This window comes from Electrona antarctica, assembly GCF_951216825.1.
Source record: "Electrona antarctica genome assembly, chromosome: 24".
NCBI lineage: Eukaryota > Metazoa > Chordata > Actinopteri > Myctophiformes > Myctophidae > Electrona > Electrona antarctica.
Window position 1 is genome coordinate 19,872,614 of NC_136803.1, and position 121,896 is coordinate 19,994,509.

Consider the following 121,896-nt stretch of genomic DNA (forward strand, 5'->3'; position numbering starts at 1 on the left):
AGCATTATCTTATACTTTAGCTATTGAAAATAGCACGAGTGCCGCGCTATGAGCTTGTAGATCTGCTATTTTTTTTAATCTTGAAAATGTGGCACACACCGCACATCTTTGAATATATATTCTTTCACAGCAAACTTTTTATAACTCAAATCTTTGCTTCTTGGGGTGTCCCTGCCTGGAACAACATATTTTCAGATGGGGGTCCGCGGCCAAAATACAGATTATTCTGGGGATCCTTGACATGAAATTAAATTGACATAGAAACAGATCTCAGGTCTAAATGGGTACTTAAATCACAATGAGACTTTGGTAGATATTTGGGTTGTGTAAACATAATGAATGGATGAAACGGCTCTCAAAGTCACTGTCTTCATAGCACATATACAAATTGTAATCAAAGCAGATTCTGTCATATATAAAATCACAAAACCATCTTCCTGTTGAGTTGACTAATTAATTGGGCTGGACTGGACTGGACCAGTACAGTAGATCTGTATCTTCAAGTAGTAAAACACAACGGGAAGTTAAAAATGCCATTCAAATAAAAATACGAATGCCGTCTGGCAGAATCAGATTTGTTTTCCTCCTTTTATATATTGTAAAAGAGTGACTTTGAGAGCGGTTTCACCTGGCGTGCAACGTAAGCCATTGAGGGCTGGAGACTGTTGGGAATAAATATATCAATGAATCAGCTGAGTAACTATTGGAGATATCTCACCAATATTTGGAGTTACATCATGGCAAAGTAACATTCACGCTGCATGTTTATTATCTTCAGAACAACAACCATAATTTGCCCGTGGCTTGTTCTCTTTTGAAATGGATATAAAATGTTTCTACGTCCGTTTCCTTTTGTTCGTCCCTCCCCAGCGGACTCCTTCGAGACGATGCTGAAGTCGTTGCTAGGTTACCAGGCGGGCGCGGGGGGCGGGGCCACAGAGGCCATGATGAGGAAGAAGGTGTATGAGAACGGCATCGACAACACGCTGAAGAACAACTTCCACCTCGTCCTCCAGGTTGGTGGGCTGGAGCTAGAGATGCTCCGATAATCGGCCAGCGATCGGTGATCGGCCATATCGACCGATATTCACTCTGATCGGTAATCGGCATTTATCCTCTCTGTGATCGGCAATTTACCTTATCTGGAGAAACTGATCTTTTACACCAGTTAAGTGGTATAAATGTCAATCAGATAATCAGCATAATATCATTTTGCATTTTTGTGACAGGCCTAAACATTCTCCCCTTCCTCCCCCCACACACAGTTTTGACGTGGGTTTTGACATATAATAAGTATTATCCCTAGCTGGAGCGTAATTCATATGTAAAGAAGGACAACGATATGCACATCCCACAGTTTTTAAATATGATGCTGGTCCCCAAAAAATGATCAAATGAAGAAAAAAGTGGAATGTCCGCACACCATATAATTCTGCTCCCCGTCCTCTTTATTTCAACCTAATGAAACAACCCGGGGCGGGGCGAAACGTTGTTGAAAAGCGTACGCACCCCCTTTTAAGCGTGCCGAAAGTAGCCCGTCTAGAAGCCCAGAATGCGTCGTACGACAAAGTGTTCAGCAATGAGATAATCATTGCTGTTTTCCGTCTCTCTCTAAGCTGGTGGAGGAGCTGGTGGAGAAATGGCAGTCGTTCCCGCAGGGCCAGCACACCCCTCTGTGTGCCCACCTGCTCGGACTCTCCATGAAGACCGTCACCCAGCTGGCCCTGGGTCCGCGCTTCAAAGACGACGCGGAGGTCATGCGCTTCCGCAAGAACCACGATGCGGTGAGAAAATTAACAGACAGTGCTTGCTTCACCTGACAAATATGACATGTCATATTATTTTTTTTAACTGGGTTGTTCCTTGTTCCTGACTGTCGCTCCTAATTCACCAGATCTGGTCAGAGATTGGGAAAGGCTACCAGGATGGCTCCATGGAGAAGAGCTCCAGCAGGAAGGGACATTATGAGAGCGGTGAGTGAGAGGAGGTTCAATACGTCTGTTATCACTCTCTCTCTCTCTCTCTCTCTCTCTCTTTTATTATTTTCAGCAACGCACGGCATATAGAAACACACAGACAAGGCAGATTACACATTAAAACCTAAGAGCTGACAAGTACAACCACAGTCTTATACCGGTCCGTTAGCCATTGAGCAGCTCCGCTGGGGTTCAAGTGCCTTGCTCAAGGGCACTTTGGCGGTGTTGGGCTAGGGTTCATGACATGTGTTTAACGAGAGCGTCTTGTGTTGTCCAGCCCTGTCCGAGATGGAGTCAGTACTGCTGTCTGTGACCAGGGAGAGGAAAGCCCTGCAGAGCCAGAGCGTGTTTGTAGACGCCTTGCTTCAATCCAGCCTCACAGAGAGACAGGTGAATACTAGAGCAAACGTTTTAAAGTCAAATCTTTGCTTCTGGGGGGGGGGGGGTCCACGGCCAATTACATATAATTCCTGGGGTCCTTGACATGAAATAGTGTGAGCACCACTGATATAGAAACTATATCTATTCAGAAAACTGCGATGATTTAGATCATCAGATATGTTGTTGAATCTACCTCAGGTCTAAATGGGTTAAAAAAATCACACCCGTGTGAACTGAGTGGTGCAACTACACACGTCACATGCTAACCATAGCAACCATGCTCGTTTTTTTGGTACGAACATGGGTACACGGGTACAAAGCCAGTTGTTGGAGTGGTTTGCACCACTCAAAAATACATCTTTAATGTGGGTCACAGATTTTGCTATTTTACTCACAAGCTCTTGTTATTTCTTCGTGAAATGATGCAATGGTATTAAAGTGGGGTTCAATCACATCACAAATGTGACGACTTATTTTGACAGTGTATAATGAATCCTTTCAGATCATGGAGGACAGCATGGTGTTCACTCTAGCAGGATGTGTCATCACAGCCAACTGTAAGTAAAGTTTGACACTTTTAAAGGAATACTTAAACCCCATTTGAATTACTTAACACATGAAGCCTTGTAGGTGAGAGTGTCCTCCCTGGGATTTAGTGCTGCACAATTAATCGAAAAAAATATCGAGATCTAGATTCAGACACCTATGCAATCTAATTTTGTGAGAATTGTAATCGGTCATTTCAAGGCCCGAGAAAATACATTTTAGTCGACTAAATCAACTGTAGATTTAGTCGACTAAAATCTTATGATATTTAGTCGACTAAAACTAGACTAAATCATTCCAGGGCACTAAAACTATATGAAAATTATTCCAGAGACTATGACAAAAACTAAAAATCACATTTGCTGCCAAAAACAACACTGCTACTATCCAGTGTCATGTCCAGGGGGTGTACTTGTACAGTACATCATATGACACACTAGTGTCATGTCCAGGACAGGACAGGCCCCAGGGGGTGTACACAGCACTTGTACATCAAGCTGCCTCGCTAAAGTTCCGATACCGATACTGGTACTGGTACAATTGACACTAGGCTGAACGAATGCAACGGGAGCAAGTCTGACCCAACAACACTGCAGCAAATCGCCAAAAACAGCCGATCTACAAGCATAAATGACAACTGACAAGTGTAGGTATGACAATTAAATTAAATTGGCGACAAAGGGGGTAAAATAAGTGGTTACTCAAGGAAAATAAAAAAGTACTCGGTACCGGCGAGTACTAAAAATGAAGTACTTAAATACTCGTACTCGGTCTGAAAAAAATGGTATCTGGACAACTCTATGCCTCTCTCTATGGAAACGGAAGTTGGGCTCCTGACCTACTGTATGTGCCACATCATGGCTCGGGAACCGTTGATTTCCAAGGCTGATTACTCACTGTATAAAAATATTAAAACACAGAAACACATTGGTGAAGAAATTTCTTGGTAACGATTTAGTTCCCAGATTTTCATAGATTTCTCTTACTATTTATGTACCCGTTGCCACTGACGCCTAAGGACGCTTTTTTTAATATCAATTCATTCGGGTGATCAGCTGTGCCTAGTTTCCCTGTGTAACGCTCTGGTTTCGCTCCGGTTTTCATTTCCGGAAAAAAAACGTAAGTGAAGGCTTTTGCTTGCTATTGCAGTGATGTAAATAGGTTTTCAATGTAATGAGTCCCGGGATGCAGGGATGGTCTTTTAGATGAGTCCCAGGGACATTTTATGAGTCCCACTTCAACAACGTTATGAGTCATATTTTGCCATTTTTACAAATTGCAGCATTTAACTCCCATTTAATTTTATATGGTTATAAGCGTGCGTGCGTGCGTGCGTGCGTGCATCTGCAGAGCGTTTTCAGCCAGCAGAGCGTTATGACAGGGGGGGGGGGAAGACCAATCACCAGTCGGACAACTTAATGGAATTGCAGTCTCTCTATAACACCAGAGACGTGGCACTCAGAGTACACACAGGGTTCAGGTGTGTGTTTGTGTGTGTGTGCGCCCGTGCAGTGCCGTGCACCTTTTATTCTTGTTCCAGTTTTGTCTCCATCATTATGTGGCTATATCCACTCTCCGTTTCTCCTCCTGTCTCTCCATCTCTCTCCATTTCTCTCCCCTGACACGGTCCCCGCCCACCCCAGAGTGTAGAGTAGGAGAGTAGCGACACGCTTTGATCTCGCCGCAAAGCGGGTGCCTATGGGCTATAGTTCCAAACATTGCTCCTATGGCTGGAACTATCCCATTGAGATAGAATGAGCATTTCCGTATAGAGAGTATGCGCATTCTTAAAGTGAATGGCACATCGAGTGGCAAATCGAGTGGCAAAGCAACAGGAAAAGTGAGTTTAACATTGTTTAATGTTGTTTAATGCAATCAGATAGGACTTTTCTGTTTGGTGTATGGGCTGTCAAGGCCAGAAAGTAGTTTTTTGCCACTCATTAGGCATTCCTGCATAACTTCCGGGTTTGATGATGATGTCACACGCATACCCTCTATTCCATTGTTACAATGGGAGTCAACGCTAGTGTCGCCACTCTCTTACTATATTTCTCTGGCCCACCCTAGAGTCGGGTTCTGCTTGATGTTTTTTCCAGTTAATATCACTGTCATAGAATGTCTTGCTCTTGTTGTGATTTGACACTTTAATAAGATTGAATTGAATGTGAGTGCGTCACTGTATCAGTGAAGAAGCACACATCATATCCGTAGACAGATGGGAATGAAAAACACTCCTCCTCCCTTCTCTTCTGCAGGGATCTAGGGGTGTTCTGTCATGGGTTCCTGGCCGGCTACGCCGTGTGGAACACCATCATAGTGTACGTCTTGGCCGGCCCTGAGCTCACAGCTCTCGACAACCTGCTGGAACACTACCACAGCCTGGCGTATCCGTCGCAGTCTCTGCTTTACATGCTGCTGGCAATTAGCACTGTGGCCGCCTTCGACAGGTACGCTCTCCCCTCTCCTACGCACGCTGAAACTAGCCGCCCTAGTGCAAGCTCACCAAGGCCCCTTTTCCACCAGGGTTGAACCGGCCCGGTTCTTAGTCCATGAGTCAGAGCTCCAAAATTGGAACGTACATTATGCATTGAGTGGGCAAAAGCATACCTATATTAAATTGTGTATAGGGTCAATATAAGTAAATTAATATATCATAACAGTTCCACAGTAGTAGCTTTTTCATATTTTACAATTTCAGAAAACTAAATTCAATAAATCATCTTCGTGTAAGTAATCAATCAGTTTCATGGTGATAACTATTAATTACATTTTTACCTATTCACCTGTATAGGCTACTATAGGTGAAAATTACTAAAGCTGTGATAAATATGACAAAGCTACGGAAGGGTTTATCATATCTTAATTTACTTATATTGATCCTATAAACAATGATCCTATAAACAATTTAAAATAGGTATGGTTTTGCACAATTGCATAATGTGTAATTAACGTTCCAATTTTGGGGATCTGGCTCATGGACTAAGAACTGGGCCGGTTCAACCCTAGAGGAAAAGGGGCCAAAGTGTCACATTGCGATGCGTATCATGCGTTGATTAGCTATTTTCGCAGATAGTATGACAGAGTACAACTTAAGCCCAAGGGGGAGTTGTGTGTATGCTCCATTTTAAATACATGTATTATAATAATAATAACAAAAGTGTTGAGAAAGAATCATCTTCCATCAATAGAGCGATATGGTCTTCAGCATTCAGTACATCAGTAGGGTGGGGCCGATATTAATAATAGTTTTTTTCTATACAAGGGTGGGCAGCATTTTCAGGCATGAGAGTCGATATTTCCAAGGCTGGTCACATGAGATCCACCATCACCAGACTGTAAAAAATATTAACCACCACTTATACATCATATTATAGGTTGCTAACAGTTTGGGATAAATTATTATCTTGCTTTCCTAACTGTCTCTGACAATTCTGATGATACAAAATGATGTGAGGGGAAAAAGCGAAATTGTTAAATAAAATCAATTATAAGTCCATTGCTTTAAAAGAGATGTGTGCATTGTGTACAGTATGTAGTCACACACATTGTTGAAAAATGAATTCACATACTGTGTTTTCTGTTCAGGATGAATCTGGCTAAAGGCCCACGGCTATGCGGGAGTTTGTCACACTGGACCCTGTGGCGCTGGCAGCATTCTGTGAGTCTTTAGTTCACACACATTTTAACAGACATGCATTTATTTGAATGAAAAAAGGAATATCCGCACTCTCTAGTATAATCTCGATTGTAGTTTCTTCTTAACTTTGTATTTATAATGCACACACAGCAGCAGCCGAAAACGTCTGGGAACTTAGATTATGATCCCTATGACCAACCAGTCCCAAGACCAACCAATAGGGGTCAGCAGTGACAACACTACACAAGTGTGTAGGGACATCAGGGAATTGGCATAACGACTAAAATGGGGGGAAAGTTGGCAGAAAAGAAGGAAGGTTTTCACAATAATGTACTTCTCCATTTTGTTTAGCATTCTGCTCGTCTCTATCCAGCTTACACTTACTGTGTCCCATTTGCCTGCCTGGGTGTGCATGTGCATGCGTGCATGTCTGTCTGTGCATCTTTCCGTACAACCTACAGTTTATTCCTCGGCCCTGGTCCTGTCTCTCAGCCAGCAGATGACCAGCGATCGTATCAACCTCTACGAAAGCTCTACGAATACGGAGGTCCTCGAGGCACGTCCCCCCAGGAGGAAGTCACTAATGTTGCTCTGGAGAGGGAAGTCTGGAGTGCTCTGGTGGAGCTGTTGCCCCCGCGACCCGACTACGGATAAGCGTTTGAAGATGGATGGATGTGTTGATTTCGTCGACTAAAACTAAGACGAAAAATGTTCGGCGACTACCTTTTTCCACTGACGAAAACTAAATGGAAACTAAATAATAAGACTAAATATAATGACAATTTCATCAAAAAACTAGACTAAAATGTTAGGAAGGGACTAGTGGACAAGAGATCCAATATAAGTCCTTTTACAATTAGCTGCACGCTGAGAATAGCCGATCTACAAGCTCACAACGTGTCGTGGGCTTGTAGATCAGCTATTTTCAGCAAGTGTAAAAAACGGAATGCACACACAGCAGCAGCCGAAAACGTCTGGGAACTTAGATTATGATCCCTATGACCAACCAGTCCCAAGACCAACCAGTAGGGGTCAACAGTGACAACACTACACAAGTGTGTAGGGACATCAGGGAATTGGCATAACGACTAAAATGGGGGGAAAGTTGGCAGAAAAGAAGGAAGGTTTTCACAATAATGTACTTCTCCATTTTGTTTAGCATTCGGCTCGTCTCTATCCAGCTTACACTTACTGTGTCCCATTTGCCTGCCTGGGTGTGCACGTGCATTCGTGCATGTCTGTCTGTGCATCTTTCCGTACAACCTACAGTTTATTCCTCGGCCCTGGTCCTGTCTCTCAGCCAGCAGATGACCAGCGATCGTATCAACCTCTACGAAAGCCCCAATGTAACTTTGTGGTGAGTCAAGTCAAATCGAATGATCAAGTCAAAATGTCCTTTTAACTGGTGAGTTTTGTTGATACAATTGTTACAATTTAGGCATTTATCAGACGCTCTTAATCCAGAGCGATTTATAGTAAGCAAGAACAACAACCATGTGTTCCATAGGACGCACTTATAACATTTCTTTGTATGTGTTATTGATTCTGATGTTAGAATCGCTGTCTGTCAGTTTTCTTCGTCGGGTGGCTGGCATCTCCCTTAGAGATAGGGTGAGAAGTTGCAGTCATGCGACAGAGACTCGGAGTAGAGTCGCTGCTTCTTCGCCTGGAAAGGAGCCAGTTTAGGTGGTTCGGCCATCTTGTTTAGGATGCCTCTTGGGCGTCTCCCTATAGGGAGGTCCTCGAGGCACGTCCCCCCCAGGAGGAAGTCACTAATGTTGCTCTGGAGAGGGAAGTCTGGAGCGCTCTGGTGGAGCTGTTGCCCCCGCGACCCGACTACGGATAAGCGTTTGAAGATGGATGGATGTGTTGATTTCGTCGACTAAAACTAAGACGAAAAATGTCGGCGACTACCTTTTTCCACTGACGAAAACTAAATGGAAACTAAATAATAAGACTAAATATAATGAAAATTTCATCAAAAAACTAGACTAAAATGTTAGGAAGGGACTAGTGGACAAGGGATCCAGTATAAGTCCTTTTACAATTAGCTGCACGCTGAGAATAGCCGATCTACAAGCTCACAACGTGTCGTGGGCTTGTAGATCAGCTATTTTCAGCAAGTGTAAAAAACGGCATCAAGGCCCGCCAAAATACATTTTGTTCGACTAATTCAACTGTAGATTTAGTCGACTAAAAATCTTATGACGACTAAAACTAGACTAACACTAAAACATTCCAGGTGACTAAAACTAAATGAAAACTATTCAAGAGAATATGACTTAAAACTAAAATCAAAATTTGCTGCCAAAAACAACACTGGATGGATGGATGGATTCTGGTGTTATCTCCGAACAGCTTTTGAGGCCGTTTTGACTGAATGTGCTCTCCCTGTCTGTCTCAGGCCTCAAGGCTCCGAGCACCACTTCCTTCACCCCTGGCTGACGGTCAACCTGGTGGTGGCGCTGTTGGTCGGCCTCGCCTGGATCCTCATCGCCACCCGGCCTGACATTGACCACACTGAGAGTGAGAGACGTGCACACACACACACACACACACACACACACACACACACACACCCCTTTTCCTAATTGTAAGCCTATCTCAAAGTCTTAACCATAAAACCATAGAACAACCATTTCTCTCTCACTTGTCTGTTTCTCAACGCACGCATGCACGCACGCACGCACGCACACTTTGCAAAAAAACGAAAGTAGCATTCACGTCTGTTGTGTTTTTCAGGGTACCTCATGGAGATGGAGATTAAACCACCTGAATTAGAGGACAAAAATGAAATGACTGCATGAGACAAAGAAAATACGCAATTACACATTTCACACACCTTTGTACTATTTAGCATCTTTTTTTGGCAGTACATTAGTTTTGTATTTTAATCTTTAATCTGTTGTATATAATGTTCACCTTTTGAAATATAAGATTTTATCCAACTGCAGTGATGACTGTGCTTCGTTCTTATATTCTATTGAGCTCAACAACCCCTTTTGGTGTTTTAAGCATTGTTATACTTTAGCTATTGAAAAATAGCAGATCTACAGGCTCATAGCTACGAGCTTGTAGGTCTGCTATTTTTGGAGAAAAAAAATTACCCCAAATCTTTGCTTCTGGGGGTGGGGTGGGGGGGGGGGGGGGGGGGAATCCCTGGAACAACATATTTTCAGATGGGGGTCGGCGGCCAAATTCATATAATTTTTTGGGTGCTTGACATGAAAAACCTTGAGAACCACTGACATAGAAACATCGTGGGTTTTTCAGAAAATTATCAGGATTTAGAAGACATTTGTAGAATCGTCGAAATTTAAACGTTCCATTTCTGTCCTCTGTAGAGAGGATTTCATTATTTATCAGCCAATCCAATGTAGACTTACCACTAGGTAGCATCCTGGTTGTAAAATGACGATATGCTCCCGTATAGAAGCCAGGCGTCTGTATGCAATCACTATTTAAAAAATACTGGTGTAAGTTCTTACAGAGAAATACTCTACTACAAATCCTAAAGAGAAATAAGAATACTGCAGTCAGGATACTGTGTGGGGTCAGTTTTTTCATCTCCATTTTCTCTGTTAGTCCAAGGGATTTATAACTTTGTTTTGGACTTAATTTAATTGTCTAACTATGTCTATATAATATATATATATATGTATATACACGCACGCACACACACTTGGTAACATTTATTTTGTAATAACTTAAGTTTAATTGAATTATATCCATCCATCCATCTTTTATCCAGAGTCAGGTTGCAGAGGTAACAGTTATGGGAGAGGATCCTAGATGCAATCTTCTAACTATAATTGATTAATTGCCTATAGTTAAATCTGTTAAAATGTAGTTACTAATTTGGTCAGGCTAGGGGGGTCCTTAGTCCCCACTTTGAAAACCAATGTGTTAGGGCCTAAACTGATTACTGATGTTATTTTCAGCAAAAAGGTTTGATGTCATAATTTTTCGACCGCGGTCGAGATCGTGGATTTCACAACATCACGCCAGACTTCCCGGTCCTTCATTGCCACCCCCAGTTCCTGCTTACTGTGATGCCTGTGTCCCTAGGGGAACGACAGTTGTTTGTTTCCCCTCACTGTATATATCTCTTTTCCCTTTTTACCTCCTTTATGATGAATTCCTGTTCTGTCTATAGAAGTGTCTATTTGTACGTCTCTAAATGTTTTGATGATTTGAACATGGTGGACCCTATTGGAAACAAGTGTAATGCTTAATTGGGTCGTCCACTCACAGTTAACAGCCTTTGTATTGAGTTTGTGCTTGAAATGTACTGTAATTCTGCAAACTGTTAATAAATTCTTCAATCAATCAATCAATCAATGTTTCATGTTCTCATCTCATCTCTCTGAGATGAATTAATTTGGTCTACTCTACTCCCAGTGTTGCCATATTTTGTGGGAGAAATAAGCAACCAGGTCTATGAAAACAAGCCCGAAACAAGCAACTGTTACTGCACTATATGTTATTGTCTCCACCAGGCCGAAGGCATGGGGAGAGAGTATGTTTTGCATTCCGTCCGTCCGTCCGTGTGTGTGTGCGTGTGTCCGTCCGTCCTTCCGTCTGTGAACAGCTAATCTCCAGCACCATTAACCCGGTCGATGCCAAATTTTGCACTCATTCCCTGGATGCCAACGATGAACCTCTGCCCCAAAATTTCCAGAACGGCCTGTTATAGCGCCACCAGGAGGCCGCTTTGTGCAAAACAAGTTTTTGGACAGTACACCTACAGATTTTGTCCAAACATCACGCAAATTGGTACACAGTCTCTCTAGAGCCATTCAACGAAACGGGTCTTTCAGATTTCTCAGACTCCATCCTGATTGGCTAAGATTGGCTTCCAAAGTTCGCAGGAGTGCTCAGTTTCAAACAAAATGCTGCAAATCATGAACACATCGTGTGATTTCCGTGAAATTGTGCACGCACATTCCCACTAGGACGAGGAAGAAATGCCAAATGAACATTTTCAACTCGGCCTCATGGTGGCGCTATAACTGGCCGAAAAGTGTTTTTACCTCTAACTGCACGGATCTGTGGATAACTTTGTATGCCAACTCCCTAGAGGCCAAGGAAAAACCTTTGCCTGGAATTTTTCACATCTGCTCTTTTTAGCGCCACCAGGAGGCCGACATATGTAAAACACATTTTCTAATATTACTCCTTCAGATTTTATCCATATTTCACGCAAATCGGTACACATGCTCTTCATAGTCATGTGATCAAGACGGGTTTGTTTAATTTCTCATAATCCACCCTCATTGGCTACGATTGGCTTCTAAACTTTTCAGGAGTAGCCCGCTTTGTACAAATGGCCACAACTACTGCACACACACACACAAACACACACACATGTTTATATTGCTCCTAAACATTTTGCTAAACATTACACACACACTCCTATACTCCTGGTGGAGACCTGTGCCCAGAAGGGCACTTTTTCTAGTTATTTATCAGATCTACAAGCCCAGTGCTTGTAGATATTGATATTTTCAACAAAACAAATATTGTAAAAAAGTGACAAATGTGGAATGTTTTTGGACAATTTTCGTCTTACACAAACATATTTCCATTGACAATGGATGAATTAACGTCATATGTAGACGAGCACATCGGCTACATTTGTCCTACATTTGTCCTTTGACAATGAAGGGATGATATACGATGAGAGCGCCCCTCACTTCACAAAGGTGTGATTTTTAATTGTTACAGCCTACTGCTGCACAGGGTTTTGGCATTATTACATCAGTCAACCCTGTCTTGCTGCAGTGCACACTGATATAGGAGAAATAACATGGGAAATAAATAGAATATGATTGACCGCACAGTGCACACTGATTCATCAGAAACAGCCTGTGCAAATGAAATGCAATTAAACCAAAACAAATGATTACATTTCTGTAAAATTGCATCTAGATATATCTTCATACACCATGGCAGTGTTTTGTATAGAGATGGGGGTACCTTTATTGTAATACAACATTTTTGTTTAACCATCCGCCTTTAATTTAAAAGATGCTGTAAAGCAATTTTACTCACTAGTATGGAAACAAGTAATTTTGCATTCACTGTATGTATGGAACAAAGTCAGTTTTTTATTTTTTGTATTTTAATAAAAGAAAGTCTTGGGAAAAGGGTTTTATAGGCCTACACCTTAAAATTATTCCAAATAGGGAAGTGTGCATCACATTTTTTATAACAATGTCTCCAACTACAAATGTCCAAAGTACACATGCACATTAAAGAAAAGTGGGAAAAAAACCATTTGAATAAGTAAAAGACAACATGGCACAGCTACTGTTCAAATATGAATTATAATCATGTTAACAATTGTTTTGATTTTTATTCTTGTGGCAGACAGATTGATTGATTGAAATATTTATTAACAGTTTGCAGAATTACAGTACAATTCAAGCACAACTCAATACAAAGACTGTTAACTGAGTGGACAACCCAATAAAGCATTACACTTGTTTACAAGAGGGTCCACCTTGTTCAATTAATCAAAAATGAGTCAAACAATTTCAGTTGTAGAACCTTGATGGGCCACCCGAGTTACCTCCATTGGGCCTTTTGAGTTGACCTGGGCCTCCATTGGGTTTTTTGAGAAACCAAAAATACACAGGGAAGACATTTCAATATTCTAACCACAACTGGGGGTCTATTAGACTTAGTAATGCTAACTCCATAGACACATTCAAAACAGAAAACGTACAGAAATCACAGCACAGGTTTGTCTCCTGTGTGGACAAGCTGGTGTCTCTTAAGGTCACATGACTGACTGAAACTCTTGTCACAATCTTTACACTGGAAAGGTCTGTCTCCAGTGTGGACACGCTGGTGTCTCTTAAAGCCACCTAACCGACTGAAACTCTTGTCACAATGTTTACACTGGAAAGGTTTGTCTCCAGTGTGGACACGCTGGTGTCTCTTAAAGTCACCTAACATACTGAAACTCTTGTCACAATGTTTACACTGGAAAGGTTTGTCTCCAGTGTGGAGATGCTGGTGTACCTTCAGTCTATCTGACCTACTGAAACTCTTGTCACACTGTTTACACTGGAAAGGTTTGTTTCCTGAGTGGACGTGTTGGTGTCCCTTCAGATTACCTAACCTACTGAAACTCTTGTCACAATGTTTACACTGGAAAGGTTTGTCTCCAGTGTGGAGATGCTGGTGTGCCGTCAGATTACCTAACAAACTGAAACTCTTGTCACAATCTTTACACTGGAAAGGTTTGTCTCCAGTGTGGAGATGCTGGTGTGACGTCAGATTACTTAACTGACTGAAACTCTTGTCACAATGTTTACACTGGAAAGGTTTGTCTCCAGTGTGGACACACTGGTGTACCTTCAGTCTATCTGACCTACTGAAACTCTTGTCACACTGTTTACACTGGAAAGGTTTGTTTCCTGAGTGGACGTGTTGGTGTCCCTTCAGATTACCTAACCTACTGAAACTCTTGTCACAATATTTACACTGGAAAGGTTTGTCTCCAGTGTGGAGATGCTGGTGTGCCGTCAGATTACCTAACAAACTGAAACTCTTGTCACAATGTTTACACTGGAAAGGTTTGTCTCCAGTGTGGACACGCTGGTGTAACCTCAGGCTATCTGACCTACTGAAACTCTTGTCACACTGTTTACACTGGAAAGGTTTGTCTCCAGTGTGGAGATGCTGGTGTGCCGTCAGGCTATCTGACCTACTGAAACTCTTGTCACACTGTTTACACTGGAAAGGTTTGTCTCCAGTGTGGAGATGCTGGTGTGACGTCAGATTACCTAACAAACTGAAACTCTTGTCACAATGTTTACACTGGAAAGGTTTGTCTCCAGTGTGGACATGCTGGTGTCTCTTAAAGTCACCTGAGTGTCTGAAACTCTTGTCACACTGTTTACACTGAAACGGCTTGTCTCCAGTGTGGACACGCTGGTGTCTCTTAAGTCACCTGAGTGTCTGAAACTCTTGTCACAATGTTTACACTGGAAAGGTTTGTTTCCTGAGTGGACGTGTTGGTGTCCCTTCAGATTACCTAACCTACTGAAACTCTTGTCACAATGTTTACACTGGAAAGGTTTGTCTCCAGTGTGGAGATGCTGGTGTGCCGTCAGATTACCAAACAAACTGAAACTCTTGTCACAATGTTTACACTGGAAAGGTTTGTCTCCAGTGTGGACACGCTGGTGTACATTCAGGCTATCTGACCTACTGAAACTCTTGTCACACTGTTCACACTGGAAAGGTCTGTCTCCAGTGTGGACACGCTGGTGTCTCTTAAAGTCACCTGAGAGACTGTAACTCTTGTCACAATGTTTACACTGGAAAGGTTTGTCTCCAGTGTGGACACGCTGGTGTCTCTTAAGGTCACATGACTGACTGAAACTCTTGTCACAATCTTTACACTGGAAAGGTTTGTCTCCAGTGTGGAGATGCTGGTGTGACGTCAGATTACCCAACTGACTGAAACTCTTGTCACAATGTTTACACTGGAAAGGTTTGTCTCCAGTGTGGACACGCTGGTGTCTCTTAAAGTCACCTGAGTGACTGAAACTCTTGTCACAATGTTTACACTGGAAAGGTTTGTTTCCTGAGTGGAGGTGTTGGTGTCCCTTCAGTTTACCTAACCTACTAAAACTCTTGTCACAATGTTTACACTGGAATGGTTTGTCACACTGGAGATGCTGGTGTGCCGTCAGGCTATCTGACCTACTGAAACTCTTGTCACACTGTTTACACTGGAAAGGTTTATCTCCAGTGTGGAGATGCTGGTGTGCCGTCAGATTACCTAACAAACTGAAACTCTTGTCACAATGTTTACACTGGAAAGGTTTGTCTCCAGTGTGGACATGCTGGTGTCTCTTAAAGTCACCTGAGTGACTGAAACTCTTGTCACACTGTTTACACTGAAACGGCTTTTCTCCCGTGTGGATACGCTGGTGCGTCTTCAACTCACCTAACTTACTGAAACTCTTGTTACACATTTTACACTGGAAAGGTCTTTCTACAGTGTCGACAGACTTGACACCTCCACTTGCCTCCCCCCAATCACCACTGTCATCAGTGACTTCAGTGTCAGATTCGAGTTCAACTTCAGAGCAGTGTGAAGAGATGTCTTCATCAACTTCACCTTTCACTGCTAGTAATGTCAACATTGACCCATCAGGTTCCTCTGGTCTTTGAAGTAGTTCCTCCTGCTCCCCTTTAATGTGTGGAGGCTCTGGTTCCTCCTGGAGCAGACTGGGGATCCTCTCCTGTCCAGGAGAAACTTCCTCTTTGCACACAACCATGTGCAGAATGTTGAGTTGTGGGAGGTCTTCAGGTTCCTCCTGTTTAATTGAAATGTCTTCAGGTTCCTGTTTAATAGAAATGTCTTCAGGTTCCTCCTGTTTAATAGAAATGTCTTCAGGTTCCTGTTTAATAGAGATGTCTTCAGGTTCCTCCTGTTTAATAGAGATGTCTTCAGGTTCCTCCTGTTTAATAGAAATGTATTCAGGTTCCTCCTGTTTAATAGAAATGTCTTCAGGTTCCTCCTGTTTAATAGAGATGTCTTCAGGTTCCTCCTGTTTAATAGAAATGTCTTCAGGTTCCTCCTGTTTAATAGAGATGTCTTCAGGTTCCTCCTTTTTAATAGAAATGTCTTCAGTTTCCTCCTGTTTAATAGAAATGTCTTCAGGTTCCTCCTGTTTAATAGAAACATCCCTGGCTGAGTCTGGAGAGTTCATCTTCACCTGCAGTCTGGGCTCCACACACTGGTTGAGGTATGGCTGGTCTTCAGGTTGGTCTGGCTAGGAGCTACAGGTGACATAAATAAGTATTTTTTGTAAAAAAACAAAAATTGGTTTTCTGAGCTCAATTGTACCCAAAGAAAATCACACCTGTGTGAACTGAGTGGTGTAAGGTCTGTCTGACGTAATGAAATCACACCCGGGTGTGATTTCATTACCTGGCTATGGTGATCTTCCTGCTGTTTATGATGTCACAACCTGCAAATTCCATATGTCAATGGGATTTGCCAGCAGATGTCACTGTTTTTATTGTTTTGCCTGTTTTCATTGCAGCTCAAAATGCCTCCAAACCCCAGAGAAAACGTCAGACCACAGAAAATCCACTGAATGTTCACAGTTCAGGTTTTTTTGGGGGTGTAATTGAGGTCATAAAACCTAAAAGAAAACGAAGAATAGCAGGGGGCGGACTTGTAAAGATTTGGCTTTTGGGGACTAGTTTCTGAATTTTGGTGTGGTGTTAGGTAGGCTATGCCTAATTCTAAATGATGGAGCAGATGCGCAAAGACCCGCCCGGCAGCACTGTTTAATGCAATTTATTTGTTCTAGTTATAAAGTATTTTTTGTTGAATTACTCATGACAAAGTTGTAAAAGTCAACAGTAGGTCTACCCATAACTTGCACAAATAAATTGCATTAAACAGTGCTGTCGGGCGGGTCTTTGCGCAACCGCTCCGTCATTTTGATACATGCGTTAGGTATGGGTATAAGGTTTTCAAAAAGCTGTGCAAACGCGTTGGGTGCGCCCCCTAGTGGTCTGTTTGCACGGACTCAAATATTAGATATGTATAGGTATGGTTGAAAACCAAAATAATTGATACAACTTTTATCTGTTACTATTGGGTGTGCTAAATAACATACTAAAAGTTTGGGAACAACGAACAACCAGAAAGGCATAGTTTTCAAGATGGCGTCCACGGTGGCTAAAATGTAAATGTAAAAAATCATAACAATGATGCACTTCGTAACTACTTTTTGAATTGAATTTTGCATGGTGTTAGGTATGGGCATAAGGTTTTCAAAAACCATTGCAAACTAATTGGGCTCGCCCCCTAGTGGTCGGTTTGCAATGAAAGGATTCTGTTACCATTGGGTGTGCTAAATAACATACTAACATTTTACGGAAAACAAACAACTTGAAAGGGATCGTTTTCAAGATGGCGTTCACGATGGCTGCCGCAAGCTTAAAATGCCTGTTTCATTCCAAAGTTGCAAACCGACCACTAGGGGGCGAGCCAAATTAGTTTGCGATGTTTTTTGAAAACCTTATGACCATAACGAACACCATGCCAAAATTCAAAGAGCAGTTACCAAGTGCATAATTGTTATAATTTTTTTTACATTAATCACAGTTTATACAGTTTATATGCATTTTAGCTCCCGGCAGTGTCACGTAAAAAATAACAATTATGCACTTGGTAACTGCTTTTTGAATTTTGGCATGCTGTTAGGTATGGTCATAAGGTTTTCAAAAAACATTGCAAACTTATTTTGCTCGCCCCCTAATGGTCGGTTTGCAATGAAACCATAGGCATTTTAAGCTCCCGACAGCTCCATCGTGGACGTATCCAATATTTGAGTCTGTGCAAACAGACTACTAGGTGGCGTGCCCAATGCGTTTGCACAGCTTTTTGAAAACCCATACCTAACACCACACCAAAATTCAGAAACTAGTCACCAAAAGCCAAATATTGCTGATTTCTTACAAGTCCGCCCCCTGCTAAAAGAAAAAGGAATGAAAAATGAATGTGAGAAACCAAACCTTTAATGTGGTATTTCAGTCCACTCACTGCCTTCTCAATCTCATTCCACGTTGCCAGAGGAACTTTGAGTGAAGCCCTGGTTGCTCAAAGCTCTATCTGGGTTGTCCTCTTTGTGTCTTCAGGTTGAAAAGGACAGACTGTCCCTCCAAACGGCGACCAACTGGTTCGGTTCACGTTAAACGTTCTATTCACTTGTATAGACGGACTGTACTTGAGGCTAGCTTAGCATTATCTCACAAAGCAAACAGTCTTTTTTGATCCTGCTGTTTTCGCAACTTTACGCAGACTGTCGTGCAAAGACAATCTCAGACACAAAGTTACAGAAAGGTTTGTGCACTGCAGCACACGTCTATTATAAAACGTCCTCTGTTCGTCTCTCCTCTCCCGTTTGTTTGAGAAGCGTCTGGCTGCAGACCAGGAAGTGCTGCAAGGGGAGGGTGGAGGTTTGTTTCATTGTTCTCATCCACTCTCTCTGAGATGAATTAATTTGGTCTACTCCCAGTGTTGCCATATTTTGTGGGAGAAATAAGCAACCAGGTCTATGAAAACAAGCCCAAAACAAGCAACTGCACTATTTCCAGCAACGACTCGTCATAGATGTTATTATTTTTCAGATCTACAAGCCCAGTGCTTGTAGATCTGATATTTTCAACAAAAAAAATATAGGAAAAAAGTGACAAATGTGGAATGTTTTTGAACAATTTGTCCTACACAAACATTAAATTCCCATTGACAATGGAGAATTTACGTCATATGTAGACGAGCACCGCATCAGCTCTTACCTTTTTACCTATCCACTTCGTGCCTTATTTTGGCACAAAAACATCGACTACATTTGTCCTTGTCCTTTGACAATGAAGGGATGATATACGATAAGAGCGCCCCTCACTTCACAAAGGTGTGATTTTTAATTGTTACAGCCTACTGCTGCACAAAGTTTTGGCATTATTACATCAGTCAACCTTGTCTTGCTGCAGTGCACACTGATATAGGAGAAATAACATGGGAAATAAATAGAATGTGATTGACCGCACAGTGCACACTGATTCATCAGAAATGAAATGCAATTAAACCAAAACAAATGATTACATTTCTGTAAAATTGCATCTCGATATATCTTCATACACCATGGCAGTGTTTTGTATAGATATGGGGGTACCTTTATTGTAATTTAACACCTTTAACTTTAATCATTTTTGTTTAACCATCCGCCTTTAATAAAGACCATCAATGCTGTAAAGCAATTTTACTCACTAGTAGTGAAACAAGTCATTTTGCATTCACTGTATGGAACAAAGTCAGTTTTTTATTTTTTGTATTTTAATAAAAGAAAGTCTTGGGAAAAGGGTTTTATAGGCCTACACCTTAAAATGATTCCAAATAGGGAAGTGTGCATCACATTTTTTATAACAATGTCTCCAACTACAAATGTCCAAAGTACACACATTAGAAAAAAAGTGAAGAAAACATGTGAATATAAAGTAAAAGACAACATGGCACAGCTACTGTTCATGTCAAAACTCAAATATGAATTTTAATCATGTTAACAATTGTTTTGATTTTTATTCTTGTGGCAGTCATCCAATTAGTCAAACTATTTCAGTTGTAGAACCTTGATGGGTGCCCGAGTACCTTGATGGACCTGTAAAGACAAATTATAATGAAAAGTTAAATGTGACTTGACGATTCCTAACATAATGATATGCTTGGTTACGGTACAATTTTAACCGTGCAGACATCTGCAAAAAGACAATGCTTTACATACCTGAGGGGCCTCCTGAGTAGCGATCTGCAGCACCGGGCATTCTGGAAGGAGGCGACGAGTAGCCCAGGGAACTCACTGGTGAACTGCTGCTCACACTAGGAACCTGCAACACTCAAGGAAAACCATTGGCAATTTAGTAGACATTTTCATGCTCCTATGACACTGTTCTTGGTATCTGGAGCAGATTGATTGATGTATTCATTAACAGTTGGCAGAATTACAGTACATTTCAAGCACAACTCAATACAAAAAAACTTAACTGTGAGTGGACGACCCAATAAAGCATTACACTTGTTTACAAGTTATGTTCAATTATCATAACATTTAGAGACATACAAATATACAGTCTTATACACTTCTATATAGCAAAAAAGGAAATCATCATCCTAAAGGATGATGAACTCTCTCACACACACACACACTGTCACCTGGCGGCCGCGGTACCACAGAGAAATCAAACCCCAGTCTCACAAATGTCCTTCTTTAGGAAATGGTCAGCACTGAGCAGTAATATTAAAGGAGCATTCAGTGATTTGGGTGAATTGGAAACCCCCCGGTCCACCCCGGTAACAAGGTGTGCACATGCACGCAGCACGTGCACCAAGGCCCGCTCCCGCTCAATCATGATTGGCGGAAGGCCACTCTCTATCCTGATTGGATGAAGGCTGGGCCACCTAGGCAAAAACAAAACCTGGTTTTGACCCCCCCCCAGGGGTTTACTGGGGACAGGGAGGAATTCCTTATATGGTCAGCACACTCTATAGTAGGGAGGATTATCACAACAAAACAAAAAAAGTGATATTTGAATGAAGTGAAATCACTGAATATACCTTTAAGTACACATGAATTGTAGTCAAAGGGCAAAAACACTGGTATGGTCCCTTGAATGACAGCGATTTACGGGGTCCTTGAAAGGCAGGGACATCGCAGGGCTCTTTGAAGATAATCTAAAATCACCAGACAGGAATCAGGATTGTTTGAAATCATTGTTATATACAGTAATTAATGTGTAAGCAACATAAAGTATATTTTCTGATCAAGCCCCCCCCCCCCACCCCCCTGGAGTTACTGCACTTTGACTTGAATAGTTTAGAGCAAGTCATAATGTTGACATCTGAAACAAACAAACTAGCAGTAGACAAGCAAAAACATCTTTGATCCTGGTGCCACTCACCTTGACGTGACCCTTTCCCTCAGAGTGCTCAACCTCTGCTGCAAGCTCTGTAATGCTCTTCCTAATTTCATGGTCGTTCTGGGCATCTTCCTCTTCGCATGTGATCGTATTTGGGCGTACACGCTTCTGTGAACACAACACCACCGCACCAACATTGAGGACGCTGACCTGTATTTTTGAGTGGTGCAACCACTCCTATAGACAGCTGTGTTTGTGGCTGTGTCCCCGGGTCTGTCCCCGTGTCCCTGGCTGTGTCCGAGCACGGAAATAGCGTTATAGTGTTTGTTCACCACCAAGTGTCACTGTTGCACAGCCTAACACACAGATAGGCCAGGGAGGAGGGCTTTTACAGTACAGTACCACTCACTTCAGACGGGTCCGATTCTCTTTTGATTTTGTTGTCAATTTGTAAAATTCAAAGTCCAATCTAAAAATAGAAAACGCAAACCAAATGATGTAGGAAGTGTCACACTCACCAAGTATTTGAAGCCATGTTTCCAGCCTTTAATATGGTCCACCATATCACTTTGTAAACAGGACACGGCACAGAGCTTACACTGGTAGTGTGGTGGGACAGATTTAGTGGGGCTGCGGTACTCCCACACGTGCTGAAGGCCTGTGCATGCATATATACAACGAGCATGATTATAGTGGATCAGCAAAGATCAGTTTATATGTTTATGTTTATTTATTTGATATGGACATAACAATTGCATTGCTCATTGCACAGTTGTACAAATTGTAGATGCATCATTTACAGTGTGTTAGCACATGTGCTAATTTTCACCACTTGTCCACAGGAGACTTTTCTAAAAAATACAATTTAGTTAAAAAAAAAACACCCAATCAAATACAAAAAATTATACATTCTAATAATATTTACAGCAAAATTACAGTACCCATTACATAATCTCAAATACACAAGTAAACATAACCACTCTAGTACCTCAAGCTATACATGTGAACACAGTTGATTTGATTTCAACCATAGTTTGAGTCCTCTGTGGAACACGTTACCATCCGTCTCTAGTTTTAGAACCGTAGGCAAAGAGTTCCATAGGTTTGCTCCCTTTACTGAGAAGGCAGACTGTCCGAATGAGTTGTTACACCTGGGAACAATACAGTTACCACTTGTTGAGGCTCGTGTGGTTGCTCTACCAGAGCTCGGAAGTCTAACTACCAGTCCAGAGAACAAAGGTGAAACATGACCATGTAAACATTTAATGGCATTTAATGTTTGTGTTGGCACCGTTTGTTTTACATCACCATTACATCACCTAAATCAACATGAGTTAAGACTTTAATATATTTGCTACCCTCACTTATAGGCTTATACTCCTCGCTCAGCACCTGCCCAAGTTTGGGTTGGGGATGTGCATTTCTTTCCCAGACTTCTCAGGTTGCACTGTTTTGGTGCCCACTGCCCAGTATTCCATGCACTAGGGACCCGTGTCAGCCCCACATAAATTGCCAAGGTGGGGCCATAGGGGTGGGGCCCACCTAGGACCCAGGTAGAACCCACTTAAAGCCCACACGGGCTAGCCCAGTTAGGCCCACATAAAATTGCCAAGGTGGGACCCAGGTAGAACCCACTTAAAGCCCACACGGGCAACCCAGGTGAGAACCATCTGGTGCCCGCTGACATTTCCATATGGGTCCCATATAGTTATCCCACCTAGCTGGCTCCCACGTCGGCGTGCTGGCTGGGCTGTTTTGGTGCCCACTGCCCAGTATTCCATGCACTGTTTTGGCGCCCACTGTGTTTTTTTTGGTAACCAGGCAGACACTTTATGAAAGGTGGATGGAAGGAATCAGGCCTACCTATTTATTTATTTTTTATGTAAAAACAAAACTAGTCAACTAGTACCAACAAGGTCGACTAGTGGATTTACTAGTCGACTAGTTGCTTAAAGCCCTATGCCACTAGCACTGCTGCCCCAGGCATCAGAACAGCGTCAGGGAAACCTAGCCATAGAATTACTGATATTCCATTATCAGTCATAGAACACAAATTTGACTTTGGTGTGTGTGTGTGTATTAATAGAATAGTAATTATTATTATATTAATTATGGATATTATTATTGAAATTATAATTAATCAGAACACCTGCATTGTGAGAAAACCTACCCCGACTCGGGTTTCTTCATCATCTGATTCTGTGGCACATTTTGCCGTCGATTCTGGGTGGGATGACGGGCTGCAGGTTCCACTTCCATGTTTTCCATCCTATAGTGTGGGATCAAATAAGTCTAATTTTAACAGCCACATTATTATTAACAATAACAAAGTCAGCCTACTATCATTAAAAACAATTTGTCAAGATTAAAGTCTCAGTCGTCTCTCCTAATCCAGGGCGCTCTCCGTGGTCTTGAGCACCCCAGAGCTCCTATTTTTGAAGGAATCCCGGCGCTGATTTAATGTTTGTGTTGGCACCGTTTGTTTTACATCACCATTACATCACCTAAATCAACATGAGTTAAGACTTTAATATATTTGCTACCCTCACTTATAGGCTATACTCCTCGCTCAGCACCTGCCCAAGTTTGGGTTGGGGATGTGCATTTCTTTCCCAGACTTCTCAGGTTGCACTGTTTTGGTGCCCACTGCCCAGTATTCCATGCACTAGGGACCCATGTCAGCCCCACATAAATTGCCAAGGTGGGGCCATAGGGGTGGGGCCCACCTAGGACCCAGGTAGAACCCACTTAAAGCCCACACGGGCTAGCCCAGTTAGGCCCACATAAAAAAGCCAATACAAACCATAGCCTCTTCTCTCTTCCTGGTGTGGATCGAGGTCTTCCCGGCAAGTAACACACTTTAGCAAGTTAGATGCTAGATACAGTTTACTAGGACAGGACATGAAACGAACTGCTCTAGCTGTATCTGCTGCTGCTTGCTGCCAAAGCCATTAACCTCGTCCACCAGGCTTTCCACCACTTCGGAGGAAAACAAAGCCATAAGCTTGCATAAACAAGAGGTTCTGCACTGCACATTAATAGCCTACGTATGGAATTGTGGACAGAATCTTATCCAACAACAACAAAATGTTCGAATAGTTTTAGGTCTGATATGACTAATTATTATGAAATGGTAGCCTACACTGGTCCGTACGCTCAAATGCTGAATAAATAATGAAAAAGGTTGAAAACCATGCACTGTCCAAATCCTACTGTTTCCCAAACAGTGGGTTGTGGAATGTGGAGGACCCATCTTGGGGCAGGGTGAGGGGGGAGGGGGTAACAGCTGTCAGCGAGGCAGTCAGGCAGAGAGAGAGGATAGAGGGAAGTGAGAGGAGAGGCGGGCGCAGTGAAGTCAAGTCTTTCTAACAAACTGTAACCTCACGTCACCAGGCTAAAACAAACTGTTAACAGGAAGATTAGGAACAGCGAGAAGAAATCGAAATATAATGTGTGTCTTATAGCATCGTTTAAATGCTTAATTTGTAGTTTTAATGTGCAAATGAATCTTTTTTTCAATACTCTAGACTAGGGTACTCTTATTTTTAAGAGATCGTCCACCGGAAGTCTTATATTTGCTAGCTTTTGCCAAAAAAACAGTGCCGAAGAAGGCTACAAGAGAAGAGACCCAGTCCCAGAGCAATGGAAGCCACGTTGAACCCTGTAGCCTAATACAGTTAGTAGGTAATAGGTATGTACCATTTTTAATACGCTTTAAATATATATTTCCTCAACAAACTGGAGTATGAATAGCCCTTTACTGTCTAGTGTCCATGCCTGGCCTGTTTTAGCTCGCTCGCGTCCGTCCGTCCAGTGTGTAAATTGGTCCGTCTGCTTCTCCTCGGCGAGGTTTCCGAAGAACTTGGTTCTTAACTTCTTGGTATGATGATGACACCCTGCCTAGAATGTCTCTGTGAGCAATACATGCATGAAATGTATGAAACTTTAAGCCGTATACCACATTGAAAAGTTTTTGCATATCTATTTCTGGTGTAACACTATGGAACAGCTTGAATGAGGAACAAAAGCAATCTCCAATTTAAGTGGGCCTATCAATTAATTTATGTGAAAGCATTGTACCAAATCAATACATGATATTTTCAAGATACAGGGAGGAAGAAAATGGTTAATTCACGAGTACTCTAAATATATTATATTTATTATGTATAATGTTATATATTATATAATATAGAGTATTTGTCTTTATAATTAGAAATAGACGATTTTATATGGATGTATGTGTGTAATTATATGGAATAGTTATTTGTGTGTGTGTGTATATACGAAGGCACTCGGGCAAGAAGAACAAAAATGGGAATGGACACTGCTAGGCAATAAAAGCAATAACTATAGCCTATGCTTCTTTGTTTAGCCATAAGAGCAATAAAAGCAATAGCTGCAGGCTTCTTTGTTTGAACAGTATGCTTATTTGTTTGAACTGTATGCTCATTGATTGATTGATTGAAATATGTATTAACAGTTTGCAGAATTACAGTACATTTCAAGCACAAACTCAATACAAAGGCTGTTAACTGTGAGTGGACGACCCAATTAAGCATTACACTTGTTTACAAGAGGGTCCACCATGTTCAATTCATCAAAACATTTAGAGACGTACAAATAGACACTTCTATATAGACAAAGAACAGAACAGGAATTCATCATAATGGAGGTAAAAAGGGAAAAGAAACATATACAGTGAGGGAAAAAGGGTGGGGGGGCGGTGGGGGGATTCAGATTTTACGGGGGCCAGTTTCGAATTGCAGCCATCCGTAGGTTCCCTTTGAGAGCGGTTTTGAAGGAGTCGAGGGATTCGCATGTCTTAATATGTCTCATATGTTTGCTTAGCCCCATATGTGCCCTCTCCCTACGCTCACTACAGAATGAGCGTAGGGAGAGGGCACATATGGGGCTAATGTTTTCTCACATTCCACGTGCTTGCCTGCTGAACTTTGTACACACTATCTCTAAACATAGGGTGTGGGCCAGGAAGCTAACTTGACCGTTGTCATGTAAGGCTTGGTGTTTGGGAAGATAGGGCGTATAATGTTGTGTGTTGCCTTGGGGAGATGGGGCGTATACTGTTGTGTGGCTACGGACTGGTGTATATAAAGAGATGCTTAACGTCTCAGAGTCAGTCTTGTCTTGAACTGCTTAGCTGATTTTTGCAAGAAATCCTCTATCCTTGTAAACCTTTTTGATTTTTACTTTGCTCTTCAATCGCCTTTGGTTGAGAGTTCTACATTTGTAACCTGCTTCTCAATAAACCTATTTTTACTGAAGTTGTTTTTGATCCTGATAAATCCTTCATAGGAGAGGTTTTACCTCTTGGGTTTTCATAGCCTATTCCTCCGCCTCATGGTCAGAGATTGAGATTCTTTGAGCACCTACCACTGCCGTTGGGACTGAACTAGACTTGGTAAGATACTACATAAATGAAGTTCCTATATTCCAGGTCTTGCAACAAACAAATGATCACAACATTCTAGGGACAGTGACAGGGTTCTCACGGTCATGACATTCCTGGAAATATTTTTTGAAATGAAAAAACATGGCTGGAAAAGGTTTGGAATGTATCAAAGGTCCTGAAAAAAAAAAAGAAAAAAGCTTGCTGTGTAAATTTACTCGGTGCCATTATGGTTTCCCTCCCAGCTTCTGCTAGTGATGACCTTTGGAGAAAGGGGAGGGCCTTAACTCGTACATCATTATAAACCCCTTGTGTGGGGGATTGCATTAAAAACAGGTTGTGACCTCCTGGTGGAGCTATAATAGGCCAATGTGAAAAGGGTGCCATTTCTTCTTACGCATTGGATGGCAATTGGATGATTTGAGGCATTTTGTTCCAAAAATGTGTTTTGCAAAAATCCCCCTGTTGGTGGCACTATAACAGGCCAATGTGAAAAGGGTGGCATATATTCCTCAGCCTAGTAGGAAAGTCTGTGAAAGATCTCACGTAAATTGCACGCTGCGTTCATGATTTGAGGCTTTTTGTTCAAAAGGGGCCAACTTTGAAAGCCAATGTTAGCCAATTAGGATGGAAAATGAAATATCGGACAGATCCGGCTTGAACACATGACTATAGAGATAGTGTGATTTTTGGACGGAATCTGGAGGAGTAATATCCAAAAATGTGTATCAAAAGTCGGCCTCATGGTGGACCCAGGAACTTTGGGGCAGAGGTTCATCGTTGGAATCCAGGGAGTGTGTGCAAAATTTGGCATCGACCAGGTTAACGGTGCCGGAGATTAGCTGGTAACAGACGGACACACACACACACACACACACACACACACACACACACACACACACACACACACACACACACGGGCGGAGTGCAAAACATACTCTCTCCCCATGCCTTCGGCCTGGTGGAGACAATGAAGATAAGAGAGTAAAGAGACACACTGTTTTTCCCTTGCACGCAGTGAATAAAATGCTTTTCTGCTTTTTCTCTGCAAACTTTTTGTGAAGACATTTTAATGCTCATGATATATCTTTGAGATCTGATTGGATCTGGTTGAGGAAGAGGGTACCACAAAGAAACATCCAGATGCAATGATCTGCATCTGCCTAATACAAACATTTTTTTGTATAAATGTATTAAGGGAAAATTGACTGATGCTCGAACCCTCTCTTGGCTTTCTACTGGGGACTTCACGCCACACAGATTACATTTCTTTAAACTGATATTTTCCGATATTACTTTGATAATATTGGACATCTATGTCTCACCTAGACACAGTATCTGACACACATTTTGATCTGATGGTGAAGATTCAATTTTTCTCCCTGAGCAAGCAGATAGGCTCTATTTGCTCAACGATAAAAAATGTCAGTACTTACACAGGAAACCGGGCTCAAATCTGGGGTAGAGGAGGAAGGTTACATATGGCAGCTTTAAGTAAAATAGATTATGTGAACCATCATCTGTATATTCAATCGGTTCACTGTACTCGTAAATAGTCAAGAATATTTATTTTTTAAATTGAATTATTGTATGGTCTGGAGAAAGAAGAAAACCACGCAGACCAACCCAGACTGTCTGAGGAAGCAAAACAAAGACACCAGTGTGTGCATTGGAGGTGTATTAAGCTGAAGGTGTGTTAACTTTTTCCATTTCCACAGACGACCACAGGGAGAGATCTCCGGTATCAAGAGAGATGGCCTCCAAAAGTTACTCAGCGTTGTCAGAGGAACAACGAGAGATGCACCAGGAACGTGGACTGCTAGACGCAACACTTCAACCCATAGTAAAGTTAACCAGGATAAGTACCGGTATGTACACTATTGTCCTTTTTAATGGTAGTTTCCGTGGATGACTTCAGAGTAGTAGATCTGTTAACACAGGGGTTCCCAACCTTTCTATTGTCACGGACCGGCTGACAGTTCATAAAATGGTCGCGGACCACCACCACTGCCTGGCCCCCCACGTGTCAGGGCCCCCACCACAGTTGACCCGGCCAAGCCAAGTGGCGTGCGAGCCAGCCAAGAAGAGTGGCTGGGTGTTTTTCAACGTTTACTCAACTGTGATCAGTGACTTATTTGTCACTGTCAAGCAGGAAGCTGTAGTTTCCACCTGAGAGAGATTTTCCACTCAAGGAGAAAGTCTACTGCATGCATGACCTTTTAGGTATTTATTTATGTTGAAATGTTGAAACATGATCCTGTGTGCAAAACGTATTTGGTGTGGAAATTGCAAAATATGCTGGAAATTGCAAAATATGCTATAACTTCACAGGTCTACTTTGTTATTTCTCAGTGTGTAATCTTTATTCAGCATCAGGTAAACAAAGCTGGCAGCTTGCTCTGAGCTCTCTTAGTGGGCTGGCTGACTTCCTGTGCTCTCAGGGCTCAAACCTGCATGGAACTCCACTGCCCTCCTGTGGGCGGGCAGGGTAAACATTCTAGGTTCACTTCACATTATTACAATGCTTTTAGCCTGAGGCTGGGTGGGTATATGCCTGGTGTGACTCCGAGGTCGTTAGGTGGTGTGACAAGGTGTGTCTATGACCACTGTTGGAAACTGTCCACCCAGAGGGTGGAACAATGCCGCTTCCTTCTACTGTTAAAAACGTCTGGGTTTCCGAGGTATAAATGGCTAACGCTGAAAGATATTGGGGCGGAAGAGATGAGATCAGAGAGTTGCTGTCTTCTGTGATTTTTTGCTCTGCAACGTACCTGTCCACTTCTGAGACTTCGGTCTCTAACTTTTCCTGTAGGCCTACAACTTCACTTCTGAATTAAAATCTTTTTTTATTCTTATTCTTATTTGGAGTTTCTTATTTGGATGTTTGCTTCCCATGTTTTTTGCCTGAGACGGAAAGTTTTTACATCCTCTGCCTTTTCCCTGAGTTAGGCGCGATTCATACTCCTATTTTAGAGCCGAATAAAAGTCGGTTCGGCTCTGTACTCTGAGCCTACAATGTGACGTCATTTGAGGTTCTGGGGGGGGGGGGGGGGGGGGGGGGGGTACCGTCCTAAAGTCGGCTCTTCGGTGCTAGTGAAAATTTCTGACGAGCCGAAATCATTTCGGCACTACAGCGGTAAAATAGGAGTATGGTGAGTAAACGCCCACGTGGATGGTCTGGAGAAGGAAAACAACGCAGACCAACCCAGACAAAACAAAGACACTGACGCTGAAGGTGTGTTTTTTTTCTTCCATTTCCACAGACGACCACAGGGAGAGATCTCCGGTATCAAGAGAGATGGCCTCCAAACGTTATTCAGCGGTGTCAGAGGAACAACGAGAGATGGACCAGGAACGTGGACTGCTAGACACAATACGTCAACCCGTAGTAAAGTTAACCAGGATAAGTATGTACACTACTGTCCTTTTTAACTGTAGTTTCCGTGGATGACTTCAGAGTAGTAGATCTGTTAACAGACACACTGTATGTTTGTTTTCATTAAATCTGCTGTGCAATTATTATCATTTTCTTTATGCCAGGTTTTTTATCATGCCACAAACAGTGGTAGCACACCGGGCATTCTCTTTATTTATATTAAATAGAAAGGCATGAACTGGGAAATATGATGATGATCTAATGTAGTGGTTTTCAAATTATTTTCGTATCAAGGCCCCATTATTTATTCGGCATTTGAGCCACGGACCACCATTTGATGAGATTTAGGGCCGATTCATACTCCTATTTTACCGCTGTTTCGGCGCTGTAGTGCCGAAATGATTTCGGCTCGTCATAAATTTTCAGTAGCACAGAAGAGCCGACTTTAGGACGGTACCCGCCCCCCTGAACCTCAAATGACGTCACATTGTAGGCTCTACAGAGCCGAACCGACTTTTATTCGGCTCTAAAATGGGAGTATGAATTGCGCCTTAGCCTCTCGGACCCCAAAACATTTGAATATTTAGTTATCGTTGGGTAAGATTTTGTCCACAATTCCATCCGTGCTGTATTGATGTTGGTACCATTAGGAAATAACAATTATTCCACATTCTCTAATTGTGTAGACTTTGTGTAGAATTGTGTAAATTAACTGATGTTTAACAATAATTTAATTCTTCTTGAGAGCATAAATGTTTTGCTCTCAAGAGTTAAAGATCTATAAGAGTCCATTTGGTTACCAACTCTCCATTTAGCTGGGACCCCCTTCAAGGACCACTTGTTGAAAACCACAGATCTAATGTAATGGACGAATGGAGGTGTAGATTTATGTTGATTCTGAGATGCTGTTGCAAATTATCATAATAAAATATATATCTCTGCTGTCGGGAGGAAACCTCATAACTCCAAAATGTTCATTTTTCAGGAAATTAAGAAAACCGTATATTTTTAAAACAAAGCAATACTGCCTCATCAAAGTTGGTGTTGTAACTTTAGATATTGTCAATTACTTCCATGATAGGGGGACAGTTTGAGGGTCCAATGGAGTTAAGAGGTTTTGTCCAAAGCACATTTTACTACTTTCCATTGGTACAATATTTTTGAAACATAAACAAACGTAAAGGGTGTTCAATAGCACTGATTTATGGCAAAAAAAAAATCAAAAACCTCAAATGGAGTTATGAGGTTTCCTCCCGACAGCAACGATATGTTCGATTATATATATTTTCCGATTTCTTCCTGAACATGAGGGAGACAGCGGTAAAATAGGAGTATGAATCGGCCCTTACCGCTTGTTGAGTAAACGCCCACGTGGATGGTCTGGAGAAGGAAAACAACGCAGACCAACCCAGACAAAAGAAAGACACCGACGCTGAAGGTGTGTTTTTTTCCTTCCATTTCCACAGACGACCACAGGGAGAGATCTCCGGTATCAAGAGAGATGGCCTCCAAAAGTTACTCAGCGTTGTCAGAGGAACAGCGAGAGATGGACCAGGAACGCAGACTGCTAGACACAATACGTCAACCCGTAGTAAAGTTAACCAGGATAAGTATGTACACTACTGTCCTTTTTAACTGTAGTTTCCGTGGATGACTTCAGAGTAGTAGATCTGTTAACAGACACTCTTGTATGTTTGTTTTCATTAAACCTGCTGTGCAATTATTATCATTTTCTTTATGCCAGGTTTTTTATCATACCACAAACAGTGGTAGCACACCGGTCATTCTCTTTATTTATATTAAATAGAAAGGCATGAACTGGGAAATATTTTAATCTATCAACCTCTTACCTTTTTGTTCCTCCCTGTTGCAGATGATGATCTAATGAAGTGGTTTTCAAATTCTTTTCGTATCAAGGCCCCATTATTTATTCGGCATTTGAGCCACGGACCACCATTTGATGAGATTTAGGGCTGATTCATACTCCTATTTTACCGCTGTTTCGGCGCTGTAGTGCCGAAATGATTTCGGCTCGTCAGAAATTTTCAGTAGCACAGAAGAGCCGACTTTAGGACGGTACCCGCCCCCCCGAACCTCAAATGACGTCACATTGTAGGCTCTACAGAGCCGAACCGACTTTTATTCGGCTCTAAAATAGGAGTATGAATCGCGCCTTAGCCTCTCAGACCCCACAATATTTTGTTATCGTTGGGTAAGATTTTGTCCACAATTCCATCCGTGCTGTATTGATGTTGGTACCATTAAGAAATAACAATTCTTCTACATTCTCTAATTGTGTAGACTTTGTGTAGAATTGTGTAAATTAACTGATGTTTAACAATAATTAAATTCTTCTTGAGAGCATAAATGTTTTGCTCTCAAGAGTTAAAGATCTATAAGAGTCCATTTGGTTACCAACTCTCCATCATTTAGCTGGGACCCCCTTCAAGGACCACTTGTTGAAAAACACAGATCTAATGTAATGGATGAATGGAGGTGTAGAATTATGTTGATTCTGAGATGCTGTTGCAAATGATCATAATAAAATATATATCTCTGCTGTCGGGAGGAAACCTCATAACTCCAAAATGTTCATTTTTCAGGAAATTAAGAAAACTGTATATTTTTAAAACAAAGCAATACTGCCTCATCAAAGTTGGTGTTGTAACTTTAGATATTGTCAATTACTTCCATGATAGGGGGACAGTTTGAGGGTCCAATGGAGTTAAGAGGTTTTGTCCAAAGCACTTTTTACTACTTTCCATTGGTACAATATTTTCGAAACATACACAGACGTAAAGGGTGTTCAATAGCACTGATTTATGGCAAAAAAAATCAAAACCCTCAAAAATGGAGTTATGAGGTTTCCTCCCGACAGCAACGATATGTTCGATTATATATATTAACATTTATTGTTGATTTTCCGATTTCTTCCTGAACATGAGGGAGACGTCGGTGCACATTTCTCAGTTTTACTACACAGTAAATCACGAAACGTTGAATTTCAAACTCTCAACATATCTAGAAGCTTGCAATGCAATGTGTTGTAAGCTTGTTGAGCTGCTATTTTCGGTGTGTGAGTATTTTCAGGCTTCACAGGTCCATGTGGTTACATTGATTTGTACACAAGTGAAAAGTATCCCAATAGTTCTGACTCTTCTGAAATAAAGTGACAGGTGACAATCAAGTACGCCTGCATTCCCATTGAGTTCCGAATGTCTGTTGTGACAGTGGTCGGAGGGACAGAGCAAGAGGACAGTGTCCGTTAGTTAATTAATCGCCAAGGCCATATATTTTGCAATCAGAAAATAGTCTTCCAATGTATACTTCAGCAGCTGTTAGTAATGGCCCGTTTATAAATCCCACATCAAACATTTTCTTTTCTTTCTTTTTCCTACGGCCTTATTGCGTCCATTCTTTTTATTGTTCTTTTTTGTCTTTTTTGTCTTCTAAACTGGTCCTTGTGTATTTATTAGTTATTATTTGGTTGTATCGCGGTTCTTGACTATACAGCGCTTTAGGGCCTAGATCAATTTAAAGAAGAAGTCTTATGAGATGCTTTTAAAATTGTAATTGTATTGATTTCTTCTCATTCAACCCAGATGTCGTTGCTGCCCAACTACCAGTGAAGAAACATACCTACTGTGACCAGTGTGGGAAAGACTTCTTCACAAGGACGAGACTCAAATTACACCAGAGAACACATACAGGAGAGAAGCCCTTCCACTGTGACCAGTGTGGGATAGGGTGTCTTACAAGTGGTGGTCTCAAAGTTCACAAGAGAGTCCATACAGGGAAAAAGCCCTACCACTGCGACCAATGTGGGAAAGGGTTCACTCAGTCGAGCAATTTAAAGAAACACCTGAAAATTCACACCGGAGAGAAGCCTTTCACTTGTGATCAGTGTGGGAGGAGTTTTAACCAATATGATTACTTAAAGTCTCATCAGCGTAGCATCCACAGTGGAGAGAAACCCTACTACTGTAACCAGTGTGGGAAAAGGTTCATCGACAACAGTTGTCTCAAAACGCACCAGAGAAGTCATACAGGGGAAAAGCCCTACCACTGCGACCAATGTGGGAAAGGGTTCACTCAGTTGAGCAATTTAAAGACACACCTGAAACTTCACACTGGAGAGAAGTCTTTCGATTGTGATCAGTGTGGGAAGTGTTTTAGCCAATATGTCAACTTAGTCTCTCATCAGCGCACCCATAGTGGAGAGAAACCCTACCACTGTAGCCAGTGCGGGAAAGGTTTCAGTCAATCAGGCAGCCTCAAAGTGCACCTCAGAATTCACACCGGCGAGAGACCCTACCATTGCCAACAATGTGAGATGAGTTTTATTAAGCAAGATCACTTGAAAAATCATCGGCGCATCCATACAGGAGAGAAACCCTTTCACTGCAAGGAGTGTGGGGCAAGCTTCCGTCAGCTAAGTAGCTTAAGGAAACACCAGATGATTCACACTGGAGAGAAACCATTCCATTGTGAATCGTGTGGGCAGAGTTTTCGAGAGGCTAAGACCTTAAGACTTCATAAGCGTACTCATACAGGAGAGAAACCCTACAAGTGTGATCAATGTGGTGAACGCTTCAGTCATCCCCAGACCTTAAAGGGCCACTGCAGAATTCATACTGGAGAGAAGCCCTTTAAGTGTGAACAGTGTGGGAAGACTTTTAGGAACCAAAGTAATCTGGCTGTTCATCAACAAACGCATAGAGTGAAATCTTTCCAGTGTACACAATGTGGAATAAGTCTTGGTACATTAGATAGTTTTATTAGACACCAGAGAATTCACAGTGGAGAAAAACCTTATGTTTGCAAGAAATGTGGAAAGAGTTTTAGTCGGCCCGAGCCTTTAAAGAGTCATAAATGCAACTAAGCAGGAGATGACTTGGAACCATCCCTGTAAAATCTCACACCTTCAATACAAATATATATTTTAAAACAAATAGAAAATGTTTTTTGATGGATTTCAGTCCCATTGGTGAAAAATAAATGTAGTTATATCAGTGCAACTAAAGCTACCTCCACATTGCGCCGATGGTCGGCGGTCGGCCAGTTTGAAAGAGTCGTGTCGGCAGGAGACTCCCGACGAGAAGCTCAATCAACTCAATTAAAATATATGTAATACCAATCAATCAGCTCCAAATCAACTCCAAAGCAAGACTAGCAAAAATAATGCTATCTTTGTTAGTTTTGGTGTGAAGCGTGTTGCCAGATTCTGAGTGAAACAAGCGACCAGGTCTATGAAAACAAATCCAAAAGCAACCAGTTTCACTACTTGAGCCCTATTACATCAGCTATTTTGTAAACGAATCATGAAAGCAAGCCCAAATAAGCAACTACACTTCAGAAATAAGCCCAAACTATAAAGCAACGGGCAAGTATGAATATTAAGCTATGTTAAAGGACAACTAGCCCAAAGTCGCTTATAATAAGCAGACCTGGCAACACTGCAAACCAGCGCTTTCTGCAATTTGCATGGTAGAAAATAATCTTTTGTCGGCAGCCTGTCTTTGTGCAGATTAAAAATGCTAGTCTGTTGCAATATGAGAGTTTTTAAGTAGTCTGTTTGCCTCTGACGAGAGTTGATAACGAACGCGTTTCGGCCTGTTTGCCCTTCGTCAACGTTAACGCTGACGAAGGCCAAACAGGCCGAAACACGTTTGTTATCAACTCTCGTCAGAGGTAAATAAATTAATGTGAAAAGGACATACAATGAGTGCTGGCATTTTCTTGATTTCATCCTGGATACAATATTACACATATTTATGTAAAGTAGCCTACACTAGTTCACTGGCCATAGAGAGAGACATAGGGAGACAAGCATGCACAGCCACACACAGGATTGGTCAGCCCCAATGATTGGGGCTGACCAATCTTGCATCAACTCGCGTATGCAAGTTGATGCAAGATACTGTATCTTGGAGGGGTACAATTAATCAACAGCACTCCCAACTTACATAAGCTCACGCACACTCATGCACCCTCTTGGTGCTCGATCCATATATGGGCATATTTAAGTTAGTCCTTGTAACCTTTTCTAATAAACCATGTTTACTGAAGAGACGTTACGACCTGAGTCTCCCTGTTTCTAATTCTGCAATATTAAGTCATTAAGTCATTCAATAATATTAATAATATTATCATTAATTATAAAGTGAGTTTATTAAAAAAATAATATGGCTAAAATAAATTTAAAAAAGTCGTTTTAATGTGCTAAACAACATATAACGTGTGAATTGTGTAAATGTAATTTAGTTGAAGCATATACACTGCAGCTTTGCTGCTTAGCAGAAATGGAAATCAGAGAGAGAGAGATCATGGGAATTGCCAAACGGATAGCAGCTTGGGTCGGGGGCTTTCAGAAGGTGTGGTTCCACGCTGTAGACCTGGAAGATTGTTGATTAATTATTTGGTTAGTACACGCAGGCACGCGCACACATTGTCAGTGTACCGTGTGAATGAATAGCTGTATGATACATGCCCTGGCCTAGTTTGTATCAGAGGTTGAAATGTTAATTACCACCAGGGGACGCCAAAGGCTACTGTCTGAAACGGTCATGGATGAGAAGATGAAAGAAATTATGAGCTGAAGTTGAACCTCTTGTTTATGCAAGCTTTTGTATAGAGCTCAAGGCTTGAGCTGTATACATTTAAAGATGTCTTGAATTGAATCACATGTAGCCTAGAATCCTAGATGTAGTGCATTATAAGTAGGCCTATAGTTATTTATTATTATGCATATGCATGCCGCAGAATGCAGTGGTTTTCAACCAGGGGTCCTTAAGGGGGTTCCAGGTGGTCCCCAGCTAAATGATGGAGCGTTGGCAACCAAATGGACCCTTATAAATATTTAACTGTCTCTACTCTTGGGTTATTTTTTATTTATTTTTCGTTTGGTACCACATAGTTGGCTGCACTGCACATTAATAGCCTATATGGAATTGTGGTTGAATCTTATCCAACGACAACAAAATATTCTTTAGTTTTAGGTCTCATATGGCTAATTATCATGCAATGATAAGTGGTCCGTAGCTCAAATGCTGAATAAATAATGAAAAAGGTTGAAAACCACCAGTTGTCCAAAATCCTACTGTCTGTTTCCCAAACAGTGGGTTGTAACTTGTGGGTGTAGACCCATTGGGGGAAGGGTGAGAGAGGGGTAACAGCGGGGAATAGAGATAAGAGGGAGAGAAAGGTGAGGGAAGAGAAGAGAGGGCGCAGTGAAGTCAAGTCTTTCTAACAAACGGTTAACAGGAACAGCGAGAATAAATCTACAAGAGACCCTGCAGTCCCAGACCAATGGAAGCCACGTTGAACCCTGTAATAAAGTTACTAGGTATGTACCATTTTAATACGCTTTTTATAAATATATATTTTGCTCAAACTGGAGTATGAACAATAGCCCTTTACTGTCTACGCCTGGCCTGTTTTAGCTCGCTCGCTCGCGGCCGTCCATATGTGTAAACAAAACATGGTTCGTCCGCTTCTTCTCGGCGAGGTTTCCGAATAACTTGGTTCTTGGTAGGATGTTGCAACACGACGACACCTGAAAGTATCTGTGATCTATATGCATCATGCATGAAATGTATGTATGATCAGAGAGATCACAGACATTCTGGCCGCAGTGGTGTCATGCTCGTAGAACGCAGTACCACGCTGTGGTAGCAGTCATTCTTTGACGTGCACGCGCAGGAACGGTGCGTGCGTGCACGCTAGAACGCACCCCCCTAGATTCAAGAGAAGACTCATCTAATCAACCTCGGGTCACCAGACTTTCAAAGACGCACAAAGTAACAGTGGTCTAGGTTTACTGGCGCCCCCCACCCCCTATTTTCACCCCGTGTCAAGTACCATGCATAACAACAGGACAGCTTTAACTGTTTACCTGAGCGCACGTAGCCTATAAGCATGCACACTTACAGCAGTAGGCAAGGCTATGGCTCCACGGCTACTGCTGCTGTGCTGTGTGGTGTTCTGCTCTCCATCAAATCATTCGTCCAAACTTCAAAGCAAGCTTTTTAGTTTCCTATAGTAGGGGAGAACAGGGTAAGATCTGCCAGTGGGTATTGGGTAAGTTGAACCACCCCTTTATCTAGAAAACTGTTTCCATGTGACCTTAAATCTAGTAAGAATCCATCATTTACACCTGACTGTGAAGTTGGGAAGCACATGGGGAAAGTAGCCTAGAAAACATTCTTTTACACACACAAAAAGATTTTGTAGGTCAAAGTAACATTTCGACACATGTAAAATGACTGTTATACAAAGCAAAATGTACCCAGGTCTAAAATGTAATATCATACATTTTGGTGATTTGCCAATGGATAGAACCATGTGAATCATTTAGCAAATAAATTGTGTGAAGTAGCTTATTTTAGTCATTGTTTTCTAAAATGGTGGCTGTGGGTAAAATGAACCAATGAGGGGTAAATATTTTCATGGCCCTTTGTCATAGATGCTTACTCATCATTTCAATTGGTAGAAGAAATCCTGAAATATGGGTAGATCATTAGATTTGACTGCCATCTCATTTTGCCTTGCTTCCAGGACAACTTAAGCAAAAAGTGGTTCATCTCCCTGTTCTCCTTTTGTGTTTGTGTCTAAAACTCTCATACACTTTTTTACAATAGGCTTAGGCTATATCAGCTGTTCTGTGTGCATGCCTCAATGCGCACGTGCGTGCGTGCACGTGACGTCATTAAAACACCATGGTACCAGTAAAAAAAACACTTGTTCCCATTTTTCCCCTGAGCAAGAAGATTGGCTCTATTTGCTCAATGGTAAAAAAAATGTCAGCACTTACACAGGAAACTGGGCTCAAATCTGGGGCAGAAGAGGAAGGTTACATAATACATATTGCACTAATTGCGGCTTCAAGTAAAATAGATTATGTGAACCATCATCTGTATATTCACTGTACTCATAAACTTATCCGGAGAACTCGCCAGTTTACCAACTCGCCGCGATTTAGTGCTTTTTAGTTTTACTTCACCTTCATTTAAATTACATTGAATTGAGAGAGAGAGAGGATGGTTGTTTAGAGTAAACGCTAGAGAAAGTAGGAATGCTAAAAGTTTAAACACCAAAGTACAGAAACATTGTAATTCATTAGTAAACATATCCTGAAATGGTAGTCCTACTTATCATTGGTATTCACACTCACCTTTTTATCATTTATATCTAGCAAAAACAAATTAATTTGTGCAATTAAATGGTCAGCTAAATTCTAGCTGACCATTTAATTGCACAAATTAATTTGATCACTTTGGAAATGAACTATAACATCTGTGGGTTTGACATACTACACTGATGAAGACAGCATGTTAGCATAACGATGAAGACATTAATGAAGAATTTTCGCCGCAGTGACTTGGTAAACTGGCGAGTTCTCCGGTATCCCTTCCTAAATAGTCAAGAATATTTATTTTTAAAATTGAATTATTTTCCGCCCACGTGGATGGTCTGGAGAAATAAAAGAAAACGACGCAGACCAACACAGACTGTCTGAGGAAGCAAAACAAAGACACCATTGTGTGCATTGGAGGTGTATTAAGCTGAAGGCAGTGTTGTTTTCGTCGAGTCCTTCTAAGGCAGGCTCCGCCCAAACTCCGCCAATTTCTCGTCCCCTAAAACTAAATGAAAACTAAGCTATGGTGACTAAAACTAAGACTAAATATATCGACAATTTCGTCAAGAAATAAAAACTAGACTAAAATGTTAGGAAGGGACTAGTGGACAAAAGATCCAGTATAAGTCATTTTACACTTGGTTGTATGCTGAAAATAGCAGATCTACAAGCACACAACGCGTTGTGTGAGCTTGTAGATCAGGCTATTTTCAGCAAGTGTAAAATCAGCCATTACGACGGCATCAAGGCCCGGCAAAACACATTTTGGTCGACTAAATCAACCGTAGATTTAGTCGACTAAAATCGCATGACATTTAGTCGACTAAAACTAGACACTAAAACATTCCAGGTGACTAAAATGTGACAAACTAAATTAACTATTCAAAAGACTATGACTAAAACTAAAATCAAATTTTGCTGCCAAAAACAACACTGGCTGAAGGTGTGTTTTCTTCCCATTTCCACAGACGACCACAGGGAGAGATCTCCGGTAACAAGAGAGATGGCCTCCAAACGTTATTCAGCGTTGTCAGAGGAACAACGAGAGATGGACCAGGAACGTGGACTGCTTGACGCAATACTTCAACCCGTAGTCAAATTAACCAGGATAAGTATGTACGCCACTGTCCTTTTTACTGGTAGTTTCCGCGGATGACTTCAGAGTAGTAGATCTGTTAACAGACACACTCGTATGTTTATTGTTTTTATTAAATCTGCTGTGCAATTATTATCATTTTCTTCATGCCAGGTTTTTGTATCATTGTGCAGGAGGATGCTAAACGCACACCAGTCTTAGTAGTGGTGCCAGCTCACGGCAGAAACATCTAAAGAGATAAGTCTTAAAAAGACAAAAGAGTGGCCGCACACACTGATAGCCAAAGTGCAGATTATTTATTAGGATGCAGAGTAGGAACCAACGTTTCGGCAGATGCAACTGCCTTCTTCAGGGTATATGGAAAAACATTTAAAATCACATATAAATAGAGCCAGGGCTAAACATTCAACCAATCACATACTGATAGATAGTGTATCCTATAATAAATAATCGGCACTTTGGCTAGTGTATCCTAATAAATAATCGGCACTTTGGCTATCAGTGTGTGCGGCCACTCTTTTTGTCTTTTTAAGACTTATCTCTTTAGGTTTTTTTTATCATACCACAAACAGTGGTAGCACACCGGTCATTCCCTTTATTTATATTAAATACAAAGGCATGAACTGGGAAATATTTAAATCTATCAACCTCTTACCTTTTTGTTCCTCCCTGTTGCAGATGTAGTGGTTTTCAATCCTTTTCGTATCAAGGCCCCCTTATTTATTCGGCATTTGAGCCACGGACCACCATTTGATGAGATTTAGCCTCTCAGACCCCAAAACATTAGAATATTTTGTTATCATTGACATTGGGTAAGATTTTGTCCACAATTCCATCCGTGCTGTATTGATAGGTACCATTAGGAAATAACAATTCTTCTACATTCTCTAATTGTGTAGAATTGTGTAAATTAACTGATGTTTAACAATAATTTAATTCTTCTTGAGAGCATAAAATGAAACCAAATCCATTTGGTTCAAGAGCAAGAGGACAGTGTCCGTTAATTAATCACCAAGGCCATATATTTTTAAATCAGAAAATAGGCTCTTCGAATACATTATGCTTCAGCAGCTGTTGGTAATGGCCTGTTTATAAATACGTTAACACGTCTGGCTTTCTTTTTCTTACGGCCTTATTGCTTCCATTCTTTTTATTGTTTTTGTTTTGTCTTTTTTTGTCTTCTAAACTGGTCCTTGTGTATTTATTCATTATTATTTTTCTTGTATCGCGGTTCTTGTCTGTACAGCGCTTTGAGGCCTAGATCAAGAAGAAGTCATGTGAGATGCTTTTAAAGGACCTATAACATAAAATTCAACTTTTTCCATTTCTTTTGTGTTTTTGGGGCTCCCATATGTGTTTTCTATCCCCACAAATAACCAATTTTGAACAATCAGGCTTTCATAACATATGGGTGTTTTAATGGAAATTGCTCTCAGGAACAGCTCAACTGATTTTGTCCTCATCGTGATGTCATCAATGTCACCCTACTTTGTATAATTCCTCCTCTTCTTCAGTCTTCAGTTCCAAATTTGCATTTCCACTTTGTTTACAATGTCCACCATTGTTGATTTTCCAAGCTGGCATGGAATGGAAACAAGCCTGGTTTTATCTAGCATCAGTATTATAATGCCTCAAATATTAAATAATCTGCATATCAGCACCCCCAACACCTCAGGACATTGTGGTACTGCAGCTAAAACTGCTTTCAAAGTCCAGAAAGAAATGACAAGGCCTGGTTATATCAGAGTGGTGATTGAGGCTCAAACCATTAGAAATAACTTTGAGGGACATAGACAATATGATATTAAATATTAAAAGCAGTTTTAAAATGCATGTTATTTGCGCTTTAAAATTGCAATTGTATTGATTTCTTCTCTTATTCAACCCAGAGGTCGTTGCTGCCCAACTACCAGTGAAGAAACATACCTACTGTGACCAGTGTGGAAAAGACTTCTTCACAAGGACGAGACTCAAATTACACCAGAGAACACATACAGGAGAGAAGCCCTTCCACTGTGACCAGTGTGGGATCGGGTGTGTTACAAGTGGTGGTCTCAAAGTTCACCAGAGAGTTCATACAGGGAGAAAGCCCTACCACTGCGACCAATGTGGGAAAGGGTTCACTCAGTCGAGCTATTTAAAGAAACACCTGAAAATTCACAGTGGAGAGAAACCCTACTACTGTAACCAGTGTGGGAAAAGGTTCATCGACAACAGTTGTCTCAAAACGCACCAGAGAAGTCATACAGGGGAAAAGCCCTACCACTGTGACCAATGTGGGAAAGGGTTCACTCAGTTGAGCAATTTAAAGACACACCTGAAACTTCACACTGGAGAGAAGTCTTTCGATTGTGATCAGTGTGGGAAGTATTTTAGCCAATATGTGAACTTAGTCTCTCATCAGCGCACCCATAGTGGAGAGAAACCCTACCACTGTAGCCAGTGTGGGAAAGGTTTCAGTCAATCAGGCAGCCTCAAAGCGCACCTCAGAATTCACACCGGAGAGAGACCCTACCATTGCCAACAATGTGAGATGAGTTTTATGAAGCTTCAGCACTTGAAAAATCATCTGCGTATCCATACAGGAGAGAAACCCTTTCAGTGCAAGGAGTGTGGGGCAAGCTTCCGTACGCTAAGTAGCTTAAGGAAACACCAGATGATTCACACTGGAGAGAAACCATTCCATTGTGAATTGTGTGGGCAGAGTTTTCGAGAGGCTAAGACCTTAAGGCTTCATAAGCATACTCATACAGGAGAGAAACCCTACGAGTGTGATCAATGTGGTGAACGCTTCAGTCATCCCCAGACCTTAAAGGGCCACTGCAGAATTCATACTGGAGAGAAGCCCTTTAAGTGTGAACAGTGTGGGAAGACTTTTAGGAAACAAAGTATTCTGACTACTCATCAACAAACGCATAGAGTGAAATCTTTCCAGTGTACACAATGTGGAATAAGTCTTGGTACATTAGATAGTTTTATTAGACACCGGAGAATTCACAGTGGAGAAAAACCTTATGTTTGCAAGAAATGTGGAAAGAGTTTTAGTCGGCCCGAGCCTTTAAAGAGTCATAAATGCAACTAAGCAGGAGATGACTTGGAACCATCCCTGTAAAATAAATAAAACAAATAAATAGTTTTTGATGGATTTCAGTCCCATCGGTGAAAAATAAATGTAGTTATATCAGTGCAACTAAAAAGGAGGAAAGTCTCACCTCAGTTCCACACTGCAATATACGCCAAGAGGTTTTCTTTTACTTTATCGATCTTTAGACAATGACAGCTTACATTTATGGAACCAAATGTGTAGAAACACCAGCGGTATACTTTACTATAATGTTTATCAAAAATTATTTCTAGTTCAATATTATCCCCTGTGTATGAAATGTTCAATTTACAATATAGGCATTTAGCAGAGGCTCTTATAAAGATGGGCTTACTTATACAGGTGCGAGATGGGAATACGCGTAGTATGCATGAACTCTTGTCAATGCTGTAAATAGTCATATAAGTAGAGTACAGAGAGAGCATGCTAAATATAGTTAGACTTGGCTTGGCCTTAACGACTTAAACCCATTCAGGACGGGAACTCCTTTTGGTGATTTAAACATTGTTATACTTTAGCTATTGAAAACAGCTCCGTGCACTCAGTGGTGCGCTACAAACTTGTAGACCTGCTATACCTGCTAACAATCGTGAAAATGTGGCGCAAATCTTTGAATATATATTATTTTACAGTAAACGTTTTTAACTCATATCTTTGCTTCTGGGGGGTCCCTGGAACAACATATTTTCAGATGGGTGTCGGCGGTCAATTACATTATCATTCTGGCGGTCCTTGACATGAAAGTTTGAGAACCACTGATTCAGAAAACTGATTTAGAAGATATTTGTAGAATCAGTTCTCAGGTCTAAATGTGTTAACCCCATATGGTTGGGCCGAATCCCTCAGGGCTCTATGCGAGGGTCTTTTCAGTTTTCTATTATTGTGGGGAAAGATTTCGCTGAAAATATTCAAGTTATAAACTTCATATGTGTGTCTGTTCATATAATTACGTTTGAAAATGTATATTGATGTATTGAGGGGGTACTTGAGAGATCTGTCATCACTTTTTCGAGTTAATTTACTGGTGCTGACGAATCTTTTTTTTTTTTTTTTTTACCAATGTACAGTATGTTTTATACAGTATATTCTATTCTCGTATTGTGTAATATCCAAGTGACATTCCTTCGTTACATGAAAGCAACCTAAAGTGTGTAAAATGTGTGAGTAAACGTGGCTTTTAGATGTTTTATATAAAAATAACGTAATATAGTTATTTTGGTCAACAGCATGAGGCAAAACTGTCTCTTTAGCCTGAAAGAACCACTTCACCATACAATTGGTTCTCATATATACGCCACATGTGTCTTAAGACTCACTCTACTCGCTTGCGCTCTGTGTCTCAGAGAAGGGCTGTGGACAGTTCAGAAACCTGCCTGCCAAGTTTGATCATTTCAAACAAGATTTATTTTTATTTTTAATATTTTATTAATGCAAAAATAAAGGCTTATTTTTTCCCGGAAGAGAAGTCTATATCCCCCCCTGGGCTCCAGATTTTTTTTTAAGTTTCAATGAAAATGCTTGAATCTGGTGCTCTTTGAGATAAAAAAAAAATTAAGACGCTAGATCTATAAAGAACACACTTTCATTCATTCAAACCTTTATTTATTCTCGAGAGACATTGACGTTTCCCTCATTTGCAGTTTCGTTGTATAGTACAACATTTTCAAAGCAATAAACAAAAACAACAAGAGAACAGCAACATTTCCTCATTTTGATCTACCGGTAATACATGTTTAAAAACAGTTGCAGACACTTGGGGGTAAGTCTGCAATCAAAGATTTATATTGACCGTATGTAATGGGAGAACAGACCTTTAATTTAAGATGTAAGCCATTCATCTTGGGGCACGAAAACAAAAGGTTGTTTTCCCCAGTTCTGTGTTTACATTTGGAACCTTTAGTGTGAGCCAGTGACTGGAGCGTGTACTATGTTACAGGATTCCAATCCAGCAGAGCTTTAATATACAATGGTATAAAGTCCCATCAATTGCTTTAAACATAAATAGATACCAATGTTTATTTAGCCTGTCGGCCAAGGAAGGCCAGCCATAGGACGCAGTGATGAGTTCTGTAAGGTTCACCAGATATAAATCGCAGAGCTGAGTGATAAACTGCACCCAAGGGCTTGAGGACAGAAGGAGCAGCTTTTCTATAGATGACATCTCTCTGCACAAGGAGTTACATATAAGTGGCTTGAGGTGAGTATCAGTGGTGTTTTGGTATACAATGTCGGCATGGTCTACAATGGGGAGTAATACTTGAGAGATGAGGGGTTAATAGTCAGAGTGAGTTGATACACATAATAAACACAACGCTTCAATCTACATCGCCTCCATTTGATACAATTAAGACTTATAATTCCATAAAATGTCTCACTTATTGATAAACAACTGTAAATAACTATAACAAACTACAGCTCCACGTCTCGCAACGTTCCGATAAACAATATCAAGAACATCCAATGGCAAAATAAAGCAATAAGCCTCAAGAGGTGTGAGGTTACCTGGTATTTTATAATGGCTGAGAGGCGTAGTGAGGCACGAGGCGAAGCAGAGTGTACATTATGTATCAGCAATACAAAAAGACTAAAAGCTACTGTCGTATTACTTGTATATTGACATTAAGTGTCTGGATACAATATTACACATATTTAGGTAAAGTACACTAGCTGCTCACTGGCCATAGAGAGAGCCATAGGGAGACAAGCACGCACAGCCACACACGATTGGTCAGCCCCACAGCTGGATTACATCAACTCACATACAGACTGTATCTTGGAGGGGTACAATTAATCAACAGCACCCCCAACTTACATAAGCTCACGCACACTCATGCACCCTCTTGGCTTATTCACCATTTGTCCTGTGAGCTTGTAGATCTGATTTCTTTCAAAAGATTTGTATACATTATGAACTTTACTTTAACTTTTTGTACTTTGTTGATGCCAATACTTTCTTGTACTACATTGCCATGTTGATATGTTTATTTCATAAAACACATTGAGTACTTCTGTCTGCTCGTTTCTTAAAGGAGAATTCCATACTAGAAGGCTTTCTTAGTTGTTACGTCCCCACCAAAGAGGTCCGGGTGTTATTTTGTGCAAAAGCGCAAACAAATCTATTTTCTTTGTCCTCTCTTCATAATGTAAATACTAAATAGTATCCCAAGCGGCGCACTTTACTACTTATTTCGATGGAAATAAGCGAATTAGCATAAAAACCCAACCCCCATTGAAATAGCCAATAATGCACTTTTGCACAAAATAACACCTGGACGTCTTTGGTGGGAACGTAACAACTGCAAATAAAGGTAAGAAAGGCTTTTCTGTCATTATAGCCTGACAATATGTTGCCTACATCTTGACACATTTCAGAATGGTAGACCTGAGGCCTACCATACCAGGCCTCAGGCCTCCATTGTGTGGCACATCTATGCACGAAATGTCTATGTTCACAGGCTTCTGTGTGCGGCCTAGAGGGCATCTGAGCATTTGCGGCACTACAAGTCTTACACCATATGCGTTTGGGATACCCAGCCATTGACAGTTGTGTTGGATTCATGGCTAAAGGTCATCAACATGTCCGTACACAGACTAATGTGACTGTGGCCCATGGAAAATGTTAGATTTTCTGTTTTACACATCATTATAATGTTCTTATTTTGATCTTAAACCCAATTACTGAATGTCTCCACTCTCCAGGATTTCTTCAGAATATGTTTGACACTGTTTTACTACGACACTAGGACAGTACGATGCTCAAACCTTTTATTTTCAAGGACCCCATAACTTTTTATTTTCAAGGACCCCATGACTCTGAATGTGTACCAATGGAACAAAATGGACCCGTAAGGGTAGGCTACATTTGGTTCTATTTGTGCACTCTCAAGAGTTACAGATCTGTTAAGGTAATTTAAGGCTACAGCTCTTTGTGTTTCTAGTAATATTATTGTTCGCTCATTTGTATGTCTGTGGCAAAATTTAAAAAATGACATAAATGTCCACCACACCCCTGAATGTTACAAAAATGTTAATGAAGTGTCCTGTAAGTCCATATGGGCTGGGACTCCTTGGAACCATGACACATAAATAATGACAAATCAGTGCCCGGATCCGGATGCAATATGCCTGTTCTACTGAGCACTAGAGTTGTGCATTTAAAATCCAAATTTAGACCCAGTGGCCTATAATAAATGAAGGCTCCGAACATTATTCTTTTACCCCAAATGTTAAAGAGGGCTGCGGGGTGGCCGTAGTTTTCAATAAAGAAGTGTTTTAATCCCGTCTCTGGCCGATTCTGTCGGAATTTCCCAACAGCGGTAGTGAGGGGGCGCATCCGGTGAAAGAGGGAATTACGCTCAATGTAAAAAGGAAGTAAACGGTGTGGGGTGGCGTTCGGTCACAGACGAGATTAAAACACGTCTTTATTGAAAACTACGGACTAATACATTGCACAAGCACGCCGCATGCCTCTCTAACATGAGGGGCAAGAGGGCATTGTATTATATTTTGCATTCGTACATGTTCGGAGCCTTACGGGCTCCGAACATGTACGAAGCCTTATGGGCATGCCCTGGTGTCCCTGCAGTGACCACAGGGCACTCTCGCAGATATGAAAATGTCAAAATCGATTTATATGCATGCACCCTCAACACATACTTACAGTTAGCATTATGCCATTTAGCTTGCTTACACACACATGATTAAATTATAGTCCACTCCAACCGGAACTAATAAAAGGGGTGTGTATACCCGAAGGGAACTCTTTTGCCCGAACACTGCACACCACGCTGTGGAAGGAGGATGAGAACCTATTACTCTGTGATGAGAACAGACAGAGGTACGCAGAGATTTACATTCCTTCCCCCTGGGGGATCCTGAGGCCTTCCAAGGCCAGTGAGTCGATATAATCCCTCCATCTGCGCCTAGGTCTGCCCCGAGGTCTCCTCCCAGTGGAACGTGCATCGAGGACCTCCCTAGGGAGACGCTCAAGAGGCATCCTAACCAGATGCCCGAACCACCTAAGCTGGCTCCTTTCCAGGCGATGAAGCAGCAGCTATACTCTGAGTATCCCTTGCGTGACTAAACTTCTCACCCTATCTCTAAGGGTGATGCCAGCCACCCGTCGGAGAAAACTCATTTCGGCCGATTGTATTCGCTATAGACACTAGTATAGACACATCGCCTCACCTATTTGGCCGCGGACCCCGATGTGAAAAGATGTAGTGCCAGATTTACATTAATACAACTTTTAAAGTATCCAAAATTTTGCAATATGTTTGGGTAACGTTACATAGCTACATTGCCAGCCAGGAATTGAACCTGGAACCTCTTGTTTCATAGGTAGGCCATTATACCAGTGAGCCATTGTGCTTTTATTTAATGTTTATTAAAAGCCAAATCTATAATTCCAATTGGTTCATAAACATTAATTTAAGACAATTAAGCAACAGCACAACAAATCATAGACATTTGTTTTTTTTGTTTCAAAAACATTTTAACTATCTTATTATGCCATTTAGCTTGCACACCATATATACTCTAAGTTACACACACACACACACATGATTAAATTCATTATAGTCCACTCCAACCGGAACTAATAAAAGGGGTGCGTATACCCGAAGGGAACTCTTTTGCCCGAACACTACACACACCCAACACAACACACAACACTGTGGAAGGAGGATGAGAACCTATTACTCAGACTCTATGATGAGAACAGACAGAGGTACGCTTAGACGCCAGAGATTTACATTCCTTCTTCACAAGTCTTACCATTATGCTGTACTGTTTAATCCTAAACTAATGTGCCTTATCTGTTCATTTAGGTGTATGATGAGATCGGCACGTCCGCACCTTCAAAGAAATACACAGACAACTCGGCGTCCCCCCTGCATAACTCTGAGCTTCCTGCTGCACCCTCCTATAGTTTCAATAAATGCATTTGTTACATTCTGTCTTTATTTACTCTATACCGGTCCATACCTATGCTATGCAGACTAGCAGAGCTGTTTAAATATAAATTAGGTAGCTGCCGTTACAGTGCACATAAGGCCCATAAGACAATGAAAATGAAATGTGATCCAAAGTCCAGAAAATAATTACCTTATTTCAGTTTATAATTTCACTGAAATTGCTTTAATGTAGAGTTGTAGTAGCATACTCTAAAATTGATGACCTTGTGGCAAGTTTGAATTAATTGCTAAATGGTAATACATGGTTTAAAGCGCCAGAGGGTAGCATTGGCTACCTATACCATACGACGTGTGTGGCATTTAGGTGCTATACATTATATCGGCAATTCGTACTTGGTCCCTTCCATATATTCGCTGAAAATGGCAGATCAGGTGTAGGCTCAGATGTTTGTTTCTCCTGTTTAGACATGTAAGTAAAGCAAGCACATATTTTGTTAAACACTGTAATGATTCAGTGATTATATTTGGATTATTTATGCTGTAAATTGAATTGTATTTCTGTGGTTTAGGTTCAAATAAAGTAGGCTACAAAACCCCAACCCTGTTGCTGTGGGCTGGTCACATGACAACTCCAGAAAGCAGGATGTAATTAGTTTGATTGAGAACATGCAGGCTCAGAAATGTTTGTTTAAATTGTTTCTCCTGTTTAGACATTATCAGTAAGTACATATGTTGTTAAACACCTTAGTAATGATTCAGTGATTATATTTGGGTTATTTATGCTGTAAATGTAATTGTATTCTGCTGTAAATGGGTAAACTGGCCCTGGTTAGGCTTCTTACAGTTAATCCTATAGGTATTGATCTGTATGATATATTTAGTAACCTGCTGGAAGGGAAACATAACTTAAAACTAAAAGTATGTTATAAATACAGTACACTTGTTTGCCTTCTACCCTTGTAAAAGAAAACAGTCATCGTAATTATCATTAGCCTACTAATAATTTCATGATGTACTGTATGCTTTCTAATTCAATTGAACCTTTTCAATAAAAATATGGAATAGTAGGCTATATGAAGTTATGATATACTATGTCAATAATTAAGTTGTAAAAAACTATAGTTAAAACATTTAGTACAGTGCTCTAGTTAAAAAAAGAGAGTCATACAATGTCACAATGTGTTATTCTTGTTAGCCTAAATTGTTCACAGCACAGATGTTTTGATTGGTGTTTGTTGAAATAAATGCATTAAATGTAAGTGGTTGGATTCAATTTTCATCCCGTGTCACTGTTAATTTGATATTTGTCATACTATGACAAATATAAATCCCTTGTTTAAATGTAAAGTCTGAAATGAGTATACAGCAAAAGTATCAAACAAGTACATTTATATTTCTGGTTGATTAAAAACGCTATAGTTTTTATTAAACAAGAACATTTATATTTCTGGTTGATTAAAAGTCCTATAGTTTTTGTCATCTAAAACTAAGAAAAAAGAACTGGTATGCATAACTGGTATGCAATGAATGACATTACTAAGGCAAACTAAACATCTTGTTTGCTCAATGAAAGAGTAAATGTGGGTAACAGAATAAAAATGTTCCCACAGATGGTTTTAAACAATAGTCTAAATCTCAGTTTAGTCATGAACCCTGATCATCAGGGGGTATATCTGTAGATTCAGTCATTCTGTCAGGGGTAGAGGTGTCTGATGTGGATTTTCATCCCTTGACCTGTCACCTCTCCCTTCAACCTTAAATACAACCTCCAAATTCAGTCATTCTGTCAGGGGTAGAGGTGTCTGATGTGGATTTTCATCCCTTGACCCGTCACCTCTCCCTTTAACCTTAAATACAACCTCCAAATCTTTATAAGTGTGAAAAGCCGAGTGGCGCAAGAGAAAAGCAGAGGTTTCACAAGCTGAAGGTGGTGGGTTTGAATCTTGCTCAGGGTAAACCTTCAATTTCTGGCTTTTTAAGGCGAAGAGTGCCGAGGAAGCCCGCCTCCCTCCTCACGCTCTCTTTTGGCTCCGGTAGAAGAGGGAGGAGCATTGGGGGAACACCTCCAGGGGGAGGATCTTTTTAGGAGCCCGCCTCTAGAGGGATGATCTTTTTTTGGGAGCCCGCCTCCTTGGGGAGGAGCTTAATTAATTTACATATTATGCAAAGCAGCAATTTTTTTTTAATGATTTCACATTAGCTTGAGCTTTTTTTCTTTTCTTCTTTTTTCAGGTTTGAGTGTTCTTGTTTTTAGTTGGCTTTTTTTCTTTTTTAGGTTTGAGGGTTTTTGGTTGGCATTTTTGTTTTGTTTGAGGTTTTTGGTTGGCATTTTTGTTTTGTTTGAGGTTTGAACCTATGACGTTAGGTTTATGAAGCCTAGTTTTTATCTATTGAGCCACTCTGGCATGTAAACTATAATCGGGAATGTAATACTTAACCCACATTCGAGAATTTAGATGGACAGTGAAAATGTGAGGTTTGAACCCTGCACCTCTGGTTTTAAAGTTTCAGGTTTATCTCCTGAGCCACACTGGCATGTTGGAAATATCGGCGAACGTCTTACTTAACCCACCTTTCAGAAATTAGATGGACAGTGAAAATGTGAGGTTTGAACACTGCACCTCTGGCTTCTAAGTTCCAGATTTAACCCTTGAGCCATACTGGGATGTTGGATATATCGGCAAACGTCTTACTTGACCCACCTTTCAGAAATTAGATGAACAGTGAAAATGTGAGGTTTGAACACTGCACCTCCGGTTTCTAAGTTCCAGATTTATCTCTTGAGCCATACTGGGATGTTAGACATATCGGTAAACGTCTTACTTAACCCACCTTTCAGAAATTAGATGGACAGTGAAAATGTGAGGTTTGAACACTGCACCTCTGGCTTCTAAGTTCCAGATTTATCCCTTGAGCCATACTGGGATGTTGGATATATCGGCAAACGTCTTACTTGACCCACCTTTCAGAAATTAGATGAACAGTGAAAATGTGAGGTTTGAACACTGCACCTCCGGTTTCTAAGTTCCAGATTTATCTCTTGAGCCATACTGGGATGTTAGATATATCGGTAAACGTCTTACTTAACCCACCTTTCAGAAATTATATGGACAGTGAAAATGTGAGGTTTGAACACTGCACCTCTGGCTTCTAAGTTCCAGATTTATCCCTTGAGCCATACTGGGATGTTGGATATATCGGCAAACGTCTTACTTGACCCACCTTTCAGAAATTAGATGAACAGTGAAAATGTGAGGTTTGAACACTGCACCTCCGGTTTCTAAGTTCCAGATTTATCTCTTGAGCCATACTGGGATGTTAGATATATCGGTAAACGTCTTACTTAACCCACCTTTCAGAAATTACATGGACAGTGAAAATGTGAGGTTTGAACACTGCACCTCCGGTTTCTAAGTTCCAGATTTATCTCTTGAGCCATACTGGGATGTTGGATATATTGGCAAACGTCTTACTTAACCCACCTTTCAGAAATTAGATGGACAGTGAAAATATGAGGTTTGAACACATAAGCTAACAACACGGAATTATCCTTAATTTGTGTTTCCCTTTTTTTAACTTCCATCAGTTTAATTGCAGTTTTAATTTTGTATTGAAGCTTTTGAACCAGTATTTTTAACACAAGTTTTGTAGTTATTGTTGATTGAGTTGCTTTTGAACCTTAGTAGAACCTTCAGTTTATAAACCTTTTTTTATTGAGTTGCTTTTGAGTTTTGAACCTTAGTAGAACCATCAGTTCATAAACCTTTTTTTATTGAGTTGCTTTTGAGTTTTGAACCTTAGTAGAACCTTCAGTTTATAAACCTTTTTTTTATTGAGTTGCTTTTGAGTTTTGAACTTAGAACCTTCAGTTTATAAACCCCGGACATTATTGCTTGTGCCACGCTGGCACAGAAAAATCAAGTGAGAACGAGCTACTTAACCCCGTAATATCAAGTATATTGGTATCAAACAGGTCAAATTGCCTCCTAGAAGAGGTGATATTAACACACTTCTTAATGTAGTGGGAGTCAAAAGTCCAATATCCTGAGCCTGGTCAGTACGATCATGTCATTATCATGATAGGCCTCGTAAGAGAATGGTTGAGGACCTTCTGTTTGCAAGTCCTGTATCTTAACCACTGTTCCACGGCTCATGGAGAATTCATCGTCTTGCACGCTCTTCAGTGAAAGATAGATAAATATGCAAGAGTAGGGTAAATGTTGGAAAGATGTCATTGCTGGATTTGAACCAGGAACCTTCTGATTATAAGGCTGATATCTTAACCACTGTTCCACTGTGGTTTATACTGAAAGAGCTCTCTTGTGTTCTCTTCACTGAAAGATTAGATAAATGTGCAAGACTAAGCTACAAAAAGTTAGAAATATTTGCATTCTGTATTTGAACCAGGAACCTTCTGGTTGAAAGTCCTATAGCTTAACCTCTGCACCACCATGGTTCATGCATTTCAGGTTTCATGCTCTCAGTGAAAGATTAGATAAAGGTGAAAGCCAGGTAAAAGAGAAAACTCCTTGCTGTTTTCAAACCCATAACCTTTGGTTTTCAAGGCCTGTATCTTAACCACTGCTCCACTATTATTCATACTTTAATAAATTGTTCTCTTTCACGCTCTTCACAACTGAAGTTGTGTACAAGGATTTTGTAGTTTTGAACACTCTGTGTTCAAAACTACAAAATCATTGCATCAGTGCAGTGTTAAGATACAGGCCTTGAAAACCAAAGGTTATGGGTTTGAAAACAGCAAGGAGTTTTCTCTTTTACCTGGCTTTCACCTTTATCTAATCTTTCACTGAGAGCATGACACCTGAAATGCATGAACCATGGTGGTGCAGAGGTTAAGCTATAGGACTTTCAACCAGAAGGTTCCTGGTTCAAATACAGAATGCAAATATTTCTAACTTTTTGTAGCTTAGTCTTGCACATTTATCTAATCTTTCAGTGAAGAGAACACAAGAGAGCTCTTTCAGTATAAACCACAGTGGAACAGTGGTTAAGATATCAGCCTTATAATCAGAAGGTTCCTGGTTCAAATCCAGCAATGACATCTTTCCAACATTTACCCTACTCTTGCATATTTATCTATCTTTCACTGAAGAGCGTGCAAGACGATGAATTCTCCATGAGCCGTGGAACAGTGGTTAAGATACAGGACTTGCAAACAGAAGGTCCTCAACCATTCTCTTACGAGGCCTATCATGATAATGACATGATCGTACTGACCAGGCTCAGGATATTGGACTTTTGACTCCCACTACATTAAGAAGTGTGTTAATATCACCTCTTCTAGGAGGCAATTTGACCTGTTTGATACCAATATACTTGATATTACGGGGTTAAGTAGCTCGTTCTCACTTGATTTTTCTGTGCCAGCGTGGCACAAGCAATAATGTCCGGGGTTTATAAACTGAAGGTTCTAAGTTCAAAACTCAAAAGCAACTCAATAAAAAAAAGGTTTATAAACTGAAGGTTCTACTAAGGTTCAAAACTCAAAAGCAACTCAATAAAAAAAGGTTTATGAACTGATGGTTCTACTAAGGTTCAAAACTCAAAAGCAACTCAATAAAAAAAGGTTTATAAACTGAAGGTTCTACTAAGGTTCAAAAGCAACTCAATCAACAATAACTACAAAACTTGTGTTAAAAATACTGGTTCAAAAGCTTCAATACAAAATTAAAACTGCAATTAAACTGATGGAAGTTAAAAAAAGGGAAACACAAATTAAGGATAATTCCGTGTTGTTAGCTTATGTGTTCAAGCCTCATATTTTCACTGTCCATCTAATTTCTGAAAGGTGGGTTAAGTAAGACGTTTGCCAATATATCCAACATCCCAGTATGGCTCAAGAGATAAATCTGGAACTTAGAAACCGGAGGTGCAGTGTTCAAACCTCACATTTTCACTGTTCATCTAATTTCTGAAAGGTGGGTCAAGTAAGACGTTTGCCGATATATCCAACATCCCAGTATGGCTCAAGGGATAAATCTGGAACTTAGAAGCCAGAGGTGCAGTGTTCAAACCTCACATTTTCACTGTCCATATAATTTCTGAAAGGTGGGTTAAGTAAGACGTTTACCGATATATCTAACATCCCAGTATGGCTCAAGAGATAAATCTGGAACTTAGAAACCGGAGGTGCAGTGTTCAAACCTCACATTTTCACTGTTCATCTAATTTCTGAAAGGTGGGTCAAGTAAGACGTTTGCCGATATATCCAACATCCCAGTATGGCTCAAGGGATAAATCTGGAACTTAGAAGCCAGAGGTGCAGTGTTCAAACCTCACATTTTCACTGTCCATCTAATTTCTGAAAGGTGGGTTAAGTAAGACGTTTACCGATATGTCTAACATCCCAGTATGGCTCAAGAGATAAATCTGGAACTTAGAAACCGGAGGTGCAGTGTTCAAACCTCACATTTTCACTGTTCATCTAATTTCTGAAAGGTGGGTCAAGTAAGACGTTTGCCGATATATCCAACATCCCAGTATGGCTCAAGGGATAAATCTGGAATTTAGAAGCCAGAGGTGCAGTGTTCAAACCTCACATTTTCACTGTCCATCTAATTTCTGAAAGGTGGGTTAAGTAAGACGTTCGCCGATATTTCCAACATGCCAGTGTGGCTCAGGAGATAAACCTGAAACTTTAAAACCAGAGGTGCAGGGTTCAAACCTCACATTTTCACTGTCCATCTAAATTCTCGAATGTGGGTTAAGTATTACATTCCCGATTATAGTTTACATGCCAGAGTGGCTCAATAGATAAAAACTAGGCTTCATAAACCTAACGTCATAGGTTCAAACCTCAAACAAAACAAAAATGCCAACCAAAAACCTCAAACAAAACAAAAATGCCAACCAAAAACCCTCAAACCTAAAAAAGCCAACTAAAAACAAGAACACTCAAACCTGAAAAAAGAAGAAAAAAAAAAAGCTCAAGCTAATGTGAAATCATTAAATAAAAATTGCTGCTTTGCATAATATGTAAATTAATTAAGCTCCTCCCCAAGGAGGCGGGCTCCCAAAAAAAGATCATCCCTCTAGAGGCGGGCTCCTAAAAAGATCCTCCCCCTGGAGGTGTTCCCCCAATGCTCCTCCCTCTTCTACCGGAGCCAAAAGAGAGCGTGAGGAGGGAGGCGGGCTTCCTCGGCACTCTTCGCCTTAAAAAGCCAGAAATTGAAGGTTTACCCTGAGCAAGATTCAAACCCACCACCTTCAGCTTGTGAAACCTCTGCTTTTCTCTTGCGCCACTCGGCTTTTCACACTTATAAAGATTTGGAGGTTGTATTTAAGGTTGAAGGGAGAGGTGACGGGTCAAGGGATGAAAATCCACATCAGACACCTCTACCCCTGACAGAATGACTGAATTTGGAGGTTGTATTTAAGGTTGAAGGGAGAGGTGACAGGTCAAGGGATGAAAATCCACATCAGACACCTCTACCCCTGACAGAATGACTGAATCTACAGATATACCCCCTGATGATCAGGGTTCATGACTAAACTGAGATTTAGACTATTGTTTAAAACCATCTGTGGGAACATTTTTATTCTGTTACCCACATTTACTCTTTCATTGAGCAAACAAGATGTTTAGTTTGCCTTAGTAATGTCATTCATTGCATACCAGTTATGCATACCAGTTCTTTTTTCTTAGTTTTAGATGACAAAAACTATAGGACTTTTAATCAACCAGAAATATAAATGTTCTTGTTTAATAAAAACTATAGCGTTTTTAATCAACCAGAAATATAAATGTACTTGTTTGATACTTTTGCTGTATACTCATTTCAGACTTTACATTTAAACAAGGGATTTATATTTGTCATAGTATGACAAATATCAAATTAACAGTGACACAGGATGAAAATTGAATCCAACCACTTACATTTAATGCATTTATTTCAACAAACACCAATCAAAACATCTGTGCTGTGAACAATTTAGGCTAACAAGAATAACACATTGTGACATTGTATGACTCTTTTTTTAACTAGAGCACTGTACTAAATGTTTTAACTATAGTTTTTTACAACTTAATTATTGACATAGTATATCATAACTTCATATAGCCTACTATTCCATATTTTTATTGAAAAGGTTCAATTGAATTAGAAAGCATACAGTACATCATGAAATTATTAGTAGGCTAATGATAATAATTACGATGACTGTTTTCTTTTACAAGGGTAGAAGGCAAACAAGTGTACTGTATTTATAACATACTTTTAGTTTTAAGTTATGTTTCCCTTCCAGCAGGTTACTAAATATATCATACAGATCAATACCTATAGGATTAACTGTAAGAAGCCTAACCAGGGCCAGTTTACCCATTTACAGCAGAATACAATTACATTTACAGCATAAATAACCCAAATATAATCACTGAATCATTACTAAGGTGTTTAACAACATATGTACTTACTGATAATGTCTAAACAGGAGAAACAATTTAAACAAACATTTCTGAGCCTGCATGTTCTCAATCAAACTAATTACATCCTGCTTTCTGGAGTTGTCATGTGACCAGCCCACAGCAACAGGGTTGGGGTTTTGTAGCCTACTTTATTTGAACCTAAACCACAGAAATACAATTCAATTTACAGCATAAATAATCCAAATATAATCACTGAATCATTACAGTGTTTAACAAAATATGTGCTTGCTTTACTTACATGTCTAAACAGGAGAAACAAACATCTGAGCCTACACCTGATCTGCCATTTTCAGCGAATATATGGAAGGGACCAAGTACGAATTGCCGATATAATGTATAGCACCTAAATGCCACACACGTCGTATGGTATAGGTAGCCAATGCTACCCTCTGGCGCTTTAAACCATGTATTACCATTTAGCAATTAATTCAAACTTGCCACAAGGTCATCAATTTTAGAGTATGCTACTACAACTCTACATTAAAGCAATTTCAGTGAAATTATAAACTGAAATAAGGTAATTATTTTCTGGACTTTGGATCACATTTCATTTTCATTGTCTTATGGGCCTTATGTGCACTGTAACGGCAGCTACCTAATTTATATTTAAACAGCTCTGCTAGTCTGCATAGCATAGGTATGGACCGGTATAGAGTAAATAAAGACAGAATGTAACAAATGCATTTATTGAAACTATAGGAGGGTGCAGCAGGAAGCTCAGAGTTATGCAGGGGGGACGCCGAGTTGTCTGTGTATTTCTTTGAAGGTGCGGACGTGCCGATCTCATCATACACCTAAATGAACAGATAAGGCACATTAGTTTAGGATTAAACAGTACAGCATAATGGTAAGACTTGTGAAGAAGGAATGTAAATCTCTGGCGTCTAAGCGTACCTCTGTCTGTTCTCATCATAGAGTCTGAGTAATAGGTTCTCATCCTCCTTCCACAGTGTTGTGTGTTGTGTTGGGTGTGTGTAGTGTTCGGGCAAAAGAGTTCCCTTCGGGTATACGCACCCCTTTTATTAGTTCCGGTTGGAGTGGACTATAATGAATTTAATCATGTGTGTGTGTGTAACTTAGAGTATATATGGTGTGCAAGCTAAATGGCATAATAAGATAGTTAAAATGTTTTTGAAACAAAAAAAACAAATGTCTATGAGTTGTTGTGCTGTTGCTTAATTGTCTTAAATTAATGTTTATGAACCAATTGGAATTATAGATTTGGCTTTTAATAAACATTAAATAAAAGCACAATGGCTCACTGGTATAATGGCCTACCTATGAAACAAGAGGTTCCAGGTTCAATTCCTGGCTGGCAATGTAGCTATGTAACGTTACCCAAACATATTGCAAAATTTTGGATACTTTAAAAGTTGTATTAATGTAAATCTGGCACTACATCTTTTCACATCGGGGTCCGCGGCCAAATAGGTGAGGCGATGTGTCTATACTAGTGTCTATAGCGAATACAAGCGGCCGAAATGAGTTTTCTCCGACGGGTGGCTGGCATCACCCTTAGAGATAGGGTGAGAAGTTCAGTCACGCGAGGGAGACTCGGAGTATAGCTGCTGCTTCTTCCCCTGGAAAGGAGCCAGCTTAGGTGGTTCGGGGATCTGGTTAGGATGCCTCTTGAGCGTCTCCCTAGGGAGGTCCTCGATGCACGTCCCACTGGGAGGAGACCTCGGGGCAGACCTAGGCGCAGATGGAGGGATTATATCGACTCACTGGCCTTGGAAGGCCTCAGGATCCCCCAGGGGGAAGTTACTAATGTTGCTCTGGAGAGGAATGTCTGGAGCTCTCTGGCGGTGCTGTTGCCCCCGCGACCCCACTACGGATAAGCGGTTGAAGATGGATGGATGTGTCTATAGTAGTAACGCACCAATCGCATCAGGTTTTCCCCAAGCAAGGCCCTGCAGTCAGTGTCAATGTCCGGACAGGAGGCAGCATAGCTTGATAGGGCACACATCACATCAGTATAACTGGCCACCAAATGGTGGCAGTATTGCACTGCAATGACAGATAAATAAAGCTTCTTGAAAGTAAAGACTTCAGTGGGGTTTGAACCTCTATGGTTTGAACCCACAATCTTCTGATCATGTAGCCAGTGTCCTAACTGACTGAGCTACTCACCACAGCCACAACACAGTCTTCCTTTTCCTTTGAGTAAAAACATTGATACAAAAACTTTTAGGGGAAGTTCTCGAAGCCATTTGGCTTCTAACTTCTCCTGCACAATATTAATATGTATGCATCTTTCTTCTGTTTTTAACTATTTTGCGTGCTAATAAATAAAACCTAAACCTAAATACCGGTATAGTCACATGACTTTATTAGTTAATATCCTGACCCTGCTGATTCCCTGTGAAGCATGTAGGCTAATGTGTTTTATTTTTTATTTGTTAACTCATTGTTTTTTAACCAGTGGTCTGGGGACCAGCTAAATGATAGAGTTGTAAACAATTAAATGGACCCTTATAGATCTAACTCTTGAGTGTATAATGAAACCAAATGGACCCGTAAATGTTACACTCTCGAGAGTTAAATTATTGTTAAACATCTGCATTACTTCATTTACAAGAAGTCTACACAATTAGAGAATGTAGATTTATTTTGTATCGTTAAACCACAACAAGATATTCTTTAGTCTTGGGTCTACAAGGTTAAATCTCAAATGGTGGTCCGTGGCTCAAATGCAGAATAAAAAAAATATTTTTTTAAAATTGTTGAAAACAATGAAAAACGACATGACACAGTAGGCCTATGTATTTTTTTTATGGTTTTCGATTATATAAAAGAGATGAAAATAATGAAAAACGACATACTTTAGTATGTCGTTTTTATGTTATTATGTTATTGATCATAATCTGTTATTGGGAAAACTTGAATGCTACTATCTATGGCTTTGGTTCTGTTGCTCTGTCCTGGATGGGGAGCTACTAGACAGAATCGATACATACATCTACAAGAGTCTAAATCTTAGGCAACATGTCAAAGAGAAAGTTTGCGTTCAACACAACGCAGCGCCGCCCTCTGGTGGAAACAGCTGCAAACTGCAGAAGGGGGGGGGGGGAGGAGGCAGTGGCTAGATGTAGCCTAAATTTCATTGATTGATTAATTGATTGATTGTTATTTACAGACGACAGCATACAAGTCAATACAAAAACTGCTACAAGGATAAAACCAGAAAAAGCACTATTCAATAATGGAATTATTTGTAGGCTGTGTTGCTGGCTGCTAATTTCTACTAATTGCAACCACCAATTATAGTTGCACTTGCCACTGTTTCATGAATGAAATAGTTAATTCCTTCAAAGGGAGAATTAGCCTATATACACTCAAATACTATTAATCGTCAAAAATGGTAAATGGCGACAAGTAACTAGGCTACTACCTACAAGTTAACCACGTCCACATTTACCTAAATCATAATAATAATCTGATTAATTCTTCTTGCAGGGGGGGGGGGGGTGTGTGTATCTATCTGTGCTCATGTGATCAGCAGCGTTGCCATGTCCGCTTATTATAAGCGACTTTGGGCTTGTCTTTCTGTGATGTTGCGTGCAAATATTATTTTTCTGGGCTTGTTTCTAAAGCAGTGGTGCATCTGTAATAAATACTTCAATAAATCAAATCAAATCAAATCAAATCAAATCAAATCAAATCAAATCAAATCAAATCAAATCAAATCAAATCAAATCAAATCAAATCAAATCAATATAATGTTTAAAAGGCGATGGGCTCGCTTCTTTTTGGGCTTGTTATTCCACAGACTCTGGCAACACCGGGTTTGTGTTGACGTGCGTCACTGTAATCCGACACTGTGGTGAAGAAGGAGAAGAACACACAGCCTGTACAGAAGAACAGACAGGTCGCAGATCGGGGGAATATAATCTTCATAAAATAAACGCATATGAACAGCAGTTATTAACCATGGTTAAGGTCACGTTCAACTCGTCCTTAGGGCAGAAAGAGCCCGTGAAGAAGCCGTTAGACTCCGACGAGGCTCTGATCCCCACAGAGACGGTGAGTTTTTTTGCTTCGATCTTTTCCCACTTGCAATGTTTCCCTACCGTGCAAAAATAATAACACGTTAATTACGTTGTAATTATAGTATTATCGTCGATCGACCGCGCCGTGCAAATCATTATGCAATTATTCTTTCTATAGCAGCATTTGTGCATTTTTTTGTCCTCCTATATCTCCTTCTTTTTAATGTTATTATCGTCGGGGACTTTGTGACATTTTAATGCAACGTTATTAATGCACGGCCTGCCTTGTTGAAAAATGTTTTGGTTTTTTTGGTCAGCATTTGTTGTTGATAAACTGTAAAAGTGTATTTATATAAAAGTGTTTGCTTTGCAAGAAGAGCTTGCAAAATAAGTGTGTGCGCGTGTGTGCGTGCGTGCGTGTGTGCGTGTGAGTGAGAGAGAGAGAGTGAAAATGGCTGACATGAGGAAGCGAAAGAGACCACTGGGTTTTTTTGTAACGCTCAATAGTACGGCGCGGTGTAGCCTGTCAAAAATAACAGATCTACAAGCTCACCGCGCGTCGCGATACGACGTGCTGTGAGCTTGTCGATCTGTTAAGTTTGACCCCGAGCGGCGCGCGCGCGCGCACACACACACACACACACACACACACACACACACACACACACACACACACACACACACACACACACACACACACACACACACACACACACACAGTAGCCTACAACAAACAATCCCAGTTCTACAGTAACAGTACAAAGTCCTTTAATAATTTGACCGTGTTTTGCTCCAAGTCATTGAGTTCCAGCTCACAATCATGCAAAGTAGGCTAAACCAGTGGTTCCCAAAGTGGGGTCCGGGGACCCCTAGGGGGTCCTTGAGGGAGTTCCAGGGGGTCCCTAGCTAAATTATATATAGTTGGGAACCAAATCGACCCTTATCGGTCGTTAAATTAACTTTGATTTTACAATACAAATTGGGGGTCCCAGAGATAGAAATGCCATTCAATAGGGCCTAATTCAGGTCAAACTGGGGGCCCTTGAAATGAAAATGGTTGAAAATCACTGCTAGAGCCATGGAAAATCTTCTCTTATGGGGGTCCCTGGCACATCTTTTCAAATGGGGGGGTCAATGAGTGTCAATTTGGGGGTCAATCAGTGCTAATGAGTGTCAATTTGGGGGTCCTTGCCATGAAACAGTTTGGGAACAACTGGGCTAAACACACTCTGAGCTAAAACAAACCCCTTACTTTACTTAAAGTTGATTAAATCAAAATGCCATTGTTCACCTGTGATCAGTTCACTCAACCCAATGGTCTTATATCATTGAATACGAATTGGATGACTCATGCATTGCTAATCAGGTGACACTGGAAGATAAGGATGTTGTGTTCAATGCGAACATTCTTTTTGTTTTGCAACATTCCTTCCCGTTGAACCGATACTGTTTCCTCCCAAAGCGGGTTCACTCACACAATGTTTTGCAATGCAAGGAGGACAGGCTTTTAGAGAAGAAAGTGTTTTTTCTCTCTCGTGTGTGTGTGTGTGTGTGTGTGTGTGTGTGTGTGTGTGTGTGTGTGTGTGTGTGTGTGTGTGTGTGTGTGTGTGTGTGTGTGTGTGTGTGTGTGTGTGTGTGTGTGTGTGTGTGTGTGTGTGTGTGTGTGTGTGTGTGTGTGTGTGTGTGTGTGTGTGTGTGTGTGTGTGTGTGTGTGTGTGTGTGTGTGTGTGTGTGTGTAGGGGTCACCAACATGTCCGTACACGGACAAATGTGCCCGTGGTAAAATTTTAGATTTTCTTCTTCTTATTATTATTTTTTACACACGATTATAATCATGTTCATATTTTGAATGTCAGTCTCCAGGTTTTCTTCAAAAATAAATACACCGATTTACTACGACACTATATGGCCTATTAGGAGTCTACTAGTCTACTAGTGCTTCTCAAATGTTTTTTTGTAAGGACCCTCTTAACTCGGAGTCTAGTGGTCCCATTTTAACACTCATTTACATACCCCCTCAGAAGCAAAGATTTGAGTTAAAAACGATTTGAGGCACACTTTCACGATTTTTCAAAAATAGCAGATCTACTATTTTTCAACAGCTAAGGTTTAAAATAATGGTACTTAAAACACCAAATGGGGTTCCGGTCCTGAATGGGATAAGTACTGTAACAGTGACAGTGTCATTATTGGGTAAGCTATACTATTGTTCTCTTTGTAACTCTACTGATGTGATCATTTACATTGTTGTTTGTTGCCTGTAGAGGCAACAAACCCATTGATTAAGACCTGAGGATGATTATACAAATGCCTTCTAAAATCCTAAATCGTTATGTTGCTATATCAGTGGTGCTCAAACCTTTTCATGTCAAGGATCCCCCAAAACTATATATGTATTTATTTGGCCGTGGAGTGGACCCCCATCTCAAAATATAGTGTGGGAGGAAAATATATTCAAAGATTTGCACAACTGTTCATGATTTTTCTATTTTTTTTAACTTGTAAGCTGCTCTGGAGGTTTTCCTCAACAGAGTAACATGCTGAGACACAGGGCAACAGCTCCTACTCAAATGGAATGTTTCTGTCAAATAATTGATAATTTTCCTGTGACCGCCGCGCTCTGACTTATGGTGCGTTACCAGTTTAAAACATCATAGGATATGGTCATGTTCAACAGATTTATTTCCTACATATCAGGAGTCAAGGACGGATGTTTCGGCTATCCTGCCTTCATCATCACTGATGGATAGCCGACACGTCGGTCCTTACATGTAGAAAATAAATCTGTTGAAATTGAAAATGAGTTCTTGGTGTGTGTGTGACCCTTCAATATAAAAGTGAAATGTCAACATTGGAAATTGAGGTTGCTCGTTTATATCGTTACAAAAACAGGGCCTTGAGAATGTCTGCCTACAGTTGGAGGCCATCGATATTGTCCTTTTCTTTTTGCTGAGGTTTGCGTGATCTGCGCAAAACCCCTTTTGGTGTTTTAAACATTATAATTTAGCTATTGAAAAATAGCAGATCTACAAGCTCATAGCGCGCCACCGAGTGGCGCGCTACGAGCTTGTAGGTCTGCTATTTTTGAAAAATCGTGAAAATATTTATTTCAGAAAACTGGAGGATTTAGAAGGATTTTTTTAAATTTTGAGGTCAGGCCTAAATGGGTCAAATGATAAGGGACAATATCGGTGGCACCCAACTGTATGTCTGCCTATGCCTAAAAGTGTGAGGGCATTAACATAAATTCAGGGTACTGTATGTTTTTAGTGTTGCTGTACAGTACGTGCCAGCCCCTGTACTTTGATGAACCAAAATTAAACAAACGCACCCAGAATTCAGGTTATTTTTAGCTGTGCTTACCGTTTGAGTCTGAATGTGGTGAAAACGCTTCATTCACACTCTCAGCATATGCTTTGGATAGCATACATGAGTGTACATAGGCTATTTAGAATGTATCTTTCTACCCATTTAGACCTGAGGCCGATTCTAAATAAATGGCTTCTAAATCAGACAGTTTTCTGAAAAAACAAATTTTCTATATCAGTGGTTCTCAAACTATTTCATGTCAAGGACCCCCCAAAATGATATGCAAATGGCCCGCCGATCCCCATCTGAAAACATGTTGTTCCAGGGACCCCCCCAGGAAGCAAAGGTTTGCTCTGAAAGAATATATATTCAAATATTTGTGTCACATTTTCACGATTTTTCAAAAAATAGCTGAAGTATAATATAATGCTTACAACACCAAAAGGGGTTCCTGTCCTTCCGTCCATTTCCGTCTTTGGTTTCTGAACAATTCTTCGAAGAGGACACAGAATTGCTGTCTCACGGTGTCAGTCACCATAATGGCAGCAGGATGTTAAATTCACCATTCCTCTGTAGGAGAAAGAAAGGGTCATCATCTCCATTTATCTCTGTAAAAGAAGGAGTGCTACCATTGTATCATACATTATACAACGCTAACTTGAAAAATGAATCCCCTTTACAGGAAGTAACAGTCTTCTTTAATCGTTCTATCAAATATAAAAAAACATACATTTACACGTGATTATTTTTTTTTTTACATGAGATCAGGAACATGCAGAGAGTGTTAGAGAGGCAGGGGCTGAACTCCCATAAGAGGGCATTTTTTGACAAATATCAGATCTACAAGCTCACAACGCGTCGCGTTGCGACGCATTGAGAGCTTGTAGATCAGCTATTTTCGGGACGCAACATGTGCACTCTTTAGCTACTGGAGATGCGGTGTACGATATGGATTTAGAAACAAATTGGTTTAATGCTAAATGCGTTCAAGTTCAGGAGACTTTCGGGGGGGAAAAAAGCAATTCTCCTGAATGCTGCCTTCCAGTATGGCATGGAAAGGAGAGGAGGGCATTTGCATTTCTTTCACCATAATAAATGCTGTATTCGTGGTCTGGAGAGGGCAGTTGACAGTTGTTTTACAGACGGGTAAAAAGGGCAGGGGCTCAAGCCCCCCCTTGACGTCTATGTGTGCACGTACCTGCATGAGATGTGAATGAGGTCAGATCAATCGGTTTGAATTCATATTCACACTTTGATGTGGGGAAACAGAAGCTGCTATACTGCTGTGATCGTCTTGGAAACCTAAAGTAGAGCGAACAGGGACAGGGAGTTTTTGAGGCGGACATATGAAGCGTGTTGGAGCGAGATTAGAAAGTAATCTATGGGATAAGGAGCTCCTCCGTGCTGTGATGTGTCCCACAGGACAGAGTCCAAAAAAGAACATAATAAAAGTGCTTGAGAGAGGGAGAGAAAGAGAGAAGCCTCTTATGACCTTGGCTCTCTCTCTCTCTCTCTCTCTCTCTGCAAAAGGACTGCTAATGAAATAGCGGAAATAGTGGTAGAACACTCTTAAAAAAGCAAAAGTTCAGCATTCCAGCTACAGAGGTGATTATTTCGACACAAAAAAAGTGAGTCGGAGTGAAACCGAAAGAGGAAGTCAGAGTGACCTAGCTGAGACAGACTGAGATGTCATTTCATTATGTTCATAACATATTTAGTAACTTCGTCAATGACATTAAAACCATTCAGGATGGGAACCCCTTTTGGTGTTTGAAGCATTATGTTATACTTTAGCTATTGAAAAATAGCAGATTAAGCTCATATAGAGCGGCACTCGGTGAAAAATCGTGAAAATGTTGTGCAAATCTTTGAATATTATATATTCTGTCACAGCGAATGTTTTTAGCTCAAATCTTGGGACGTCCCTGGAACAACATATTTTCAGATGGGGGTCAGTGGTCAATTACAAATAGTTTTTGGGGTCCTTGACATGAAAAACTTTGAGAACCACCGACAGAAACATAAGCTTTTTCAGAAAACTGTCATGATTTCAGATTTAGAAGACATTTGTAGAATCTGTTCTCAGGTCTAAATGGGTTAAGACCAATAATAATAATAATAATACATTTATCAGCTAGTGGAGTAGTGTGGTTGTGTTTACCCACAACAACACAGTAGTGTGGTTGTGTTTACCCACAACAACACATTTGGGTGTTTTCAGTCACTGTTTGTTTGGGTAGACAGGCATGTTTGTGGGCCTACCAATACAAACAGAGTGTGAAAACACCAACATAGAACACTGCCAGAGGGGCGGTGTGTTTCTGCAGGCAAACACCCCCATGCGACTCCAGTGGCTGCTGTCGAAATAATGGGACATGATTTTGTTTGTATTGTTTTGTTGTAAAAAATAGTTCACAGCACATTGCCACGGGGTGTGTTGTGAGCTTGTAGATCGCCTAGATATTTGTTTACATTTGTCCCCGAATAAGGGATCAAAGTGGTTGAGAATCAGACCATAAATGATGCGTAATTGCTGGTACAGATGTCACAATTCTTTTTTTAGAATGGCCGATTACACAATCACAAGAAAATAAGAAAACAACCCTCTCAGTAGCAGCATGTACACAATCACACCCGTCATCCCATTACACCACATAATGGTGTAAAATGATCCCTGGGTCGGCGGTTCGAATCCCGGCCCCTCCTGTCCACATGTCGAAGTGTCCTTGGGCAAGACACTGAACCCTACATTGCCTCCAATGAGTCGGTGCGAGCTCGCCACCATTGGCGTGTGAATGTGGGAAGTGAGGACGCTGGCGTCGACTGTTCGCCGCTTCACCTCCCCAATGTATGAATGAATGAACCATTGTAAAGCGCTTTGAGCTCTTGGGAAAGCGCTATAAAAATGCAATTCATTCATTATAATGTCCTTGAGTGTGTTAAATGCTGACAGCAAAACCGAGGTAAAATATAAATACAGATTGAGTCATGAAGAGAGTCATTGTGTTGATCGCTAATCAGCGACATGTCCACAAATCAGAATGTTTACAGCACTAGTTCCCAAACTTTTATGTAAAAAAACCCATCTGAAAATATCATAGTTCATAGTGCGGCACTATGGGCTTGTAGATCTGCTATTTTTCAATAGTTAAAGTACAACATGATGCTTAAAACACCAAAAGGGGTTCCCGTCCTGAATGGGTTAAAGTTTGAATAATTAAAAATAAAATCTCCATAGAATAATTACTATAAGAAGATAATCGATACGTTCCGGTTCAAAGCACATACTCTGGAAGAACCCGTTGGTCACCAGAGAGAGACCACAGAAAACCTGATCTTAAATGGTGCTGTTTTGTAAACAAGACACTTGAGAGTGACGCCGAGGCTGGTCACCCGCTAGTTGAATTAATATTCCTCAGGGGAGTTCCACAGAGGTGTCTCTCTGCTCTTTGATGCCCGGCGCTGGGAGGGAGTCGGCCCGTTTGGGCTGCCTGGTGGTTTATGGAGCGTCAGTTTGTTGTTGGGAGACAGACAGTGAGCATCCATCACTCGCCACCAGTGCTGATTTTGTCGACTTAAAACTAGGACGAAATTAAATGTTCGTCGACTACCTTTTTTTCACTGAGGAAAACTAAATAAAAACTAAGCTAAGACTAAATATACTGACAATTTCGTCAACAAATGAAAACTAGACTAAAATGTCACTTTACACTTGGTTGCGTGCTGAAAATAGCCGATCTACAAGCTCACAACGCGTCGCAGCGCGACGTGTTGTGGGCTTGTAGATCGGCTATTTTCAGCAAGTGATTATGCCGTCATTATGACGGCATCAATGCCCGCCAAAATACATTTTGTTCGACTAAATCAGCTGTGGATTTAGTCGACAAAAACTAGACTAACACTAAAACATTCCAGGTGACTAAAATTCAAGAGACTTATGACTAAAGCTAAAATCTATATTTGCTGCCAAAAACAACACTGCTCACCACCACAAAAGAAAGAGCACAAAGGGCACAAAAAAAAAAGATCGATCCCGATTACGGCGAGTCCTAGCCCACTGATTACTGCATGTTTTGACTGATTTCCAAAAAGTGCAAAGATTATCAATACCGCTCAAAAAAAACAAAATCGACAAAGCTCACAACTCGTTGCATTGTGACATAGAGCAGTGGTTCCCAAAGTGGGGTCCGGGGACCTCCAGGGGTCCTTGAGGGAGTTCCAGGGGGTCCCCAGCTAAATGATAGTTTGGAACCAAATGCACCCTTATGGGTCTGTAACTCTGAGAGTGTACAACGGGTCCATTTGTACACTCTCAAGAGTTAAATTAACATTGATTTTACAACATAAATTGGGATAGAAATGCCATTAAATGGGGGTCTGTACTCTGTAGACTAATATGCATGTCAAACTGGGGGTCCTTGAAATTAACCAGGTTGAGAATCACTGCTAGAGCTGTAAAACTCTTCTCTTATGGGGGTCCGCTGGCTAACGAGTGTCAATTTGGGGGATATTGACATTAAAAAGTTTGGGAACCACCGACATAGAGAATATGAAATATAAAGATAAATTATTTTAAAAGGTTAGTGATAGAATAATTTCAAAGAAAAACAATCGCTAGTTGCATTCCTAGAAGAACTAATCCATCCAAGTAGAGACGCATTAGAGGAAGGGCTATAGGCTACAGGTGAAAGGTCAAATCCTAGCGATGGCAAAGAAGGAAGGATTAGCTGCTAGGCAGTGTGCATATGGAACAATGTTACATAAACATAACAAACCATGTCCATATAGGAGACACACACACGCTCCTGAGCACACTACGTCCAGCATTTTATATTCTCCAAAAACAAAACAAGTTAATTTTTTTTAGCCTGCTTGTTTCTTATAGCCAGTCTACAAGCTCACAACGCATCGATGCGTGGTGAGCTTGTAGATAAAAAAAAATTGCACGCCCAGAAAAAGTCTTGAGGAAGGTCTTCACGACCCTAATGTTGCTTCGCTTTATTAAACCTCTCTCTTGTACCGCGCCAGTTGGTAGTGATGATTTTTCGTTTATTGTTGATCTGGAGCTCTTTGCCCTACGCACCTGCGTTTAAATCTTTTGATCTAGGAGTGCAAAAGTATTTATTTCATACAAAGTTTGAACGTTGTTATAGTTAACGTTGGTCATAGTTTTTTTTATACACCGCATCTCTGATTAGATTATAAACCAGAGAATAAATGTCATTGTTCTGACCGTGCATTAGTCAGACCATTACTAACACCCTCCCCGAACCCTAGCCTGAGCTAACGTTATAGGTTTCTGGTCTAGAGGGGCGGGTCGCGGTAGAGATTTGTCAGTCACCCCCCGCACTACGTCACATCATTTGGAGCGACGCCCACCCGGAAGGGTTGACTCCTCCCACTTCTAGCCCAGAGCGGCCAATGCGTTCCTCCTTTTAAACATTACGTTATAATTTAGCTATTGAAATATAGCAGATCTACAAGCTCATAGCACGGCACCGAGTGGCGCGCTACGAGCTTGTAGGTCTATTTATTTTTTTTATCGTGAAAATGCACAAATCTTTGAATATATATTCTTTCAGAGTGAACGTTTTAAACTCAAATCTTTGCTTCTGGGGGGTTCCCTGGAACAACATATTTTCAGATGGGGGTCGGCGGCCAATTACATATAATTCTGGTGCTCCTTGACATGAAATAGTTGTTTTTCTGAAAACTATCATGATTTAGAAGACATTTGTAGAATCTGGTATCGGGTCTAAATGGGTTAACCGGCCACGCAGATATCTGACTAGCGTGATGTCTGACTTATGGGCAGTCCCCATGCACACTGCTCTTGTATGAATATATATGAGGATGTCAAGATGAGAAAATCCATATAAATTATTAACTTTTATTTTATTTTACCTGTGTGTGCTTCCAGGACCTGGAGGAGTGCAGGCCAGTGTACCGTCACCAGTCCAGGCTGTGGTGTTGGTGTATGTTTCTGGGACTTGGTCTCATGTTGACAGGTGTGGTGGTGGGAGGAGCCTACCTGTACAGGTCTTACATGCTGCAGGTGAGCCAATCATTGGTTGAGTTGAAGGTCAAGCTTTTTTTTCCCCTCTTCATATTACAGACATTAGTGTTTACTGTTTAGGTAACGTTCTCATCTAAAAAGGGTTTTCTATGGACACCTTTCTCGTGTAGGGGGCCCTAGTTTGCACCATAGACTCACTGGGAGGCAATTAGGCAAACTGGAAATTCAGTGGAATCATGCATTGCAGTCGATGAGCGCTGGTTGGGCCGACCTATTAATAAACTATTTGTTTCAATGATTGCGACCTTTGTCAGATCATCGGTTCTGGACAATAAAAGAAGAGATATCACACATTGTTTTCATCGTGTGCACTATATACTTTTATTGAAGTAACTGAGCACCAGGCCTAATGGGCAGTATTCGCTCTGGCAGATTCATCAGGTTTCTAGGCTTAACCCATTTTGGGCGGGAACCCCTTTTGGTGTTAGCATTATGTTATGCTTTAGCTATTGAAAAATAGCAGATCTACAAGCTCATAGCGTGCCACTGAGTGGCGCGCTACGAGCTTGTAGGTCTGCTATTTTTGAAAAATCGAAGAACCACTGACATAGAAACATAGCTTTTTCAGAAAACTGTCAGGATGTAGAAGACATTTTTAGAATCTGATCTCAGGTCAAAATGGGTTAACAGCCATGCCAGGAACTCACTACTATGCTCTTTAGTTACTGACCTGAATAAGATAATATAGTGTGCACACTGACAAACAAGGAGATCACAAATCAACATGGGTTATGTCTTCTTTTATTGTCCTGAGCCTATTATATAATGCATAATAATATTCTTTCGCCTCCCAGTCCCTGATGAACTGCTGGACCAAGAACCTTCTTTACATATTTATCCTTGCTTTAACCCAAGAAGCGTTTCATTGCAAAGCAATAATGCAATGCTTTTAAATGCATAATTCGTAGGCCTGTCACAATTATTACACGATTGCCTGATTGCAATTATTTTAGATGCAAAATCGTCAGAATCGTTGATGTTGAGAATATTTCAACAATCACAAACTCACAAACTCCAGCATGTCACTGTTCAGGCGGCATGAACAACAGCGCTCCGTTTTCTGCCCCCTCAATGTCGTAACTCTGTCTTATATTACTCTAATGGCTCTGGTCTTGTCCTCTTGTCTCTCGGGTCAAGCAGGAAGGCCAGGTGTACTTCTGCGGGGTGGACTACCGCGAGGAGGACTACATGGTGGAGGAGACGGAGGTGATGGAGGAGTACCCGGGGCTGCCGGCGCGCCTCCGCCACATCAAGGAGAGCATCCGCATCCTGGAGGAGGACGGCGTGGAGATGATCAACGTCCCCGTGCCAGAGTTCTCCGACGGAGACCCCGCCGACATCGTGCACGACTTCAACAGGGTGAGGAGAGGGAGGGGGAGGGGGAGGGAGAGAAAAAAAATAAAGTTTGTCGACTACCTTTTTTCACTGACGAAAACTAAATGGAAACTAAATGAGAACTAAGCTGTGATGACTAAAACTAAGACTAAATATATCGACAATTTCGTCAACAAATAAAAAAAAAGGCTAAAATGTTAGGAAGGGACAAGTGGACGTCATTTTACACTTGGTTGCATGCTGAAAAAATTTCATTATGACAGCAACAAGGCCCGACTAAATCAACTGTAGATTTAGTCTACTAAAATCTTATGGCATTTAGTCAACTAAAACTACACCAACTAAATGAAAACTATTCAAGAGACTATGACTAAAAAGATCAATTAAAATCTCAGAGGACCAATTCAATAACTATGAGGGGACAGGCATACGCACACCATTTTATATGTATTTAGACACAGATTAAATCCAACCAGAGCCTTTCATTTCTCCTGTTTCCTTAAAACGGTCTGAAACTTCGAGCTCATGAGCTCATAGTTTCAAGGGCCTCTGGGGTCATGAAAAATGCTAGACATAATTAATACAATGTTAATGAATAATTAACTAGGTTTACATAGTACAGTTTAGAAAATGCTTTACAGCGACGCACGGTTTATAGAAAGAAACCTGTTGCAGTTTTTATTTTTTGACCTGATGACGGCAAAAATAAAAAAAAGTGTGTAATGCAATATAACCCCAGCGTTCCTATCTGTGTGAGCAAACACAGTGAATCTCCCACTCTGTGGAGAATTGCAGAGTCATCGGTACACAAACCAGCCCAGTAATGTCAGCTGCTATAATAAATAATCAATTGTTTTCATTGCTTTCGTGAATGGAGAAAGGAAGCTGTATTTCCTCAGCAAACACACCATGTATTTGTCGGTAGAGAGCTTGCCTTTGAGCCACAAGAAGGTTCTGGGTTTGTTCACATGCACCGCCAACTAAAGCAGTGTTGATTTCGTCAACTAAAACTAAGAGGAAAAATGTTCGTCGACTACCTATTTCCACTGACGAAAAATAAATGGAAACTAAATGAAAACTAAGCTAAATATACTGACAATTTCATCAACAAATAAACTAGACTAAAATGTTAGGTTGCATGCTGAAAATAGCAGATCTACTGAAAATAGCAGATCTACAAGCTCACAACGCGTTGTCATCAAGGCCCGCCAAAATAAATTTTAGTCGACTGCATCAACTGTAGATTGTCGACTAAAACCTTATATTTAGTTAGACTAAAACTAGACTAACACTAAAACATTCCAGGTGACTTAAATGTGACTAAAACTAAATGTTTCATAGTTTCTATTCAAGAAACTAGGACTAAAACGTGCTGCCAAAAACACTGCCGCCAAGTAAGCGCAAGTACCGTGGGAGCTGATGGCAGGTGTAGAACTCCACCTCAGCGATCCATCGTCCAGGGCTCTCTAGCTCTATGCCCGATACCGACAATAAACCACTCTGACCCAAAGTTACCTGGCAGGTCATTTGGTAATCTGTTGTAATGTGTTGTTTTTAAAAGTCATTGTTTATGAACACCATTTAGTTTTCTCCATCATCAAACGTATACAACTAATATGCTGACTCTTACTGTTGGTGACGGAAAATGTAACGTCGTTTTATTTCACTTCCTGCCATTCTTTGACTTTGGAGAGCAGAACAGGGCATGTGTTTTGAGAGTGCTGACGCCTGAATCTCTCTCTCTCTCTCTCTCTCAGAAACTCACAGCCTATCTTGACCTGCTCCTGAACAAGTGCTACATCATTCCTCTGAACACCTCCATCGTCATGCCTCCCAAGGACTTTGTGGAGCTGCTCGTCAACATCAAGGTAATTAGCATAGGGAAATGCTCCGCCGGCCTCAAACTGTGGAAAGTGTGGGAATTTGACAGTTGGAGATAAACAAGGCACAAGGTTATTAAAAGTATGGGTGATATTCTGCCCCAGTCATACTGTACATTGATCCTGCATTTCTTTTGTAGAACTATTTCTTTAGAGTAGTACCTACCTGCCAAAGTTGTACTTTGTTCCGGTATCGAATAATAATATGTTTTATATATAGTAATCCAGGCTGGTACCTACCAGTTAAAAACTTGTACCTTTTGGTCTGGTTTCTATTTCTAATAACTGTATATAATATTGTTCTCCAGGCTGGTACCTACAATTAAATCTTGTACATTTGGTCTGGTTTCTAATAATAATAATTGTATCTAATGTTCTCCAGGCTGGTACCTACCTGCCTCAGTCGTACCTGATCCATGAGCAGATGATTGTGACGGAGCGCCTGGACAACATCGAGGACCTGGGCTTCTTCATCTACAGCCTGTGTCAGGGACGAGACACCTACAAGCTGGAGCGCCGCTCCACCCACCTAGGTTAGACTACTGCCATCAACCTTTCAGATCCGGTCTACTGTAGAGAGAATGGGCTCTGTGTGTGTGTGTGTGTGTGTGCACACACGCCATTTTGGAAAAGAACTAGGCCATGTCCCTACTTCCTTCACAGGTGTTACCGATGATACTAATGAAGGCTCTGTTCCATTCTGGTCAAACAGTCATGGTGCTGCTATCGTGCGTGTTGGCTCACTGGAAACACTCTGCTACACCAGTGGGATCCAAATGGCCCTGTTTGGGTGTGTAACCCTTATGGGTCCATTTGGTTCCATTTGTCCACTCTGAGTTATGGGGGTCCTTGAAATTAAAAAGTTTGAGAACCACTGAACACAAAATGGAACAGAGGTAACACCTGTGAAGGAAGTAGCGAAGGGCCCCGGAAGTAGGAGGAGTTATTCTGTGTGCATAGAGCCCAATGGCCCTCAAAAAGGTTATCACCTCAGAAAGGGGCGTTTTAGCTATCGGGCGTACCCGCAAACTTGTGAAAATGTATCTATCCAACATTTATATACGTTTGGAAAGGAAAGCCTGGCGACGCGAGGTTGGCCCGTAGGTCAGGCCTTGAACCGGGGATGACTGCCAGGGGATCGGCTTTCCTTCAAATGGCCGTTCGCCCTTCAGGTGTTCATTAAAGTTTCAATGTTTGGCATTTAGCCGCCGACACTCTGATCCGCGCGTTTAGCGTTAGCCTTTTAGACTGTGCTCTAGTCCAGGGGTTTTCAACTGATTATGAACCAGGGACCACCACCCTGACTGAGAATCAACCTGGGGACCACTGTTGTGTTGGGTTGGAGGGGGGGATATGGGTGTGGTGTGGGGGGAGAAAAATAGAGCGCTCGCTCATCCCCTGGTTCTGCCCGGTTCACGGAAGTAATTTCTCTATGGAGAATAACATGGGCTCATCTTAAAATCGTTTCATATAAGCATTGTGGTCCAAAAATAAACAAACTGTCTCAGCGTTATTGTCAGGGAGGTGTCTCTGTATCGTTTGCGACAGTCAGTCACTCATATATGATAGTTGGTTTCTAGCGAAAATGTAACTAATTCAGTAGCGGTAACAATAGCGCTTTCTCTGTCCGTTGATTCTTCATATCCATGTGTGTGAAACGGCCGGGATAACATGTTAATTTTTCAAACACAGTTCTTATTTGAAGCGATCTAAAATCCCCCTATGGGGATTACAATGCAAATAAAAAGTACATGAACCCGTGGATCTGCGCCCTCTACCGATATTGACGTCAGACTTCGGTGCTCTATTAACCTTCCGTATTAAACTCATGTTGCTGTTCATTGTAACTTACTGTATGTATCAGCGAGCAGACACACGCGATTAATTACGGGCACATTTCCTTATAATGGTGACTCAACCAGGCAAACCGGTACAGTTTCCCGTGAGATTCTAACTCACTTTTCTGTGAAAGTTTCTTGACGTCCGACTTCCCAGTAACTGACAACATCGACGTGTCATCATATGTCACCAGGTCATTTTACTGCATTGTTTCTCAACTTGTGTTCAATACAATAAATTAAAATACAAATCTTCACTTTCCTACATAACTAAATGCATGGTCAGGGACCATGCAGTGGAAGAATTAGCAGTAAATCCGATATAAAAAAATTCTAAAGAACCCTACTGCATCCAAACAGCAGTGCATAAACCATACCGTATGTGCTCTGGTAATCTCCTTTTGACACCATCATTCTATTCTCCCTCATTAGAAGAGGTTGAAGTGTAGTAAATGTCCTTCCAGCAGTTCTTCTATATCCATTTATGTAAACACTTTCAATCCGGTGTCCATATTTTGTTCCCTGAAACAGTCTTTGCCTGGTACAGTACGTCAATGTACCTGACAAATACTATTTGGGTCCTAAGGTTTTTGAAAAATCGTTAATGTGTCGCAAATCATTGAATATATATTTCAGAGCGAACATTTTTAACTAATTTGCTTCTGGGGGGTCCCTGGAACTACATATTTTGAGATGGGGGTACGTGGCCCAATCGATAATTCTGGGGGTCCTTGACATAAAAGGTTGAGCACCACTGACATAGAAACACAAAATTAGGATTTAGAAGCGTTTATTTTAATAGACCTCAGTCCAAAATGGGTTAATGACCATCCTAACCTCTCTCTCTCTCTGTATCCTTCCTTCCAGGGATCCATAAGCGCGAGGCCCTCAACTGCCACAAGATCCGTCATTTTGAGAACACGTTTGTGGTGGAGACCCTCATCTGTGAGAATTAAGACGGGGAGAAACCTTCCAGACGTTGTATAGTTCTATTTTAATCCTTCTACTGAATCTCCTGTCCATCTAGATTCTCTGCATTCTGTTAAAGTACTGCTGTCACCTGAGCAATATGATGTGAAAGCTAATCTACCAATGTATATTTCACTGTGTAAAAGAAAAGACGGAAACCTTTGCACGGGGGCAACTCTGATTGACATGCAAAAGGAACAGTTCAGGTGTTTTAAGAGGCTGATGTGGGTGTCAAAGTGGGGGTTCTTTCAGTTCATTAAAAACTATAAGAAAAAAGTCCTTCTGCTCACCTACAACGGACAGGTGCGTCGGATAACTGGAACTGGGAAGTAGAGAAAAAAAGACCATCATCACGCCTGATGGTCTGAAGAGTTGCTCAATACATTTAACTCAAGTGAAGACGGTGTGCGGGATTCTTTTTTTCTCTACTACTCGGTTCATTAAAAACAAAGAAATGACCAACTCTAGTGCAAGTCAATGGGGTCCAAAATCATTACTTATGTTGTTGAAAATCAGTCTATAAGCTGATTTGTTGTCACTAGTTGGTGCAAAAAACTATTGTTGGGAAAAACTCAAGTTGGTTAACAGACATGAGGACTTTTATGTCCTTCTTAAATCGCTGTCTTACAAGGCAAGGCTAATGTAATGGGTCTTGCATAACGGAACCAAAACAATTAGAAACAAATTTAACAGGCAGCTATATTATAAAACAGTTTGGAAGCCGTTTACGACGGCAGCTGATCAATTCTTGTAACAGTTGCCGCTTTCGATATCAATTATGTTTTTGATGAACTGAAATAAATTCACAAGGCCGCATCATAAGACTCATAAGAAAATACTGAACTATTCCTGGGAAAGCCTTGTTTTTTTTTTTGGTTTGTTTTCTATTTTGTGGGATATTTTCTATGTATCTATCTACTCCTCGGGGGGTGAAATCATTATAATAAACACCTTTGAAGTGTTTTAACACTGAAACAGTCATAGATTACTACAACACTCTGTTATTAATAACCATAGCTACAACATATTGTACTCGAGTAATGATATATTGTGAATATTGTGCATATTATGCATTCTTAGCATAGGGTCTGATTTTCGTTTTGTTTTTGCATAGGGCTCAATCTTAGGTTATTAATTTGTTTTGTATCTGCTGTAACTAGTGCACTGCAGGACGCCTTTAGAAGTGTTTGTTTCATCGACCGGAGGAGATCGAGTGACCTTGTGAACGCAAAGCAAGGCCCGACCGACCAAACCGGCACTAACCTGTATATAGCTTGAATATAAAAACCAACGAGAGAAGAAAGGAAAAATAAAAAACAATACATACCAGTAACAACAATAAATCTTAATAATTTTATTGTCTTTGTTCTCATGATTTTACAAATATGGTAACTTTTCTGCAATTCAACTTTGCAACTGTGCAACACAATGGCATTATGGACTGTTTTTTTTTTCTTTTTTTCCCCGTGACATCCTGGAGGGGAGGGGGGGGGTTGTCCTGGTGTTTCCAGGAAGTTGACTCCAGCAGGCAAGGAGCCCCATGTACTGTAGTATTTATTTCTAGAGTTATTTGTCATATTAATACAGCACGGTTATTTGTCCACTTGTTCTCAAAAAACGCCCGTCACAGTAAAGTGGTTAACAAGACTTTTTAAATAAACCCATTAAGAGCCAAGGCCGATTCTACAAATGCCTTCTAAAATCACTTGACTTTCTTTTTTTTTTTGTGCCAAGGTACCACCACCACATTGTGTATGAATTTGACCGTAGATGACGCCCCCATCTGAACATGTTTTGTGCCAGGGAGGGACTTTCAAATATAGCAGATGTACAAGCTCACCACACGGCTCGAAGTGATGCAATGTGAGCTTGTATATCTGCCATCTTTGAAAAACACTTTTGCCAATGGGCCTACTGTGTGTATATATATATATATATATACCTAAAATGAGGTGCTTTTAATGGGTTATTGTCCAATCCATCTTTAGAGGAGGTTAAAGCTGGACATCCTATTCCTAATTGGACGCATGTCCTACGTCAAAGTACGGTCTGGGGACCCCCCCCGGGTCCTCGAGGGGTTTCCAGGAAAACCTGTTCATGGCATAAACATGTTTGCACTGTCGATACTTGAAAATAGCCTATCTGCATGGTCACAAGATGTCGCATCACAACATGTTGTGGGCTTGTAGGTCTGCAATTTTCAAAATCTTGCCATTTAGATTTTTTTCCCCCTTACATTTCCTTGGGCTCGGTGGTCCACGGCCAAGTACGTATGAATTTGGCATGAAAATGTTTTAAGAATCGGGTTTCCTACGTCGTCCCACTGGTGGGAACTAGTCTCCAAGCGTTCCACAAATAGTTCTCTGTTCTACAGAGATGTGGGAGAACAGTTAATCCTGTTATAATCACGTTCAACCTGGCGTCGTCCCTATTTTGGGCATGTCGTTACAGGCGATCTACAAGCTTGCGACGAATCACTGCGAGAGCCTTTAAAAATCGGTTGGGTTTTTTTGCGCTATGCTGCTGTATGACGAAACCTAAAAACACAGCACGAGTGTGTTTCACTAAACTATCTCAGATTTTTTTAAACTCTTGGGATCTGGACTTTTAGACCTTTCGGTGGGGCTCTTTGCCTGTAGGATCCACTTGTATCTCTCTCACACACACGCACGCACACACACGCACACCATTATCACCATCAAATTAAATGACGGCTCCTCTCGGGAGTAAGCTCGGTCACCCCCCAAAAAAATTCTGAGGACATCACGATTTGTGGGCTCGAAGTAAAGTCGTACAGTCTCTTTGGATGAGGCTGGGTGGTACCTGGTTAATTAATAAAAGAGAAGTGGGGCTTTGCTTTGTCTCTAGAATGGGTGATCTTGCCACGTTTCAGGTTAAAATCGGACATCCAGTACAGAATAAAGAACAATGTCATGCAAGACTCACATACAGACCGACCCACCTAGTTTTCTTTTTAATAGAAAATAAAGAATCTCGACATACATACAAGTACTGAGCCCTCGAGAAAAGTCCCGTCCCCCCCCTCCCCCCAGAAAACAGCCAAGCATTATCGAAACTTGGTATGCTGCATTTCGATCCCGTGTCCAGGACTGGGGCCTAAACCTCGTCCAATAAGGGCCTTTCTCGCCCCACCTCTCCCATTGTTTATATTGTGTTTTAGTTTCCAAGATGGCCGCAGCCCCAGGAGGGGGTGGGGCGGAGGTGAGCGGGCGGGGTCGACATATGCCCTTGCTGGGCTGCATTCAAGACACCTGACTTGTGTCTGAACACAGCTTTGATGGATGGATGTGTTCTGCCCCCCTGCCCCCCATCAAACAAAATGTTTGGTCAAACCATATGGGATTCCATTGGAAATGCATTGGAGCGGCCATTAAACATAGACACAAGACAAAATCTCTTACTTGACTCTCTGATGCAAGTAAGCTGAGAGCAGCGCCGAAATAATGGCAGCAGCTGTGTAGTTCATTTGTTGTCTCATCCCCCCTGCAATGAATGTCACTGAGACAAACTCCTATCAACCTTGTTGACATGGCAATAAAAAAATAAAATAATAATAATAATCTTGAAATCAATACAGGTGTCTTGAATTTGTGAATGCTGCTCAGTAAGGTCATATGTCGACCCCACCCGCTCACCTCCTGGTGCCGTGGCCATCTTGGAAATTAAACAACATAAACAATGGGAGAAGGGTGGGGCGGCGGGGGGGCTCTGTAACAGTTAAGACCGCATCAACACAATGGCTGGCTTCTTTTCATATTCAATAAAAGGAGTCCCGTTCTGTGGACATTTAATACATCTTATATTTATATTATTTCATTTCAGTTTTTTTTACTCTACACCATTTTTTTTCCTACAAATGTTATGTGCTTTTGATTAAAAAACAAAACAACAACAACTGAAGAAAGGCGTTAAAACAAAAGTAATCAAAAAAAGTTTAGAAGTTTAGTTTTTCAAACGACAATCCACCCTCACTCTGTCTGACGCCAACGTTTATTGCAAATGAAGTGACAACCTGTTTTTTTAACACCACCACACACACTTTTCAAATATGGCACAAGGGTCTGCTTAAAAATAACAATGATCCACCTTTAAACTTGTCGTCGGCTTCGACGGGTGAATATAATAAAATAAAAATAAAAACAGGAACCACACTATTATATCTAAAAAAAAATATTAAGACATTAATAATCAATAGAGCAGATTTTTTTCTTTAAAAAAAAGAAAAGAGGTTTTTGTTGTTTTTCCTCTTTCTCTCTCTCTCCTGTTCATGGAAAACATGCAGTCCTGTCACTCTGCAAGCATATTAACTCGATTCTGGACCCCTTGGGTTGAACAACAACCCCCCCCCCCCCCCCCACCCCCCCCTCCCTGAAATAAAACAAATAAGAGGGAGGGAGGGTAACGCCGACAACAACAAAAGTATATTGGATGTAATATCATGAACACTGCAAATAAGTGGCCGGCGGTTGTATCTATCCATTCTTCCATCTATTTATCCGTCTGTCTGTCTGTCTGTCCGTCTGTCTACGCATCCATCTCCGCGACCTCTGTGACGATCATAATAATGGTCCATTATTCATCACAGAGCTGGAGAGAGGCAGTAACATAAGACTTGAGAAATCCAGGTCATTGTGCAGTAGATAGAAGAACCCAATAGGCTCTCCTCCTCCTCCTCCTCCTCTTGTTTTTGACTGAGGAAAGGCAGAACGACAAACTCTTCCCAGCCTAAAAACACAGTATGAGGCCTTGTTTGTACCATGAGCCATCACGTACGTGGTCAACAAAATATACCCATCTCAACAAGTGGGTTAGCCCAGTGGTTCCCACAAAGTGGGGTCCGGGGACCCCCAGGGGTCCTTGAGGGAGGGAGTTCCAGGGGGTCCCCAGCTAAATGATAATTTGGAACCAAATGGACCCTTATGGGACTGTAACTCTGGAGAGTGTACAAATGTATATTTGTACTCTCTCAGAGTTAAATAAAAAAAAATCTTAGTCTGTAGACTAATATGCATGTCAAACTGGGGGTCCTTGAAATTAAACGGATTGAGAATCACTGGTCCCTGGAATATCTTTTCAAATGGGGGTCCACGGGGCTAATTAGTTAATTATTAATTTGGGGGTCCTTGAAAGGAACCACTGGGTTAGCAAACTGGTGAAAATAGCCGATATAAAAGCTCACAACAACGGCACGAAGCGACGTGTTGTGAGGTTGAAGATCTGCTATTTTCACTAGTTTGGGTCCCGGGGCAAACATAATTATTTTTATTTTTTTTGGGTCAAGGGGTAAAAAGTTTGGGAACCACTGGGTTAGCCAATAGCCTAGCCACCCGAGGAATCTATAGTCGCAAAGGTGTTGTCACCACTAGACCGCCTATGGACAAGAGTCTCTAACCTGACTCCGCCAGATGGTGGCAGCAGTGAGTTCCTCCTCCTGCTCCCATCTGGACTCTCTCGGGCAGAGACGATGCACTCCAGTCCGAACCATTTCTGATCGGAGCGATATGCGGCCGTATGCTAGAGGCGGGACCAACGCGAGACTGATGACATATCGAAGCTGTGCCACAGCGCAAATGTAAACACAACCCAACAAGACTACAACTCGAAATTATTATGGAGATATCTGATTTTTGTCCCGCTGCTTCCGGGTTCATCGTCTCTGCTTGAGAGAGACCAGATCCAGGCAGGAGGAGTGAACTCAATACTGCCACAATCTGGCAGAGTCAAGGTTAAGAGTCTCAACCCCAGTAATGATCAATTTCACTTTTAAAAATGCGGTGGATGTTTTCTGTTCCAAGCAATACTGTGGTTTCGTATATTTCGTTTTTTCAGACACCCACAACAACCCACTGAAATCTAGCTTATGGTCTTTGTTGTATTAAGACATGTATATATATATATATGGTATACTAATATATATACACGTATATGTATACATATATTGTATATACTATATAATCTTAGTAAATGACAGCTTTGGCACACTCATCGACGAGCCACCGAAATAATGATATAGTCCGTCAAATATACGCGAGTGCTACGCTAGTGTTAACTCGCGACAACGGACAAGATAAGAGTATATAATCTTTAGTATTATCATCATCATCTCTGTATTCATACTATAGAAAGACCTTTTGACTATAACGTCACTGTAGTGTTTGTTAGGCGTTAATAGACATTTAGAACATGAAGCAGAGATGTTCGCCTCGAAGCCCTCGTCATCTGGGCCTCGACTTGGATTTCCCCCCCCCAACAAGCTTGTTGTCTAACCAGCGCAAGTTACCATATACTCACTGTATATATCCCACTGCAAGGTCCAAATAAATAGGATTCAAAATAAGGGCAAATTGGCTAAACACAAAAAGTATATATATATATTTATATATATATATATATCAAGAGGAAAATAAAGCAAAAACAAAATTGTAGTGGCCTTAAAAACAATACAGTCTCCCAAAAATATACCGTAAAAACCCCACACGTTCACCGTTCCTCGCCATCCAAAAAGAATAATAAGAAAAATGTTACTGGGAATAAAAAATAACATGTGGAGTAGTGGTTGTTGAACGATGATTGGGTTTGATGTTCAGAGAGAATGACCAGGGTTTCAGTTTGTCGTTTCTTTTTTTGGAGAACCTTTCAAACCACTTTCCCTTCTCCCCCTCTCTCTCTCTCTCGTCAAAACCGTTTCTCTCTCGTCGACCTTTTTCCTTCCACCATTCCTTCCTTCCACCATTCGTGTGATCATGCTCTGTCTTGAACCAAAGTCTCTGACCTTTTTGACAATTTAAACTTGTATAAACCGCCGGTACTCGGTATATCCTCTCCATCCCTCCCTCCCTCCCTCCCTCGGGTGCAGGCATTTGTTTCCGACATGCCAAGAGTCCGCCAGTCATTAGTCCGACCCCCTACCCTAACCCAAACACTAACCTAACCCTAAAGCCCTAACCACACCAAAGGGTCCAGACAGTTTTAGCGTTGTCCCAGCGGTGTGATATGTCCTGTCGCACGTTAACCCACGTCGTCCCTAACCACACCAAAAAGTCACCATGCAACTCCTTGACAACCTTTTAGACACAAGGAGTTGCATGGCGACCCTTTGGTGTGGTTTAGGCTTTTAACCACACGCGACGGGTGATTTGGTTTTAAAACCCGCAGCACGGGTGCTTTGTAACCCGTGGCGCATGTCAGGGAGCGACGGCGTTGTCGAGACTAATGACTGTCTAGCCTGGTCCAGCCAGCGTGCTTTCTGGGTGCAGGGCGCGCGCGCACATGGAGCAAGCGCTAGAGAATATTGGTTCACCGATCACCCGCCGCTGCCACCCTCCACCCCTCTCCGCCCCTCCCTGGTAGAAAACAGCAGAGAAAACTGTCGTCACCATTATTGAGAGCGACGGCCCTCTTGCACTGTAGTTCACTTCCACTCCTAGACCAAGGACTGTCTAAAGAGGACGAGACGCGAAGACCGTACGGGCGACGCCATGTTGCTTATGGTGCTCCATGGAAGGAAAGAAACATGCGCAATGGGCTATATGCAGCCAACACTTCCGTGTTCAGCTTCCTTGGTCTCAACTGCGCATGTTTCTTTCCTTCCATGGAGCACCATAAGCAACATGGCGTCGCCCGTACGGTCTTCGCGTCTCGTCCTCTTTAGACAGTCCTTGTCCTAGACCAGGAAATGTATCTCGTTTTTTTTTTTTAGCCCAATGCGAACGAAAATAAAAGCCCTGGGTACCGAGGCCAATGACCGTCGGACTCTTGGGCGTGTGTCGGATAAACGTCTGCTACCCACCTCCCCTCCCTCCCTTCATAACCACCCCTCCTCCTCCTCCTCCTCCTCTCCTCTCCTCCACCTTCACCTCCGCCTCCTCAGTCAGAGGTCCGGTGTCTTCCTTCAGTCGGCGTAGTGCATGATGGACTCCACATAGTTCCCGGGGAAGAGGCCCGTGGTGCCGCACATGCAGCCCTCGTACCAGCCGTCGTCGTTCTTCTTGATGACGTAGATGATGGCGCCCTCCTGGAAGGACAGCTCGTCCTCCTTGTCCCGCGCATAGTCGTAGATCGCCACCACTAGGGGGCAGAGGAGAGAGAGAGAGAGAGAGAGAGATTTGGTTTACTTTAAGATTTAGATCTGGTGGTTCTCAACCTGGGGTCTTCCCACAGGATTTCTTTTTTGCCCAGATGACAATTTAACTCATTTAGACCCGAGAACTGATTCTACAAAATGTATGTCTTCTAAATCATGACAGTTTTCTGATAAACCTATGTTTCTGTCAGTAATGCTCAAACTTTTTCATGTCAAAGACCCCCAATTGTAAGGGCGGCTGTGGCTCAGGAGGTAGAGCAGGTCGTCCAATGATCCCTGGGTCGGCGGTTAGAATCCCGGCTCCTCCTGTCCTACATGTCGAAGTGTCCTTGGGCAAGACACTGAACCCTGCATTGCCTCCAATGAGTTGGTTGGTGTGAGCTCGCCACCATTGGTGTGTGAATGTGGGAAGTAAGGACGCTGGCGTTGACTGTCACCTCCCAATGTATGAATGAATGAACCATTGTAAAGCGCTTTGAGCACTTGGAGAAGCGCTATCAAAATGCAATTCATTATTAATTCATAGATGTTGTTCCAGGGTTAGCTTTTGTAACTACGTACGTATCTCTGTGACTGTAGTGTTTTCATACTGGCATACCTGAAGAATATTACAGGGCAAGGTTCGAGCCAGAAAATGACAAAGAGACATGACACTCCACTACAGCCTTAAAAGCAGAGACAGACTACCCGTAACCATGTCCTCAGAAACCGTGACCTGGTGACCTTAAGATGACGCGTCAATGTAGTTAACAGTTACTGGAAGTGTTGACAGCAGTTCCTGGGAAGGAGGAGGATGTCAGGAAAGGGGAAGTGTACCGGACTGCCGTAGTTATCATTGTTAGGAAATGTGCCCATGTAATAGGGTGTCTGCTAACTCGTACATACTGTAAGTTACACATCAGTGTGTCAGATGTCTCATTTAGAAGGCTCGATAAATCACTCAAAAAATGTATAAATCAAAACTAAACGCTCTGCTCACTAGTATAACATTTTAGTCATTATTTAAGAACAGTCGGTTGAGAATAAAGAGTTATGCGTATTTTGGTTCTTACAACTATAATCATACATACATGATTATAATGCAAGGTGATACAGTATAATGCATTATAGACATGGGATGCATAGCGGGAGCTACCAAAGCACTCTTAGCCCCTATCCTATCCCCACAGTGGTCCCCTGGTTGATTCTTAGTCAGGGTGGTGGTCTCGGATTCACAATAAAAGCTACTACTGTGGAAGGGTTATCATATATAAAATGTACTTATATTGACCCTATAAACAAACAATTTAATATAGGTGTGGTTTTGCCCATTCAATTCGTAATTAACGTTCCAATTTTGGCGCTCTGGCTCACGGAGTAAGAACGGAACCGGTTCAACCCCCGGTGGAAAAGGGGCCTCTTTTGTCTCAGAGGCGTTCAGAAACCTGCCTAATCATCAACTGGGATTCAAAGCTAACTTCTGAAACTACAGCCTTTCTCCTCCTGGAAAGTTGGCATGAAAAGGAGAGAGGGCAATTTGTTGAAAATGTTTGGTGCAAGTCACCTTCCGTTGTCTCTATACCGCAAGTGACAGCTATGCATGTCCAAGCTGAAATTGAATAGTACTTTACAATTCTGATTTGGGCATTTACCAGACTAGGCCTGTACATGCCCGTCCGCTACCTGCCTACCTGAGAACGATGCAACTTGGGAACCTAATGTGGTGGTTCTGGAGAACCGTGAGTCCGATCGACTCGAGTCCGGGCACCGCACTCCATGCGGGGGTGTGGAACGCGTGTGTAGAATATGAAGGCGGTGTTAGGTCAGAACGTACGTACCTTTCTCCAGGTAGGTGCGGGGCGCCCAGGGGGGGTCCTCCTCGGCGTAGGGGTCGCTGTACTCCACCACGGCCGACTCCTCCTCTTCCTCCTCCTCCTCCTCCTCCTCCCCATCGTCCTCGTACTCCTCCGGCGGGGGCGGGGGAGGGGTGGCCTCCTCAAACACCGGCTCCTCGGCGGGGGGAGGCGGCGGGGGCACGTCCGAGACTACACGGGGCGGTGGGAGGGAAGGATGGAAGGAAGGAATGAAGTGAAGGAAGCAGGAGGCGAGAGAGAGAATCGTGAGGAATGGCGAGACAGAAACCATGGAAGGTTGAGGATGCATACGTTGGGTTAGAGTAGACAACTGGAATAATGCCTGTCGGGCTGTTAGTATGTCGGAACCAAACGCATGCGCCCGGTTGAGTCCATGCTGGATGTTGCTGCAAATAATATGTATATTATTTTCTTAACCACTTAAAGGGGAAAACCACCCACATTCAACATTTTACTATGTCATTAATGTACCTTAGAGCTGTTGTGTGGAAATAATAAAAAAGTCCCCCCATTTTGTGTTTCCTAGAACTGTAATTATGAAAAACATCATTAACATGGTGAAACACATCTTGATGACATCATCAAGATGTGTTTCACCATGTTAATGATTTTTTTCAGACCTCTAGTTCTAGGAAACACAGAATGGGGGAACCTTTTTATTATTTCCACACAACCGCTCTAAGGTACATTAATGACATAGTAAAATGTTGAAAATGAGTGGAATGCCCCTTTAAACGATATATACTTGACCGGGGTGCCCCAGGGGGTTTATATACACCAGTACTAGGTCCGCTAGAAATTTCCCTCCTCTCTACACGGTATCTCAGTGCTGAAAATAGCCAATCTACAAGTTTACAACGCGCAGCATAGTGATCATCTGCTATTTTTATTAGCCTGGATTCATGTGGTTACGAAGTTATCATTACAATGCTCCCACTGATATCTATTTGGCTGTCGGTGTCGATATATTGATCTATTCCAATTTCCCCTCACACTCAGAACGTTATGGTTTCCTGCACAATATGTTAAAGAACGTCATGTTTCAGCAGTGTGGAATAAATGTGTATTCTCACACATCGTTATCCTTACATATCGTTATCCAAGTTAGAATTCTTGGGTGTGGACCGCCTTTAAGCCTTAACCCTGATATTGTTTTGGGAGGCGTAGAGCGGGGGAAAAGGAGGCGGGCTAGTACAGGCCCCTGGGGCGCTCCCCGGAAGGACTCCAGTCAACTAACTAAGTGTAAAAGGTTTTAACTTTGCTGCTCAGGTAACTGTAGGTTATGAAGAGAAGGACACATGACAATGTGTGGTGTGTTGAGAACAATCCTTTTCAAATTCCTGCTGCAGAATTAAAACAGAGACACAAGACAACACAAGTCCCATCATGCAAACAACAACAACATGCACCATTAGAGAGATCATGCTCAGAATAATCTTTTATGAGAATTGTTAACAAATTGTTTGTTAGAATAGTTGTTTTTTGGTTGTTCTTTTGCTCATTAACCCCTTTCTGAATTCATGAACAAGTCAGCCTGCCAAAAACGCTCTGGGCAAACGCACGGTACCCGCCAACTCAATTTGTGTTTCCAGGAAGCTAATCTAAAATTCAGATCTTAACGGGTGCAAACTAAGCAGTCGCTGGGAACATTCCGTCATTTTATTTTAAAAGATAAGATATTTGTCCAAGGACAGGTTATTACTTTTTTGTTGTTTTTAAGCGAGGTGCCCATTTAACGTTACTAACACAGACATGGTTGAGGGACAAATCGCCATTTAGGGACGAGACCCTGGAGAGGCTAATATTGGTGGCTGACTTCTCTTGAATACCTGCAAGACACGATGCACCCAGATATGTCACTGTGACAGTGGAAAAATGTGTATATTCTCAAATAGTCATCCTTTTCTTGGGTGTGGACTGCCCGTAACCCTCAACCCATTCTGGACGGGAATCCCTTTTGGTGTTTTAAAGCATTATGTTATGCTTTGGCCGTTGATAAATAGCAGATCTACAAGCTTGTAGCGCCGCGCTACGAGCTTGTAGATCTGCTTTTTTTTTAATAATCGCGGAAACACCAAATACCATTAATACAAACACTGCCCACCCATGGGCGGGGGTCCCGGGTCGGGGTAGATGTGAGTTCACTAGGGCTGGGCAGTGAAAAGGGACTATAAAAACATGCAGAGAGAGAGGGGTTGCAGGCTTGTTGCAGCTACTATAAAAACCACTTACTGGTCTCCTGAACTCGCGCCACAAACCCCATCAGGGGTAACTGGGGTGTGATCTGCATGGAGGGGGGAGGGGGCGCGAGAGGACCTGCTACCACCGCACGGAATGCACAGAGAGAGAGAGAGAGAGGACAAGACAATGAGAAGAAGAGGAGGCGTAAAGAGAGCGAGGAGTGAGAGAATGTTGAGAAGTGGAACATTTAAGAAATCTGGAGGGTGGAGCTTGAAAGAATAAGGCTGCAAGCAACTATCAATTATATTCTCAGCGATTATTCTATTGGTAATTTTTTTTTATTCATCACAAAATCAATAAAATCAATCAATTATCAAGAATCGCACTTTCCATCTAAAATAATGATATATCAACAAATTGGTTAATTAACCACTTTGTTGCACAACGATTTCTTGCAAAAATAATGAAAATGGCAGAACGACAGCTATTGTCAAAACATTTGACATTTGATACTTTTCATACGTGACATGCCCAAAATAGGGATCGATTATGAATTGATAATTTCATAAAACGTATCGATTTATCCCATTCTGGGCGGGAACCCCTTTTGGTGTTAGCATTATGTTATACTTTAGCTATTGAAAAATAGCAGATCTACAAGCTCATAGCGCGCCGAGTGGCGCGCTACGCGCTTGTAGGTCTGCTATTTTTGAAAAATCGAAGAACCACCGACATAGAAACATAGCTTTTTCAGAAAACTGTCAGGATGTAGAAGACATTTTTAGAATCGGATCTGAAAATGGGTTATTTAAAAAAAATAATCAATTAAATACATTTGTTCGATTAAGCCGTTGCACCAAAGCCCACAGTGAGCCTCTCCAGCGTCGATGCACTCGGCCCTAGTGTTTGGAGCGTGAACTGCAGACGGACCCGTGGATTCATGACGAGGAAACCCTGTGCAGCTGCTGGGCTTTAACATTGAGCGCTCGGTTGCACTTCCGCATTTGCCAACCAAAATTTGGTTGGCAAATGTGGAAGTAGAGGGTTCTTCCGGGTGCTTCAAAACGCCACTGAGCAACTTCCACTGAAATTAATAGTGCAGGGGGGGGGGGGGGGGGGGGGGTGGGGGCTAGCGCTCTGGTTCAGTCTCTGTCCTTTTATTATGCGTTGCACGCCTAGAGGCACAGAGTAGACACGTGGGCGTCGGTCCGTTAGTTTTACAGCTTCATGGCCTAATGACGACCAGAGAGAGATATAGAACCACAGAGCATAGAGAGATATAGAACCAGAGAGCATAGAACTGGTTTAAAATGGAAGCCGATACGAACAGACACATGGAAAGAACAAAAGATCAATTGTCCCGACCTCTCAGGGAAGACAGGAGTATATATATATATATGAGAGAGAGAGAGAGAGAGAGAGAGAGAGAGACAGAGAGAGAGAGAGAGAGAGAGAGACGGTGATGTTTAGTGACGACAGTTAAATAGATGAGACGAATCAGATTACAGAGACGGCTTTTAATCAAAGCTGCTGCAGACCACGGGGGGGTGCAGGGGATCTGATGCTACTGCTGAAGTCTAAAGGGGGGGGGGTGCAGGGGATCTGATGCTACTGCTGAAGTCTAAAAGCCGCCGTGCGTTCTCAACTCCGGAGACCAGCGACAGACACACTGCTGCTGCTTTTCATTCTAGTCCCGGCTGTTCTGGGACCAAACCTTTTTCATGTCAATGACCCCCAAATTGACACGAATTACTAGCCCGTGGACCCCCATTTGAAAAGATATTCCAGGGAGGGACCAGTGATCCTCAACCCGTTTAATTTCAAGGACCCCCAGTTTGACATGCATATTAGTCTACAGGCACCCATTTAATGGCATTTCTATCTCTGGGATCCCAATTTATATTGTAAAATCAATGTTAATTTCACTCTGAGAGTGTACTGTTCCATTTGCACACTCCATTTGAGTTACAGTCCCATAAGGGTCAATTTGGTTCCAAACTATCATTTAGCTGGGGACCCCCTCCCCCTGGAACTCCCTGAAGGACCCCTGGGGGTCCCCGGACCCCACTCTGGGACCCACTAGCGTAGGCTACCTGTGAATTTAGTGAAAAGCCTGCAGTCGTCTCTGGGCGGAGTCGAGAAAGAGAAGTGAAGCAAATCGTGATTCTAATTGAGCTAAAAAAAATAGTGGAAGTGGAATGGGGAGAATGTACAGTGGAATGGGGAGAATGTACTGTACAGTGGAATGGGGAGAATGCAATCTGGACAAAGGCAACCCAATGAGAACAGGAAAAGAAAAAGAGACCATCTATTCAATAACACCTATTATGTACCCATAATACCGTATATATATATATCTAGCCTTTGTGTGTCTCTGTAATGATGGTCCATAGTGGACTAGACTGGAACTCACCTATGCTTTTTATGGCATAGGCAGCTCCCGGATGCCGGTAGAAACTAGGCACAGCTGCTGGACATGAGACTAATTCATTAGAGCGACAGAGAGAGAGAGAGAGGAGAGTGTGTGTGTGTGTGTGTGTGTCAATTTAACAAAGGTGCAGACGATCAGAAATCAGCAGAGAGAGACCAGAGAAATCATCTTTTTTTTCCTAAAACACATACTCCCGCTCCCACTTTTCACTGCTTCATTCATCAGTTTCGGTCGTAAAAAAAGCGACCTTCTGAGTGTGCACCCTGAAACTGGGAGATTGGGGGTTCGATCCCTGGCCAGGTCATACCAAAGACTCAATGCCTCCCTGCTTGCTTGGCACTCAGCATCAATGGGTTGGATTGGGGGTCAAATCAACGAATGATTCCCGAGCGCGGCTCACCGCTCCGGCTCACCGCTCCGGCTCACCGCTCCAAGAGATGGGTCAAATGCGGAGAACAAATTTCACTGCGGCAACGTGTGTGACTAATCGTACGACTTTGACAGCTCTGTGGTGCCATTAAGATACTGTTAATACCAGATTGCCAGCCTTGCCTCTATACCCAGGTGTGAGCAGCGTTAGCGTACCTTGGTTCTGGTTGAAGTGTGGCCCTCCGTTGAGCTGGTTGCTCTGGATGTTGGGCTGCCCCGTGACGGACGAGGGGCGGCGGTAGGGCAGCGAGCCCCCTACAGGAGGGTTCTGGGACTGCTGCTGCTGCGCCGGCCGGTTCATGCTGTAGAACTGTGGAGCACCTGTGTGTGGAAGGGGGGGGGGGACGTTGGCAAACCACCAGGGGGCGCCAGAGTGCAAAATTAACAAAGGTTAAAGGATAATAAAATCTCAAGACTTGAAAATGTAATGTTGTTTTAGGGGCCGACCAGGCTGAAGAAAACATGACATTTCTGAGACCATTCATGTTTCTGGAAGATGCTTCTAAACTTGCATTCTATTGCCAGTTTGATCACTTCAAATACCCTTTCATCTTAAAATAACTAATAGCCGAAAATAGGTTGTGAGCTTGTGGATTACCTATATTTCGCTGTAGTGCCGAAATGATTTCGGCTCGTCAGAAATTTTCAGTAGCACCGAAGAGCCGACTTTAGGACGGTACCCCCCCCCCCCCCCCCCCCCCCCCCCCGAACCTCAAATGACGTCACATTGTAGGCTCTACAGAGCCGAACAGACTTTTATTCGGCTCTAAAATAAGAGTATGAATCGCGCCAATAAGCCTATCTCACAGAATTTCCCCGCCCCCCTAAATACGCCCCCTTTCGGGGTTAGTGGTGATAGCGTGACGTCACTCCATAGACACTACATGTTAACCGAGGTAATTTAAGAAGTCTACAACTTTTGTTTTCTCAAGGTAGTTGTTCTATCTGTTCGACCTGATTTACCATCTTGTTTGCTTCATAATAATATTGGTCTGTCACATTTTTACATTAGAAAATGTACTTAGATTCTCCAGAGAAAAAAACGTGTAAATGCTCATGTTAAAGACACCACTATTTACCGGAAGTGGGCGTGGAAAGCGGGCTGTGAGATAGGCCTATGACGACACGCTTGGCTTCCACGGAACCAAAATGACTGAAATCAGTCGTGGCGACTGAGAGGTTTAATCCATGAGGGGCACACGCAGCTGTGAGGGATGAGTGACTAACGGCGTCCTGAGGTAATGCTTCTCACCTGGGGGAGTTTAGAGATCGGCTGGCTCTAATCAGGGACTTATTTTAGTTATTACAGTTGGGTGCCACCGATATTGTCCCTTATCATTTGACCCATTTAGGCCTGACCTCAAAATTTAAAAAAAAATCCTTCTAAATCCTCCAGTTTTCTGAAATAAATATTTTCACGATTTTTCAAAAATAGCAGACCTACAAGCTCGTAGCGCGCCACTCGGTGGCGCGCTATGAGCTTGTAGATCTGCTATTTTTCAATAGCTAAATTATAACATAATAAAACACCAAAAGGGGTTCCTGCCCAAAATGGGTTAACTGTCCTTTTGCGCAGATCACGCAAACCTCAGCAAAAGGAAAAGGACAATATCGATGGCCTCCAACTGTATAGTGGGTTATAGGAGGCAATAATGATTGCATGTATTAGTGCAGGTATTAGCCTAGGTATTATATATATATTTATTTATTTGTCTCCAATATGATGGCTTCCATTATCGCATCGCAACTTTTCAGGACTAGAAAGCCTGCAGTTTCTATTAGCTTGGACTCCCCATCGATGATGTCACTGGTGGTCGGGTTTCTGAACTGTCCACAGTTAAAGTCCACAGCCCTCCCATGAGACACAAGACAAACAATTGTGTAATTTTATCATGAACATTAGTGAGGAGTGAGGACCAATTCAATGAAGATAGGTTTAAAAGTGGTCCCTTTAAGGCATATTATAAGGCAGGGATCCCAGAACCACTGCCTTTGGTGAAGTCTGGCTCTAAATCGGGAGTGAAAAATGGTCTTACTCTTACTTAAAAACCAAAGTTGTGATTAATGACAAAGCTTTTAGTATTCATGAACAAACATTTATACCATTAAATGTTACTCAACAGTCCATGTCGTTTTGTACCAGCGATAAGTGTTGACCGGCCGTCCGGTCAGGGAATAAAGCGTGAAGTCATTTGTCTCAGCTTTTAGTGCTCGGACAGTTATTGCGTTTGGTTTTATAGGGCAGCACAAACCTAGCCTTCACAGTTAATGCCCTGTGGAGAGGAAATATCGTCACTCTTGTCTTGTGTAAGGTTCCATTTGGCTTCATTTTACACTCTCAAGAGTCAAATAAATTATTGTCAAAACATATGAATTACTTAATTTACAAGAAGTCTACACAATTAGAGAGGATAAATCTCATCAGTGGTCCGTCAAAAATGCAAAAATAACTAATGGGCCTTGATATGAAAAAGGCTGAAAAAGCACTGCTTTAGAGAATTGAGCATCCAGTCACATCCAGTCCCAGCGAGTCCAGTCCTCTCTAATGCAGCTGACCCAGATGACTGATCGTTCTCTGTTCCAACAGAGCAGGGGAAATGAATTCACTCGCTGTCATGAGGCTAAATTAGTCCCCGATGGCTAAACGAAATGACACCCGGGCATTATTCCTCACGGTTCCCCCCAGGAGCCGAGAAGAAGAACCACCACTGGGCTTGGGAGTAGTAACACCATTACATCCTCCGTTGTTTAAAAGCTGCACGTTGTCACTTTGATGTTCCAGCCAGGTGTTTCCACTGGAACCGTCCGTTAAGGGTTAATTTGGTTACATCTGTGTAAACTCTCTTGAGTTACAAATTGATACCTCAACACTTGAGGATTTTACCGATTTTAACACTGAGGATTGTGCCGTGTACCAACTATCATAATAAATAAATACAAACGGAACACTTTTTTTTCTTTTTTCCATAAAACATAAAAGACAGTGGTTCTCAAAGTGGGGTCCCTCTGGGTAGCAAAATGGACCCTTAAGGCCTATTCATAGTCTGGATTTTCGGTGGTGAGGTGACCACCGGAGCTGTAATAACGTGGAGCGGTGGTGAGTAAAAACAGAGAGAAGGGCTGGGGAGAGCGGTGGTTTGCTCTTCACCACGGCTCAGTGACATCATGTTGTAGTTCGGTGGTCACCTCACCACCGGAAATATTAGACTATGAATAACTCTGAGGCCCCTTTTCCACCGGTTGGTTCCCAATGGAAACCGGTTCAGTTATTTTTGGTTCTTAGTCCATGAGCCAGAGCTCCAAAATTGGAACGTTAATTATGGTGGTAATTATGAATTGAGCACCTATATTAGACTGTTATCACCATGACACCTCCCAGTCGATTACTTACACGAAGACAATGATTTATTGTACAATTTTAAATATGCAAATGAGGCATTATGTAGGAAAATATGCAAAATAGAAAATATGAAAAAGCCACTACTGTGGAAGGGTTATCATGTATTAATTTACTTGTATTGATCCTATAAACAATTTAATATAGGTCTAGTTTTTCCCACCAATTTTGGAGCTCTGGCTCATGGACTAAGAACCAAAAAGAACTGAACCGGTTCCCATTGGGAACCAACCAGTGGAAAGGGGGTCTATGAGTTACTTATGGGGGTTCTTGAATTAAAAAATAAAGAAATAAATTGAAAACCACTGAAATAAAACAATGAAGTGACACACACAAACAAATACCTTTATACAAGAATCAATAATAAAAACAAACGTTTGCGACCAGACAGGATCATGCGACAGATAGATAACATGGACACAGGTACAGGGAGGCTGGGGTTCGGAGGGGCGTTGCCAAATGAGGATAATAAATGGGTGGTGGTCAGTGTTGCCAGATTGTGTGAGAGAAACAAGCCACAGGGTCTATGAAAACAAGCCCAAAAGAAGCGAGGACTTCGCCATTTAAACATGTATGGGTTAGTAGAGTGAGGGCATCTTTAGTGATGTGATTATGTATGGGGTCTGCCTAGGATGCAATTTTGGCAACATCAAAGTGCCCATAATAACAAAATAGAATGCCCTGGAGGCAGAGTAGTATTGTGGCTTTTATGCAGCCTCTAGATTGGGACGAATGTTTACTCACTAGGTTTTCTTCAAAGCGTAACAATAATGACATAGAAAATGACTGAGCTAAGACTGCCGTCGAGCCCGCGGCTCAGCGGTCCAGGCACCTTGGCCGGTAGTCCAAGAAGTCTGGCAGTGTGCCGCGGGTTCGACTTATCATAAACGATCAACTCTAGCTATGATTTATGGGAGTCGGTCAACACTCAACACAGCTGCGATGTTTCTTTGACCATTACTGGCCCACTTCCTGAAGGTAGTCAAATAAACAAACCAATGTTGCCTTTCATCTCACCACATCATTTACCACCAGTAACTCTGGTAGGCCCCGTCCGGCCTGGCCTCGAGTAAAAACCTGTCGACATCTGTTATGAGTTGCCCATGTCTGTGTACTCCAACTTGAGATACAGTGTACTTGATATGTATTGTGTACTGCCTGTACTGTAGCATACTTTGTAGATAGGCTACGAGAGACATCTCGGCGGCAGCAAGGTCAGCCTTGCTGCAGTAGGCACGTTCTTCTGTCTCATATCTTATTGTCACGTCATTATGATCCAGCACTATATATGTTTCCTGTTTGTTTAATAAACTTTGGGAACCTTAGCGTGATACTGTCTCGTGTCCGTTAATTTGTTCTCCCGGGCCCGCCGCCGCAGTCTCCGTACCAAAGGAATACTTCAACGGGATTGTCACACACCACCCAGCCTGCACACACTACCTGTCTGTCAGAACCAGACGAGGGTCCAGTACTTAGACATTACAACAACATCGATCTTACCGATTCCCCACATGAACTATGTAACATAATACTATTATCATGATATACTACTACATGAACTGTGTAACATAATACTACTATGGCATACTATACTGTATAGTAGTATCTGCACGCACGCAACGTGCTGGGGGCTTAGTTGTCGATCAGCCATTTTTCGCTAAGAGATTTGGTGTAGATGTTAACGACCGGGATTCGAACTCGGGTCTCCCGCGTGAAAGCCCCAATATCTTAACCATTAGACCAAAGGGATATCCCTACGGACCGGGGAGACATTAGACTCTGACATTTGACAGGCTGAGGCTCTGAGCCACTCTGCTACATAGATTGAAAAAACGATCGCACCAAGCATAGACTCCTGAGGGACCCCTCATCAATGAAGCATATGATTTAAGTGGTCATGGAAAGGAGTTAGGGTTGGACATGTTGGTTAGAGAGGGGGGAGGGGGGGGGGGGGACCTCATTCATGCCTGGGGTGGGTGGGATGGGATGGGATGGTGCATGCGGGGGGCAGGTGAAAACACTCACCTTGTGTGGGCGTGCCGAAAGAAGCAGGGGGGCCCGAGCTAGCGGGAGGAGGAGGAGGAGCCACTGAGGCGGCGGCGGGGGGGAGCTGGGGAGGGGGAGGGGGGAGTGGGGGGACCTCTAGGGGGGTGCTGGGGGCCTGTGGGGGGCCGTCTAGGGCGGTGGTGGGGGCACCGGGGGTGGTGGCGGCGGAGGGTGGCTTAGCATTGTTGTTGGAGGGAGCGGGGACGCCGGGGAGGGCTGTACCCGGGACGTCCGGACGCAGAGGAGGGGTTACGGGATAGAAGGAAGGAAGGAAGGAAAGGAAGGAAAGAAGGTAGGAAAGAAGTGAGGGAGGTAAAGACAGGATTAACGTTAGGGAGGAAAGACTCCAGCAGGAAGAGTGATTAGTCACACGCGCTACATCAGTGCTACTCAACCCGTGGCCCTCTGCTTAAATGTATATCTGCGGCCCGTCATGGTCATACCAATAAAAATAGAATTCGTTATTTTCATTGTTTTGAACAAGATTGTAGGTATTATTGCATCGTTCGTTCCAAAGAAAGTGACGTGGCCTGATGTCAGCTGAGTATTTATTCACCTGTGATAATCTGTTCATTATATGTTCCTCTTCATATTTCAGTGAATGAAGCCTAATTTTGTAACTTCATCATTCAACGTTTTTTGTTCATTGACGTTTGGCCTTATAGATGGAAACGTGGCTTTTTATGCCGCGTTTCCTTAATTTTTTTAGACTAGTCGTGTACAAAATAAAATAATTTACACGGGTTCCTATTAACGCCAAATCAAAACGGGTTCAGAGCTGAGAAAAGTCTCCTGAGGAGGCGCGTCTGAAGCCGGGGTATCTGGACGCAAAAACAAATCCACTGACATTTTTAGCTTGGTATTTTGCTAAGTGGCCCCTGAGCCAACTCCATAGCTGCCATCCCAAAAATGGCCACACGATGGGGCCCAATGCCAGCTGTATTTGTAATACATGTCCCAAAACCTGGACGTGAAAGTCGACCAGGTCACCGTAGTGGATCTAGGCCTTTCTATACGAGCGATCAGTTTAAAAATAATCATAACTAAGTCAATCTAAGGTCTAATCAAGCGCTGGATATCGCATTTTTTTGCACAGTACGATCCACATGAGTATTTTGGCCGTTTTTAGGTAAACGTCACTGTCCGTTAGCATAAAATGCTAAAAGATGCTACTTATTTTATTTTTTTTCCCCTGGATTATGGGGAATAAAACAAATTTTGGGATGCCGGGCATGGCATCGATTGCAAAGGTAAATTAATCTCGGTTTCTCGGGCCCAGGGCGGAACCTGCTAAGTTGAGTAGCCTACACGGGAGAGAAGAGTCTCACACACACACACACACACACACACACAGCGACAATAGACGGGGGAGTGGCGGCGCTGGTTTACCTGGGAAGGCGTTGGGCGGAGCCGGGGTGGGCACGGCGATGGGCAGGCCCACGCTGCCGCTCCCGCTGTTCTCTCTGCTGCTGCTGCGACTGCTGCTGGGGTGGCTGCCTCCGCTGCTGCCGCTGCTGGAGGTGGGCACGCACACACACACACACACACACACACACACACACACGTACGTCACACCACACACACGTACGTCACACCACACACACACACACACACACACACACACACACACACACACGTCAGACCACACCCATGAATGCGCTCCCCCTACACCCCTGGTTCCAAAACACTGGGTCAGGGATCCATTTGTGGGTCGCGGACACATCGTTTTCTGGGTCCCTTTATTATTTTTTAATATTTCCTAAATGTTTTTTAATTACCAGTATTATTTCAAAACATACAAAAAAAAGAATTAAACCAAAATTCCAAACCAAGATTTTTCTCTTCCAGTAACTTTATGAAGAAATAAAATCATAATCTAAGAAATTTCATAACCACGCTGTGAGCTTGTAAATCTGCTATTTTCACTAGTTTGGGTACCGGGCAAACGTCTAATTTCTCTTTTACACTCTCCTGGTGCTAGTAATGGCAATTTGTTATCACTGGAATGCAATGGCCCACTGGGTTTTTTTTGGGTAACAAAATGTACTACATGTTGTCTCAGTAAGGGCCTGAGCACACCTAAGATTCCATGCGCGGACAAAAGAAGCTGTCTTTTGCGAATCTGGCCGCGTCGGCCAGATTCCCGGAAAAGCTTGCCCCAGCGGCATTCTGCCACGTGGGTGGAGCTTCATTTCCATCCACCAGCTGTCTAAAAACCTGGAAATGACGCAAAAGACAGCTTCCTTTGGCGGCGCATGGAAGTTCAAGTGCACCCAGGCTGTAAGACAGCCCTCCCCCTATCCACAAGGAGGAGTAGTGCACCAAAGCATTATGGGAATTGTAGTACAGGAAGTAAGTGAGCCCAGTGTCCATGACATCAGAGGCACTGGGCTCATTGCTAAAATCTAAAATGTCTAAAACCACAAATTACACACATAAAGACCCCCAGGAAAGTGTTCTAAATCTTCTAAATGTCATTAACATATATATTTTTTTGCAAGTGTCCCTTTAAGGCATATTTGTCTTTTTAGGCAGGAATTCTTTTAAAAGTCCTATCATTAGCCTGCTACATTACAAATGCCCAAAATGGCACCCTCAAGATCACTACATGGGTTCACAAACATGAGACGTTATTATTATGCCTTTGAAATGACTATAATGTACAGCAATAAAACAAGAGACGGACACCTCACATGGACATAAGACAGTGAGCTCCAACAGTTTGACACATTAGTGACATAACAAAAGACATTAAGATGTATATAAAAATAAATGATATAAAATAATACCACATCAAGAGCTGCTGAGACACACGCATAACAGTAGCAGACTTTTGAATGGACAAGAAGAGAAGGAACAGGTGGATATGATGAGGATGAAGATGATGGGTGGAAGAAGAAGAAAATAAAAAACGACAGCATGCTGAAGAGTGTCGCAAGAAGAGAAAAAACAAAGAAGAAAATCAATCTTATCTTGGTTCTGGGCCCTGGGGAGCCCCTTAACATATTCCATGGGTCTTTGGTTTGTTGTGTTTTTCCTTCCAAAAAGGTAAGGCAGGTGGGCGTTGATGACGAAACGCACGCTAGTACGCACGTCTCAAAAAAAAAAAAAAAAAAAAAAAAAAACAGTGCCTCCTTGCGAGTCTGGAAATCTAAGAATATCTTCTCAAGTTCGAGGGCATGTTAACCCATTTAGGCCTGACGTCGACATTTAAAAAAATCCTGACAGTTTTCTGAAAAACCTTATGTTTCTGTATCAGTGGTGCTCAATATTTCATGTCAAGAACCCAAAAATTATATGTAATATGCCTCCGCCCCCCCCATCTGAAAATGTGTTCCAGGGACCTTCCCAGAAGCAAAGATTTGAGTTAAAATGTTCTGTAATAATATATATTGCGCCACATTGACGATTTTTCAAAAATAGCAGACCCACAAGCTCATACGAGCTTGTAGATCTGCTATTTTTCAATAGCTAAAGTATAACATAATGCTTTAAAACACCAAAAGTGGTTCCCGCCCAAAATGGGTTAAGGTTCTGGGTTCGATTCTGGGCACTGCCAACTCAGCATAATGAATAGCACAGCTTAGAATAAGTCATGCTCCAATTACTGGGAGTCGACTCGTCAGTAGGTGCGTAGATGATCCACCTTAGCGATCCCGATCCATCTCCCAGGGTCTAGCTAGCACGTTGCAAAAGGGACAGACTGATACCGACAATAAGCTAACCGACTTAACCCATTTAGACCTGAGGACGCATCTGTGTCATATTATAGCTTTTAACCCATTTTGGGCGGGAACCCCTTTTGGTGTTTTAACTAAGCATTATGTTATACTTTAGCTATTGAAAAATAGCAGATCTACAAGCTCATAGCGCGCCACCGAGTGGCGCGCTATGAACTTGTAGGTCTGCTATTTTTGGAAAATCGTAAAAATGCGGCACAAATCTTTGAATATATATTCTTTCAGAGCGAACGTTTTTTTTATTTCGACGTCAGGCCTGAATGGGTTAACTACTTTGAGAGGGGAATGTTTTGACCACATCTTGAGAGACATGTGGCGGCATGGATTATTACACTGGAACACGCATCTGGTCATTCTAATGGGGGCATATTTGTTGTTCTAAGGAGGATAAAATCGATTGGTCAAATGATTCTTGATGCTATACTTTATAGGATTGATAATTAAGAGCTTGTGGGTTGGCTATTTTTTGGCTCAGCCAGGAGGACACCATCCCATCAGCCAGGAGGACACCATCCCATCAGCCAGGAGGACACCATCCCACAACTAAGTATAATTCTAGTTTAAAGGGCCTTAGCGAGAGACAATGACATTATTATGTTTTACTTGGCAGTCCTCCAACACGTTCCTCATCATAACCCCCTTTAAACTACTCTCCAAACATTCCATGACGAAAAAAGAGGGTTCCGCCTTCTGAGCTGCGCGTCCTTCCGGGGACAATCAAAGAAAGGTTTAGTTCAGCCGGTGTGAAGGAGTGAGTCATCGTAGAGGTTTCATTTCAAGAGAATAGAGGAGGAACAAGGGAGGTAATAGTCCGGCAGTCGGGCTTGTGGGGTGGGAAATTTGGTATATAGTCTTTTTTTATTGGCCTAAAATATTATCTATATACATACATAGCCATAGCCACTTGCCCAAATGTGCCCAAAATGTGCTGACCTCATCACATTTGTGCCGACCTCATCCCATTTGTCATGACGTCTATGGCCGTTTTTTAGCCCAAGGAGTGTTTTTTGTGCAAAGCTGATGCTTGGAATGGATTCAGAATCATGACAAAACCCCTTAGTTTGACACCTCACATGCTACTTAAAGCATAAGGAAAGTTTGACATTTTTTCCTGCCATCGGATGTTAATGGTACGGTCACAAGAAACCCCTATAAAAGAAATTGCCCAATAGTGACAGCCGGTCAGCAAGTGGATTAATGAATGTACTATGTATATAGACTATATTTTAATACAAAAAAAATACTATATACCAAATGTCCCACTTTAAACAAAAGAAGCCTGTTGGCTGCCGGACTATAAGAAGGAAGAGGGACAGGACAGGACAGGACAGGAAAGGTGGGCGTGTTTCAGAAGGTATAGTAGAGAGAGGCATGCTGGGTAGTGAAGTTTCTGTTTAGTTCTTGTTTGTTTTCTTGGAGGGAGGGAGGGAGGGGGGAAGGGGGGGGGTACCTGTACGTGCGGTTCCTCTGATTAACGGACGCAGTGCGTGCAGGGCTCTGCTGGAGGGGGGGCGCCACGTTGCGCGTCGGGCTTGAGACGTAGTCATTAGGGACAACGGGCGGACGCACTGGCTCGAGCGTCCGATATGGGGAGTGGCGCCTGTGAGAGGGGGGGTGGAGGGGGTGTGGGTTCAGGACAGGAGTTGAGGGGGGTGGGGGGGGGGGGGGGACATATCCACAGAGGAGAGGTGTGGAGGACGGGTGGGGGGGGGTGAGAGCGAGAAACAAACAGGTGCAAACTTAAAAACGGAACGACACGTGACTGACACGGGGGTGGTGGGGGAGGGGCACATAGGGTCGTTATGGGAGCGGGGGGAGGGCAGGGGGGTGGTGGGGCGGATCCACAGGTGTCTGGGGGCTGAACCTGCTGGTTGAATGCTGCACATCTTAAAATTTCTGTTTTACCTTCATTTATCTGCAAAAAAAAAATAATTCCGACAAAAACGTTGTCGCGTACAAATCACTAGCAGAATTGTTCCGTGGTGTTTAGTTGCTACGTTAGTGATTATTATAAATCAGGCATTTATTGTATCCAATAGGAGGAGAATTATTTTTTATATACCATTATCAATGTTATTATGAAAAGACTTGAAAAGAAAACTCTTGAGAATGTTTACCTGCTGCGAGACCGATAAGGATTAAATTATCATGCAAGGTTCCAACTAACATTAACATTATGGGATGATGACCCAACTCAGAGAGCAAAAAACGTTGCTATGGAAAACATGGGGCAGCCAGGAGTGAGGGACAGGGGACACAAGATAAATTAAAAATGGATAAACTGGGGAGGAGAAGCTTAAAAGAATTATGAACTACATACAAACAACAACAACAACAATACAAAAAAGATGCCTGCCCGAAACTTTGGGCTTGCGGCACACAGTGAGTCATGGAAGGTCTGAGCTGGACGACCAACATGCATCTAGAAGGAACACACCCACGCACACACGCACGCGCACACGCACGCATGCACGCACGCTTCTGAAGGTCATCATGAACTTCACACGCCCAGTTACTGTAGGTCCCAGGAGTGACACAGAACACACGTGTTATGGGCTGGACGAACACACACACACGCACGTGCGCGACTGCGCGTGCACACACACAGAACACACAGTGGGATAAGAGACAGCTAGGACAATAAACAACAGTGAACAAGCATCAATACTCGTTCCTATTCCTCACTGATGAGCTCTTTGCAGAGTGCAGAGAATGTCCAACATTCCATTCTATGTTCAACAGACATCTTTTAGACCCAAGGGTTCCCAAACTTTTTCATATCAAGGACCCCCAAATTGACACTTATTAGCCTGCGGACACCCCATTTAAAAACATATGCCAGGGACCCCCATAAGAGAATTCTTTTACGGCTCTAGCAGTGATTGATATATTGAATATACATTCTTTCAGAGCAAACGTTTTTAACTCAAATCTTTGTTTCTTGCGTCCCTGGAACACCACATTTTCAGATGGGGGTCGGCGGACAATTACATATATTTTTGGGGGTCCTTGACATGAAAAAACGACTGACATAGAAACATAGGGTTTTTCAGAAAACCGTCAGGATTAATGAAGGCATTTGTAGAATCGTCCTCAAGTCTAAATGGGTTAAGCGTCCGAGATCAACAGCTCTAAACTGCACAGCGCTTTGAGTCGCTTGTTGGTTGGCAATTTCCCCACGCTGATTACTACTATCAAAAAAAGGTCACAGCAAATTCCATGTCCTTTGTGATAACAGTTGTCCTGTGCCCTGGCATTAGATAAAATCCCAGCGAAAGGTCAGGCGAAGGGGAGAGTAGACTCAACAGCTTGGCAAGTTAACCCTAGTGGCATTTTGAGTGACGCCCTGCTCGTCACTTACAACACAAAATAAAAGTCATCCCGGACGTTTCACTCATATGGATATGAATAAATCAACTGACTGCGAGAAAGTGCTAATGTTACTGCCGCTGGATTAGTTACATTTTCGCTAGCAACAGACTGGATCAAAATATGAGTGACTGACTTTCGTAAACGATACAAAGACACCTCCCCGACAGCATCCGAGACATTCACCCCATTTTTGGACCACAATTCTTATGCGAGACGATTCTAAGATGACCCAATGTCATTCTCCATAGAGGAAAAACTTCCGCAAACCAGGGAATGAACGAGACATCAGGACTTCTGCGCTCTACAGACCCAGATGAAAGGACAATGCCACATCACAGTCAAGGCATTTTACTGTATCTATGTACAGAACAGAGAACAAGTGTAGTATAAAATGTGCGCCTCATTTCAGAAACATCTGTTTTGGCTCAGATCTCAGAAGGTTTTAACTCGTTCGCATTGCATTCTGTATTGATGTTCCTCCCCGCGTGCTGAAAGGCAGCACAGCAGCATCATCAATGTGGAATCCTGACCCAGTCTTCCTCGCTGCGTTTGGATCAAACAATGTCGATCAAACAATGCAGCGAAGAAATACAAAAAATAAAAATAAAAACATTCACACACCAGTTAATTCCACCGCTGTGATCAAAATACAGAATCTTTAATTAATTAACCAATTGAACCCCAGCATTCCTGTTCCAGGGGAAACAATGGCCAAAAACAACAGCATCTACAATGTGAGCTTGTAGATCAGCGAAGAGATTTGGTGTACACAGCAAAACAAAGAAAGACGGTCCAAGTACGGTTGCAACCGCCTCGAGTCCGTTTCACTAAGACTAGAGGCTTTAAGCGCTTGAAAGTAAACGGCTGTGATCAAAACGCAGAGTATCATTTTAAACAGCCGCGATACAGTTGTGATCAAACGCATCGTCACGGCATCGATAAACAGCCCCGAGGACACATCTAAATAAACAAAAGCCGGAGCCAATGAATGATGACACCCAGAGAAACCCACTGCTTGCCACCACTGCCTCAAAGCCACAAATATACTCTCGTATATTCCGACCTCTCTCTCAATATTCCGACCTCGCATAATTCCAAACCAACACAATCCCAAACCCTAACCTCTGTCCTAACCGGCCACGTAGGTCGCTATAACCCTAACCTCCGTCTTAACCGGCCACGTAGGTCGCTATAACCCTAACCTCCGTCTTAACCGGCCACGTAGGTCGCTATAACCCTAACCTCAGTGTTAACCGGCCACATAGGTCGCTATAACCCTAAACTCAGTCCTAACCGGCCACGTAGGTCGCTATAACCCTAACCTCCGTCTTAACCGGCCACATAGGTCGCTATAACCCTAACCTCAGTCCTAACCGGCCACGTCGGTCGGACTAACAGGAGGTCGGACTTATGGACAGTCCCCATGAAGCTCCTGTGTGGTTCACAGTGCCAGAACGCGGGAGGGGTGGGGGTTGGTCCCCACCGGTCGGTCGTACGTACCCTAGCGTCCCCTTCCCTGTCATGGGGGGGCTGGGGGGCTTCTGTGTGGGGGGGTTGGTTCGAGGCAGGCCACCAGCGCCGGCCTTCATGTTCTGGGCACTTGCCTGTGAGGAGGAGGAGGAGGAGGAGGAAGGGGAGGAAAGCGAGGGATAAGAACAAGGACAGTGTGGGTGAAGATATTACTGCAACGAGAACAACGTGGAGTGAGAGAGAAAAATGTAATGAGTCAAGATACCTGTTTTTTTAAACGAGATAAAGCTCGGGTTAAACTTAGCCACGTACGGCGTACGCGCACCAAAAACAGACGATCTGCAAGGTCACAACACGCAGCGTATTGCGAGCTCGTAGATAGGCTATTTTCGGCGCTCGACTAAGCATAATAATCTGGCATTAGAAGCAAACAAGGTTCTCATCACAGCAGTCAAGAGATATTTTTTTTTATTTTTTTATTCTGCAACCACAACAGTTCTCCACACAGCATCAACAAACGTGAGAACCTCATAGCAACTGTGCACTGCGAGGACAACAACACACAGGAGATACTTACCTTAAACCTTAGCAACCACTGAGGTTTGTTTTTATTTGTAAATTAGGCAAGCGGAAAGGAAAGAGAGAGAAAAGAGAGGGAATCAGAGGATTAGTGAGTGAACAGGCAGGAAAAAACAAATTGCACATGAAAATGTGATCAAATGTGTCTGGCACGTCCGACTAGGAGATTGAAGGGACAATAACCGTCCGCTGTGTGTGGTTGTCAGGTCACATTGCTGTGATCTGACAGACACCGACCGGTTAAACTTGTTTTGTAAAAATAACCTAGTTATTCCAAATCAGGTAGAGGAAAGCCTTGGAGGCCGTAATAACCCCATTTAACCCAACATTATGTTATAATTTAACTATTGAAAAATAGCAGATCTACAAGCTCATAGCGCGCCACCGAGTGAGCTTGTAGGTCTGCTATTTTGAAAAATTTTAAGAATTTAGAAGACATTTTGTAGAATCTAGCGCGCCACCGAGTGAGCTTGTAGGTCTGCTATTTTGAAAAATTGTAAGAATTTAGAAGACATTTTGTAGAATCTAGTGTCAGTCAGGCCTAAATGGGTTAATTTATTTATTTTTCATTTAGGTTTTATGACCTCAATTACACCCAAAGAACCTGAACTTTGAACAGTCAGTGGATATTCTGTGGTCTGGAGTTTTCTCTGGGGTTTGGAAGTCTTTTGAGCTGCAATAAAAACAAGCCGAAATCAGAGCACTTGTTTGAGCCAGAAAACCCCAGACCACAGAAAATCTACCGAATGTTAAAATTTCAGGTTTTTTGGGTGCAATTGAGCTCAGAACCCCCCAAAAAGAAATTAAGAAAATATTTGATGTCACAAATGGACAGGAACCTTGAAATAACACTGAATTCTAAATGTTACAATCAGTGGTTAGAGCATACAGACATCAGGCAGGGATTTTTAAAGCACAATTGCCATGATTTAAGACCAAATATTGGCAAGATATCTTTAAAATACTTGTTTTTGGTATGGTATTCAGACAGCCAGCAATGGGTAGAACACTCCCAAAGATTTTCCTAGAAGCTTTGTCATTGGTCGATTTGCTTTTGACCAATGACAAAGCTTCTAGGAACATCTTTGAATGTAGATTGAGGCCCCTAGATGTGTCACATAGACTATATTTTTTGGGGGAGCGTTCTACCCATTGCTGACTGCCTGAATAAAAAAGAAAAGTCATAAAAATGTTGACATATTATTGCAGCTTTAACTTACATACGCATGGCAAAACAGGTGTCAAAGTCACACTTTTGAACACACAAACTAGGATGAACAAAACGGATTCTGCCAATGTACAACATTACAAAACTTGAGTCACGTAAGCATTCATCTATTCATCATAACTCAAAAAGTATTGTGATTTCCATACGTGGTCAGAATCTGCTTTGTCCACGTTCGTTTAGTGTACTAGCGCAATGGTTCCCAAACCATTTAGCCCACGGAAATGAGATATTCACCCAGGACCAAACTAGTGATTGTTTTTCAGTAACTTCGTGATTTCATGAAAGACAAATTGAAGAAATTCCATAAACTTGAAGAAAATAGGTAGTGAAAATGGCAGATCTACAAAAGCTTGTATTTTCACTACCCGTTTTCTTCAAATTTATTTAATGAAATCATGAAGTTACTGAAACAAGTTCATGAAAAGTTTAGCTTTTTTTTGGGAATGTTGTTTTATGTTTCGAAATAATAATCATTCAAAACTAAATGTAGGAAACAAAAACTAACGGGACACATTATTAGCAATGTGTCGGCGACCCACAAATGGGTCCCGACCCACTGTTTGGGAAACAAGTGAACTAGCGTGACTTTGGACACCTTGTTTTTCGTACCGTGAACCCGCATGGAGGCGGAGCCTACCTTTACGCCGTGGCCCATGTCGTCCAATAGGCTGTAGTCGATGGGCTTGCGGATGTAGCGCACGGGCCTCTCGGGATTGGCCGGGGCGATGATCTTGTGCGTGCGCGAGGTGTTCTTATTGGTGGTGAGGATGCCAATCTCCCGCCTGGCCACCTTCTCTTTGTGGATGTCCACCGTCTGAAGATGAGGGGTAGCAGAGGAGGGTAATTTAACATTTTATCATCATTTTTTTACACCACGATTTTGCAACCCATTTGTTTCACCCCACCAGTGTCAATTATCTAATGTAATCCTGGGCGCTACACTTCCTTTGCCAACCTGGGGAGAGCAAGGGACTGACCTCATGCTTCCTTCTATGCATGAGGAGTCCAAGCCGCTTCTTTTACCCTTGACAGGGGAGAGTTTCCCTGGTTGGCATGGGAACACTCTGGCTGGCCAGAGGGAGGCAGTTTAGAGACCAGGATTACGGCATGTTGTGAGGGTACCACTACATACCCTAGGGGACACGGGGAGAACATGCAAACTCCACACAGAAAGGCCCATTTGCAAACCCCACCCAGGGTATGGGCACATATGTTATTGTTTTATTTTGATAGCATATTGTTCCGACTGATGCTAGGTTCTCGGTTTACCTGTGTCGATTCTAGTTTACTGTGGCACTACCAGTGATGTAAATAGGTTTTCAATGTAATGCGTCCCGGGATGCAGGGTTGGTCTTTTAGATGAGTCCCAGGGACATTGTATGAGTCCCACTTCAACGACGTTAGGGGTCATATTTTGCCATTTTTACAAATTGCAGCATTTAACTCGTATTTAATTTTATATGGTTATCATGTAGAAAACAGAAGAAGAAATGATTATTATAACTAAAGCTAGCAAAATAAACTAGAATAAGAATCAGCACAGTACAGTACAGTAGTGCATCCCGTGGATGCAGAGGTCGTTGTTTCATTGCGTCCCTTAACTATAAACTGCGTTTTGGGATGCATAACGCACCCTATTTTAATCTCTGCACTACACAGTCTCTCTGCATTTGATGTATGCGTTTGCCTTGTCTGTTAATTGTATCATCATCATTGTCATAAAATCATTAAAAATGTAAAAAAAAGAAAGGGAGTCCGAGAACAGCCGATGCAGCAGCTCACAGCACGCCTCATCGCAGTGCGTTGAGAGATCATTATTTCCGTGTTGGTTCAGCGTCATCATGTGTAACGGATAATGCTCAGCATATGGTGTATGCTCACAGGCTGCAGTCTTCTTCACCCCCTGTGGTTTTACAACCTGTTCACATTTACTGATTTATTTTAGTTATTAATGCCCATACCCAAGAGGACACAGTCCAAAATGAAACTGTGGCCTGGGCCAGCCGAGCGGCCCGGGCACCTATAGGCTGGAAATCCAGCCTGACGGCGTGTCGCGGGTTCGAGTCCATGTCTAAACGTCCAGACGATATATCTATTCTCGTATCAAGATTTTGAAATATCGATAATGTTGCCCTAGGACACAAACGGTCGTCTTCACCAGCACCTGTGTGTGTGTGTGTGTGTGTGTGTGTGTGTGTGTGTGTGTAGAAAGATAGACAATGCAGCCAAAAGTTCAAAACTGATTCGGACTTCATATGCCCTCACAGCAAATAAACCATATGGCGCTCGCATTGGACTTTACAGTCAGCTCAAAACTCACCAGTAGAAGAAGTAGAAGTCATCATTGTATACGATGGACTACCATAAGCAAGCGTGCGTGTGTGCGTGAACGTGCGTACCTGTGAGATGTGGTTGATGGATGACTCCATGCGCCGGAGCTGCGAGGCCTGGATGTCCAGCATTTGGAGGACATTGTTGGCCAGAGTGTTGATCAGGTAGGCCACGCTGGCCAGAGACTGGGTAGTGTAGTTCTTGGTCTCCTCCAGCGCCCTGTGCTTATCCGGTGACTGCAAACACAACAGGGAACAAAAACAAAACGCTCCTATTAACACCCATTTGGACCTGAGGAAGCATCCTATAGCTTTTAAAAGGCCGCGACCCACAGGTTGAGAACTCCTGCTTCAAGGAACCCACTCAGGGTGTCCCCATGCCCCACTTTGAGAACTGCTGTAGGTAAGCAGTTCTCTTTTGGTGTTTTAAGCATTATGTTATACCTTAGCTATTGAAAAATAGCAGATCTACAAGCTCATGGGGCAGCACTGAGTGCTGCGCTATGAGCTGCTATTTTTGAAAAACCGTGAAAATGTGGCACAAATCTTTGAATATATATTCTTTTGCGCCGGATGGCCCGCCTGCTACCTGCCCAGTACCGGATGGCCCGCCCAGTACCGGCAGAGTAGTTCTGGAGCAGCGGATAGTGTGTCCCTGGTTTTTCCCTAATGGGACTGATCGAGGGTAGCTACTGGGACGTAAGTCGGGACTTGATCACCCCGGCTGGGTCACCCGAGTGAGGGGTATGATGTTGAGAGACCCGAGACCCTGAGGACCTTGGCAAGTTGGGATACATCACTGAGGATACGTCCCAGGTGCATGCATGCAATGTTTTTTAGTTCTTTCAGAGCGAACATTTTTTTAACTCAAATCTTTGCTTCTGGAGCAAACATATTTTCAGATGGGGGTCCGCAGCCAAATACAGATAATTCTGGGGGTCCTTGACATGAAAAAGGTTGAGCACCACCGACATAGAAACGTTTTTTGCTACCCATCACTAATGTTATTGAGAAAAGACGGGGTCCTGACTCCTCCGAAACAACAACGGCCTGTGATATGGTGATCGCCATAGGAAACCAGTAGTACAGTAGCAATCTATATCAGGATCTATATTTTTTTATGTGAGCCCTGCATGCGTCGTTAAAAATGCACAGCCACATGATGGATACAAAAGACATTTTACAAGACATTTTACTGCATCACCACCACCATCAAATGGAACAGGGACCGTTATGAACATTGCCAGTGGTGAGAACGAAGTGAGAAAAGTGGGAGTAGAGTTACATTCCTTGACCTGTGACTGTGTGTTGTGTGGAATGGGGTATGGGGCAAGTTATGGGGTATTGTTTTACTTTACTGAGATATTTCCACATTTCTGTACTTTTACTTCTAATTCACTACATTTCAGATGCAAATACTGTACTTTTACTCCACTACAATTATTTGAAAACTTTAGTTACCTGTTACTTTGTAGATTTATTTATTATTATTATTATTATTACAAAACATACATTTACCACTTCAGCCCAGTCCATACATTTTGGCCATTTGAAAATAGACGATCTACAAGCTCGCAATGCTATTCTGCTATTTTCAAAAAAGATTTGTATACATTTGAAATGGGACAATGAGTAATGAACACTACTTTTATGTTCCAGCCACAGTGAGGCAGACGGCTCCTCCTCCTTCAACCCAGCGGCGTGTTACTGAAAGATGCCCTTTCTATGAGCTTGTAGATCTGCTATTTTTCAATAGCTAAAGCATAACATAATGCTAACACCAAAAGGGGTTCCCGCCCAAAATGGGTTAACTCTTGAGAATAAAAATGAAACCATTCATTTTTTCGCTCTCAAGAGTACTATCGTTAAACATCTGTATTACTTAATTTACAAGAACACGGTTAGATATGTAGAAGAATTGTTATTTTGATCAACGCCGTTACGTTTGCCTCTCCTAATGGCACAAACATCAATACAGCATGGAATTGTGGACACAATATTATCCAACAATAACAGAATTCTTACATTTTGAGAGGCTAAATGGCATCACGTGGTGGTCCGTGGCTCAAATGCAGAGGAAACAATAACAGGCCTTGACATGAAAAAGGTTGAAAAGCACTGCTGTACAGACAGAGCAACAATGTCCCACTCAATGAGTCCCAACAGACTAGTACCACTGACTGCAGTGCACTGAATGAGTGACTTTACCGTAGCAAAGGTTTAATAATGGATTGCATTTTTATAGCGCTTTTCTATGCACTACGTGCTTACTCAAGGCGCTTTAGGTTCATTCATTCATACATGGGAGGTGAAGCGGCGAACAGTCGACGCCAGCGTCCTCACTTCCCACATTCAGACACCAATGGTGGCAATGTAGGGTTCAGTGTCTTGTCCAAGGACACTTCGACATGTAGACAGGAGGAGCCGGGATTCGAACCGCCGACCCATGGATCATTGGACGACCTCCTCTACCTCCTGAGCCACAGCCGCCCCAAAGGTTTCCACTTCATTCTCTGAAGAAGAAGTGAGTCACCGACTCTACAGAAGTCATTTGCAGAATGGTACAAGAACTTCTGTCAAGTTAACAAAAAAAACAAAACAGGCCCAGCTTGTTTTCAGATTTCAGGTTAACCCATTTAGACCTGAGCTCGATTCTACAAATACCTTCTAAATCCTGACAGTTTTCTGAAAAACCCATGTTTCTATGTCAGTGGTTCTCAAACAGTTTCATGTCAAGGACCCCCAAAAATGTATGTAATTGGCCACCGACCCCCCCCATCTGAAAATATGTTGTTCCAGGGACCTCCCAGAAGACCTCCCCCGCACTACGAGCTTGTAGATCTGCTATTTTTCAATAGCTAAATTATAACATCGTTTAAAACACCAAAAGGGGTTCCCCTTCAAGTTGGATTATCTAGTAATTTGGAATTTTCATTTAGCATTCTTGCCATGTAGATAATTACAGTACTTCGCTGCTTTCAGTGTCAGACAGCATCATAATGCATAATAACGTTAGAACTTGAACACATGATGGACACATGTAGTCAGTAGGGCTGCAACTTACAATTATTTATTTTCATAATCTATTTTTTTTAACGATTCATCGATTAATCAGATTTATGGCACTTATTTAGCTATCACCTTATAAATGAGATTTGAGGTTCTTTTAGACATGTCCCAACTACCCCAAAATACATGAAAGATGAATAAATCGGGGGTTTTTTTACATCTACTTTGAAAACCTCAACTAAAAACCACAGAATCCAAATGAGACAAAGAGCTTCTGGCTAATATTATTGAATTCTTTCCAGATAAAGGAGATCATTTCACCTGTTAGCAATTATGTAAAAGCTGGGGGTGGTGGGCTGAATGTTTGTGGTGAGAGCTAACTCCCCCAGAGGTAACTTCCGTTCTGTGGGAGGCTGGAACGACGCCTGAGCTTCTGCAGAAGAGAATCCAAGTCCCCAAAAACTAACACAATTTAAAAATTTCAGTTTACAATGTTTTATGTAACTTGTGTCCTTCGTTGACAAACATCAATTATTGAATGATGCATTAAATTAAATTAAATGCATTGCCATTCATTTTATGAATTCAACCCTTCCAATTCTGTGCCTCACAGACTAGTACAGTGTTGGAAAAGTTACTCAAAAATGGTCATATATTACATGTTACTTAAAAAAGTAATATTACTTTACATATTACTCCCTGCCAAAAGTAACAAGTTACTATACTCCCCCCCCCCCCCCCCCCCCACCGCACCCCCCGCCCCGTCTTCTAAATCATGACAATTTATCACGACAATTTTCTGAAAAACCCATGAAAACCCCCCAAAAAAAGTAATTGGCCGCCGACCCCCATCTGAAAATATGTTCTTCCAGGGTACCCCCAGAAGCAAAGATTTCAGTTAACACGTGCCATTTGAAGGAATATTCAAAGATTTGCTTGAGCTATGAGCTTGTAGATCTGCTAATTTTCCAAAAGAGTTACTTTTGGAAAATACTAGTAATATTACTCAAATTGTAAAGTAATTAGTTACAGTATATTACTTGTTACTGGAACAAAGTCATTACTTTAAGTAATACATTACTTTAGTTACTTTCCAACACTGTATACTAATCTCTAAATTCCAACTTTTAGTCTCAAAGTCCCTTGCTTACTAATAATGGTCCGTGAAACTATTAATTCTGAGAGGACAAAGCCTCAGTGTGTAATATTTGAGTCCATGTCCATTTGTTTTGGAGGAGTGTGCTGCTTAGTGTGACAGTGAATATGACGCACACAGCTGCAGTTGCACCAGAGGAATTGTAAAAAGAGAAATAGTTTTCAGACAATTCGAGCCAAAAAAGGTTGAGCCGTGGGCAGACAAACAGGACAGGACCATCAAAAGTACATCTGGATCAGCTAAATGTTTCTGGACGGATGCAGTGTGTTCTACTATGAGAGATGGACATTTCCTTCCCCTGGCCTGCGTTACGCATTACACCAACATCACTCCTGTGTTTTGTCTCTACTGTACAATGATCCAACACACCATTTATTCTTTAACCCATTCTGGGCGGGAACCCCTTCTGGTGTTTTAACCCATTCTGACCTGAGATCAGATTCTAAAAATGTCTTCTACATCCTGACAGTTTTCTGAAAAAGCTATGTTTCTATGTCAGTCGTTCTTTGATTTTTTTAAAATAGCAGATCTACAAGCTCGTAGCGCGCCACTCGGTGGCGCGCTACGAGCTTGTAGATCTGCTATTTTTCAATAGCTAAAGCATAACATAATGCTAACACCAAAAGGGGTTCCCGCCCAAAATGGGTTAAGCATTAGCTATTGAAAAATAGCAGATCTACAAGCTCATAGCGCGGCACCGAGTGCCGCGCTATGAGCTTGTAGGTCTGCTATTTTTTGAAAAATCGTGAAAATGTGGCGCAAATCTTTGAATATATATTCTTTCAGAGCGAACGTTTCTAACTCAAGTCTTTGCTTCTGGGGGGTCCCTGGAACAACATATTTTCAGATGGGGGTCGGCGGCCAATTACATAGCATATAATTTTCGGGGTCCTTGACATTAAATATTGAGCACCACTGTTACAGAAACATAAGGTTTTTCATGATTTAGAAGACATTCATGTCAGGTAAATTGTCCGGTCTAAATGGGTTAAGATTAGTTTTCAGGCGGTTTCTCTGTCAAAGAGAGAGAGAGAGAGAGAGAGAGAGAGAGAGAGAGAGACATGCAGCTTCTCGACATTGTAGCTTTTGCAACTGCCAAGATTCTTCCTAATTCAATGGCAAATAAATTAGGGTCCATTAAAGTTGGTTTAAGAGTTTAACTTTTTACTCTACTGTTAAATGAAGTGTTAAATAGCTCTATATTGGGATCACTGTGCTATAGAGTGTTTGTTCAGTAATGGGGTGTCGCTACATCTCTCCAGCTCTTTAGTACATGGGTTCCCATAGTGGGTCCTGAGGGGCTTCCTGTGGGGGTCCCCAGCTAAATGATAGTTATGAACCAAATGGACCCTTATGGGTCTGTAACTCTGAGTGCAGTCACGCAGCCCAAAGTGGGTCCTGAGGGGCCTGAGGGGCTTCCTGTGGGGATCAATATCCGAAAACAATGCATGTCCAAATAATTTTTCCAGGACCTTTGATACATTCCAAACCACCAGAGTACAAAACTCTGATGCTAGCCTTAAAGCAACCAAAGGAATGGCACCCCCATATCTTGCAAGTCTGATCGGACCTACAAACCCTCCCGCACACACGCTCAGATCAGCCGACACAGGGAGTGAACTGAAGTACCTTCACTAGTAAAACGCCAGGACAGCGCTCCACACGACCCAAACTCTTCTCCCATTCTGGCTCTAAAACTATGGAATGCACTTCCCATAGCAATCAACTGCAGACTCACTCCCAATCTTCCGCCGTAGTCTGAAAACCCACCTCTTCAGACTCCATCTTAGCCCATAGCGCTTGCCGTAGCACGGAGATTTGTGTGTCTCTGGCTGGGTCTGTCCAAGTACGAAAATTTGGTTTTCACAACCAAGTGTCTGTTGCACAGCCTAACACACACACACACTTTAACTGTTTATATGATGATTTTCAGTGGCACTATAGGCGCATTCCTGTGGGTCTGGAAGTTCCTGGGACCCCCACGCGGAGTTGCACCACTCACTTCACACGGGTGTGATTTTTATGTATTTGATGTATTACCATGTTTTTTGTTCTTGCTTACTGTAAATCGCTCTGGATTAAGAGCGTCAGCTAAATGCCTAAATTGTAAACCTGTTCCAGGACTGGATTGTTTTGTTTTTTTCCAAAAAATATTTCTAGGAATCTACCCTGTCATTCATTATCGGCATGATGAAAAGCAACTACAGGAAATTTGGGCCCGCCGTCCCACGTTGAAAAGAGTCTGGCTTGACGCAGGGTGCGTTGTTCAGTTGGAATCACTGCGCAAGACTGGCTCAATCAATCAAGAACAAGCTAAACAACATAATGTAACGCCATGTCACCTATTGAAGTGTCCTTGAAGCAAAGACGACAACAATCTGCTCGATCACTCTCATTACTCTCGATAAGCACAACCGCTAAACACCTACAAGGTAAATAGACTGACTGCACATTTTGAAAAAACACAGAACTTTGCTGTCCACTACGATTTAATGTCATTATATGCCATACATACATTTGTTGGGTCGTAATGTAGCCCCTGAATACACTTAAAAGTACCACAATGGGAATAGGCTCGCTAGATTTATTGTGTAATTTTCTTATTTAAACCCAATTACGCCCAAATCTCTCAATACCGATAATTAGAACCAATAACCTAACATGTGAGCTTGTAGAGCTCTTCTATTTTCACAAGAATAGCTCATTTATCAATTAGAAAGACAGGAATGACGAGAGCGAGGGACTGTCTGACATGAAGCTCGGGTTCGAGTCCCTCTCTGGTCAAATTCGAACCCGTGCCAGCTGCAGCAATACAAGGACTATACGCTGCCAGTGAGGAGCCCCCTCCAGGAGGATGTAGGGCCTTCTTCCTACTCCTCCCACCCAACACTCCCTGCTGACCGTAGGAGTGTCACGTGCAATGACCAATAGCACCCTCCCCACCCGGCTTGTTTCCTTCCCCTGAAACCAGTGTTGATTTCTTCGACTAAAACTAAAACGAAAAATGTTCGTCGACTACCTTTTTCCACTGACGAAAACTAAATGGAAACTACATAAAAACTAAGCTATGATGACTAAAACTAAGACTAAATATATTGACAATTTCATCAACAAATAAAAACTAGACTGTTAGGAGACAAGAGATCCAGTATCAGTGATATTCCACTTGGTTGCATGCTGAAAATAGCAGGTCTACAAGCGCACAACATGTCACGCTGCGACGCGTTGTGAGCTTGTAGATCTGCTATTTTCAGCGTTGAACACCACACGTTGAACACCATTTGTGTTCGCATAAAGCTGGATGCACCACGGTGGATTCTAACCCACAACCTCAGTGGTGGGTTAGGGACTTTACCGCTGCGCCACCCGAGTGGCCAGTAAAATCCCACACATTTTATTAGCCTCGTTACATGTAATACAAAACGTAATGCCTCTGTACACTCTTGCAAACGGATAAATTAAGACTGAGTATTTTCTTGTGTGTGTGTTCACTCCAAGTGTTGGCTAACAACGCATGCAACAATTAGTCATCCATGCAACGGTCGCAAATAAACCGGCAGGGTAAAAGAAGGGTGCAGCCAAAATGATCTACAGCCCAACCCAAGCATGAGGACAAGCAGGTTATTGCCAAAAAATAAAATAGTGTAGGTCAGGACTCAGGACATTGTACCCACATTGGCAGCAATTAACGTTGTTGTCCATAGTGCCTTGCAAATCCACAAAACGTGTGTCAGCCTAGGGCCAAGTCTTTGAGATTCTCAGAATATAATCTCTTATTAATGACGGATGATCATGTGCCAAAATGGCTTCTACAGAAAAATGATAATAGTAATAATAATAAACCACCATTTAGCTGGAGGTTATCTAAAGCCCTGGCTACTTGCCTTGTAAACAAACTTAATTATCAAAGAGAAAAGAACACCAGATTAACTCATAAGGCTCCAGGCGCCCAGCGCATCCCTCCCACCAGGGTGATGAACTGATCTGAATTCTAAATAAATGAGTCGAACACCATTTTTTTCAGTATGAGAATAGGACATTACAAAATGGCAGATATAAATGCATCTCTGTCAACTGTCAAGTAACTGTCTAGTGTCTACCTGCCTTTTAACCCATTTAGAACTGAGGACGATTCTACAAATGTCTGCTAAATCCTGGCAATTTTCTGAAAAACCTATGTTTCTATATCAGTGGTTCTCAAACTATTTCATGTCAAGGACCCCCAGAATTGTATGTAATTGGCCAGAGACCCCCCCAAGAAGCAAAGATTTGAGTTAAAAACGTTCACGGTGAAAGAATATATACACCGATAGTCAAAGATTTGCGCAACATTTTCATGATTTTTCAAAAATAGCAGATCTACAAGCTCGTATAAGCTTGTAGATCTGCTATTTTATAACATATAGTATAACATAATGCTTTTAAAACACCAAAAGGGGTTCCCGTCCTGAATGGGGTAAAATCCAAACACCTGTGGCTGCCACCTCAAAAAGCAGGCCTAGTACAACTAAAATATGAAATCAATGTGTTGCTTGCTTCGTCATTCGGTCTCATCAGAGAGTGACGATAAATGCAGGTGACTATTTCAATCTGACAACAGTGGCGAGAATCTCGCAGGGTGACATGCAAAGTGGGGCAACCTGCCAGCCAGCAAGATGCAATTTACCCAGAGGGCCCGGCACCTCCGCCTTACCTGTCAGACCCGATCGACTGTATTTCATCAATGATGTCAGATTGTTTTTTGCTTTCGCACGGTGCCAAAAAAGCCTCTTCGCTCACTCACTACAAAACAGCGATTGAGACCTCCAGTCCACTAATTACTGGAGGGCCCCGGCCGTGTGCGTTTTTTGGGGAATTAGAGAAGTTCTGCCACACTAACAAGATACAGCTATTTTCCACAGCCAACATTCAATGATTCATTCACACTTAGCTCATCTGATCACAAGATTGGGAAGGGAAGTGTTTCATAGACAGCAGGCTACACAGTACAAAATCTGTCAGTATAAATTCATTCACCCATTTGTAACTCTCAGAGTATACAAATGTAACCAAATGGACCCTCTCGCAGACATTCAACAACAACACCATAGATATTAAGATTCCCAATTTCCCCTTCAGCAGATCGGCTAGTTTTTTTTAGAAGCACAAGGCAATAAACAAAAGGTGATAAATAAATAACCTCGGCTATAAAGCCACGCCAGGATACATAAACATTTGCAGTAATTACGTGCATATTTCAAATATCTGCCAGAGCAGCAAGAAGATTAGTTTGCAGTGTCTGCATAGATCTGCATGCATAGGAATTCATCACACCTACACCAGCCAACCAACCCCATATCATCACGAACTGTCACAGCAGCTCTCTTTAAAAAAAATACATATACACTACATTTTAATAGGTTCTTAATAGGCTTTCTGTAAATCAAAGCCCATAAGTAAGAGATATAATGTATACATGCCCGGGTAAAGGCATTTATCGATACATTGCTGCAGATAGATGCACACTGATTGATTGGTATTGATTTGACGGGGCCGTCAACCAACCAACCAACCCAGCTGGCTGACTGCTTCAGCAGGGATCCGTGGTGGGTGATTCCGATGCTACAACGGGATTGGTGGCCCATCGAAATGTGTGTCTGTCCGTTTTGCGACATTCCGAGACTTATCACAGGATTGTTACTTATTATTGTTACCGTTAGTCCTTATCAAGATGGGTTTTTAAAATATACATCCCAGGTTTAAATTATATACTATAGAGCTTATATTTAAAGATTAATTCCAAACATAAATTCTGCAAAAGCGGTTCTAATTCTAAACAAATCGTCTGTGTATAGCCTTATACTGGAGGCGCAGTATTCGACGGGTCACCAATGTCCGTGTAACACGGAAGCTACATTACGCGCTAGCCCAGCCAGCTGGCTAAAACACGATAGAATAGATCACTGGTTCGTTCGCAGAGATCATTTATATAATATAATAATGGAACACTATAGGCCACATTAACAACCATTAGATAGATTAAAAACCCTTAGTTTGTAATGAAGTGTGACTGTGTTGTTGTTTAATGATGACAGACTGAACACTAGCTTCGGTTATAAGGAGAAAACAGCCAGCCTGCACCGAGGAGGAGAAGAAACGTAAATAACAAGGGCGCGATGGTGACGTCCCTGGTACTTTAATTTAGTCAGTGTACTGGAGTTAGCTAATGGAATACAACCACCCTAATAAGGACTACTATACTATCTGTACCAAAACAGATAGTATAAACACATCTTAAATCAATCAGATTTTTGTATACTATTTAAATTAGTCTTGATTAGTAAATCAATGCTACTATTTGTCTCAAAGTGACTGCAAACAAATGCTATTTGTTTAGAAAAAGCTTTATAACATGTATATAATGATGCAATGTGACATAGCTCTGCAGTGTCTACTTAATGCTGTACCCCCTCTAACTATATATATATATATATATATATATATATATATATATATATATATATATATATATACTTTCCCCATTTATTATTGTATTTTGACACTTGCTTTGGCAATGTTTAAACGTGTTTTCTCATGCCAATGAAGCTCCTTATTTGAAGGGAGTTAAAGTACAAATACAAGTATTGGCATCAACATGTACTTAAGTACCAAAAGTACTCACTATGCCGAATGTTATCAAATGCTTAAAAAAGGTTTTGGAAATACCTACAAGCTCACACCAACAACCTCATTAAATTGTACCATTCATATACACATTATAAATGATCAATTACAAAATGATAAACAAAAACGACATATATGAAAATGGTGACGTCAGTGACGCTAATTGCATCATTTATATATCAAAAATATTATCAATAATAAAATGATAACACAAAAAAAACAATGACACATAATTATATGAAATGAAAAGGGTGACGTCAGTGACGCCATCCTTGGTGCTGCTGGCTGCAGACCTGCACCACAACCAACCAACGGTAGCTTTTAGCTTAGCATCATTAGCATCTTAGCTTAGCATCACTGTAGTGGGCGAACGGACCGATGCTAATGACGCTAAGCTAACCGTTGGCTGTGCTGTGGTGCAGGCTGTGTACTGTACTGTGGGGCTGCCTCTCTCTCTCGCCACACACACACACACACAGGACGTGTTTTTAACAAACGTGTCCGCCCCAGGACGACACGTACCTGAACATAGTTGCTTTCACAATACTCCGCGACTCTCTCCAAGTTGGTGAAACTGTCCAGTAACGCGCTGCGACCTGCCGGGATCTCCTCTTCCAAAAGCATTTGTAACTCCGCCATTTTCACATCTTTAGCTGTGTGTGTGTGTGCGACTGTGCGTGGTGTGTGTGTGTGGTGTGTGTGCGCGCGCGCGCGCTTGTGGTGGCTCACTAGTGTCACACACTGGACATGTGGCGCTACTACAAGGCTCTCCCATCCATCCAATTAATTAAATAATAATTATTATAAATACGGTATATACAGTATATACATAATGTGGTGGCGGCTACTACTACTGCAATGGTCTGGTCTTCTAACGCAGTGGTTGTCAAAGTGGGGTCCAGGGACCCCCAGGGGTCCGCGAGGGAGTTCCAGGGGGTCCCAGAGTCCCCAGCTAAATTCTAGAAAACATAGTTAGGACTGTTATAGTCTGTGTAACTCACTCAAGAGTGTACAAATGTGCACTCTGAGTTAAATT

At 42.0% G+C, this 121,896-nt stretch overlaps 6 protein-coding genes across 14 annotated transcripts in view; 4 read left to right on the forward strand and 2 right to left on the reverse strand.

Annotated features, from left to right (window-relative positions):
* The window catches only part of LOC306917254 (cytochrome P450 20A1-like), a 9,205-nt gene extending 2,069 nt beyond the window's left edge, over window positions 1-7,136 (forward strand). Inside the window, exons 4-10 of one of the 2 annotated variants that reach the window (XM_079495396.1) lie at window positions 871-1,016; window positions 1,617-1,784; window positions 1,895-1,973; window positions 2,254-2,366; window positions 5,159-5,350; window positions 6,489-6,561; window positions 7,002-7,136. In XM_079495396.1, the coding sequence (XP_079351522.1) occupies window positions 871-1,016; window positions 1,617-1,784; window positions 1,895-1,973; window positions 2,254-2,366; window positions 5,159-5,242 (590 nt within the window). In that variant the 3' untranslated portion in view covers window positions 5,243-5,350; window positions 6,489-6,561; window positions 7,002-7,136. Of the gene's footprint in view, window positions 1-870; window positions 1,017-1,616; window positions 1,785-1,894; window positions 1,974-2,253; window positions 2,367-2,859; window positions 2,915-5,158; window positions 5,351-6,488; window positions 6,562-7,001 lie in introns of both variants that reach the window. The other variant, XM_079495397.1, reaches the window with a different exon arrangement.
* A 95-nt stretch (window positions 7,137-7,231) lies between these two features.
* Window positions 7,232-9,488, forward strand: LOC306917255 (transmembrane protein 237A-like). Its single transcript, XM_079495398.1, has 4 exons — window positions 7,232-7,250; window positions 7,810-7,897; window positions 8,945-9,066; window positions 9,283-9,488. The coding sequence occupies exons 2-4, from the start codon at window positions 7,848-7,850 to the stop codon at window positions 9,345-9,347; spliced, it is 237 nt and encodes a 78-aa protein (XP_079351524.1). The 5' UTR covers window positions 7,232-7,250; window positions 7,810-7,847; the 3' UTR covers window positions 9,348-9,488.
* Window positions 9,489-19,671: 10,183 nt separating this feature from the next.
* LOC306917046 (uncharacterized protein) lies at window positions 19,672-24,826 on the reverse strand. Its single transcript, XM_079495169.1, has 7 exons — window positions 24,697-24,826; window positions 23,168-23,266; window positions 21,516-21,655; window positions 21,040-21,165; window positions 20,696-20,812; window positions 19,866-19,968; window positions 19,672-19,742 (listed from the first exon to the last, which is right to left on the reverse strand). Exons 3-7 carry the CDS (start codon window positions 21,558-21,560, stop codon window positions 19,690-19,692), a joined length of 444 nt encoding a protein of 147 aa, XP_079351295.1. The 5' UTR covers window positions 21,561-21,655; window positions 23,168-23,266; window positions 24,697-24,826; the 3' UTR covers window positions 19,672-19,689.
* On the forward strand, window positions 24,405-44,748 carry LOC306917044 (uncharacterized protein). Of its 4 annotated transcripts, none has more exons than XM_079495164.1 (6): window positions 24,405-24,688; window positions 28,123-28,272; window positions 29,668-29,811; window positions 31,247-31,390; window positions 39,885-40,028; window positions 41,902-44,748. In XM_079495164.1, exons 2-6 carry the CDS (start codon window positions 28,158-28,160, stop codon window positions 43,092-43,094), a joined length of 1,740 nt encoding a protein of 579 aa, XP_079351290.1. In that variant the 5' UTR covers window positions 24,405-24,688; window positions 28,123-28,157; the 3' UTR covers window positions 43,095-44,748. The 4 variants fall into 4 exon arrangements, with proteins under 4 accessions (XP_079351290.1, XP_079351291.1, XP_079351293.1 ...); XM_079495165.1 differs by having other exon boundaries at window positions 28,123-28,266; XM_079495167.1 differs by lacking the exon at window positions 28,123-28,272.
* A 16,523-nt stretch (window positions 44,749-61,271) lies between these two features.
* On the forward strand, window positions 61,272-78,229 carry itm2ba (integral membrane protein 2Ba). The gene is made up of 6 exons (XM_079495684.1): window positions 61,272-61,499; window positions 70,695-70,829; window positions 71,991-72,209; window positions 73,943-74,053; window positions 74,448-74,598; window positions 76,771-78,229. Exons 1-6 carry the CDS (start codon window positions 61,407-61,409, stop codon window positions 76,857-76,859), a joined length of 798 nt encoding a protein of 265 aa, XP_079351810.1. The 5' UTR covers window positions 61,272-61,406; the 3' UTR covers window positions 76,860-78,229.
* A 6,509-nt stretch (window positions 78,230-84,738) lies between these two features.
* On the reverse strand, window positions 84,739-121,565 carry LOC306917478 (abl interactor 2-like). Of its 5 annotated transcripts, none has more exons than XM_079495711.1 (11): window positions 121,383-121,565; window positions 110,102-110,269; window positions 108,340-108,516; window positions 106,473-106,490; window positions 105,926-106,029; window positions 102,504-102,653; window positions 98,703-98,827; window positions 92,027-92,191; window positions 89,062-89,145; window positions 86,794-87,000; window positions 84,739-84,960 (listed from the first exon to the last, which is right to left on the reverse strand). In XM_079495711.1, the coding sequence occupies exons 1-11, from the start codon at window positions 121,497-121,499 to the stop codon at window positions 84,785-84,787; spliced, it is 1,491 nt and encodes a 496-aa protein (XP_079351837.1). In that variant the 5' UTR covers window positions 121,500-121,565; the 3' UTR covers window positions 84,739-84,784. The 5 variants fall into 5 exon arrangements, with proteins under 5 accessions (XP_079351837.1, XP_079351836.1, XP_079351839.1 ...); XM_079495710.1 differs by having other exon boundaries at window positions 89,062-89,148; XM_079495713.1 differs by lacking the exon at window positions 106,473-106,490.
* Window positions 121,566-121,896: the final 331 nt, after the last annotated feature.

What these genes read in the sequence shown, in the direction of transcription:
- LOC306917255 (XM_079495398.1), top strand. Translation starts at nt 7,848, where the DNA reads ATGACCAGCGATCGTATCAACCTCTACGAAAGCCCCAATGTAACTTTG. An exon ending in AGCCCCAATGTAACTTTGTG is followed by an intron (nt 7,898 to 8,944) that starts GTGAGTCAAGTC and finishes TGTCTGTCTCAG; the next exon opens with GCCTCAAGGCTCCGAGCACC. An exon ending in TGACATTGACCACACTGAGA is followed by an intron (nt 9,067 to 9,282) that starts GTGAGAGACGTG and finishes TGTGTTTTTCAG; the next exon opens with GGTACCTCATGGAGATGGAG.
- LOC306917046 (XM_079495169.1), bottom strand. Translation starts at nt 21,560, where the DNA reads ATGGTGGACCATATTAAAGGCTGGAAACATGGCTTCAAATACTTG. An exon ending in CAATTCATGTGTACTTAAAG is followed by an intron (nt 19,969 to 20,695) that starts GTATATTCAGTG and finishes TGAGTGTTGCAG; the next exon opens with GTTCCTAGTGTGAGCAGCAG. An exon ending in CTACTCAGGAGGCCCCTCAG is followed by an intron (nt 19,743 to 19,865) that starts GTATGTAAAGCA and finishes TTGTCTTTACAG; the next exon opens with GTCCATCAAGGTACTCGGGC.
- LOC306917044 (XM_079495164.1), top strand. Translation starts at nt 28,158, where the DNA reads ATGGCCTCCAAAAGTTACTCAGCGTTGTCAGAGGAACAACGAGAGATG. An exon ending in GTTAACCAGGATAAGTACCG is followed by an intron (nt 28,273 to 29,667) that starts GTATGTACACTA and finishes CCATTTCCACAG; the next exon opens with ACGACCACAGGGAGAGATCT. An exon ending in AGTAAAGTTAACCAGGATAA is followed by an intron (nt 31,391 to 39,884) that starts GTATGTACACTA and finishes CCATTTCCACAG; the next exon opens with ACGACCACAGGGAGAGATCT.
- itm2ba (XM_079495684.1), top strand. Translation starts at nt 61,407, where the DNA reads ATGGTTAAGGTCACGTTCAACTCGTCCTTAGGGCAGAAAGAGCCCGTG. An exon ending in CTCTGATCCCCACAGAGACG is followed by an intron (nt 61,500 to 70,694) that starts GTGAGTTTTTTT and finishes GTGTGCTTCCAG; the next exon opens with GACCTGGAGGAGTGCAGGCC. An exon ending in ACAGGTCTTACATGCTGCAG is followed by an intron (nt 70,830 to 71,990) that starts GTGAGCCAATCA and finishes CGGGTCAAGCAG; the next exon opens with GAAGGCCAGGTGTACTTCTG.
- LOC306917478 (XM_079495710.1), bottom strand. Translation starts at nt 121,499, where the DNA reads ATGGCGGAGTTACAAATGCTTTTGGAAGAGGAGATCCCGGCAGGTCGC. An exon ending in TCCGCCCAACGCCTTCCCAG is followed by an intron (nt 92,192 to 98,702) that starts GTAAACCAGCGC and finishes TTCCACACACAG; the next exon opens with GTGCTCCACAGTTCTACAGC. An exon ending in CCGCACCTACCTGGAGAAAG is followed by an intron (nt 84,961 to 86,793) that starts GTACGTACGTTC and finishes TCTGCCCCCTAG; the next exon opens with TGGTGGCGATCTACGACTAT.